Source organism: Eulemur rufifrons, chromosome 16, assembly GCF_041146395.1.
Source record: "Eulemur rufifrons isolate Redbay chromosome 16, OSU_ERuf_1, whole genome shotgun sequence".
NCBI classification, from domain to species: domain Eukaryota; kingdom Metazoa; phylum Chordata; class Mammalia; order Primates; family Lemuridae; genus Eulemur; species Eulemur rufifrons.
The window spans coordinates 78,967,033-79,111,211 of record NC_090998.1 but is presented as its reverse complement, the minus strand read 5'-3'; the positions used below and the strand labels follow the sequence as shown (position 1 = coordinate 79,111,211).

Below are 144,179 nucleotides of genomic sequence, written 5' to 3'. Positions count from 1 at the left end.
CTGAGGCAAAATAGCAAAATGAGTGGCCTCTACCTTCAAGCTTCCCTACATTCCTGTAGCTTTTCTGTCCTTTCAGGATCCATCTCACTCATGATCACCCTGACTGCCAAGGGTCCCCCACTGATTGTCCCTTCACTCAACAGTCCACTCTGTACTTTGAAAATTCCCTCTGCTCCCGGCTCCATTTCCTAAGTGTGCAGCTCTCTGAAGATGGCTATTCAGATATACCAATTTTGCTAAATCTTATGAAGTGCTGGTAGATCACCAGCAGGCAGCATGGTGTGCTGGCTGTAAGTATTGTTCCTGGATTGAGTTAGACAATTGTTATGGAATCCTGGCTCAAACACTTACCAGTTCTGTGATCTTGGACAGCTTACTTAACTTCTTCATGTCTCAGTTCCTTTTAGGTCAGACTGAGTAAAGCGGGATGATGGCCAGTATTATTTTTCACCTAATCTGTGATGCTTTCTTATTGTTAGTCTCACCATGGTTTTACATACTACTAAGAAAGAAATGAATGCTCTACATTATGCTTGTAAGATGCCACTGATTGTAAAACACACTCCAATTTTTCAGAGTGTATAAATGTGAAAAAATGCACACCTTAAAAGTGACTAAAGAGTACCAACTTCAGAAGGATAAGGTTATTATAAGTATTATATATCTATTATATATAAGTATTAACTAAGATAGCAAATGTAGAGTACTTAGCACAATGTCAGGTACAAATCAAGCACTTAATTGTTAGCTAATATTATTAATATTATAGTAATTTTGTATCATATGTTATTATTACATAATGTTACTCCTACCAGATTATAGACTTCATTTTAACGAAAGATTCTTTAAATACAATGCCTTAAAATAAAAACAGACACCAGGGGCAGGGGCAGGGGCAGGGGGATGGAAGCTTAGAGTCAGTGGAAACATAATTTATGGTGGCTTAGACTTTTCAATGCCCTTTTGTCAGATTGCTCCAATTCAAAAACCTAGTGAAGCAAATCTGGGATAAGAACTTTTGTCACAGTTTAGACAGATTTTTCCCTATATTAAACAATCAAGCTTTTCAATAGCTTTTGTAATTAGTTGAAGACACAATATTTAATACCAAGTTTATAAAAATCCACACATACACACACCTGCTTTCCTGGCTTACTAGCTTCCTTATGCTCTTTAAACCTGCAAGTTTATTTCATCTACAATTTATTTCAGGTTGGCTTCACCTAAAACTATTTATCCTCAGGGTAGAAAGACAAAACAGGAAAGAACACCTTTTCACGACCAGAAATCATTATCTTTCAGATGAGTGAATTACAGAACAAGAATATTTTAGCACGTACTTTGATTAGATAAATGCCCCATCTCTAGAAATCTAATCCTATCTACCTTTATGTTAAATTCAACCCAGAAAATCTAAAAATGACACTCATCCAGGAGTTGGATATGATGTACATAACACATGTAATACCCATACCATATTCTGTAAAGCATCATTCCTTTATCAGCCTTCAGTTTAGTCTGCAGCTTGATAACTTGTTTATGTCAGCATGCCTGTCTGCTAAGTCGCATACTAAACTCTGTTGCTGTGATTCTCTAATGACTGGACTTCCAGCACCACGGTTGACAATATGTTGCCACAATTGCCTAACTTCATAAAAGCTTTCATCTTGGTCTTGCCAAATATTTAGACTGAGTCTATTTATAACCAATCAAGCCTTTTCAAGGAGTCAGTCCTTTTTGTATCTCTTACATGAATAATATGCTGTGGTGTAAGTTGGTTAATGAAATTGACTAAAACCCTTTAAATACATTTGCCAAAGACAGGCTAATTAATTATTTTAGACCTAAGACTTGGGTTACTCTCACTAATATCCACCTGCTCAGGCAGAATTTAGGAATGGCACTTAAGAAGCAGTTAACCCAATTGGCAACCCTGAGGCTGGCATAATCATATTCTAACACTGAGCACTCCCTTATACTGTACTACCCTTTTCATGTACTCATTTGGAGTATTTGTTAACATTCTAGGCTCTTCTATTAAATAATATGCTTCCTTGAAGATAAAAATTGTGCCTTATTCATCTTGGCACATTCCTTTACCTATCCTTCTTTCATTCCACAATGCTTCATATATGGTGGAAACTTAAAATTTTTTCAATTATATATGTCTCCAGCCTTCTACAAATTGACTGTACTTGAAGAAAAACACACACATAAGTCTACACAAGTTCTTGAAATCAAAGGTCTAGAAAGACTAGACAGTGAATCTACTTTTAAGCTTTTCCTGACTGAGAAGCCTTGAGTGGAGAAAAGAACACACCACATCAGGTAGTACTATTAATATAACTGACAAACAGTTTTCATTAACTGAAAGATTTTTTTCTTGATACCCAGTTATGGGAGATTGAAAAAGTACTCTAAAATAATTATAAACGTAATGTATTTTCTAAGACAAGGTGGGTCTGTGAATGCTACTAGGAACACTCCCTAGACCACTAGTCCTTCAAGGAGATAGCTATGCTTTCAAGAAACTATGAAGCAGTCTTCTTTCCACTGGTAAGACTCAAGTCAATCAGCCAAATTAGATAAATAGCCTAGAAGGCAACACTGGGATCAAGGAACTTGAAGGAACCTACGAGATTATCTAATGATTCTAGTCAACTCTCTCATTTTACAAATAAGTAATTTAAGCCCAAGACTGGGTTTTGGACTTGACCAAGTTTACAAAACTTATCAGAGGCAGAACTGTGGAGAACCTAGGTGCCAGAATTCTTAAAAATATTTTTATTGGGCTAAATTTTTAATGCAGCTTTGACCAGGGCACAAACTGATTATTAAATTTGTCTCTAGTACATTTTGTATGTCAAAAATAATATACTCTCAGGCTGAGATCACAGAATAAAATGTCAATTCAGGGCCATACAGTAGATTTTGCACATAAACCTACACACAATGACATTGTTTAAAGAGACCTATCCTTAAATGTTGCATGGCTTGTGTGGATCCTACTCTAAATATATGCTGTCTTCCCTTTTCTTCCCAGTCCTTCGCCTTTGTCTAGGCCTCTATCATCTTCCCTGGGTAACTGCAACTGGCTCTGAATTGCTTTCCCTGCCCTCAGCATCTCAAACATTCCAGTCTACTTTCCCCTCTGCCATAGAATTACCCAACAAAAAGCCTGGCTCTTTACATTATTCCTTGCTTTAAAGCAGCCATAAAATCCAAACATGAAAGGGCTTTCATAATCTGGCTTCTACAGCTACTCCCCACACCTTGACATCACCCTCTAAATTTGTCACCCTTTTCTGAACACCTACATTCTACCTTAACACATGATATCCCCCAGACTGGAATAATCTTCTACCACTCTCACTCCTTTCTCTGTTCTAACATGATTCTTTACCTGAAAGTTCTTAGAAGCAGTTCATGTGCTATCTTCTTAGTGAAGGCATCCCTGATTCCTTCATACAGAATTAGTTGCTCCATTCTAACAAAGTTGTTTCCATAACATCACTTGACTTGAAGGAAACAAGAGGCCATTAGAAGGTGTTAAATAAGAGGTTAACAGTAATCAGATTTATGGATTTAAAGGATCACCTGGCTTCTGTGAGGAGCAAAAGCAGATGCATAGGAACCACATAGAAAGTTATTGAGTTTATCCAAGTACAAGTGGCTTCAACTCTGGTGGGCAGTGGATATGGATAGAAGTGTGTCCACAAGGTCTGGTGACAGATTAGAGGAATGGAAAGGAGTAACCAGAATGACTCCAAGGTTTCTAGCACAAGCAAATGGGTAGTACATCGTGTCATTCACCAAAATAGAGAACACCAGAAGGGGACTTGGTTTTTGTTTATTTATGCTTACTTGTATTTTGTTTTGTAGTGGGATGGGAGAGATGATGAGTTTAGTTTCAGATGTTGAAGTTAAAGTGCATATTTGATACCAAAGTAAGAGTTATTGATATACGGGAGTTAGAGAGCAAGGTCTAAATTTGAGATATGATTCTGGAAGGTATGGCATATAAATGGCAATTCTATATGAAAGAGTGAATCTGCCTGAGGAGAACATATGGAGCATGAAAAGGAGAGGGCCTGGGACTCATCTTGCTGCTATTATTTTTCCTCCTTTCTTCCCAAAGGGTTGTATAATGTATATGTGCTTCTTTTACTTCCTTACCATCACTGCCCCCTTATTTCTCATACGATTTGGCTCGGCTCTTCCTGCTCTATAAAAATTGTTCTTAATTGGATCCAAAGACTCTTAGTTGTCAAAATCAATGGCTTTTTTCCATTTCCCATTCTGAATAACCGCTCTAAAGTATGAGACACTGCCATTCACTACCATTATTAGAACTCATTACTTGTTTGACTTCTGCAATTCTACCATATTCTGGTTCTCCTCTTTGCCTTTCAGTTGATTTCCTTTCTGTCTCTTTTCACTGTCTTCTCTCCATCTTTCATCACCTAAGTGTGAATGCACCCTACAGCTCATCTCTCAGATATTTGCACTTTCATTTCTAACATGTCTTAGCCCTTTAGAGATCTTATCTACAACTTCAACTATTACTTATATATAAGTGATCCCCAAATTTTTATTACTAATCCTGACCCCTCTCATAAAATTGAGTCCTGCATCTCCAACTGCTTATTAGAAGATACGCCACTACCTCAAGAGCAATTCACCTAAAACAAACCTAGTTTTCCCCCTAACTCCAACTTGATCTATTTTCCAGATTTCTCATTTATGATAATGCTGTCCAAATATTCTCCCTGATACAAAGGCATCAAATCACACATTAAACCAAAAGATGTCATCTTAAGTTGTTCCTCACTTCCCATATCTAATAATCTTAAAGTTATGATTCCTCTTTCTCTTCCCAGTGTTTTTTTTTTCTATCACTGTGGCCACTACTATACACTAGATATTTTTTTTAGGCAAGCGCAAAAGTTTTCTAATCTATTGTCCTGTCTTTAGCCACTTCCGTTTCCATTTATCCTGTTACTACCTGTGTTATCTTCCTAAAACATTACTTCACTATGTCATTCCTCATCTCAAAAACTTAGAACAGCTCCTTGTATCTATGGGATAAAGCTCACACTTCTTGGCTTGGTCTTCCAACATCTGGTTTCATCCTATCTTTCAAGCTCCAATTCCAATATTCTCCTATATCAGCCCAGTGAGGAGGTCTTCTCATTGTCCCCTGTACACACACAGTATGAATTTTCCAGCCTCTGATGCATCAATCCCTCACCTCAGAAACACCCTGCTCACTCTTCTTTAAATTCACACACCCTTCAAAGGCCAACATTACTTTCACATCACCCAAGAACACTCAAACCTTCCCCATCTGGAAATGATTACTTCCTTGTTTGGAACTGATGATCACTGCCTCTTAGTAGGCATTTAGCACTCTGGTTTATTTCATTTCCTCAACCATTGGTTCACTTTCTAAGTACAGGACTCAATCCAGTATTTATTGGATTTATTAGTTGCCCATTAATGGCTTTGATAAACATTCAGAATTAAATTTTAAAATGTCAAGTTATTAAAGAATATTGTATTCCTATAGTTCTACTGTTAACTGTAATCATTATTGCATCATTATTACTTCAGAAAATAGTTTTAGGAAATCTCTAAATTTTGAAAAGTTCACTAAGATGGCTTTATATTGTAAGAAACAGACTTGCTTCCTGTAGTTCTAAAGTACAAACATAAAAAAGGAAAGGAATTAGATATTGATGTTATCAAAGTATAATTATTTTTTAAATATTTTATTTTAAAAGAAATGCAAGAAAGGAAAACATTTCAAGTTACAACAAATATCATTAACCACATTTCATTGGCTTGTGACTCAGGTTTCATGTAAATTACTTTGAATTTCACAGTAACATGATTCCATTAATAGCAGAAATAATTACTTAAAAGGGTGGTGAATGCTTAATATAATCCAACGAAAATCACTAAATATATCTACAATTAAGAGAACCAGCTACTCTGATAAGAACATACATACTTTGGGGGAATATTTATGCTATTTACTAACTGGAACATTGTTAGTTAAGTCATTTCTATTATCTGGCAAACCAAAGTCTCTACCTAAATAAGAAAACACATACTTTAATAAAGTCTCAGTATTTCTGGATGCTCTGAGGCCCCAGTCATTCTAAAATCCTTTGAGAGAGTGTGAGCTTCAAAACTCCAGCAGGTCTCTGTGATTCTTTGCTCCTTAAGGATTTATGCCATATCTGCAGAGTCTGAGGTTCAACCTCATTTTGCTCTGCAGTATTTGATAAATGATCGACGGTAAATGAGGTGAAATACTCTATTAGGTATGTTTAGAAATCAATACTAAAGTTTTCTAAATTATTTCAGAATAAATCTCTTCTGAATTTGTTTTTAAGATTTTTCATTGTTGATTATTGACTGGTATATAAGATCTTTGAGGTCTTTTTTTTTCTATGTTGTATACCTCTCCCTGGAACATATTCTCCTGTACCAGATATAATGAAGCCACCTAATAGTCATTAAATTGAATTCTTATCCCTGGAACAAATAAAATGTATCCAAGGAGGATAGAGTCTAAATTACTGGGCTCTCTTTGAAGTGGAAAATTTGTTTCAGAAGTCAACTAGGTAAAGAACTACAGTTGTTCTCCTGGGATGACTTTTGAAATGAAAGCTGACCAAGAGGGAAATCACTATGACAGGCCTTAACTCTATGGGATTTAATCACCTATGAAAGATCTTCCCTGTTGTGCACATCAGGAGGCTTATAAATTGGATGCAGGCAATTCAATCGCTTTCAAAGGTCAGCTCTCTGAAGGAATTGGAAAAGACTGGTTTCATAATTCCTATAGTAAGAGGAGCTGCCACAGTAAAATAGCAGCAATTGGGGTTAGGTAGGCCCCCTTTCCCATGCAGATTCCCCAGTAAGTGTTTTTATTTCTTGGTTTTGTTAAAATAAGATCCAAGTTATGGTTTCATAATTTCCCCATCACTAGCCCTGAAATGAAGTTACTACAGCCATTAAACTGGAATGACTCCACTAGCTGCATAGCAAACCTTTGTCCAAGATTCAAACCAAACTGAATGTTTGAGGGTTTGGGTTGTTTTGAGTTTTCTAAACTTCAAGCTTAAATTTTCATGAACCTTATTGCACTTCCTGATCTTTTCTGGGAGAGAGTGTGGAAAAACTGACCTCTTTGGTGCCAGTCTTAGAAATAGCCCTCCAAGTGCTATAACTAACTGTATGGAGAGAAGATAGGCCTAGATAGGAATACAGTAAAATGATCAACTCTGGAACTATTTTTTAAAATTCTCTCTAAAGCCTTCCTTTAAATTCTATTTTTATCGTATCTCCCACTTAATTAAAACATTCAATAGCACAACTGGAGTGCTAGGTTCCTAAAACCCATAGTCACAAAGAAATAAAAAGCAGCAGTAATCTTAGTTCAGAATTAAAATAAAATAGCTATTACCTATCATAACAATAACAACTAAGTATTAAACAATCATGGCAACATCCTCAATGCCATCTTGGAAAAGGAACTGTATGGAAGAGAGCGGGATGACCAGATTTAAGACTTTAAGCTTGGAAGAGTCACTAAATTCTATAGACTCTTGGGAACAAAATGGAATTGCATAAGGAAACGAGGTTGTTTGAGAAACAGAGGAAGTAGGAAACTTATTGGCAGAGCCATTTGGTGTGGATTAGACACACAATTAAGGACTGTGTTATTCTCAATAAGTTCATTGCAGTCTATTCTTGGCTTGGGTGAATGCCAGTTGAGAGGCCAACTCCATCAATGAAACATTCAGAGTTCCATTTTATTGGTCTACGTCAAGAGAGAGTTTCAAGAAGACTGAACTCCAAAATCAAGGATAAAAGGGTAACTGTAATCACAGCATCACCAGTACTGTCTCATTCTTCTCTCTGTGAGGGATAAGTTGCTCATACAAAAATTCACACTGTGGCTAAATATGAAGTCAAATGTACCTGAAGTTGCTTGGCATAAACTTTTGCTTAATAAAGAAACCCATACTGATGCACTCAGAGTCTCTCTGTAAAGGGGATCATGTAAAAGCAAGCCAAATTCCAAATGATGTGCTTTAGAAGCCCTGTTGAACATCCTTATCTCAGAAATCCTAGGACCTAGACCTCTTCATTTCTCTTAATATAGAACCCCCATAACCAAACATAACCTGGACGTTTCTCTAAAGAGCTTAACTAAGGCAAAGCTGCTGCATCTGATTCAGATTCCTAATCTAAGTAAAAATATCTTTACTCAAATCCTTGCTAATATTATCTTAAACAGTCATAACTACTTTTTAGATGAGAATATATTCAAACAAAACTGACCACAGGGCAATCATTAGGTGTGGGGAGTTACAGGGTCACAACAAAAAGGAAATTACTGGCCATAGACAAAATGGGAATATTGAAAATCAAGAAAATAGATCAAATTATGCATTGGTGCAGGGGGAAGGAAGTCTCAACATGGAGCTGTGGAATCAGCAGGAATGAGTAAAGGAGGAAAGTGGATGAATTATGTGTTATAAATCAATTTTTAACAGCTATTCCTATATCAAAGTATATTTCCTATATGAATTCTGATAAAATTATAGAGGTCAGTTGTTTTTAGATATTTTTCTATAACAGGTTTAACTTAGAAAATTCAGAATAAATACAAAGAAAAGTAAATACATGTATTTTAACTTCTTAGAATCCAACTACTCAGAAATAACACTGTCCCTACTTTAGCATACAGTCAGCTCTCCCTATTGGTATGTTCAGTATCCACAGATTCAACCAACTGCAGATCAAAAATATTTGAAACAAAAAATAATTATAACATAAAACAAAAATACAATATAACTATTTACATAACATTTACATTGTATTGGTTATTATAGTTATCTAGAGATGATTTAAAGTATAAGGGAGGATGTGTATAGAGTATATACAAATACCATGCCATTTTATACAAGAGACTTGAGCATCCATGGATTTTGGTATCCTGGAACCTATCCCCCACAAATAACAAGGGATGACCACATAATCTTGGAGACACACAAACACACAAATAAATATATGCTTGGTGTTTTCAAAATGTAACCTAAAATGGCTTTGTATTTTTCATTAAATAATATACACGTAGTCCCTGAGTTATGGACAAAATATGTTTCTGAGAACATCTTTAGGTTGAATTTTACTTGGACCCCTGATAAACAGCATATATATGGTGGTAATAATAACAATACCATAATGGCTCATATGTGGTAATACTACAGTGCAATACTGTAATAAAAATATTAATACCCTTATACTGTAATAATAAGCTACAGAAACTATTGTATTCTTTTTTTTAATTCCTAGGCTACTAGGAATGTTATCCTTATTTTGATCTTCTCACCAAATCAATAACCTTTCCATTTCAATAATTAATCCACTTAGCAATAATTGATGCTTTCATTAGAGCACTGCCTTTTACATGTTCCAGTATTGTCACTTTATCCTTTATAATTGTTCCAACAGTCAAGCAACTGAAGCCTAATGCTTTCCCAATGAATGATGGTGTCTGGCCTTTCTCTGAATGCTTAATTATTTCTACTTTTGTTTCCATTGTAATCACCTTTCTCTTCACTGCAGGCTCACCTGGATTTGCATTGGACTTTTGCTTTGGAGGCATGGTCATAAGGGTAAACACAGACTCACAAAATAGAATAAAAAAGCTAAGACAAATGTGATGCTGTGCATAAGTGACTGTATAAACAATGAAACTAGCATAAAGATGCTGCACCAACGAACCACTTATACCACACAGGTTTACATGTGTGGAAGAAACTAGTTCCCAAATTATTAAATTAATTATAAATTATCCTTATGTGGACCCTTGGGAGCACACTGGTTAAGTATGGAATGCTATCAGACAGGTCATCCATAGCCCAAGGACTGCCTGTATTAAAAATATATTTCCATGTATACAAATATATAGTCATGCGTGGCATAATGGCCTTTTGGTCAACAAGAAACCACATATATGGCAGTGGTCCCATATAATAACAAAGCTGAAAAATTCGTATTGCCCAGTGATATTGTAGAGCATTACTCTCGTGTTTGTGGTAATGCTGGTGTCAAAGCTACTGCACTGCCAGTCGTACATACAATTATGTACAGTACATAATACTCGATAATAAACCACTGTTACTGGTTTATATATTTACTACATCTTTTATCATTATTTTAGAGTGTACTCTTCTACTTATAAAAAAAGTTAACTGTAAAACCACCTCAGACAGATCCTTTAGGAGGTATTCCAGAAGGGACTGTTGTTATAGCAGATGACAGCTCCATGGGTGTTACTGCTTCTGAAGACCTTCCAGTGGGAAAGATACGAAGGTGGTAGACAGTGATATTGATGATCCTGACCCTGTGTGGCCTAGGCTAATGTGTGTCTGTGTCTTAGTTTTTAACAAAAAAGTAAAAGCAAATTTTAAATTTTAAAAACAGAAAATGCTTATAGATATAAAGGAAATATTTTTGTATAGCTATACAATGTGTTTTTGTTTTAAGCTAAGTTATTACAATAAGAGTCAGAAAGGTAAAAGAAATTTAAAAGTTTATAAAGTAAAAAATTACAGTAAGCTAAGGTTAATTTTTATTAAAGAAATTTTTAAAAATAAATTCAGTGTGGTCTAAGAGTACAGTGTTTATAAAGTCTACAATAGTGTACAGTAATACCTTAGGCCTTCACATTCACTCACCAGTCACTGACTCACCCAGAGCAATTTCCCGGCCTGCAAGCTCCATTCATGGTTAAGTACCCTATACAAGTGTACCACTTTTTAAATCTTTTGCACCATATTTTTACTGTATCTTTTCTATGTTTAGATATATTTTGATATACAAATACCACTCTGTTACAACTGCCTACAATATTGAGTACAGTAACATGTGTACAGGTTTGTAGACTAGGTGCAATAATAGGCTATACCATATAGTCCAGATGTTTCATAAGCTATACCATCTAGGTTTGTGTAAGTACAGTCCTACAATGTTCACACAATAATGAAATCACCTGACGATGCGTGTCTCTGAACCTATCCCTGTTGTTAAGTGACTCATGCTTGTAATAATATTTGGACTACATTTTCCTATACGGACTAATAGAGTTCTAACTGTACTTTTCCCCAAATGATTAGACCATTACCTTAACAGCAGTCATTGATTAAAACAACTTTTCCTCATTGATTTGAATGAATTTTTAGCTTATACTAAATTCTAATAAAATTTGGGTATATTTTTGAACTTTCCATTCAATTCATTTACTTATCTATTCCTGGTTCTGTAAGTACCATAATATTTTAATTGCTATAGCTTTTAAAAAATAAGTTTTACTATCTGGAGATAATGCTCTATGCAGAATTCTCTTCCCCAAAATATATACAGTCTATTTTTCAGATGGTCAAGGTTTTTGTAAAAGTCATGGTTTTAATGAGAATTATGTTAACATTTTTTAATAATCTGGGAAGAATTAATATTATAAGCCCTTTCTATTTATTCAAATCTTCTCTTAAATTTCTCATTAAAATTTTTTTCTTTTGTCTTTTTAAAGTTTATTTTTGTCTTTTATGTCTTTTTAAAGTATACTATAGGTAGAGCATATATTCTAGGTGTTCTTTTTGATCACCCTTACAAATAGAATCTTATTTTCTATAGAGCTATTCCCACTATATAGGTGTGTCAGGGTTCCACAAGACCACTCTAAGGCTCAGTGATTCACTAGGACTCAACGGAACTCAGAAGTTGTTATATTCACAAGTATGGTTTATTATGGTGAAAGAATATAGAGGATATGTGTGACTATATCCACACACATACACTCTGTATTCTTATACATACATATACACACACACACAAATAAACATATACGGAAAGGGGGGGAGAGAGACTTTTTTTTAATGAGCAAGAGTAAATTATGGTGTCTAGGCATGTACACTTGAGTAATAAAAGTACACAGAAATTCAAATTACAAATAGCTATAAAAACAATAATAGTGGTTACTTTTGTGGCTTGTGGGGATGTGAAAAAGTTCTATTTCTTGACCTGGGTGATGGTAAGTTTATCTTACTAAGTCATTAAGCTACACATTTGTGTTTTTCTGTACTTATGTATTATTTTACAATAAAATGGCAAAAATCCCACTAAATATTCATTACTTGCACAAAATTTATTGGTCAAATATGAATTCCTTATTAAAATAAGTACTTAGTAAAAGTTGCTGTCATGTTTTAAACCGAGGAAACTAAACTACAAAGAAATAATTCTAGTTTGTATGATGACATCACCTCAAATGGCATTAATCATCTGTACTAGTGTAATGGTATCCTGGATTAGTAAGGAAACCACATAATGGACTTTTACTAAAGAAAGACAGATCAATCTGATTCATTTCATAAAGATTTATTGGGTGCCTACTATGTGCTGGATTTTTCTTTCCTGACTGAATACTTCAGGTCACAAGACATATTTCACTAGCTATGACCAAACAAAACTCACCAAAAAAAATATCATTAACATAATCAGTAGAAAGTGTATTTCTCTAGCTTTCCATATAGCTGCATTTAAGTCACAACATGAAAGTTGACTTGTCAATAATTTCACAGCAGGCTCCCTCTTAAAACAGTGGGGTTTTTCTACCTGCCCACTGTTCACCAACAATAATAGCTGCTAAGCAGTGGCCAAGACTATAAGCTACCAGCATAATATCTATACCCCTAATCTCCCTTATTAATAGAACTTCAATATTATTTATTAATAGAGTGCCAACTGGATCCACCTACAAATGATTTCTTGGCTTCCTTTGTAATAAGCCATGGCTACGTGAGAGGCAGACGTCATTTAGTGGAATTTTCAGAGAAAGATTTTAGAGGAAGCTGCTGATTCAACTGATATGTGCCTTTTTTGCCTTTCCCCCTTCTGTCTCCTTACAGCCAAGAATACAGATGATCGAGATGTCTGGAGTTGCAGCAACCACCATGTGACCTTGGAGATGGAATCCAGTTCTAAGTATGGCCAAGAAGAAACAAAGAGGGAACCTTGTCTCTGGTGACATTGTGGAGCCACCACAATGGCTCTATACTGATTATTTCCAGACGCCATTTTGCATAGAAAAACTAAATGCCTCTATTATAAATTTCTGTTATTCAGATGATACAATAATTCCTCTGATTATTATGAATATCAACTGTCAGTGTCCAGTGATAAAAGCACACAGATATGCCATTTTAGAGAAATTTGGATGAAGGTGCAAATATCAACAAAAAGAAAATAATAGGCAGAGGTGGAAATTATACTTCATACCCCCTTACATATTACAGAAAAACTGCTGAGACTTAACAGCATAAGACTTGATGATGTGAAGAGAGAAACGAAATTAAAATCATAAACAATTATAACATGACAACCTTCATGGTTTAATTTCTAAAACTTTTTATGGAATATTATCAGCAACATGAGCAGCAATAACATCAAAACACGTATTAGGCATCTGTATAACTTCAAACTATACAGAGATAAGCCCTGTTTGTCTGAAATTGACAGCATGATCTCTGCGTCTTAGGGAATATTCATATGTGCACACATTGCAACATATGAAGGGCTTCAAGACACAAAGATTGCCATCAAGAAAAACACAATTTTTTTCAACTGCCAGGACACATCATTTCTTTCCATCACTTGCAAGACCCTGGCTGGAATTCTTTTGGATCAGCTACTGCTCAACGATGGCAACTGTGTACTCCCAGAATAACTGTGGCTTTAAACCACAGGGCAACTGACATAATCTTTGCTCTATGTAGAAACAAGAAAAATACAGAAAACAGCCTGCATATTACTAAATTTATTGACTGCACTAAAATTTTGATGTTTATAGACCTCAACTCTAAATTACTATCTAGCATTTTATGCCTATGATTTGTCAGTATCTAAGAAGCTGGTGGGACTGTGTACATTAGTCATGCGCCTGCAGTCCCAGCCACTTGGGAGACTGAGGTAGGAGGATCGCTTGAGCCCAGAAGTTTGAGGTTGCTGTGAGCTAGGCTGACACCTCGGCACTCTAGCCAAGGCAACAGAGTGAGACTCTGTCTCAAAAAAAAAAGGGCATTTTTCACAGAATTCGAAAAATTTATTTAGAACCAAAAAAGAGTCTGAATAGCCAAAGCAATCCTAGCAAAAAGAACCAAATCGGAAGTATCACATTACCTGACTTCAAATTATACTACAAGGCCATAGTAAAGAAAACTCAGAAGTAAAACCATATACGTACAACCAACTAATCTTTGACAAAGCAGACAGAAACATACACTAAGGAAAGGACACAATAGTCAATAAATGGTGCTGGGAAAATTGGATAGCCATATGCAGAAGAATGAAACAATAAAAATCCTAGAAGAAAACCTAGGAAAAACTCTTCTGGACATTGACCTATGCAAAAAATCGTGACTAAGAACCCAAGAGCAAATATAATAAAAACAAAAGTAGACAAATGGGACTTAATTAAACTAAAGAGCTTTTGCATAGCAAAAGAGATAATCAAAAGAGCAAACAGACAACCCATAGAATGGAAGAAATATTTGCAAACTATGTTATAGTACTGGCATGTATGCTGATTGAGGATGGCCTCCACTATGGCAGCTGGAGTACCATGGCTCTCCTCCATGTGGCTTTCTCCAGCAGGCTAACAGGGAATCGTTCTCATGGTGATGGCAGAGATTCAAGAGGGAATTCCCAATGTGCAAGACCATCTCAAGCCTCTGCTTGCATGATATCTGCTAATATCTTGTTAGTTAAGCAAGTCACATGCCTGAGGCCAGAGTCAAAGTGTGGGCAGGTCACCTGAAGGCACTCCAAAGTTACATAGCATGGATACAGGGAACAATGAAGAAGTAAAGCCATCAGGACAAGCTTCTGCAGATATGTAGGGCCTTGATAAACTAATAAATATAACGAATTTAAATAGGATGATAACATATACAAATATTCCAGGAGTTCAGAAAAGAGGATTTGGCTGTAGTACTCAGAGAAAGCTGCAAAGAGAAGGTCTAGAAGGTTATTTTGGATCTAGACACGTGGAAAGACAAGATGAGGGAATTTTAAGAGCAGGGAATATCGTAAACAAAGTAATGATGGCCAAAAAAAAGAACAATAAATACATCAAATGAAAAGACTGGCATACATATCAATATCAAGCAAGATGCTTTCATCTGATCCAATCTCTATCACAAAAAGAAGAAAATGAAGTAGAACAAATGAATCACACATTCCTCCTACATAATAAAATCATATTTCAAAATGTTTTGAGAGTCTAGAGTCTTAAGTATGATCAATAGGAATGTCTGAGGGCTACAGACAGCCATGAGAACACAAACATAAGATTCCTAACATGTGCGACAATGAAGAGTCAATGCACTATTTATCATAATGGTGAAGAAACCTGAAATTATGAATCAATGTATACGAGATAACAATTCTTGCTGGTAACCCAATGTTGAAAGCCATCATCAGATTGTTATTACGGAAGCATACTACCAGATGACTCCAAAATTGCTAAGAATTAAAACAGTACCCAAGAATCATCTTTACAACGTAACTGAAAATTTAGCCATGAACATAATTTCAACTATGTTTATATAACTCTTAATGTTACTTTTATCTTGATTTGTGCCAATAATGTGTTAGGGCAATTTCCAAGATACTAGTCTAAAGCTTTAAAAATTAGTGATGTACAATTCACTACCACTGGCTTTTCATTTGGCTTTTTAAACAATTTTATTAATTCCGTTTCCATGGCACTAAGAGCAACATACCATCTAATAATGATAACCTGGGAAGCAGCCAGTCCACTAGTGCCTACATAGAAAGAGGAATTCAAATTTTCATACAGTTAACTAAAAAGAGGAAACCACATGCAAGACAGGGTCATAATTCAAATACATATTGTTGCAACATAATTATTTAAAGCAATTAATCCACGTTTAGCTGCTGAAACAGTAGAACAAATCTTGAGAATATCAATGTTCTTCTGGTCTCATATGCCCAACTGGTCTCACAGTTGCTGTACTAATGACAGTAGAATATCATAAACTCCCCCATAGCTCCATCCCATCATCCCACAAACCCACTACGTTGGCATGATGAGAAGATACCATGATTAGAGCAAAATGGAAGAGCTTTACCACTTTCACCACCCTCAGCTTGGTCCCATATCTAGGAACAGTCTCTAAATACTCCCTACAAACCTGTGTGCTGAAAGACTTCAGTCTCTCCTAGCCCTCAAAGATAAAATCAAGCTGATTCTTAGAAAAAAACTGGAGTCAACTTATCAACCAAATTCAAACTCTCTCAGAAGAATAACCTCCTTATTCCACTGCTGAATTCTGAATGGTCTAAATGCCCTCCAGGAGTTACCCTTCCCTGCCAACTACATAAACACACAACACACACACACACACACACACACACACCCCCTTCTAAGGAAGTGCCAGGACTAATTGTTTTGCCAGCCAAATCTACCGTACCATGTACTGTTGCCCTTGCTCTCCATCCAGATATGTGCCCCTCTAGTCATCTATCTTCCCCATACTTTCATTTCTAAATAGCTATGTGCTTCCTCTCCTCCCTCTCCAGTCTTAGTACTATGCCTTCTGAATAACAAACACTCTTAGTCTTCACTTCACTGATCTTTTTACCACCCTACATACTTAAGCATTGGGAAGAGAATGAATGTCCTTTTTATTCTGTACTGTCAACAGCATATAAAACCTTGCTTGTTATGTGTGTCCCACAAATGCAGCAATGCCAATTTTCATTATCACCATGCTATAATATCTTCCATCTTTAAATAGTAATGTTTCCTTATGGCCCACCCTCTTCTATCCAGAACCCAATTTTTTCTGCATTTCCCAGTAAATCACTGGCATATTGTTTATTTTATTTTCACTGTCTCCACTTACTCTCTTTCCATTCTCCTATCAGGGTTCAGTGCCTACCAGTGTCATCAAAACTGCTTCATTAGGTCACCAATGACTACCACATGGCCAAACCACAGATAAATTCTCAGCTCTCATCTTATTCAACCAGTAGCATTTGGCAAAGCTGATCACTGTGCTTTTCTGCATTTATTGAGATGATCATGGTTTTTGTCCTTTATTCAAAGTGGTGAATTTTAGTGATTTTTTTGAAAATTCAACCACTTTACGTTCCTGAAATAAACCTCACTTGGTCACGAAATATAATCCTTTCCATGTAACTGGATTCTATTTGATATTTTTAGGATTTTGCATCTGTGTTCATTAGAAAGATTGGCCTATAATTTTCCCTTCTTGTAATATCCTTGTCATGTTTTGGTTATCCAGTTTATACTAGACTCATAAAGAGTTGGAGAGTGTATCAGTAAGAATTCAATCAGAGAAGCAGAACCAAGCACTTATACATAACACATATACATATACTGAAACATATACACAATTTGTTACAGGGATTTGATCTCATCCAATTATGGGAGCTAATTAAGCAGTCTTCCCTAAGCAAATTGTTCTATCTGATGCTGGAGTCCACAGGGCAGGCAGTTGGGAAGGAAAGATGGATATAAAGTAGGGAAGAACAAGGACAAACTGGAATCTACCAGCATGAGCTGAAACCCATGAAGACAGACTAAAACTCGTATCAGATCTTGCTGCATTTGACTTCAGTGGTATAGTGCCCTTTGTCAAAGAACTGCACACCCATGTCTCCCAGGAATCAGAGATACTGAAAGTGGATCCACGGGAAAGTGGAGCAGTTATAGGCTGACTACTGTCCTAGCCAACAGGATGAGGCAGCAGATAAGCGACATGATGTGTGAAATGTAAGTGACTTCTGCTTCACTTCTGCCCTCCAAATCACATACAAGAATATCTCTCGTGGCCCACTCCAATTAGAAACATACAGATAAAGAGAAGGAAATTCTGGAAAATGTAATTCAGCCTAGGCAAGTTGATATAATACATTCTAAAGCTACCACAGAACATTTAAAATCTATGCTCTTTGCAATTTTCAAGTATACAATACAGTGTTGTGAACTATAATCACAATGTTGTATAACAGATCTCAAACTTATTCCTTCTAACTGAAATCTTACATCCTTTGACCAACATCTCACTGATCCACCCCCACCAAAGCACTTCCTCTTTTTTCTATTTTCCAGTAGAGGTTTTGTAAGATTGGGATTATCATTTAGAATTTATCAGGAAAACTATTTGGGATTAGAGTTTCCTTTGTAACAAATTTTTAATATGTGGATTCAATTTCTTTAATAGATATAGAAATAAATTTCCTATTCTTTCTTGTGCCAATCTTGTAGGTTATTTTCTTTTTTTTTAATATTAGCATTAGTCAATTTCAGGGGTCAAGAAATTATGGCCTTCAGACTGTCTATATTTATAAATAAAGCTTTACTGGGATGCAGCAATACCCATTCATTTAATATTCTACATGTGCTGCTTTTATGCTACAATGCCAGAGTTGAGTAGATGTGACTTTATGACCAAGCCCAAAATGTTTACTGTCCGGCCCTTTACAGAAAGTTTGCTAATTCTTGACCCAGTTCATCTAGGTTGTCAACTTTATTTGTAAAAAGTTGCTTATAATTTTCACCTCTTTTTTTGTCTATAAGATTTATAGTAATGTCCCTTTTCAATCCTGTTATTAGTAACTCACATTTTCTTTCTTTCTGGATCAAGTCATTAATTTATTAATCCTTTGACTTTTAACTGTTGTATGATGGATTTCTATTTTATTAAGTCCTACACCTATATTTAATAATTCCTTCATTCTATTTTCTTTGGGTTTATTTTGCTGTTCTTTTTCTAATTCCTGAAGATGTAAGCTTAGATTGTTGATTTTTCAACTTTTTTATTTTCTAAAATATGCTATTTTACTTTCTAAAATAGTTATAAATGTCCCTTTTAGTACAGCATGAACTGAATCCCTCAAGCTATATCATAAATTCATTATCTTCAGTTCAAAGTATTTTTAATTTCTAGTGTGACTGCCTTCTTGAACTACATATTATTTCAAAGTATGTTGCTTAATTTCTAAATGTCTACATTATGTGGGTATTTTTTTGTTATTGATTTCTAGTTTAATTTCAGCGTGATCACAAAATACAATCTAAGATTTCAAACATGAAATTTGTTGAGACCTAGGACATCAAAGCAGTCTTGAAAATGAACCAAGTTGAGCCATTTACACTCTTGACTTCAATACTATAAAACTATGGTGATCAAGATAATGTGGTATTCCAATAAGGACTGACAAAAAGATCAATGAACAAATCAGAGGCTCCAAAATAGGTCTGGACTTTTAGTCATTTGATTTTTGACAAAGGCACCAAAGTAAGACAATGGAGCAAAGAAAATCTTTTGAACAAGTGGTACTGAAACAGGTGGATATCCATGCAAAAAAAGAAATTCAACCCTTAACTCACACCATATACAAAAATTAATTTGAAATGGATCATAGACCTAAATGAAATGTTAATAGCTAAAACATTTAGAATATTTAGAACATTTAGAATAACTGTAGAACATCTTCATGTTTTAAAGGTAAATAAGGTTTCTTAGAACATAGAAAACAATAACATTAAACAAAAGAATTGATAAATTAGGCTTTATCAAAATGGAAAACTTATGTTCATCAAAACATCCCAGTAAGAAAATGAATAGTTGGGAGAAAGACCGAGAGTTAATATTCACATATATCTACAGCAAAGTAGTAGTATTTAGGATATATAAAGAACTCTTGCAACTCAATAATAAAAAGAAACATTCCTCACTCCAAAAATTGAGCAAAAGATTTAAACAGATACTTCACAAAAGAAGATATATGAATAGCTAACAAACACATGAAAAGGTGCTCAACATCAATAGTTATCAGGGAAAAGCAATTAAAACCACAATGAGATGTCACTAACTCATCTATCAGAATAGCTAAAATTAAAACTGACAACATGAAATGATGGTGATGATGTGGAACAACCAAAACTCAGCTAACACATTCTGAGGTGATGTGCAAAATGGTACAACAACTTTGAACAATAATCTGGCAATTTCTTATAAAATTAAACATACATTTACCTTATAACCTGGCAATTCCATTCCTATGTATTTACCCAATAGAAAATAAAAGCACATGTCCAGAAACAGACTTGTACAAGAATGTACACAGCAGTCTTATTCTTAGTAGCCAAAAACTGTATGTAATTCAAGAATTCATCAATAGGAAAATGGATAAACCAATTGTGGTATATTTATACAATGGTGATTAAAAAAAGGAATCACTGATTCACACAACATCACAGATGAAGGTCAGATATGGTAAGTGAAAGAAGATTTGGATAAAAGACTACATAATGTATGACTCCCAAACAGTCAAAACTAATTCATAGTGGATAAAATTAGAACAGTAACTGCCTCAGAGCAGAGGGTTAGGATGATAGGGGTAGAAGGTAAATGGTGGTATAAATAAACTATGAAGAAGCAAGACATAACTTTCTGGGAATGATGACAATGTCCTATATCTTGAAAGGAGTTTGTATTAAATAGATGTACACATTGTTAAAACTCAGCAAATGTGTACTCATGGTATATGCATTTCATTTCTGTAAATTTTACCTTAAAAGAAAAATCTTTAAACAAATATTAAATTCCAGTTGAAATGCATATTGAAGTATTTCATAGAAAATGTACCAATATATGCAATATACTTTGAAATGTCTTAAAAGAATAAGATAAATAATAAAAGAATGAAAGGATAGAGGGATAGAAATAAAATGTTAATGGTAGAATCTAGGTAGAAGTATATGGGTTGTTCACTATAGAAATTTGAGAAGGGATTTTAAGTTTTCTTACATCTTCTGATAATATTAAGTAGCAATCTTGGCTTTTACATTCATAAAATTCTCCATTAAGAAATTCTTGATTCTCAATTAACCAATGACCAATTGCCATTTAATCTGCAGTGAATTTACTGGTAACACAAAGGTATGTTAATTGGAGGAAAGAGAAGTTTAATAAAGTGATTTACAAACATATAGCGTTAGTTGTAGTTCTTCAGAAAATGAAGACCACATTTGAGATAAACTTTTTGCTTTTACCAAGTTTTCTGAACCACCCAAGCCCATTTGGCAATAGTTTTTCTTCTTCGAGATTTCTTTCTACCACTTGGGGACATTTCATGTTCAGCATCAATGAAAAACAAATCTATGCTCCACTGCACATCAGAGTAACCAATGTTGTTCTTTTTTTTTTAAGTTATCATTTGAAAAAATTGGAAACTATTTCCATAATTAAATGGTTATGGGAAAACCTCATAATGTTCAGAGGCTATGACAGTTTAAGCAAAATAAAGGAAAATATTAACTAGCTTTTCTAAGCCATCAAAATGGTTTGGATTTGGTCCCAATTTTGGGTGAAGATCAGCAAAACCCATTTATCTGGTGGAAATTTTTTTACAATACATATTTATTAAATATTTATTACACTCCCAGAATACCACCTAAGAAAAAAGATTACCATTAACAAGAACTTTTGTAGATTAAACAGGCACCTTCAAAGCTGGTTCAAACTCTAGGAAACAAACCAGGGCACAACTAACATTAAAAAAAATAAGAAATCTCTAAGATCAAAGAAGTCAGAGGACTTCAGGGTCTTTTGTTTACAAATATATTCAAAAAAGATTTGCCTAAAAAGATTTAAATAGTCCCTAAGAGAATCAGCACATAATTACATCTACCTCTGAGAAAATGTTAATATATAATACTTCAGTGAAATGGATAAATTATACAATAATGTAAACTCTAAAACAAACTAAAGGAGAAATAGAGAAATTAAAATATTCCTATAGCCACTGAAGAAAGCAAATCAATCATTAAAAAAAGGAAAACACCAAGCCCAGATAGTTTAACAGGAGACAAAACAAAAAGAATAAACCTTGCCCCCTAGTTCATTTTATGAAGTTAGTACAACCTTAATGTCAAACTCAGACAAAATCATTATTAAAAAGGGTAATTACAAATCAATTTCATTCATAATAAATGTCAAATGCACTAAATCAAATATTGCCAAATTAAAAAGTTTGTTTTATGAACACATGGTTAGTTTAACACTAGAAAAATCTGTCAATTTACTTTACTAAAAACTGAAGGAGAAAATGGTATAATTATCTCAATAAATGCATAAAAAACATTCAATAAGATTCAATGAGAATTTGTAAGCCACAAATAGAAAAGAACCTGAACTTTATAAAGAATGTCTATAAGAAACCCACAGTAAACATCATGCTCAATGATGAAACATAAAAATAATTTTCTATAAAATAGTAACACTGAAAAACTGTCTGTTATTTCCATTTCTAATATTTACTGGATGTTTTGGCTAGTGTGCATGAACCTACAAACCAGACATACAAACACACACACAATATAGACAAATTTATAAGAAAGAAATAAAATGCCACTATTTTATTATTTATATAAATTGTCTTCATAGAAAACCCCAAAGAATCTATACATTTATAAACTATTAGAATTAAACAGTTTAGAAAGTTTTTTCTATTATCAGATCACTATGCAAAAGCCAAGTGCACGTGCATATACCAGCAATAATGTTAAGCAGGATCAGTTTTTAAAAGATACCATTTACAATAATTGAAAACACAAAAGTTAATTATAATTAAATTATAAAGAATAATTCTGTCAACAAATACATGTAAGATCTTTATGAAGAAAACAATATAATATTATTCAAATATTAAAGAAATCAAAACAAATATAGAGAAGTATCATGTTCATGGATAATAAAATAAATTATCTTAAGGATGTCAATACCTCTCCAAAACCAATCTATAGAACCAAGGCAATTTCAGGTTGAGCTTCCCAAATCCAAAACCTGAAAATCCAGCATGCTCCAAAACTTGAAACTTTTTGAGCACCAACATGATGCTTAAAAACAAAACAAAACAAAACAAAAACAAAAACAAAAACAAAAAAACCCCACAAAAGCCGACTCATTGGAGCATTTCAGATTTCTGAATTCAGGATGCTGAATTGATTTAATGCAAATATTCCAAAATCTGAAAAAACCCAAAATCACTTCTGGTCCCAAGTATTTTGGAGAAGGGATACTAAATCTGTATCTTAAAATCCCATTAAGTTTTCTCACAGAACTTGAAAAGCTGATTTTAAGATTTACATGGAAAGAATATGACCAAGAAAGTCAAAGAACTGCTGTAGAAGAAAAACAGGTTGTTCAGTAGAGGGCTGGGAAACTTGACTTAGTAAATATCAAAAATTATTTTAAAGTTATATTAACTAAGATTATAAATTTGGCAGTGGAATAGAGAGTTCAGAAAGGAGCCCACACATATACAGAAATCTGATATACTACAGAGATGGCATGCAGATAAGTGGGAACAGGATGCATTACTCAAGAAATGTGTAAGGGTATTGGAAAAAGTAAAATTATATCTCTTACAACACACACAAAATTCCAGATGAATTACGAATTTAAATGTGAAAGTCAAAACACTTAAACTCTTAGAAGAAAATATATGGAAATATGCTGATAATCTAAGGGTTGGGAAGAATTTCTAAAAAATAACACATTAAAAGTACTAACCATAAAGAGAAAAGAAGAAACTTAAACCTCAAAATTAAGAATTTTAGTACACCAAGAGACATTACGAAGGGGTTGAAAAGATGTAACAAACTAAGAGAAAATATTTACAACATATAACAAATAATTAATATCCAGAATATGTAAAGAGCTCCCATAAATCAATTAGAAAGAGACCACAATGGAAAAACATAGAAAGCCAAAAAAAAAAAAAAAAAAAAAAAAAGGGCATTTTACCTAAAACGAAAGATAAATGGGTCATAAATATATGGAACCTCTTTGGTAATTACGGAAATACAAATTAAAAGGACAATGAGATACCCAAGTATGGTCTAACACATGGAACAATAGGAATTCTCATATCCTGGTGGTGGAAGCATAAACTGCTTACTACTACTCTGGAAAACATTTTGGCATTAGTAAAGCTGAACATAAATGTATTCTATGATGCAGAAAGTCCACATCTAGAAGTATACCCTAGAAAAAACTCCTATACACATGTACCACAACACACATACAAGAAGGCACTCTCTTAGCTAGGTGCAGTGGCTCACACTTGTAATTCCAACTGCTCAGGAAGCTGAGGTAGGAGGATCACTTGAGCCCAGGAGTTCTAGGCTGCAGTGAGCTGTGATCATGCCATTGCACTTCAGCCTGGGCAACAGAACCAAATCCTGCTGCTTAAAAAAAAAAAAAGAAAAAAGAAAAATGTATTCTCTTACTCAATGGGCTCAAAATTAAAAATTAACTCTGAAATGTTTCATTAAAAGTCATACAACATACACTCACCATCCAAAATTAATGTTTATGGAACACATTCTTTTTATGGAGTTCTTATTCATTAATTGCTAAATTCATTAATAAATATCAGTAATATTACCCTTCTGTAAATGCAGAGAGAAAATATACCTGACAAGTCACTTTTTGATATAGCATGAACAGCATTTTATTCACACTGACAGGCATATGTACTTTAATCACCAAAGACTATATCAAGTATTTATAAAAGTAAATCCTTTTTGAAGATTATTTCAATTTAATCAGGATTAAAAGAAAACTTTTATCCTTATCATCCTCGAGTGAAATAACTTCATTTTTAATATCTTTCTTAATCAGAAAATACACAGAAGGAAACAATAATATAGAGAGAGCTTGATGTCCTGTGGTCTTCCTTAATAACAACCCATTTTCAAGAGACTATAATCTACTCAACAGAAAGCATTCTACCAAGGATCTTAATCAGATTGAGAAAATTCATACTGAAAATAAACAATATTCCACTAAAACCAAAACAATGTAGGTATTAGCAGCTATACAAAAGGTTAGCCTCAATCTGATGAGTCATTTCTAAAAGGATGAAAGTATAATTCTTTGACGTGCTTTCTATTCAAGCTGAAAAATATATAAAGGTAGAGAATCGTTTACCAAGCAGGTTGACTGAGATATTTTTCTTCATTTTACACATCCTTGTTTGACTCTATGCGAACATCAAACTAAGAATGGCAAAAATGAGTCGCTCTTCCTACATACTAATACTAATTTTTTCTTTGTTTTCTCAAGGTATTTTACTTTCATCCTCCAAGTCCATAAGAAATTTAGAAGATGACATGGTATTTAATACATTTAGGCTGGGGAAAGCCTTTCAGAAGGAAGATACTGCAGAAAAATCAGTCATTGCTCCTTCCCTGGAACAATATAAAAATGATGAGAACGGTTTCATGAACAATGAGGAAAACAAAAATTCAAAGGTAAGCGGCAATGTGACCAATGTGACTTGTTTATTTCAATGGAAATTTAAATGATTTTTATAAATCCTCTAAAAAGTAAAATTGATACCTCTATTTTATAAACAGAAGTATATGCAAATAGTCACAGTATGCATTAAAACAACTGATATTTCATACATACCAGGTGGTTCCTTCCATCCTGGAAAATTCCTCTTATCCAAAATTTTTTTTTCCAATAAACTTATATCTGAAGTATTTTTAAAGAGTCAAAAATGGTGCAGAGCACCTTTGAATTGAGCAATAATATTAAGCAATTGTATTGTAGTGCTATTACCAATAAGATAGCTAAAAAACAAATCAACCTTCTCTTTACAGAACACAGGCTTCAAACATAATTTCTTAAATCATGGTCTGCCACTGAATCTAGCTATAAAACCTTATCTTGCACTAAGAGGATCTGTAGCTTTCCCGGCTGAGAATGGAGTTCAGAATACTGAATCAACACAAGAAAAGAGAGAAATTGGGGATGAAGAAAACTCAGCTAAATTTCCCATAGGAAGGAGAGATTTTGACAGTGAGTAGTCTTTTTAAAACTCAATTCTTACATCTTAAAATAGAACTCTTGAGGTTAGCTGAATTTGGATCCAATCATAACAAAATCAAATAAGACCATGGTTCAATTACAGTTGATATCACCTGCCAAAAATGTAGGACTAAAAAGCATTTAATTGAACCGGGTGTGGTAAGGGGCCTGTAGTTCCAACTACTCGGGAGGCTGAGGCAGGAGGATCACTTAAGCTCAGTTCAAGACCCACCTGGGCACCATAGTGAGACCCACATCTCTTAAAAAAAATTAAAACTAACAATAAAAATGCATTTAATTAGTTATTATAATTTTATTTTACTCAGAATTAGTTTTACTAGATCCATTCTTTTTTTTTCCCTAATATATATCTAATATATATTGTGTGATAATTATAGTCCTTTAAATAATTTAAACTTTTTTTTCCCTTCAGTGCTCAGGTGTATGCTGGGCAGAGTCTATCGACCTTGTTGGCAAGTCTGATACCTGTTGGTCCACATCATCTTTCAAGAAGACAACAAAAGCATTTAATTGCCAGTGGGAGGAAAAGCCTTTAATGTTACTCTAACTTGTGTATTATTTGAAATGTCTGTTTTAAAAGAAAGCAGTGTTAAGATATATCAGTAACCTAAATGATATGCTTTTTCTGTGCATTAAACTTTGTGAAAATCCTGCATAATTATGACTTACTAGTATTTTTGAACAATGCTTAACATACTAACCATACTAACCTTACATATACTCCAGACCAAAATAATAGAGCATCATCATGTACACCTTAATCTCTTAAAAATTAAGTATGTCTTTGGTGAATAGTTTATGCATAAATTTAAAGCACATAAAAGACAAATTCATAGTCTAAAATACTGAGTTAACTTTGTCTGGCCAATAATCAACTTGTCCTTGGCGGTACACTTACTGCCTCTTGCTACTCTGGCTAGTTTGCATTCCAATTTATTATGTGAATTGTTTGATGTCTTAGGTATCTTAACATTTTTATGTTGAGGTGGGTCATTTCCATTATCACAGAGAATGTTTTCACCATCCAAATCCACCTGTTTCCTTTTTGAGGTTTTATTTCCTGTCTGACTACTTGATTTTCTTGATAATTTTTCATTTTTACTCCTGTCCAGATGAACATTTCCAAAACTTGTTCCAATTGTTGATCTTCCAACAGGTGAATTTATACCCTCTGTTATGCAAGATGAAAAGGGGAAAGGAATTATATAATATTTAGTATATTACTCATGAGAATTTTACAACAAACTTTTAAAATGGCTAAAATGTACTCGAAAATCTAAAGTAAAATAATGCTATAAATTATATAATTAACAAATACAGCAACTTTACCATTACATTACTTTTCATCTTACCATACCACCTCTCTCATCTCTACCAACAAATATTTGTTTGAAGGCATGACATTTAATCCTTAAACGAATGCTACAAATTATTCAGTTAAATCAAACTGTGTCCTATTCCTACCCATAAATTTGTACTTAGATTTAACTTTTTAAATAAACTCATATCTTTAAAAATATAAATCTTTACATTTTCTAGTACTTTGCAAAAAAAATCTAGTTTTACTCAAATTAAAATCAATTTGTAGACAAAAATTAAATTGTTGCTTAATTATTCAAATAAGGTCAATTACCAGAAAGGTCATTTTCCATGTGAAGAACATGCATAGGTTTTGATGCTGAATTAACATTATTCCAATTATCCTTGCTTATCATGCAATCATCTTTATAAGTACAAGCAAACTGGGATCTAATTAAGGTTTGTTTCATCTGGTAACACAAAGAAAGAAGAAAATATACAATTTATTCATTATTTTGATTTGTTTTTTCATCTAGATATATACCCTATAGTAACCAAGGTATCATAAAAAATTTCCCTTAAAAATTACATTATTTATTGAGAACTTTTAACCTTTTATTTTTCACAGTTTATAAACTCATTCATTGCTATGGCCAGTATTTTTGTTACTTTCTGCAAAACTAGCTTTATGTATATTTTTAATTTTTTATAAAAGTTATTAAAAAACTAACTTTAGACTCTTCATAGGTCTTTGTTACATATTCCTGTGTCTGGGCTGTTTAGAGAGCAAGTTTTATTATAATGAAAATAATAATACACACAATATACATAATCATAGAAAAATACAAGTTCTTCATTCTAAGAAACACACAGAACACAACTCTTTTGGAAAAAAATAGCATAGGAAATTCAAGAAGTTGGAGAAGGGAGAAATGCTAAAATGAAAAAAAGAAATAAGAGCATTCAAAAGAAAAAAAATAGAAAACTAGCAAAGTAACCGCAAGATAAAACAAAATGGAGTTGGAAAGGCATTACTTCTTGAGTATTTAGGAAAACAAGAAAGATAATTCAAATACATCATTCTAGAAAGATTTGACCAATTGATTTAATGGCCAAAATTAAAAATATACCCTTGGCCGGGCGCGGTGGCTCACGCCTGTAATCCTAGCACTCTGGGAGGTCGAGGCGGGTGGATCGCTCAAGGTCAGGAGTTCGAGACCAGCCTGAGCAAGAGCGAGACCCCGTCTCTACTAAAAATAGAAAGAAATTATCTGGCCAACTAAAATATATATAGAAAAAAAATTAGCCGGGCATGGTGGTGCATGTCTGTAGTCCCAGCTACTCGGGAGGCTGAGACAGTAGGATCGCTTAAGCCCAGGAGTTTGAGATTGCTGTGAGCTTACTCATTCTAGCCCGGGCAACAAAGCAACACTCTGTCTCAAAAAAAAAAAAAAAAAAAACTCTTGCATTTATCTTCAAAAGTCAAATAGGAGGACCTAAATTTCTACATATATAGGAGAAAATTCGAAAGATAAATTTAATTCTTAACCATTGAAAAGGGTGCCAAAAAAGTAATTTTAGAAACATATTCTGCAAACATAAAACCAGTGAGCTGTTTTAAGGATAGAAATAAATTTAGAACAAAGTAGCCTACATAGACAACTCAAATTTCAACAATTATAGCTGAGGTATAATACTATTCAAGTATAATGGGGAGATTTCCCCAAATAATTACGAGTCATTTCAAATCCTTTCCAGAAATAGACAAAGTTTAAATTTAAAATAAATGATTCAATAAAAAGGACTTCAACAATTCAAACATGTGACACTTCAAAGTATAACATTATACTGAACATTACTTACAGAGTAGTTATTGATATAGTTCATGGAACCTAAAATAGTGCAGCTTTACATTATATATTCGAGAGTTATATATAATGAATGTTATATATTCAGAGATCAGCACATTGATCTATTCAGTTGTCTGTAAAAATAATGGCAGTAAAAATCCACTATGGTTTAGAAGAAATTAGAATAATCTCCTGTCCAGCTGCTTCATAAAAGCAAATTTTCCTAAGATAAATTTTCTATATTTCTGATAATCGAATCTGTGAGAGTCTCCACCTCTCAGATCACTAAAAATTATGTTTCATGTGCTTGAATGAAATATTAGACAATTAGAGCTTATTTTCCATCTAAGCACAAAAATGCACAATTGAAAAAAATGTGAAAATGTACAAGATCGAAAAACTATCTTTTTAAAAAAAGTGAAACAGAACAGGCTCTTGAAAATGAATGGGACTACAACTCACTACTTCCACGAATCCCTATGAATACAACTCCTATTATACAGCTTCCCCCATAAGATGCCCCAAAATATAACTGAAGGTTTTAAGTAGCTCTTTCTGGACTTTATTAATCCAATAAATATTCTATAAATAGCAAGAATCCTTGCTAATTCTTAAAGCAATTTATAAACCTACTAAAATAAATTTTATTAATAAAATGAATTCTATATTATATCATTACTGTAATAACAATATCCATGAACTTTATTTCCATCTGCAAAACCAGTACCAACCACTGACATTTTCTTTTCACACATTTCTTTTATTTCACCATAGTTATTGCTTACAGAGAATTATAAAGTTATTGCTTATAAAAAGTTATGAAGAATATGGTAAGACCATGCAGGCAAATAGATGCTAATGGCCAGCTTGGATCACTTCCTTTGTACCCAGATAGTGATGGCACCTATAGGTGGCTTAGGAGGTGTTAGCCTCCCACTACGAAGTCTTCATCAGCACCATCCATAAAATACTGTAAATAATAACTATATTATTTAGAAATATAGAAAACTTATATTTTCTTAATCTCATCTTTAGCATGAATAAAAACTTCTTCAGAAAGCTTTATTTTTATTAATTTTTAACACAATCTAAGTAAAAATCTTTGTTTGCTATGTTAATATAGTCACAAAATAAGCGCCATAGGTCTCCTTACAACTAGATTTCCTCTCTTCAGGCCCCCCTATAGAAAAATTCTAGACCCTTCAGTGACCACAGAACAATCTCAGAAAACTAGAGGTACAAGGGATTGAATACCTAAAGTACTCAGAATAGGTTCAGATGTAAAAGGAAAATAATTAACCACTTTACTTACCATGAAAAATTCTATTTATAAACTTATGAAAACATGAGAAAGAAACACAATAGTTCTATGTTGATCTTGGAACACTTATATTCAAAAGACATAACTAAGAGTAGTTATACTGAGTTTTTTTTTTTTAAAGGTTATTAATACATATGTGATTTCCCTGCCTTGTACAAAAATCTGTTTTTTATCAATTACCATTTATTATGTTCCAACTATGTGATAGGCGCAGTATACTAAAGTGATTACTAGGATGGCTTCTATAATCACAAAGACAGTCCACTTATAAAATTTGCTGTTGAAACACAGTTGGAAGGAATAACAAGTAAATTGGACAGCAGAATCAAGATCGAAAAGATTGTTCAGAAGTCTAGAACCATAAGTAGAAAATAAGAAGATGAAAATAGCTGGGGATAAAGAAAGTCTTGTATTTAAGTTCAAAAATATCAATTACAGATGTATAGGATGAAGAGAACCTGACGTAAAAACAACATATGAAAAAGGCCTAGAGACTTTAATTGATCATGAACTTGACTAGAGCCCATAGTGTAATGTTCAGTTAAGAAACCAGCACAGGCCGGGCACGGTGGCTCACACCTGTAATCCTAGCAATCTGGGAGGCCGAGGCGGGCGGACTGTTTGAGCTCAGGAGTTCAAGACCAGCCTGAGCAAGAGCGAGACCTCGTCTCTACTAAAAGTAGAAAGAAATTACATGGACAGTTAAAAATATATATAGAAAAATTAGCCGGGCATTGTGGAGCATGCCTGTAGTCCCAGCTACTCGGGAGGCTGAGGCAGGAGGATCGCTTGAGCCCAGGAGTTTGAGGTTGCTGTGAGCTAGGCTGACGCCATGGCACTCTAGCCTGGGCAACAGAGTGAGACTCTGTCTCAAAAACAAAAACAAAAAAAAAAAAAAGAAAGAAAAAAGAAAAAGAAAAGAAGAAAGCAGCACAAAAAGACATGGTGATCTGATAGGAAAAGTACCAGAATTGAGAGGTCAAAAGACCTAGCTTCTAATACTAGCCTTATTACTTATTAACTAGATAATCTTGGATAAATCACTATGCCTCTGATTTATTCCACACATAAATGGGAATAATATATACCTCAGAGAATCATCAGAATTATATGAAGTTAAAAATATAAAAGGACTACATAAACTCTAGAGGTCTATGCAGATACTATGTAGTTATTATTGTAATAACATACATGAAGAGGGTATTCCAGTAAGAATAAGATCTGTTGAATTAGATCTCTCAGGACCAGGCCAATTCTAAAATGATTCTAGGAATGCAGCTCAAAAAATCAACTTACAATGAGCTTCTTCATTTTAATTATTAAAACAATGCAAGTTACATTGGCTTATATTCATAACTTAAAAGAGATTGCTTTTCCTTTGTTCACAAAAGTCGAACTTTTCTGCACAAGATTAGTGGCTACACAGAACTGAGATTACTTCCTGTTGCAAATCTTCCAAATCTCTCTGTGTATTTGATTTGGAATCACAAATAAGCAAAACAATTCCCTCTTGAAAGTGCTTTTGAAGTACTAAACAACTAAGAATAATGTCCAGATTCATACATGGCTGTTAAAATCATTTCATGTTCAAGTCACACGAGAAAAATGGATTGAAAGTTTTCCTTTGTAGAGCGATTCTCCCCCCTTTGGAAAGATTTCTATCCACAGTAAAATTGCAATGAACTTCAAACTTGCCAAGAATTGGAAAAGTCCTTTTGCCACAAGCTCTTTTTAAACTGAAATTATTAGTAAGTTCCCAGTTTAAGGAAAATAGTACTTCACATAGGAAAGCCTGACTCCAGTGAAATTAAGACGAATGAGTCAAAACAATGAAAAGTCCTGGTCTCAAAGTTAGCCATATTAATAAGAAAATGAAAGCTCTAAGCTCCCATTATATGGATAAATATATTAACAAGTTTGAAAAAGAAAATTATTCTCAATGTACCTATTAAATATGTAACTAAAAATAAATATTCTAAATTTATCTTTTTAATCTTACATTATCACGTTTTCAATAGGATAGAGATTTGGTATCCTTAACAGCATATGAATTTGTAAATATATCAAATAATACATTTCTTCATCAGCAAAATTCCATTTACTCTGCTAAATAACAGAAAGAAAATATTTTTGACCTAAGTAGTAAGATTATCTTTTTATGACCTCTCATTCATTATATTTACTATGCCTTTAACTTACTCTTTGGAGATAACATAAGGTCTGGTACCCAAACCCTTATTCTGTTAATTACTATCTGTATGGTCTGGAAAATGATGCCTTCTGGAGTTGAGATGGATTAATTGGGATGAAGGACATAAAATGTCCTGTATAAACACCTGACACTTAGTAGGTACTCAATAAATCCCAACCCTATTACCTCAGTCAAACTAAATTCAATTTAGTTCAGTTTGACACAAACATTCCTTTTCATTCTTATGGAAAAATCCTGCTCACTCCCTTACAGTCTTTGCTTAATATTACCTTCTCAAGGAGACCTCTACTTATCATCCTATTTAAAACCAAACCACACACACAAAGGAACTCACTTTCACTAGCTTCCTCCTCAGTTTTATTTCACTCCACAGCACTGATAACCTTCTAATATACCATATAATTCACTTGTTTGTTTTGTTCATTGTCTGCTTCTCTCAACTAAAATATAAACTCCATGAACAATAAAACCCTTAGAGTTTGGTAACTAGCGACCAGCTCTGGCCCTCTCTTCCCTACAGGCTAAGGAGTCCATAGGGCCTCAGACATGCCCACTAGGAGACCATGACCCCTCTTTTAGATCCTGTTCCAGGTACCTGCGACCCCTGGGCACTGGCCTGGGGCTGGCCTCTTCCTCTAGGCTCAAGAGCTAACTGCTATGACAAGGATGTTGAGGAGTGGAGTGGAGGGTTCTAAAGACTATGAAACAAAACCAGGCTTGAAGGGGGTTCTGGGGAAGGTCAGGGGCTTCTATTTATATTCTTGCAGCACCTCAGCCACATACGTATGTGGGGAAGCTTTGTCCCTTAGGGCAGGGTGTTTGTCTGTTTTGTTCACTGAGGTATCTCCAGTTCCTAGGACAGAACCTGGTATCTGGGAGGTACTTAATGTTTGTTGAATGAATTAATTAATGAAGTAAAACTATAACAGAATAGCAAGTGTATACAAGCAGAACCTATGAGGGAACAAAAACTATCAATAAGCAAAAGCTTGGAGGTGGGAAATGATGTACAGAATAGACTCTGTTTTCCTTAATATAGAGTAAGGAAACCGTATGATAAAGAAATGAAAGAAGTAAACTTGAAAAGAACAGCTAAATCACCCTAAAGATACACAAGCTTTGAGGTAGAAAAATAGGTACAGAGTAAACTCTACTCTGTTCAACAGGGTAAGAAAACCAGTTGGTACAGAAACAAGATAGAAATAAACATGCAGAGAAAAGCTAAATCACATTTAAGTACAAAGAACCAGGCAGCTGAAGTCCTTAAGCTGCTTTATAGCCACCATTCACTTTCGAGTTCTTAAATATTCTGCCTTGCTCAGGTTCTTATGTACATATCCTTACAATAAATCCCCACAAAAAAAATTATTCCTTATAACCATAAAAGGCACACTTTCCTTATCCTTGCCCAACATTATTTATTCACTGTTACTTTGTACAGCCACCCAACACACATTCTCTTTACACCAGCAAAGCAATTTAACACTTTCATCATCGGGTTGTTTGCTGAAATGCTCTATTCCATTCTGTCTGCCTATTCAAATCCTGTTTAATCTCTTGCGGTCTAAGCACCACCCCTCTTTCCATTTCCTCTACTTAATATGGTTGTCTAGTTATTGCATTTGTATGTATCTTTAATTCACTAGAGCTATACTCTTTTAATGTGCTAACCATGTGTGGTTAATTAAAATTAAATAAAATTTAAAATCCAGTTCCTCAACTACAGTGGCCACATTTCAAGTGCTCGATAGCCCCAGATGGCTAGTGCCTACAGTAATGGACAGCACCAATACAAAACATTTCCATCACCACAGAAAGTTCTACTGAAGAGCACTACTCCCGAACAAAGCCCTTTAACCTATGTCCTGTGCAGATGGATTCTCAAAGGACTCTGGGACATTTTTTCGTTCGCTGGGTCCATACATTTAGAACACATATGTAACTTTATATTTATCAAGGAAACCATGGATTTGTTTCCACTGTCTTCTGTTAGCTAATCATCTGATGTGAAAAGACCAACCAACCTTTGGAAAAAGTTACAATCAAAATCTCCAAATATTGTTTCTACCCTATTTTCTCCTCTCATTCTGGGACTCCAATTAGGTATATGTTAGACTTTTTCTCTGTGTCTTGCTCTTCTATTTTGTTTTTTTTATTTTTTACTCTTTCTTTGTTCCAGTTTCAAGATATTTTTTTAATGATCCATCTTCAAGTCCACTTATCCTACCTAAGGTTGTGTCTGGTTTGCTATTAAATTCATCTAATATATTCTTAATTTTAGATAATGTTTTTACAGTTCTGGAATGTCTATTTGGTTTTATAGATTTTAATTCTCTATTGGAATTCTCTAATTTTTCATACATTTGGAACATCTTTTCCTCTAATTACTTTTACATGTTAATTTCTTTTTAACTCCTTAGCAGCTAATTCCAATATCTGGATCATTGGTGAGTCTGCCTCTGTTAGTGTTTTCTCTTGATTAAGGGACAAATCCTCCTGTGCCTTTTCATGTCCAATTATTTTATTTCATCCTGGATATTGCTTATAAAGGAACTATAGGGGATCCAGATGGTATCTTCCACCAAGAAGGGTTCTCCTTTTCTTTGTTAGGCAGACAGAGTGAAGGGCTGATAACACCAATACAGTCAAGGACTGAGCTGGGTCAGAGCTGGGTTGCAGCCTTCATAACTCACATTCAACTTCTCATTCTTACTTCCTCCTTAGGCATGTCCCTCCCAAGCTTTCAAGTGAGAGCCTGGTGGGGATCTCTGTCGCCTCTAGCCTGAAAGTCTGGGGTATTCAGGCTGCTTTTCTGGGGGTTTCACACTGAGCTCTTTGCCCTCCCAGCTCACTTCATTTCCAAATGTGGCAAATACTATGAAAAAGGAGACCAGTCATGTGTTTGAGGCAGGGCCCACTCCTCAAGCAGTCTTGTCCTCTAAATACCACAAGACAACAGGTGATTTTAGCTACTGTATTGAGGTTCCTGACCTCCCTCACAGCTACAAAATTCAGAATATGTGTCCTAGGTAAAAAAAAAAAAAAAAAAAAAAAAAACAACTGCACTTGGGGCTCCTGAAATTTCTAAACTGTTACCAGCCTTTCAAGATAACCAAAAGCTGTGTTGGTTTCTCTTCTTCTTCAACAGATTTCTTTTACATGGGCCAATATCAATCCTAAGCTTATACCCAAAACTGGCAAAAAAAAAAAAAAAAAAATTCCAGGGAACAAAACAGCTGGTAATAGATTGCTCACCTCAAAAGGACTTTATCCTCTCCAGATTTTTAGTTTATTTAAATTTCTTTGTTTACATAGCTCCCCTATGTCTTTACTTTTCGCAATTTATCTGCCTTTTATTGTTTTGCTATTGTAGCAGGAATGGTATTTTGCCATGACCTACTATATTCTGCTTAGAAACATAAGTCTCCAGGTCTGTGAGTGACTACTTGATTCTGTTCCTCCCTTTCTGAGAGCATTTTATTTTCTCCTCAGAGTTATATTTTAAAGGCTGCATATTTTCTGCTATCCCTCATTTTTCTGCAGCCTGACGAATAGTAGAGGTAGAAGTAGAGCTCAGTTGAGGAGACAAGTATTCTGAAAAAAATTTCCATGTTCTGCCTTCTCTTCTAAGAGTTTATTACATGTTATATATGCTATATGAAAGTTCATTCCATCTAGTTAGGGACTGCATTTCATAAAAATGGAAGGAGACCATTTGGATAATTTCCCAATTCAGTAAGTAGCACTAGAGCCTTCACTTCTCTCAGTGTGTAAGTCCCAGGGTTCATTTTCCACATTTTGTCCACATTATTATCCAGTTGCCACTTCTACTATTTCTCTGACAAATAAGGAAAATAATAAGAACACACACTTAGTTGGCTTCTCAGTTTTGAAAATATTAGTGATAATTCTCAGAATTTTGCTAACTCATCAGTATTATATCTGGAAACTAGGACTACATTACGTTGCTAATTCATGCTGTGCCTCTTCAGTCTGAAAGCTTTAGTTTCTTTCCTTGGCCATCACATTTGAAGGTCATTGCATCTGATTACATTATTCTTTGTTATTTGCACTTGGTGATTGTTTTTGTTAGTTTTTATTTTTTTATATTCATTTTAAGCATCAAGGGAAGAAAATTCTATGAGTTAAACTCAATCTACTACTTTAATTTGGATGTACTCAGAATTCTCTAATACCCTAGGGGTTAAATGTGAATATCTAAGAATTTTCTAATACCATGAGCAGTGGACTGCCTGGCTGCTTATGAAAGTAACAGAGTTATAGCCAGTCTAGTTTTTCGCACTAAGTGCTGATTTTCACTATCCCAACTGCTCCATGTTTTAAACAGCCAGTATTTTGCTCAATAGCTCACTTAAGTTATTAAGTAAATAAATGATTATTCTGATATTCATGTAGTATGGTTAAAAACATTAGACTGAGAATGAGGAAACCACCTTTCAGTTGTGTCTGATGTGCAAAATACTGCTAAACTGAGCTGTAAAGAATAATTAATTTACAAGGATTTAAGGAAGTAAGTATCGCCTTAAAAATCTTTTAATAAAAAGGTATACGGGGACTTAATAACTTATTTAAAGTGCTTGGAAATTGGGGGTAAGAAATGAGGAGAAGATATTCTCTAAAGCCTCCTATAAAATCCATGAAGGTTCAGGAAGAATCTTCTGTTTCCTTCACAGGAAAATTTATTTGAACATCATACACAAGTTTCCTAATATGTCACAGTAGGAAATAAAAGTTGAGGACCTAGAATAAGTATGTTAATAAAGTTTCCAAAGTGGTTTCATAAAATTTTGTCATCAGAGGGGCATCTATTTCTATTTATGAATGAGGAAACTAAAATCTAAGAAAAGTTAATTTGCCCATAAAATAACCTAGATATTTCACAATCAAGTACATCAAAATTTTAAGTTTTCTAACATTTTCTAGGTTTGAAATGATCATTCCAAGACAGTATTTCAAGTGTAGATTATATATTATTTCCATGACTTAAAAAAAAATTGTACAGCAAAAGAGCAAAAGTAATAGAGTAACAAGGTAAAAAGCTGTTAAACTACTTTTCCATAGTTACTTTGGTAGTAAATATTAGCAACATTTTTTATGATTCCAAGTACTCTACCTGGGTATGGTTCAGCTGTATACCTGGCTAAATTAATTATTTCCATGTTTTGCTTTTATAAAAAGTACTGTAAAACATAAAACAATTCTTTCCCTTCTCTATTGACATTTAGTTTCAGAGCTGTGTAGACTAAGCCAGCTGCACTGTTAAGTAACGGAAACAATGTAATTATAATCTCATTAGTATTTAATCATGTTTTTGCAAACTGTTATAAAATATTTCTTGGTAGTTATGAGATCTTGGATAAGGTACTTTCTCAGAATTTTGGTTTCCACATCTGTAAATGAGACTGAATTTAAAATTATATGATCCTTCAAGATTCAGTTTAAGGTATTAGAAATACAAACAAAAAAGCCAAGTCATTTTTATTTTCCCCTTCATTCATTCATCAGATTTTTTTTCAACATTTACAATAGCAACTGCTGATACCTTCCCTTCTTTTAGGTCCAGTGGATTAAATAAGCCAGAAATAAATTAGTTAAGAGAGTACAAAGGAAGGTCTCTGTATGTCAATTGTCACAACTCATTTTCCATTTAACTGTGCCCTACACAATGTATACTTACAGTATCTAGCTCAACTTTAGATATTTGTTTTTTCTAAAACATTTTCATCCAGTACATTAAATTATACCTTAACTTTTTTCTCTTGTATTGATTTATGGATGCGTTCTCTTAGGGGCTTCATCAATGAATTATTCACTTGCGCGGGAGATCTATGTCCAAAAAAAAGGGCAAAAACTTATTGTTATGATTTGAACATTTGTTCCCCTCCAAAATTCATGTTGAAACTTAATTCCCCAATGCAATACAGACACTCCTCAATTTATGATGGGATTACATCCCAATAAACCCATCATAAGTTGAAAATATCAAGTCAAAAATGTATTTAATATACCTAACCTACTGAATATCATAGCTTAGCCTAGCCTACCTTAAACATGGAATTGATTGGAATTAGTCCATTCCAATATTAGTTGGGCGAAATCATCTGGCAACACAATATATTGTAGAGTATCAGTTGTTTACACTCATGACTGCATGGCTGACTGAAAGCTGCAGCTGGCTTCCACTGCCCAGCATCATGAGAGCGTATCATACTGCATATTGCCAGCTCAGGAAAAGATCCAAATTTAAAATTCGAAGTACAGTTTCTACTGAATGTGTATAGTTTTCATACCATTGTAAAGTCAAAAAGTCATTAAGTGAAACCATCATAAGTTGGGAACCATCTGTAGTATTAAGAGGTGGGGCCTCTACAAGAGAATTAATTCTTAGGGACTCAGCCCTCATGAATGGAATTAGTGTCCTTATTAAAGGGCTTCAGGGAGCCTGTTTGGCCCTGTTTGCCCTTCCACCTTTTCAGTCATGTGAAGATGCAGCAAGAAGGTATCATCTATGAGGAATAGGCCCTCAGCAGACATTGAATCTGCTGGCACTTTGATCTTGGACTTCCACCCTTCAGAGCTGTGAGAAATAAATTTCTGTTATTTATAAATTATCCAGTCAAAATAGGTATGTAGCAAATATAACAAAATAAGTATAATTTGTTATAACAGCCTATTTTGTTATAACAGCCTAAACCGACTGAGAAACTTATAAACCAATTAGCTTTTAAATTAGCATATTCCCCTCCCCTACCCCAAACTACAGTCATAAAGGACAACTGAATCTACTTATATACAATATAGTCATGTACTGCATAATGACATTTGGTCAACAACGGACCACATACATGACAGTGATCTCTTAAGATTATAATGGAGCTACAAAATTCCTATCACACAAATACTTACCATTGTGTTACTATTTCTTTACATTATTCAGTACAATAATATGCTGTACAAGTTTGTAGCCTAGGAGCAATAGACTATAGCATATAGTCTAGGTGTGTAGTAGGCTATACCATCTAGGTTTGTGTAAATATACTCAATGTTCGCAAAACAACAAAATCACCTAGCATCACATTTCTCAGAATATATTCCCATTGTTAATGCATGACTATACTTCATAAAAGTGCCAGTATTTTTATTCTGAGAGTCCTAAATATTGATAATTTGCTTAATTAATTAATCCAATAACTAAATATTTCATGAGCTTCCACTATTTGTAAGGCACTTTACAGGATATTATGAAGGATAGAAAGTTGATTCATTCATTGGTTCTGTGTTCAGGCATCTCAAACTCTAAGTAAGGGAAATAAAGCAGACACATAACTAAAATTCAAAAGAGTAGAGGAATTCAAAAGAATAAAACATAGAAATAGGAGGGTCAGAGAAAGCATGATGGACAAGACCCTTGAGTTTTAAAGTCAGATCAAAATTGTAGACCTTAATAAATTAATCCCTTTTGGCTTAATAGAGCCAGAGTCAGAACACTCTCAAAAGACTATTATATAAGAATAAAGGATAGTCTATCTTAAGAAAGAATAGTTGACAACCTTACATGGACTTGAATTCATATACCTCATTGTTTTTAATTTTATCATTTCAGTTTACACCATTAAAACTTAACCATGTAGCAGCACTTGTCTGCACAACAACTGGAAATGCTAATATAGAATCCAAAATGTAAACAATTGAACTGTGTTTGGTCACATGGTTAAGTACAGAAAATTCCCTTTTTAAAATAGACTCTAGGATTAATTTTGTGTAAAAAAATTCAATTCTACAAAAAGAAAATAATTTTCTCTAAGAAAACGGTAGACCTCAGTCTGAGAGAAAATTAAAATCATTTATATTTCTACCTAAAAGCAAACTTTGTTAAACAGAAATAAAATAGAAAGAAAAAAAAAAAAAGAATAGTCATAGAAAGCTAGTAAAGAAGATGAGAGTTAAAGAAATTAGATGACAACACAGAAATTACAGACCATTATAAGGTTTCTCTGTAAAGAGAAGAGAAAGGATACTGAGGCACCGCACCAGAGAGAGAACATGAAACAATCATGAATGGATATGAACAACTTCAGACCAAAACCAGCTTTCTAAACAGTAGCTCCAGTAGAAAACAGAAAAGATCAAATAGTGGGATGATTCTGTGAAAATTCTCTACAATATACTAATACAATTCAAAATGGTTGTTCTAAAATTTTTAATGTCTCTTAAAGTGAATGTTCCCTTAATTAAAAATATCACCAACCTACTCAATGACTGACTTAATTGTTGTTAAAACTAGAGAATATCTGCTATAGACTGCATTATATTCTCCCAAAATATATGTGTTGAAGTCTTAACCCCTAAATGTGACTGTATTTGGAAATAGGGCTTTTAGGAGGTAATTAAGATTAAATAAGGTCAGAAGGGTAGGGTACTAATCTGATAGGACTGGTAGCCTTATAAGTGGAGGGATGAGTGGGGGAGGAGAGAGAAAGAGAGAGAGAGAGAGAGACAGACAGACATCTCCCCTGCTTTGTGTACACACCAAGGAAAGGTCATGTGAGCACACAGCAAAAAGGCAGTCATCTGTACCCCAAGGAGAAAGCCCTGACCAGAATCTATGCTGGCATCCTAATCTCAGACTTCCAGCCCACATAGAAAATAAGTTCTATTAAGCCACCCAGTTTATGATATTTTATTATGGCAGCCTAAGTAGAGTAAGGCAGTATCCATATCCTACACTTAATACCAGCACTAATTTAGCAAATATTTTTCTTCATAATGTGAGGAGGAGCCAATAAATGTAAATTCAAGGTAAGTTTGGTGTATAGGAGCTCTTCTACTCTTAGGCAGAATAGCAGTGCTTGGAGCATAGGCCTCAGGCTTTGGAGAAAGACACTCCTGCTACTTGTTAATTTGGCTTTCTTGGACAAATTATTTAATATCTCTCAAGTCTCTAATTCTTCACTTATAAAGTGAGAATAATATCAAAAGAGGCCGTTGTGAGGGCTGAGATAATTTAACTGAAAACATTAAGCAAAGTTCTTGACACAAAGCACAGCAAATATTTTCAAAACAAAAAGCAATATTGAAATCAAAAACACTTGCCATACTCTCACAAAATATTATCTGCGTTATATATATAACCTCTTTGCATTCAAATGTTCAATCTACCTTCATCTAACTTTTGTTTTTTCTTCACACTTTCTGTAATTTCCAAGTTTCCTACCATAAGCATATACTTTTTATAATTCTCCAGAGTTTATATATATATATATATATATATATAAAAAACGTCCACATTACTTACCTAAAAAGTGTAAGAATAGAAGTTCCATTATGATGAATTGTGTTTTCATCATCATGTAAAAGCTCTGCTTTGTTTTTGGTAGGAACAGTAGCTGCTTCTTCATCCAAAAGAACTAGTAAAGTTTTCACAGTATCTCTGCCGCAATATGCAGTGCCATGGTTTATGGTGTAAGATTTTGGCTAGAACAAAAAATAATTTTAAGTAAATGTACTAAGTAATTTTAAGTAAATGCTGTGTGAATTGGCTACACTTTTCTGTTTCATTTACCACTGTTCTCAATTCCTCTATTGTTAAGGTAACAACAACAAAAAAAAAATCGGCAATGAGAAGTGGCTGTAAGTCATGTGAACATTTCTCCCTTTAGCCATTACTATAATCAATCTTATCAAAAATCCATATGCACAAAAATAGAGGTCTTCAAAAGAAGACATTAGGTTCTAGTCAAAATAACATTAGGCTTTGAGTCAGAAAAATTTAGCCACTATCTAGCTATGTGACCTCAGCCTCATGAGTTAACCTCTCTGTGTATTTTTTCTCTTATGCCAAAGAGGGATGGGGTTCTGGCAGTCTTAATATCAACCTCACAGATGGTTGTAAAGATCTTATCAAATGCAAAAATGAAAAGCTAGTAGACATTCATTCATGCAATAATCATCCATCAGCATATATTAAGTCTCAAGCACTATGTTCGAAGCTAAACCTACGAAGATGAAAACTACTGTCTTCAAAGAACCCATAGTCTCAACCTTAATAAGATAAATAAGTAACCAAATAATTGCATTATGGAATGCTAAGTGTTATTTCTAATAAGAGTATACATGGTGCAGTGGGAGCACAAAAAAGAGAGTAGTCAATGTACTCTGGAATCAAAGAGGCTTAAGAGAAGAGGAAATACACAGAGGTAGGAGAGAACATGACACTTTCAGGGACATGGCTGAGGAACAAGGTAAAAGGGAGGAAGTTATGTAAGACAAGCCTGAGAAAGCTTTGTATAATGTATCATGCAAAGAAGCTGTCAGTCAGTCTATTACACAGGTAAAATCTCTTGCTTTATTAAGCAAGGAAATAAAATGACCCTATTTAGATTTTTAAAAATCTTGGGCGATGCAAAGGCAATATATGTAACAAAAATGTTTGTACCCCCATAATATACCGAAATTTTTTTAAAAGAAAATAAATAAATAAATTGGAAAAAAAATCAATGATGGCAATGTGTTAAATATATTCCAGGGTAAGGATGTTATCAAAGCTGGAGACAGGGCCACAAATTAAACACTGTAATAAAACCAGATTAGAAATGAAGGGGGCCAAACTAAGACAATAACAATAGAGATTTTTAAAAAAGCAGATTAAAAGGGATAGCTGGAATAATTTAGTGACTAGATAGAGGAACAGAAAGGTATATATATATAAATACATTATGATATTACATATAGACACATGTGAGCATAAAATCTGAAGGCATTTCTGACTGGATTTGATACCACTGTACTAGTTGTATATACTGCATTACTCTGGGGAAGGTGCTTAACCTTTCTGTGCTTAAGTTAAACTCACTGGCATAATAGGGGCAATGATAATGCCTAACCCACAGGGTTGTTGGACATTGTGCCTAGATATCAAAGCTGCTTTTCTGGGACATCCATTGTAGCTATGCCAATTTTCTCAGCTTTCATCAACATGGTCTTGGCCTCCTTTCTCTACTTGGCAGACTCAGGCTACCAGGTGAACTATAATGTATAGCTCCACTGAAATCATTAAAAATTACCTATCACAGTCTGGTGCTTAACACATATTTTTCATTAGTACCAGAGAATTCCATATTGTTTAATACTAACTTCACTGAGTATTATTTGATTGTGTTTTTCAAAGATTTCTGATTTGGTTGAAAACATAAAATTAAGGACCAGGTTGTTTGTATCTTTATTTTTTTCTGTCAGGAAAGCGGAGAGATTGATGCTCTTAATTATCTGAAATTGTGACAGTTCCTGATTTATACTTATAGTAAAAATCTGGTTTTCATTTGAGCCAAGCCAGTCACCAGAAAGTGTTAACAACTATGAAATACATGGGGCAACATCCCAGAATCTCCGGCATGAAACTCTAAAAACAAAGTAAATCTAAAAAAAAAAAAAAAAGTATTATTATAGAAAAATAATTTGAAATAATCCCAGAGGGCTGTGAATAAATGAATGAATGATAAATAAATAATAAAAATTAAACAAAATACTTTCTTCACACACTGGCTGTCATGTACACACCTAATGGAAAGAAGCTTTTATATTAATTGAATAAACTACAATAAATGGTTTATACTACATACTCCAAAGTTCTGTTCTAGAGTTAAAAACATAGTCAATTTCTCCTTTAATACTGTAGGTTAGAATCTATATTTGATCATCTGTGTAAAAAAATCAAAAAAGGGGTAAATGTTCTAGAAACACATATTAATAGTTAAAAGACTATAGGTATGGGGAAAATTTGGTTGCAGTAGGCTTGGAATAGAGGTAGAAAATAAGAGCTCATAAAGAGCCATAAGAGAAAAAAATAAACTGCTGATGAAAACAATTTCTAACAGGACTGTTGCTGTCCTATAGTGTTTAGTATTAAGGTCAAAACCAGAGAAACCAGGCTATTTTATAGCTGAATAAATGAAAACATAGTTGTTTTATAAGAATAATTATTGAAAAATACCACAAAACACCTTAATATCCATCAAGAATTATAAGTTTTTATTGCTAAAAGGGATACTGGAAATTATCCAATGCCTCATTTTAACAAATACAGACAATTTGGCCCAAAGATGTTATGATTTACCCATGTTGAAAATAATCTTACATAATCCTATTGAGAAACTTAAATTTTCAACATCATTTTAGAACACACTCTTCTGAGTTAAGTGGCAATAGTAAATCATTTCTACAATAAGTAGAACAGATAATGTTCTGTATAGGAGGATAATGAAAAATCAAAAGCTCATTACCCGTGCAGGACTGATGTCAGTGGTGCTAACAGCTACACCTCCTTGTTGAGAATTGATAATATTTTTAATCCTCAAATCCAAATCCTGAGCAACTTCCTCTACTGCTTTATAAAAAGGATCCCTGCTGTTATGGCCTTTAATCAGCTGCATCTTTATCACTGACAGTATTCGACCCCCTGCAATGCTGAAAATAGAAATAAGATTGCCTTTATAATAGTATTGCAAATGACAACATGCTTATAAGCTTGAAAACATAATTCTCAGAGTTAATCAACACTTTCCAAAGAATATAGCTTTGATCTTATAAATCAAACAATAAAGCATTTAAGAAAAAGATGAGAACCATTAGAAACAAAATTTTCAAAGTTTGTCTAAAAGCAAGTCATTTCAACAAGTTAAGCTGCTTCTTCCTTGATTTGAAAGCTGAAGGGAAATAATTTAGTTATATATGAAATCTGATAATGGATTCAGATGCAGCTGTATACATGCAATGTACTTAAAATATGTACCTTTAGATACAACTAAGATAACAAAACCAGCTACCTCTCATTGAATACTAGAATCATATGTTAATTTAATTTAATCTTAAAACCAATTCAATAAATTGGTATTATTACTCTGAAGTCAGAGATAAGAAAATTGAATCTCACAAAAGTTAAATGGCTTGTCCAAGAACACATGGTATTCTGGCCTAAGGAGGAGGCGGCGAGGAAGGAGACTGACCTGAAACACATGATACTATATTCTAATAAGTGAAGGGTTATAATATGGAAGAGGAAATTAAGCAAATTAGTACTGATCCAAAGCAAACTAGAGACTGGACCAACTATGGCCAAGAGAGAAGTGCTTTAAAAAATCTGAAATCAATGTTTCTTTATACCAAGCCTAAACCTGAAAGAATATGGTTTAGCTCCTGCTCTAAAGGACTCACATAGGACCAAAGTGAGAAACATATAGGAGGAGTTTTCGTCCATTTTAAGGAAAAAAATTAAGAGACGTCCAACGATAGAAGAGGGCTCTCTTTTAAGTCATGAGATCCCCATCCCTACAGGTATCTCTGGGAAGGCTGCACAGTGCCAAAGGGGAAAGTGGTCTGGTCTGACTATGGACCATGAGTCAGGCTGCCTGAGCACACATTGTAGCTCTGCCACTTTCTACCTCAGGTATGGTATTAAACTTCTCTTTTGTAGTGGCACAAAGGAAATTATGAACTGAAGTTTTCATTCTCACTGCCTTATTGCAAGGTTTCATGTTTTAGAGAAATGCCAGGTTCCCTCACAAGCACTGGAAATTGGATTGTTCACATTTAATTAGCTGGTCCAGATAGAAACAGAAAGTTAAAAGAAAATCACAGAGAAACTTAATGCATGACGATAATGCATTTTCCTGATCATCAAAATCATATTCAGTATTTGTTTAAAACATCATCTCCCGAGTCTATCCTACTGAATCACAATCTCCAGAAAAGGGCACTAGAAGTGTGCATTGTTTTAAAAGTGCCACAGGTGATTCTTATGATTAGGCAAGGGTGGGAAAAATTTCATGAAAAAATTAACTCCTTGAGAAAGGAATCATATTTTACTAATCTTCATATTACCAGCTTACACTTGGCACATGGAAGAGATGACTGATATGTTTGTTGAATAAATTAACACTATCACAATTCAATCTAAAGTTTTTAAGAGTAAGACAAAAGATATTTTACTATTTTTCATATTATTTGTGTACAAAAGTACACAAGGAAGTGTCCAGCTACACAATGGCAGACTAGATATGCCCTAACAGCTCACTGATGTTAGCAGTAATAGAGAAAATCTCCAAGTACCACCCAATCTCTCCCAAGAAAAGGAACAAGCAAGAGCTGGAGTGGTAAGCTGGAAGTTGTGAGTGGTAAGCAAGCAGGATAATGGAGTTTTCTTGAGGACAAACATCTCTAATAGCACTGTGACCGGGGCACAAAGCCCTGAGATAGCAGTAGGTGGAAGAGGGCAACCCGAGACTTTCACATTCAATCTGAACCTTCCAAGGGGCAAGAAACTAGCATGTCTTTTGTTAGACTCATTCTATGTACTTAATCTTCAAAACTTTTTCTATTTAGTAATGATGCAGAAATACAATTGCTTTTTGTTTATTGACCTTGTGTCCAGCAACACTCAAACTCTACTGCCAATTTTAATAATTTGCCTTTAGATTCTTGGAGTTTTCTACATATATAATCATATTATCATCAAATAGAGTTTGATTTCTTCCTTTTCAATTGTTATATGTCCAATTTCTTTGTCTTACTAGACTGAATTGGACATCTAAAACTATGTTGAAAAGAAATGATGACAACAGGAACTCCTGTCTTAACCTTAAGTTAAATGCTAAAACATTTACCATTATCTAGGTTTTTATAGAAACCCTTTTATCAGGCTAATGCCCTTATTCTTAGTTCATCTTTACACTGAGGGATTAGCCCTGCAGAGTGGATATGTGTTTCTTATTAGAATCCCCACCTTGGGCAGCTCCTGGGACTTTGTCCTCATCCCCTTAGACTTTAGTGGTTGTAAGAATAGAACCTCCAATTCATCAAATTCAGCAAATGCTCTCAAAATAATAGTTGGCATCCCTTCTTGATTTGCCTCTCTGGTGTTCCTCCTTCACCTACTTTTTGACGTGTATTTTTATTACATTTGCCCACTCCATCAATGAATTTAAGGAAGCATTGTTAAAATATGTTATCCAGCATTATTATTATCAATGAAAAAGTCAGAGGACCTAGTCTGCCACACTTCTGAAATCAGAAGTCTGAGTAGACTCTAATAATTCTTTCATGTATACAAGTACTTCCTGTTTCAGATGGTTTTTTTCTTAATTTTCACTTGAAAGCACAGAAATGAACTGGATGAAATGTAACTAAAATGAAAACATAATTAACACAATATGCTTTTTCTGAGAATTGATCTCTAAAAGAAAAGAGTTTTCTAAAAGGTTGAAACAGTTAATAAAATATGAAAGAGTGTCTTAATGCCAATTACAAGAACAAAAAAAATGCTTCAAATGATATTAGGAAAGTCACCTTTGACCTCCTTTTCTCATTTCCTTCTACAGGACAAAAATGCTAAATTTTAAAGATGATGTAATTCACTGACTAAATTGTATTTAGGACAAAATTTATAAGACTTGTATTTCAGAGACTTGCCAAGGTCAACATTTTGAACTCCTGGCAAAATACCCCAAACATCAGTGCTCTGTCTAGTTTATTGCTATATATTCACTATTAGAGCCAACCATTAGGTCTTCTAATATCTGCTCCGTAATATAGTGTCTTAATTCAACCTCTTGCTTCTAGAGCCTAGAAAACACCAGAAGTGTTAAATAAAATCATATCAGGACATTTGTGCTATTCATTGGGGATACAAAATGAACAAAATCTTTCTCTTTAAGGGGCTACAACTGATCATAAGGTAATGAGATACTTAAAATATAGACGGAGTTTCACTGGGGAAAATAGAAAGAAAGAGGTATTCAGGAATTCTTCCCAGATGATAGATTATGACTATTCTGGATAAATATTAATAAGAGAATTTAGATGAGAAAGAAGTAAACTGTACCTCTTGACTCCTAATCACATCATAGCAGCACAGAATAGCGTGGGGCAAAAAGAAAAAAATAAGGCTACTGATGAAGAACACAATTAAATCCCTGAGACAAAGTAACTGGAAGAGAACACTAAGCAATAATACAAAATGATTGGTAATACTTTAACATAATTATTGACTCTTTACATTTTCCTAAAGTGACTGGCTTTTCTGTACCATATTCAATAATTCAATAATTATTTGCAGGAGTAAATTTTACCTTTAAAAATTAAATGTGAATAAAAGTATCATATAAATGTACCAAAAATGTTTCTGAGATGTTTTAACATAAGAAAAATTTTAACATTAGACTAATTTCACCCAAATTTATCGTTCTATAAATGTATATTTAGTCCAACATATATAGTCATTCAGTGTATAATGACTTTGCAGTCAACAATAGACCACATATATGATGGTGCTCCCATAATATTATAATGGAGCTGATGCTATAGCCATTGTAGTGTCATAATGATCTAGTGATGCTATAGCCGCTGTAGTGTCATAGTGCAACACACTATTCACATGTTTGTGGTGATTCTGGTGTAAACAAACATACTGCACTGCCAGTCATATAAAAGTATAACAAAATAATTATGTACAATACATAATCCTTGATAATGAATATCTTACTGATTTACGTATTTATTATACTATACCCTTTATTATTATTTTAGAGTGTACTCCCTCTACTTATTAAAAAATGTTAACTAGCCGAGCACAGTGGCTCAGGCCTGTAGTCTCAGCACTTTGGGAAGCCAAGGTGGGAGGATCGCTTGATGCCAGGAGTTCAAGATCAACCTGGGTAACATAGCAAGACCCCATCTCTATCAAAAATAATTAGCTGTGTGTGCTGGCATCCACCTGTAGTCCTAGCTACTCAGAAGCCTGAGGCAGGAGGATTGCTTGAGCCCAGGAATTCAAGGTTACAGTGCATTCAAGGCCACTGCACTCCAGCCTGGGTGACAGAGTGAGACCCTGTCTCTGAAAAATAAAATAAAAATAATTTTTTTCAAGTTAACTACAAAACAGCCTCAGGAAATTCCTTCAGGGTATAGTTCTGAAAAAGCCACTGTTATCATAGGAGATAACACCTCCATGGGTGTTATTGTCCCTGAAGTGGGACAGGAAGTAGAAGACAGTGATATTAATGATCCTGACCCTGTGTAGGGGTAGGCTAATGTGTGTCTTTATGTCTTAGGTTTTAACAAAAATGTTTAAAAAGAGCAAATTTTAAATTTTAAAGATAGAAAAAGGCTTATAGAGATACAAAGACAAACATTTTTGTACAGCTATACAATGTGCGTTTTAAGCTAAGTGTTATTACAAAAGCATCAAAAGGTAAAAAAAAAATTAAAAGTTCATAAAGTAAAAAAGTTATAATAAGCTAAGGTTAACTTACTATTGAAGAAAGAAAAATCTGTTTTTATAAATTTAGCACAGTCTCAGTGTACAATGTTTATAAAGTCTACAGTAGCATACAGTAATGCCCTAGGCCTTCACATTCACCCACCACTCACTCACTGACTCACCCAGAGCAACTTCCAGTCCTGCAAACTCCATTCATGGTAAGTGCCCTATACATGAATATCATTTCTTATCTTTGATACCATATTTTACTGTACCTTTTCTATATTTAGATATGGTTAAATACATAAATACCACTGTGCTACGATTGTCTACAACATTCAGTACAATAAGGTTTGTAGTCTAGGAGCAATAGGCCACACCATTTAACCAGGGAAGTAGCAGGCTATACCTCTAGGTTTGTGTAACTACACTCTATGATGTTCACAAAATGACGAAATCGCCTAACAAAGCATTTCTCAGAACTTATCCCCATTGTTAAGTGATGCATGACTGTATAAAGTAGGTGTGCATTAAAAAGTTGTGTAGTAAACATGAAATACAGAATTTTAAACTCCTAAACAATAGAGAATTATTAATTTATATAGTCTGAAACCTCTAATTTAAGACATATTTCAGGTGATAGTATGCATTTTATGGCGTCACCTACTGGCAAAGTGTAGAAATGCAGTCAACTGTACTTAAGATGGCCTCATGAAAAGCTGGCATGAGAATCAATTCTTTTATTTCTTCCCAGTCTCAAAGAGACTACACTCTTTCCCTTCCCTGGACTCAAAGATTATTGTAATTCTCCTATTATAAGGTAAGAAGTACAAACTTATCCTCAGATACAAGACTTAAATACATTTTTATCTCTAAATTTTAAGGTCGAGAGATAAAGAGGCCAGAGTGAGAGACAGGCAGGAGTTAGACTGCATACAATTTTGGATAACATACTGAGGCTTCTAGAGTTTTATCCTGTACTTAATATGGAATCACTGAAGGGTTTTAATCATGGGAGTAACATTTGCTGTTTCAGAAAGATCACCCTGGCAGCAATGAGGACAACAGGATAGGGCAACTCAAGATTGGAGGCAGAATAGGCAACTATGTAAGTCCAGACAAGAAAGAATGAAAGTCTGAAAACACACAGTATGAACACTGGAAATAAGATAGCATTAATAGTTATAGGAATAGAGACGAGGAGAAAGAATATAAAAAATGTTAGGAAGAATTAACAGATCTTAGTGAGTGAAAGGACAGAGAAAGGAGTTTAGGATATATCCCAGATTCCTGCTGGGTAGCTGGAAGGAGACAGGCTTTATCACTTCTGAAGGAGAAGCAGTTTTGCAGGGAAAGTTGAAGATTTAGTTTGGAACATGTTAAGTTGCATTGCCTTTAAGATACCACCCTAAAGATATATTTCTGAAACTCAGGAAAAGAGTTTGAATTTCACTGAAATATAGATTTAGAAGAATTTGCATATATGTAGTCAGAGAAGTAGATGGAAAATAAGAGAATGATATCTCAGAAATTATGGGAAAAAACAGGAAATCACTACCAATAAGAAGTGACGAAGTTTCAGGACTCCAAAGAGACCAGAGACCAGGATATCTGGAAGATCGCAAGTAGACACTGGCAGGATACCTTTAGTGGAGGGGAAGAGTGAATGAGTATAATAAGTCAGTCAAATACAGAAAAGTAAATAAATATTGACTGTCTACACTGTCGGAAATTGTGTTAGGGCTAGGGAGTATCAGTCAAGAAAACCAATAAATCTTCATAGAGTTTACTGTCTATTAAGAAATACCGGCCGGGCGCGGTGGCTCACGCCTGTAATCCTAGCACTCTGGGAGGCCAAGGCGGGTGGATCGCTTGAGGTCAGGAGTTCGAGACCAGCCTGAGCAAGAGCGAGACCTCGTCTCTACTAAAAATAGAAAGAAATGATCTGGCCAACTAAACATATATATAGAAAAAATTAGCCGGGCATGGTGGTGCATGCCTGTAGTCCCAGCTACTCGGGAGGCTGAGGCAGTAGGATCACTTAACCCCAGGAGTTTGAGGTTGCTGTGAGCTAGGCTGACGCCACGGCACTCACTCTAGCCCGAGCAACAGAGTGAGACTCTGTCTCAACAAAAAAAAAAAAAAAAAAAAAAAAAAAAAGAAATACCCATTAAATAATTAGAAATAGGGAAGTGTAACAAGGAACAGTATTTTTTCAAGAATTTGAGCTGTAAAAGGAAGGAGAAGAAGGAATTGGAAGAAACAGAGAAGATGGCTTATTGTTTTTTTCTTACAATCTTACAGACTATGATTAAAATACTAATAGAGAGAAAGGTTGAAATTATAAGACAAAATGAATAACCAGTAGAGCAATGTCCCTGTAGGTTATTGATACTCCTCTCCCATGTCTGGTTAACTCCTTCAAGTTCATCCTTCAAGAATAAGCTCAACTATAACATCCATCCAGATAAGCATTCCTGACATTCTTATTCCTGGCTCCCACAAACTAGGTCAATTGTCCTTTCCTCATACACCTTTCTATCTATTACCCTATGAGCAGGGTATGTTTCTAGTTTTTAATCATTTTATTTTAAAATTATAAAACACATACTTAATACGAAAAGATTTTTTTAAAAAACCTAAATCAGGCCAGGGGCGGTGGCTCACGCCTGTAATCCTAGCACTCTGGGAGGCCGAGGTGGGCAGATTGTTTGAGCTCAGGAGTTCAAGACCAGCCTGAGCAAGAACCAGACCCCATCTCTACTAAAAAATAGAAAGAAATTAGCTGTACAACTAAAAAATATAGAAAAAATTAGCCGGGCATGGTGGCGCATGTAGTCCCTGTAGTCCCAGCTACTCGGGAGGCTGAGGCAGAAGGATTGCTTGAGCCCAGGAGTTTGAGGTTGCTGTGAGCTAGGCTGATGCCATGGCACTCTAGCCTGGGCAACAAAGTGAGACAATGTCTCAAAAAAAATAAAATAAAAATAAAAAACCTAAATCAACACAAAGAAGAAAATGAAGATTGCTCAAGTTAACTATTTAGGCATTTACTTGAAGACAATTACTATTTAGATACCCACTTCTTCAGGGTCTCATTATGACCTGAGAGGATATCCAAAATAAATGGCTGCTAAGTTGAAGTCTATTCCCTCACCCTACATGCCTCTAAAACAAATATATTATACTTCTACCCTGTTGATCACTTACCCCAACCAGAAATTCCTCCAAAAAGAATACAATTATAACAAATTATATCAGATTGAACATATGCATTTATCTTTGCTTCCTCCAAACTTCACTAAAATGTCAAAAAAGCAAAGTTTTAAATCTATAAAGACAAAGAGAATGGGAGAGGAGACAATAGCTAGTGATAGCAGAGACATTTCTTGAAAGTATGGAAAAATGAAAAGCAGATGATGATCAAGTCATAACTAACTACCCAGAACACAGAAAGATAAAGCCTAATTAACTGCTAAGAGAGACATCAGTAAGAAGAAGCTAACTGAAGAATTCTCTGAAAGTGAAGGCAATATTGAAGGCTGTAATAAAGGTAGGGTTAAAAATAGGCAAGCTAGTTGACAGTCATTACGTAGGGAACACTTACACCCCATTCTCCTTCTAGTCTGAGCAGTGAGGCTAATGTGCCTCTCTCACCTCAGCATGGGAAGCAGAATTACTATGAAGAAACTAAGCTAGAGAGACCTAGGGGCAACAGGGACTAAAAACAAAGGGATTGAGTTCTACATACTAAATTGTGAGACTCGGCATCAACCTGGACCTACCTCAAATCCTGGAATACTGCTAGCCAGATTTACAGTTTTCAGAGATTAAAGGATGCCTCTGTAGAAGCTTTTAGGAAAGTCCCAAAGGAAAAAACCTATTGTTACTGGCATTTGGAGAGTGAGTCCCCAACAAAAGAGCCAATTGGCCACCTTGCCATAATTAAGCTAACTACACAGAGCTCCTAACTAGCTTGATAGGGCCTCACTCTTAAATATGAAACGACAGTTCAAAATCAACATACACTCTAAGAACACCTGTAACATGAAAGAGGGCAAAACAAAGAAATTAACAAACAGAAAAACAGTCTAGATAAAAAAAGACCATTCTGGAAACAGATAAAAACATTTTTAAATTTAAATACAATAAATAATCTTAGATAAATGAAATATGTCATAACATCATATGCAATCAAATCGGAGACCAGAATGAAGATATTTGCCTACCATTTACTTTTCCTGAGAAAGTTATTTGAACAAAATAAGGGGTTTGCCAATTAAAAATAAAGTCATAAGGTCCAGGAAACAAGGCAAAAACAAAGGAAATTCACAAGGTGATAATGAAGCTTCATAGTTGCCACTCAGACACAAGCCAAGCAAGCAAAAGTAATGACTGAATAAGGAAGACAGAGGACTCTCCAGAAGGAATGTCTGTAAGGGCAAAAAAAACAGAACTGATAGACTACCCAATATTAAGAAGAAATTTTAAAATTTCATTGTCAAGATTAATAAAGAATTGATGATAACAGGAAACAAAGCAAAATAAAAAAGTAGATAATTACTAACTCTAGAAAAAAAATCGTACAAGAAAGGAATAATCATAGTATATCATAGAGCTTAGCTGCAGACAATATTTACAGTCATAAATATAAATTCTAAAATATGATATAACCAAAATTGTGGTATAACTATATTAGAAAGATAAAAGAACAGAAGTGGGGGTCTAAGGGAAAGGATTGTTGGGAGGTTGGTGAGTAGGTTGCAAATCCTCATTTTCCATGGTAGGAAGTTAATGGATTATGTCCAAAATTGAAAATTCAAAAATAGCCACAAAAATTTTCATTCAAAGGGAGATAAATACAAAAACACAAAAAGCATTTAAAGTCAATTCCTCTGAGAACTTTTTTATTATAAGTCTATAGTACCACTTGATATATACATATATACAGAGAGAGAGAGCGTGCAACAGTGCTTTTCAAAAAGTAAACTATTTTTAAAATTAATTATCCACTACCTCAGAAGAAATGACTAGCCAATATATTATCTGGAAGTTCAGAAGATGACACTGATATTGTCTATAAGTCATTTTCAAAACTCTCTTCCCAAATTTACTTCTTTGTAATGAATACCCATATGAAAAGATAGGATGCAATTCAGAAAAAAATTCTTCTTAGAATCTTAGAATAGAAAAAGTTTCATAGAATAAGATACAGTGATTTTAAGAGAATGGGTGCCAGGGTCAGAACTGAGTTCAGATCCCAGCTCTGCTACCTAATAACAATGTAACCTAGGGTAAGTGACTTGGTCCCAGTGCTTCAGTTTCTTCATCTCTATGTTGGGGATAGTAATAATACCTATCATATAAGGTTGTTGTAATGATCAAATGATAATCCAAGTAAAGAGTTTAGCACAATGTCTAACTCATAGTAAGTGTTCAATAAGTATCAGCTATTTTTATTAGTACAATGCTATAGCACCCTAACCAAATTGATAGTGACCTATCATGATTGCTAGCATACACAATCCACTTCTGCCCCCCAAATTACTCTAAAACTTACTCACCATCCAACATGCCTATATTATAAACAGGAGTCTATCAGATTAAAAAAAAACACCTCTTAACTCCAGTTTTATACACAAATTCCAGATGAACTAAAGATTTACACATAAGAAAATTAAAAATAACTAGCAGAAAATAGAATAGAAAATTCATATCTTTGTCAATTTTCTTATTCATTCTAGCTTCAGTTTCCTTTATTGCTAAACAAAAAGTTTAAAGAGATTATCTATCTAGTCATTTCCAGTCCCCAAAAATCTATTTCTTCCAGATAAATGGTAACCCTCTTCTCTAATCAAATTTGGTTTTGACATGCCCTTTGACTTTAGGAAAAACTCAGAATCACAGATAGGCAGAAATTTAGGAGGTAAGGTCATGTGATTATAATTTATTCATCTAGATATTCTGTTTCTTCTCCCTACTGTTTGGTCTGATGCCTGGTCATTTCAGTATCTCTTTTATTCCTACCTCTGATCCTATGAAGTTTTAAAGATAGATTAATAAGATACATTTGTGATTTATGAAAACTCATTACCTTGGATTTGATATTTCTCCAAGAATCTCATCTAATTTGTCGATGAAATTAATAAAATTAGACAATCCCTTTACATGTGTCCTTAAAGGATCAGATGGTGATGGTGCATATCCTTTTCCTCCAAGCTCTATTGTTCTAATAAATGATGTAGCCACCTATGAATTAAAACAAATGATTTAGTTATATATAATGATTTAGAAGTTAAAACTATAATTTATAAAGCTAGATACATTTATATAATCCTGGGTACACAGTTAAAGTGAAGTACATTTTATGGCTTGTGCCATACTTTGATTCAGAAGCAAATAACCAAAGAAACAAGTATGCAGAATTCAAGTTAGCAAGGGTGGTAGCAATGACATCCAAGTTCATGTAGAGGCTGAGGAGCTAAGTTAGAGGAAAAATTAGAGGCTAAAGAATATATCCATGAGAATATATCATTGACTATAAAGAATTTATTTATGAATATATTGATTAATAAAGATTGACTATGGGCTATTGAAATTACTATATGAAACAGAGAAATTTCAGTGTCAACTGATTTGTTGTGTTAAACAAGTTGGGTAATTCAATACTTCCAAATCTCAGCTTTTTTATTTGTAAATAAAGATTTAGACTAGGTAATTACTAAGTTCCGTCTAGCTTTCACATCCTAGGATTATTTGATCATGTATAGTTCAAAAGTCCTTGTCTTTATAATGATAAAAATGCATGTGTGATGGCTATACATTAAAGTATCTCCATCAAAGATGAAATATTAGAAAGCAGTACTTTCCAAAGTGTTTCCTAAGAAAGACAAATTTTATGAAATGTCAATAATTTGGGGGAAGTTCCATGGTCAAATAATTTAGGAAATAGATTAAATAAAGTTAATTTGTTATAAGCTTTAAGCAGATTTCTTTTTAGCAGGACTTCTTAAAGCTATTGATAAACAAACATGCATTATGTATAACCAATAGGCGTACAAACTATTTCTAAACTTTTTCCCTTGGAAACATTTATTCAAAGAGCATTTAACAGGGAATTTTTACCTTTGGAAACATTTATCTAAGGAAAATTTATCAAGGTTAGCACTCTACCGAACATATGTAGGGAAACACTGCTTTAAAAAAATTCTTCCTTGCCAAACTTGAAAGATACGGTAAAAAATAAAAATTCCATGGATTTTCAAATACAGAGGTAGAACATAAATTAACCACTAAAAGTTGTTTCATCATAGATATAAGAACTTCTACATTAAGGTATATGGATCCACTGCTCAAGAAGTCTTAAACAATCTTGAAAATGTAAACACATTCATACCAGAAAGATAGACATTTGTTTCTCTCGAGCAGCATGTTTCAAATCAGTGAAGGCTTCTCTTCCAAGTCCTCTATCAGGAATATTGAGAATGTGAGCCAGAGCCAAGTCATTCTTTGAATTCACTAGCAGGTTTAGATATGAAAAAAAAATTTTTCTTGCTACTAGTTGCACCTGTACAATAAAATATTCAGTTAATTTCTTTATTGCAGTTGTTCTAAATCCATAAATATTCTTTTATAAATGCAGAAAAATGCATATAAGCATTCAATCACAATACCTCGCTCAGCTCTTTAGGCAAAGATAATTGCTCTATAAACTGAAAACTTATGTTGGACATCTTCCTCATAGAGTCAACTTACTGCCAATGAGAAATTATGAGAAAATAACAATTTATCATAATTACTGGAAAATGGTTCTTAGAAAATGATATAAAACATGCAGTTCAAATCTGTACTTATGAAGTCTCATCAGATTCCCCTACATACATCTGCCACTAAGACACAATAATAAAGTTGCCTGATGCTTAGGGTGTGGGCCAATTGGCTCTATTTGATTCTATATCTACCTACATTCCTTACAATGTCAAATATAAAAGCTAAAGTTAAATGTTAAATTTCTCAGAATTACTTGATACTGACTTTGGCAACACCAGATAACTAACAACGAATTAAAATGGAGAGATTCAACCAAACATTAAGCAAACAATAGCACATAGTTGATGCTGACATTACTGGTCTCAAATACTACAGGTCATTCAAGCACAATATAAATAATATTTGGGAGAACTTGATAGGGGCATAACTGTTTCATATATACTGCACTTATCCTTCACACTCAAATGATAAACCAGGGCATTTATAATCTTTTTCTTAAAATTAGCTATTTATAGCTACTCAAGGCCTTACAACTTCAAGTACTGAGAGAGAAGTGATCATGTGAACCCCCACAGATAACAATAAAATACTAGGTAAAATTTTAAAAACATAACTCTGTAAACACACTGGAAAGCATTCAAAAAACAGACACAAGCTGGAGAATTTAATTTTAAAAGAATTGCAAAAAAAGAGTAAGAATTGAAAGTTTGTGATTATTCGAGCCCCTACAACTTCCAGTAATGGGGGGAGAAGTGAGTGATCATGTGATCCCACAAATTAACAACTATGAAATATTAAATACAAATTTTAAAATACAATTTAAAGGTACTGTAAAGTGTTCAAAAAGTAGACAGACGCTGGAAAAAGTTTAATTTTAAGAGAACTGCAATATGAAGGGTACTAATTAAGTTTGTGGTTTACTAATCCAAGAGTATGTCCAAAGTCTCATGGCTATGACTGCAGAAAATAGAGGTGACTAAAGGTGCCACAGATTGGAATTCAGGACTGGGAAAGCAGCTACAGATTTAAAGGTGGAAATCCTTGGTAACAACTCAGAGCATAAATAGCCTAAATCTCTGGTTGACAGTTAGACTATGAAAGTGTGGGAGAGACCCTAGGGGGTCCATCAAAAACACAGGTCGAAATCAGGAAAAAAATATATTCTAGAAAGATCGAGCTATAAGGAGCTGGAGCTATGAGTTTGAAGATTTGCTTAACTAAACACATTCTACAACTGTGCATCACTTAAATGGCAGAAAACTGAAGCTGGACAGGCTTGAAGCATTAGAGGACAGAGCCTGAACCTGGGAGAGCAAATGGAAAATTCAAGGACATCCCTAGAAAAAAGGAAACCATAGAGAGAATAAGTTCCATCTCTCCCCAAATCCTTTACTGAGCACCAAATTTGGCAGGCAGAAGGAAGACCTACAAAAGCCAAACTAATGAAGCAGCAAAGGGAAGCCATAAGGATACCTTTTAACAGCTGCATACCAACATGGAGCAGACTGGAATCTAGGCAAGTAAATTGCCTACTAGATCAAAAACCCAATATTTCTCCGAAGAATATGATAAAATCCAGAATCGATATAAAATAATATTACTTGTAATATCCAGTTTTGATCCAAAAATTACTGAATAGTCAAAGAAAAAGGAAAGTATAACCCCTATTCAGAGTAAAAAGTAGTCAACAGAAATTGTCACCAAATAGACTTCGTTCTTGAATTTAGCAGAAAAACCTAAAGCCAGCTACTATAAATTATGTTCAAAGAATTTTTAAAAATGTTCAGTGAATTAAAAGAATATACGTTATCAGTAAATTAATAGAGGAAATGGCAACAGAAAAAAGTTCAAACATACATGTAATCGGAATCCCTGAAGAGGAGTAAAAGGGCAGAAAAAATATTTCACAAAATTATGCCCAAGCATGCCAAATTTGGTGGAAAACATTATACATCCAAGATTCTACTTAAGGAAAACTAGGAAAGACACAAAGAAAATCACTCCTATACACATTATAATCTGATTCTGACAGCCAAAGATGAGAGAAAATCTTGAGAGCTGCCAGAGCGAACTGACACATTACCTATAACAGAACAATGATAAGGTTAACAGATCATTAAGATGTATGTAAGCCAGAAGACACTGGTAACAACACATTAAATATGCTGACAAACGAGCTTAAGAATTACTATACAATTACAATAATCAAGATAGAGTAGTATTTGTGAAAGGACAGACACTGACATCAGTGGAACAGAATAGGGCCCAGAAATAGATGAACAGAGATACAGCAATTTGATTTTTAACAAATGTGCAAAAGAACAGTGGAGAAAGGACAGTTTTTTCAATAATTGGTGTTGGGGCAATAGGTCATCTATATGCAAAACAAATGAATCTCAACCTAAACCTCATACTTTTTATAAAAAACTCAAAGTGGACCATAGATCTAAATATATAACATAAAACTATAAAACTTTTAAAAGAAAACACAGGAGAAAATCTTCATGACCCAGAAAAAGGCAAAGAGTTCTTAGGTATGACACCAAAAGTACAATCCAAAAAAGGAAAAAGTTGGTAAACTGGATTTTATCACAATTACATTTCTTGTATGGAATTCTCTGCCTATTTATACCCTCTCACCTACTTCCATCCTACATTCTGCAATGGAATCCTGTTTGTTTTTAGTTCTTAAATGTTGTTTGCAGACTGTTCTATTGAAATCCTCTTCTTGCCTATTCCTTTAGATAATGGACTCACAAATTCTAAACTCAGTTTACCCCCAAAACATGAAATTCGTCTGGGTGCGGTGGCTCAACACCTGTAATCTTAGCACTCTGGGAGGCCGAGGCGGGCGGATTGTTTGAGCTTAGGAGTTCGAGACCAGCCTGAGCAAGAACAAGACCCCGTCTCTACTAAAAATAGAAAGAAATTAGCCAAACAACTAAAAACATATATAGAAAAAATGAGCCGGGCATGGTGGTGCATGCCTGTAGTCCCAGCTACTCGGGAGGCTAAGGCAGAAGGATTGCTTAAGCCCAGGAGTTTGAGGTTGCTGTGAGCTAGGCTGACGCCACGGTACTCTAGCCCAGGCAACAGAGTGAGACTCTGTCTCAAACAAACAAAACAAAACAAAACAAAACAAAACAAAACGTGAAATTCATAAATCCTTCAGTAACTTCAGTAACTCAGCTAAAGTCCCAGTAATTTATCATCTATAAATGCAAAGAAGATATTTTCCTTACTAAAATTAAAATTTCTCCATATTCTATATAATTACATTTAACATTTTTTAAGTATAAAAGAAACTAAAAAAGGTATCAATAGAAAATTACAAAACAGGCCGGGGCGGCGGCTCACACCTGTAATCCTAGCACTCTGGGAAGCCAGGGTGGGAGGATTGCTTGAGCTTAGGAGTTCGAGACCAACTTGAGCAAGAGTGAGACCCTGTCTCTTCTAAAAATAGAAAAAATGAGCCTGGTGTCTTGAGGAGCACCTGTAGTCCCAGCTACCCAGGAGGCTGAAGTAGGAGGATCCCTTGAGCCCAGGAGTTTGAGGTTGCAGTGAGCTACAATGACACCACTGCACTCTACCCAGGGTGACACAGTGAGGCTGTCTCAAAAAATAAATAAATTAAAAAATTTTTAAAAATTAAAAAAGAAAATTACAAAACATTAATAAGCTGCTTAGATAATCATTAAGCAAGTTTCACGTTCATATAGATCTTAAGAGTAATTTTAAAGGTAATGTGCTTTTGAACTATTTAAATTTCCACATGAAAAATAATCTTTGAAAAGGAGGAGGCAGTCAGGGTCAATTTTTTAAAAAAACTTCATTGGATAGGAAAAGGTTACTTTAAATATAAACTTGAGATATAATTTAACCAAAATTAAGTAAAAGAAAACAAAGTTTAAAGATTAATCCTGGTGGTGGCTCTACGGGCAAAGTAGGGGTGGCAGGCAGCCTGGGGTTGGGGAAGCCACCGCCTCCCTGTCCTTGCCAGGCAGCCACCTCCACAATGGCACTGCTTGTTGAGGGGCGCTGGGGACCTCATCCAAGGCAATTCACCTCTGGAGGAAAGAGCCAGACTTCTCAGAGGTCAGTTTGTTCAACAAGTGGGTTTTTAGGGCCTTCTCCATATCAGCAAAAAGATCTTTCAGGACCTCCCCAAAGGATGTCTCCATCTCTATTCTCAGTTCTGATGATGCCACTACTTGTCATATTGTGATTCTGAGGCACACAGGTAATGGGGCTCACTGCTTGACACAATGTGAAGGAACCTACACAAAAGCTGAGGTCCTCTTGATCATGGGCTCCATGAAATCCTTTTCCCACCATGTTCAACATGGAAAGCTTGAAGGGCACCTTGTGGGAGGCTTCAGTGACAATAGGCAGTTGTCACAAAAACTTACTTATCAACTTAGTGTGTTTGACAGACAATAAGATGACACTCACTTACTGACATTATTTGTGACAAAATTAAATGACCAGGAAGAAAATGAAAACTACTTTCCAATAATTTATGGCCTTGCTGTCAACATTAAAACTGTAGAGATTTACAGAGCCTCCTTTCATGGTCAAGGTTCAGAGCAGGAGTTGAGGGCTGTGCCAGGCTCAGCGGGAGGGCCAATGATTAGCATTTAAGATGCAAAAGGCAGAACAACTTCATATAGGACTGTATTCCTGGCTGCCATTTCCACATGTGTATTTCTGGTTGTAGCAAGATGATAAGCATATACTAGAGAATATTTCCACTTCACCTTTGGCCAACACTCCCCCACCCCTACCACTTCTTGTTGAACATAATAGATCTACCTTGATGTTTTTTAAAAAATACCCATCTCCAACTACCACACAGTTTCCTGGAAATAAAGCTCTACTCTACAACAACAACAACAACAAAAAGATGGTTTATGGGAAAAGATCTCTTCTCAAGGAAGCTAAAAATAGGAATTACCAGAGAAAGCAACTTTTTGGCATGACGAAGACCATTGGTAGGGAATGGAGAGAACATGGATTTGGAATCTGTATCCATTGAGTATTAGGTCTCCTTCCTTACTCAGTATCTTCCAAATGACTTTCAAAATAAAATCTTATTTTGGCAAAGGCAAAAAATAAAGATTAACCCTAAGAAACTTTTTTCTTAAATATTATAGATACCAGCTAAATGTTACTTTTTCAGAGAGAGTCCCTGACTTCCCAAAATAGAGTAGATATTCATGTACTCTCTTATATCATCCTATGATGTCTGTATATCACCCTATTATAATTCTCTGCATAGGTTTAATAATTTCTGAAAATTTACTTCCTTAATTCTTACACTACTTTATGAGTTCCATGAGAGTAAATAATGTACCCTTAGGGCCTAAAAAAAATGACTGGCATTGTAGTAGATAATCAATCTATTTTTGTTAATAGGTTCTCAATCAGTTTTTGTTCAATGATAAAAGAAAAATTAATACATGTATTTGGCCTTTTAAAATTTTCAAAATTAAAAATCTATTAATTAAAAACTTACCTGGGATCAAATAGGTACTCATTTCTTTATGTTGTTTTACAAAGCAAAGTACTCTAAGGTATAACCAAATGAATATAAACTTTAAGATTTGCCCTATAGTGGCGCATGCCTGTAGTCCCAGCTACTTGGGAGGCTGAGGCAGTAGGATCGCTTAAGCCGAGGAGTCTGAGGTTGCTGTGAGCTAAGCTGACGCCACGGCACTCACTCTAGCCTGGGCAACAAAGTGAGACTCTGTCTCAACAAAAAAAAAAAAAAAAAAAAAAAAAAAAGGATTTGCCCTAAATTTTTATAAAATAAGGTATAATATAGTTTTCTTCTTATATTTTAAATGTCTTGTTATCTTTATTTTCACAGTAAATCACAATACCTCATTTGGTCTATAATAAAAGTTTTCATTTTAACTTCACAGTGCAACAGTAACACAATTTGTCAAAAATCAAAGCAGAGAAAAAGTGATGTTCATCTTGTAATTAGAAACTTTTTTACATTTCTTACATTTAAATTAATGCAATCTCTGTTTTACTGTCCAAAAATAATAAGGACAACTGGTATGTATATACCTGATACTTGCTGGGTATAAAACAAGGGCTTAAGCTCCCACATCTACAACTTGCTGTTTAAGGACAGCAAATTCTGTCCTTCTGGTCTTTGATGCTGGGCAAACATTAGGGAAAAACATCTTGGAGTCCTTACAGTTAGAGTGTTTCTTTTAACTCATGGCTGCAATTGGAAATCTATCCCTATCATTATGGTCAGATAACATGGCTGTTATGGTTTCCCTGCTCTTGTATTTGCAAGTGGGTTTTAAAGAGGTTCTCTGGAAAAGTAGTCCACATAAGTACAGTTGTGATGTCCAGGAGCAAGGGCCTAAATTGAAAAAATCCACAAGATTGAGGCTTTTACCAAGATACCAAAAATAAGGATAGTGTTCTGTTTATTTGTTTAATAAACTGATTCTATTCATACCACAAAGTATTTGCAATGTTTGTTTAGAAGTTGGACAGTCTTTATTTAAGCTTTCTGACAATTCCAAGTTTTCTTTTCCTATCCCTTACTTCTCATTGAGATACAGATACTCAATCTCAGTTTGAAGAAAGTAAGTTTTTCTAAATTGAGAAGATTAACAATTTGTACAGGTATTTTTTCCAACACATAAATATTTATGTATAATGACCAAAAAAAAAAAAAAAAAAAAGGTTGGACTAGAACTACTATACTGGGAGAATATTTTATTTAACTGATGATTTTCTTTTTAAGCCTTTATCTTTATCCTTTATTCTATTTTTCCCTCATTACTTCAGAATTTCAAAAACAATATTTTAGTACCTTAGGAAAAATAAAATGATGTAAAATAAAATAAGGAAACAAAAATATTGTTTCTCAAATTCATTCATCTACTTGAAGACTCTGGCATGACATTAGTAAGCATATTTGGTGATCAAAATATACCTTTTCAAGACTGCAACCCCAAAAATTCACTTTAGAATTTTAATTAGAAATATATCAACTTCCAAAAAGAGCTTGTAAAATAAAAATTAGAAACTGCAGGTAAAAGAAGCATGGCTAAGAGGATGGCTGCTCATTTAATAGTCCTCAGAAAATCTAACCTAACAGCTGAACTAGGAGATAAAACTCTATTGGAAAATACAATCCAAGAAAGCAAAAGATAAAAAGTAGGGGATTAATACAATGAAACAATCAGTGCCATTTAAAGGAGGAAACTATATGCTTACAATGAAGACCCATTAGTTTCCATATATCATACTATTAAATATAATCTTAAATCATCAATATCCCCTTAAAATAATGCTTTATGTCTGTAAGCCAGAGTTTTAAAGGCTTAGGTCTTTTTACATATACAAATTAGTTCATTCCCTTTTAAAATAAAGAATAATTATTGTTTCCTCCCTACAGAGCATGTAGGATAGATCAAAGAGAAGAGATCTTTAAGTGATCTACCCTCTTTATAAATGAATATATTCCTTAAATGCCACTGAGAAAAGACCAAGCAATTTGGTAAGCATTTTGTTGAAATTTGGGGCAGGAGGGAAAAACAAAGAGAATGGAAGTAGAAAATTAATTTCAAGCAAGAGAAAATAGTTACAAATCACTAAAAGGTCTGGACAGGAAACATTCAAGGTAGGCTTGGGATATTTTCTTGCATCAGAAAAGAGGAAAATGCTCAAAAAGTCTAATAGGGCATGTAAAAAGGACACGGAAACCAGCTTGAAGGAGCTCCCTCTACTTTAGCATCAAAGATTGAATAGAACTAATTTTAAAACACTGCATAAATAAAAATTTATGAGTCCATACAATATACACACAGAAAAAGGAGAAAGATAAATGGAAAAAATAACTAATTTGCTTCTCATACATAACCATTACACCAACTCCTAAACTGGTAAAGAGAATTCATTAGTGATCCTGACATTTTTAGAGAACTGTACTTCATCCCATTTGATAAGATAAAGTTTTTCTTTACTGAGAAATGGCAAGTAATTAATGGAAAGACATGATAGAATTAGAAACTCACCATTCTACAAACACTAAAAAAATAACTGATTCAAGTAAGGATCATCAATGGGCCCGGCGCCGGGGCTCACGCCTGTAATCCTAGCACTCTGTGAGGTTGAGGCAGAAGGATCCCTTAGCTCAGGAGTTCAAGACCAGCCTGAGCAAGAGTGAGACCCTGTCTCTACTAAAAAAAAAAAAAAAAAAAAATAGAAAGAAATTATCTGGACAACTAAAAAATATATATAGAAAAAAATTAGCCGGGCATGGTGGTGCATGCCTGTAGTCCCAGCTACTTGGGAGGCTGAGGCACAAGGATTGCTTAAGCCCAGGAGTCTGAGGTTGCTGTGAGGTAGGCTGACGCCACGGCACTCTAGCCCGAGCAACAGAGGAGACTCTGTCACAAAAAAAAAAAAAAAAAAAAAAAAAGGATCATCAATGCATGCCTAAAACCATTAGGTAAAAGGTTGTTGGGAAGGAGGATATTTACACAATGCCAAAGTATCACCCCACATCCCTTTGCTTACAGCAAAGGAAAAAACTACATCTTCACACTGGAGAGATATGGCAATTTGGGACAACCTGAGTTTGTGTCTCCTGATGTGACACAGAACAAAATATTCTGCATCAGTTATGAAGTACTTCTTACAAAACACTAAACCTAAATCTAAGCAAGCTTTTAGATGTAACCTTTAGCTTATTGGGAATATCACAGATAGAGAAACAAGTTAAATAATACCACAAGGAATTAATCAGACAAATAGAAAAAGGAGATTGGGGGATTCTTCTACAGGAAAAAAGTGTAAAGAGACATAAAAACAATTTTGAGGACAAATGGAGATATCTAAATATGGACATTAGTAAGCGCTATTAGGGAATATTTAAGTTTTCTTATATATGATAAATGATATTGTGGTGATGTCATTGTTTTCAGGAAGTGTATGCTGAAGAACTTTAGGGATCCACATGAAGTCCAGCAACTTACTTTCAAATAGGACAGAAAAAATATGAGATGCAGATAGAAAGCACAGATTATTAAATCTAGGAAGTATACAGATATTCGAGGGCAGTGATGAAATATATTTTTAAAAGTGCAATCTGTATAACATGGGACTTATGGGAGAATCTACCTCAGCAATATCTCCTGAAAAAAGAAGGTGATTCACCAAATATGTTAACTTACTGGAACAGTTGATTTTGGAAGTAGGTGCATTCTAGACTTTTTATATATATTTTTTGAATATGTTGAATGTAATTTTACTGCTTTTTCAATACTCTTAAACTCTCATCATGTCAAAGGTGATTTTATTAAGCATAGAAACTTTCATACACATAACTACCAAGGTGAGTGGGGTTAACATATATATTAACAATTAGGTACCTAACACAGTGTTCAGCTAAAAGTAAGTCACATTAGACCAAAGCTGTATGTGCTGTATGTGACACTATTTTGCTGTGGTTTCTTTAAACAAGAAACCTTGCTAACAGAATTCTTGATAAATCAACTGTACTACTACGAAGGGTACAGACCAGATTTTTCAATTGAACATATTCTCCCAAGAATTAACCATCTAAAACAGTAAATGTGAAGTTTATCAAATAGAAAGATTCAAAGAACTCTGACAACCAGGATCTTCAACTACTTTTCTGGTACTCTGAATGATACCTATTTTTGCTCAGTGCCTGTTACCTTGGCCCAAAACCATGAAGACCCTGATTATTACCATGTTCTTATCACTCTCCAATATATTACTCTCTGCAAATATAGTTTTACTTAGACAAATTAAAAACTTGTAAAAATTTTTTAAAAAAGAACAAAACATTGGTAACTTTAACTTACTACCAAATTCACAGTGATTTGAAGGGGATCATAGTGTGCTTTATTTTAATCATAATTTATCAGTACCTTTTCGTTATCCTGGTTTTGTTTACTCACTGGTGATATTGGTACATAAAGATCAGTTTCATCACCTTCTGCATGCTGTTTGCCAGACAGAAAATCCCGTAGCTGACTCTGTAGGAAATACAGAGTATTACTAATAAAATGCTATACCTACTATAAAATATACCTAACACCAAGCTCTATTCAGCATCATTGATATTCCATTGCAGAGTATTACCTGACATTGTTGGCAGTCATTAGGTACACATGTAATTAAACTTCATAATAAAATGCTTCAATTCATTTCCAATGGCACAGGTACTCACCGAGTTTTACAAGTTTAAAGTTAAAGAAAAATGATCTTGGAAATTTAATCTGAGCCTTTTATTTTTTATGAAAGAAGAAAAATTAAAGACAAAGAAAAGTCTTACCTAAGGCCTCACAGTGAGTCAAGAAAAATTTTTGTCTTCTCTTTTATATGTTAATGACTCATAATAAGTGATTTTATGAAATTTAGTTACAGATAAAATATATAAACTGGTGAAAACACTAGCTCTACAGACAGCCTCCAAAACATGCTTCATTTTGGAATGTATGTAAGTAAATCTAGTGTCCTAAGAAGCACAATATTTCAAACAAAATAACAGTTTCTATGAAAAAATAATTTTATAAAGAGATCTTTCCTTTCACCATGCCATACTACTCAACATCTTCATATCATTTCACTTAATCTAAGGGATCTGAGACAATGTAGGTGTATACACACACACACACACACACACACACCCCATTACTGATGAGTAAATCTGAAGGGAATTATAAACTGAATTAACAAAGCCCAATGAAATTGCAAACCACTTCTCCTCTTAACTATTGCAAAGTTTTAACTAAAATAACTCATGAACATACACTTCTTAAAAAGTAATATGGTTTGTCATAATTCTACTAATATGATGAGCTGATACTTATACTTGTAGATTAATCATAAGAGAAAAATCTAGGATTTTGCTATTCATAATATTTATAATTTTTCAATCTCAAACTTCAAGATCACAGAAAAAAAAATTCACTATTCAACAAATTTAGAATAGTCCTCACATTTGTGGTTCTTATATTTTCAGAAGAGATGTTGAAAATAGATTTATTTTTCCATAAACACAATGTTCCCACAAAAAAGAGAATATTACCTTCTGATTAAACACTGTTTTCATATTTAACTATATGTAAAATACATTGTTCTAGATCAGCGAGTCTCAAAGCATGATCCAAGGACTCCTGAGGTACCTAAGACCTGCTCTGGGATCCTCCCTTTTCTAAGTACATATCAATGTAAAGCCAAATTTTCTTGATATATTTCAATCAAAACAACATATCAAACAGAAGCAGACATGAGAATTCATCCAGCTACTTTCTATCACATACAACATTAAAGATATTTGCAAAAATACAAAGTCACTATCCTCATAATTTTTATATTTGAAAAGTTATTCTTCATAAAATGTTACTTAACATGTAATAGGTGTATCAATGTTTTTAAATAAATTGGTATACATTTTAAACATTTCTCAATGTTAATTTTAATATAGTAAACATCAACAGATATAACCCACATAACCAAAATCTCTTTGTAATCCTAAATAATTTCTCATAGTATAAAGAGGTCCTGAGATCTAAAATTTGACAACCAAGACTCTTGATAATAGAGTGTAAAAGCTTTTTGAGATAAGCGTAAAAATCCCAATATATTTGCTGTGATACACTATTAATTTTTCTGATTTGTACTTTCACTGATTTGATCAGGTGCTACTCATTCTATTTTTAATCTCTTATTAACTTGGAAGACGTACTATATTTTTCCATTCAATTAACGGTTACTTTCCTTTTCACTGTACTGAAATCAGACTCATATTTCTCTATTATTATTTAAAGTGATAATGCCTGCCACATCCCCCAACAAACTACAACATTCAGCAGTTTTAATTCTAAACTAGTATTAGAAACACCCTTAGTGGAAGCTTTCCATTTTAGCACCTACATATTCCCACTCCATCCTTATAATTTTAACTACACACAGAAAATATTGTGTGTGTGTTATGTGTATGTGTGTTTTTTTGCTACCTACCATCTTCCCCTAGATAGATATCTGTTCTAGTTCATCTCTTTAATTATTAGAGTCCTTGGAAAATAAATTATTCATATAAAATATGAGCATGACACTCTAAATTGTTGCATACCGTGACAAATCCTTCCTTTAACTTGGCTGATAAGTGATATCTTGGTTGGGGATGAGATTCTTAGGTCAGTCTGCTCTTCTTTCAGGACATGCTATTTAATTTTTTTGTTAAATAATTAACTTATATTTAAATTATAATTACATTAAATTAAATAACAAATTAAAACTAAATAAGAAACTTGTAGGATTTATCTTTATCCTTAAGAGTACAGGAATTTTACCAGAATATGCCTGGTACAGGTCTTATCAGTATAGTCTAGAACTTGGTAAACACTAAGCAGCAGCAAACTCAGGTTTCTTTTCAGCTATAGGAAATATTTACTGTAACAAATATATTTATAACAAAAATATTATGTATTTAATTATGCCTCTTATGCATCTATTTCTTTTTTTCCTTTTGGGACTCCTTTCACTTGCATGTGAAATCCTCTAGATCTAACCTCCAAGTTTCTTAACTTTTCCCTCACGATTTATCTAATATTTTTCTCTGTGCTTTAAATATTCATTGTGCTCAATTTTTAAGATACTAATTTGGGTCTGAATTCATCCATTGTGTTGGGAACTCTTTTTTTTTTTTTTTTTTTAGTTCTCATGAAAATGATTTATTTTTCATAATAAAGACTGAAAGGAATTTCTCCAAAGTATTTATGTTATATGCTTACATGGGAAGTTTTTCTGCTGCTTTATACTTTCATGTTTTAGCTAAAAAGTTAAACTTTTCTTATTTTTATAAATCTAATAATTTTATAACTTGATAATAATTGTCAGAAAAAAGTGAACTTGAACAGTTAGCTTCTACAGAAGGAACTAGCCCATAAAACTTACAAATGTTTAAACATATTACACAGTAAATAAATTCTTACCACATATATAGAACATCAACAGATGAAATTTGAACTACCCCAATAATTGCAGCTACCAGCCTGCATCTATCCCTCCTGTGAAGAATGTCACATTACCTCTCTGTTGGAAAACTCCAGAGAAATGTGGGTGCTTCCAGGGAGAACTAGATTCTTGATTAGGAACACTTTCTACCCACCCTGCAGCTTGAGAGTAAAACTTTTCAACTATTAAAACAGAACATCCTAGACCTTACATGCCCTTATAATCTACTACTTCTTATTTTTTTTTTTTCCATCCAGTCTGAGATTTCTTTTAGGGGTTGCCCTTTGATTTCACTCTAGTGAAAAGCTTTCATCCTCATCCCTGAGAAGAGCCAGCACACTTGGGAGGAGGGGTGGAGAAGCAGCAAAGGAAGGGATGGGGTTGGAAACGTAAGCATTTTTTTGTTTTTAGAAAGAAAATAGCAAATATTTTTAGATAACGTAAGGGATGCAAACATTTACAAGAATAAAATCTAGCTCTGTATTTAATAATCACAACATGTCTACAAAAACAGGTATCTCTGAGACGTCTCAGCATGGGAGATTTGATGCTGGTTTTCTATGTTAAACCAAAGCTCCTCAGGCGCCCGTTTCTTCTGGGCTTGGATGGTGAGTTGGTGCTGGGCGGCTTCTTCAATGTTCCGAAGCAGGTGGCTTTCCCACTGGCTCACTCGCTCCATTGCAGCTTTTAGCTTTTTCAGGTCTGGTCTCTTTCTCCTGGCCGTGTCGGGAATCCCTGGCAATCCTGAGTTTCGTGGCCAGCTCCCTGCTGGGTGGGACTCTCCCTTTTGCTCCTGCTGGGCCAATAAGGCCGACACAGGCGGATCTTCTCTAGGAGCCGAGAGGTCCAGATTGGGCCCTAACTGCCCACTGGACTCCTTAGATGCCCGAGCAGTAAAACGCCTTTGCTTTCTGAAGGTGACCACAGAGCTGACTCCTGCCAGGTGGATCGGGAGGGCCTGAAAAGAGTGTGCAGGCATTGGGGACCCACCCGCAGCACCACATTTCTTGAGATAAGAGGCATCTCCCAGGGCCTTTAGTCTACAGCTAAGGGTCACTTCTTCAGTGATGGTATGTTGTATAAGCTGTCTCAAGGGTGGACTTCTCATCACGAAAGAAGGGCTCTCAGGTTCAGAGGGGGTTCAACCCAACAATCTGTGCCTCTGTCTCCATCCGCTTCCCAGCTCTGGACAGTTGAAGCGCCTGCCCAACACGCGAGCCCAGCGCCCGCCCACCATGCAAGCCCAGCGCCCTGAACTCAAGCCCCGGCAGCTGTGTCTTTTGTTTCTTGTCTTTTCTTTTTTTAATGTGGGGGTGCTATCCTTGAATTTCCTTAAGTAATTAATATTTTTATGTATCAAGTTGCTGTCATTGAGCTCCAGCAGCTCCATTTTGTTGAGCATGTGTGCTGTCACCTGACTCATCCTTCTCCGGCTGCTGGCAATCCTGAGGTGGTTTGTTGTTTTTCTTGATTGGCTCTTTGGGGCTCAGATAGAACTGTTGAGGTACCTTATGGAAGTTGAAATGGTCTGTAAAGCTGCTGAGCAGCCGTGGAGAAACAAGCTGCCAGTCACCCACTGAGGCCAAGGAAAAAAAAGTCTTCATGTGTTCTCCCAAGCCTCACCAATAAGAAATAAGCCCATCCATCCAGCTACTTCTTGACTTGAGGGTCAGAGAACCTGGACATACTTACAGAGGACATTTGTTGACCTTCCCCAGAAGGTCCACAGAGCTCTGAGATTAAGATCTTCTCAGGATCTACCATTTCTGCTCCTCACCCCAGGTCTCTGATACTGTCTTCCAGATACCTGTTCAGTTCATAAGAAAGCAAGCCCTGTACCAATTCTCTCTACTTAGATTCCAGTTAGAATTCAAGGCCTTATATGCTCCCAGATGCCTATTCCTTAGGAGAGGAATTATAAGTAGGGAGTAAAGGGGAAAAAGGCAATGTTCAAGTTACCATGTTCCCAATTGACTTGTCTTAGCTTTAATTCCTCATAATTCCTGCTTTATTTAAGCTACAAGTAAGAAACAAACTTGATATCAGGGTCATGAAAATTTAGGATCATGAAATTCAGAACTGTTTGAAATATTCTGATACATATCTTTAAAGATACTTTTAGCATAAATTAGAGTTATAGATAGTGCACATTTTTGAGAAATCAATCTAGGTATATATTTTCCTGTCTACTTTTTCCTCACTAGAAATTTCCCTGTAGCAAACATAAGTATCAGAGATCAAGTTGTTAGTCTTTCAGGATTTAAATGCAGAACATTTTCTACTCTGGGTATTACCATCTTAGCAGCTTCATTTTCATTCCTGGTGTTCTTCAAAGGAGACACATTGACATTTGTTGACAGTCTCCCACATAGACAACCTCAAATGTGTACCCTTATATATCTCATAAGTTGATTCACTCCAATGAGGAGACTTCCTAGAGGACTTATTAATAGACAGGGCAAAGGATAGGTTGAAAGTAATGTGCTCAAAGACCTCCAGTAGATTATACTATCACTGGTTTATCAGAAGATCTTCTTTGTTGTTCCTACAATCCCATACTTATGTATGATTAGTCTCTCTAAATCAACTATGTGAAAAGTAGTCAAATATCATCTCTATAAGCAAGTAAATTAAATATAGCTAGGGAAGAATTAAAAAAAAACACTATCTTCACTTATAAGTATCCTTACCATAGTGTGGGTTTGCACATGTGGGTACACACATGCATGTTTGTACATGTGTTTTGAGGAAGTTACAACAGGGCAAAGGTTTTATGACAGCCCGATGAGGCAAAGACAGCAAGCTGCCTGTCAGCATCCACTCTCCCTTTCTTCCCCAGTAATAGAGCTTTTGTTTTTATCCTGGCAAGTTACTACCCAGAATGAGAACTATATTCTCTACACCTTCCCTGGCAGTTTGGTGTGACCATGTGCCCAACCTTTGGGCAATGAGCTGAAAGAAAAAGTGCTATGTCTCCTTAAAAGGAAGCGAGATTACTGTTCTCCCTTACTACTTCCTGTTGCAAGCAATACCGATATCATGTCTGGAGCTCCAACAGTCTTCTTGGACCATGAGATGGTCTTGAAGGTAGAGGCCAAGAACTAAGACAGGAGAGCAGAATGACAGAAAAAGCTTGGGTCTCTGATAACCAGAGAGCTATCATATCAGTCCTTTAGACATCTTTTACAGAAGAGTGAAATAAACTTATATTTGCTGTAAACAATTGTTATAGTAGAGGTTTCTATTATAATTAGCCAAAATACTATTCCCAAGTATTATATAGAAATAATTACAAAATACTTGAATATCTTACAAAATAAACATTTTCTTCTAATTCTAGCTATAATTATTTAATTACCACTATTTAACTACTACTTCATTGGCACTCAGTAAATGTTAAGAAAATGAAAAATATTTCCAACACTTCAAAAAAGACTAGAGATGTCTAAATATATTCTAAAACAGTTTATAAATTCTAATGTAGACAAAACTGAACTGCAAGGGATGCTACTCCATTGAATTTTTAAATTTATATCTCATTAAAAAATAATAAAATATTTGTGCAAAAACGAATAGTCTATTATCTCATGTATATTGCATCATACTACTCTCATAAAACGAATGATACCTCCATCTAGTAAAATATTATTATTAATCTATAAAGTCATACCAATCATTTATGCAACATATCCCAAATGAACAGATACACATTAAACCAAGAAAGTATAAAGTAGGAAAGCAATCTTTGACATAATTCAAAAAGAAATTAGGCACTTGAGACTGATTTCTTTGTTATAAAATTTTTGATCTAAAAAGAACCTGTTCTTATAGCAACCAAATAACAATAACACAAATCCAAGAAATTTACCACCAAAATATTTCTTTCAAGTAATAACTAGCTTTTCAGGTAGCTAAATTTTCCATTCTTAACATGATCTCACAAGCAAAAACATTATCAAGTTACTCTAACTGATGATACTAAAGTTTAAAATCAAAATAAATCTAGGTGAATTTTGATTAAAATAGAATTATTTAAAAAATACTTACAGGAGAAATCGTGTTATTTTCACAATTAGAAGTCAAAATCTTACATCTTTGATAAACATCAATCAGATCTAACATATTACTATTCTTCAGGAAATCATCATAGGTCTTTCTAATGTCCTCGTAATGGTCAATCACTTTAACATTTTCAATCGGTAAGTTCAATTTCTCGTGCAGTAAGTATTTCCAGGTCAAAAAGACATCACTAAGAGAGACTGTAAATTCTCCACTGTGCTGAAAAAGATGATGCAAAAAGAAAAAAAAAAGATACAGTTCATTGCCAGAATATTCATTAACTTACAGTTGAGATAAAAAATACAAATTAAACTTTGTCATAGTAAAGTCTGTACCAAATTCTTGTGGCTTTAAAGAGAACATCCAAGTTGAGCAATGAAATAATTTTAGAAACCAAATATAAAGTGAAAAGGTTTTGATGATTTTATAAAATATGAAATAAGGCAGGTTTGCACATGACAAAATTGGCAAATATATAGTCACTGTCTTATTTCCCAAACTTCATTAAATTTCTTCTAACCAAAGTGGTGGAATGGGTGGGCAGTAAGCTGTACTTAAATACTATTGATTGGGGAAACATTTGATTCTGTTAATATTTAGTTCCTTTTAGTTAATGTATTTTTAACCTCTTATTTAAAATTGTCAATGCCATAGTGAATTCCCACATAACACAATATTCCAAGTGTTTGTCTTAAAATACGGTCATAGAGATTATTTTTTTAAATTGTGTTTCTTTTCATTAGTTACAGGGAAAGCAAAATATTAGTGCTAAAACCAGAGAATAATTTTGATTCTTTGCTGCTCATGGACACACAAACTGTTACAAACAAGTGCTAAAAAGTCATAGTCACGTTGCTTTCTTTTTTTTTTTTTTCCGAGACAGAGTCTCACTCTGTTGCCCAGGCTAGAGTGCCATGGCACCAGCCTAGCTCACAGCAACCTTAAACTCCTGGGCTCAAGCAATCCTCCTGCCTCAGCCTCCCGAGTAGCTGGGACTACAGGCATGTGCCACCATGCCCAGCTAACTTTTCTATATATATATATATATATATATATATATATTTTTTTTTTTTTTTTTTTTTTTAGCTGTCCATATAATTTCTTTCTATTTTTAGAAGAGATGGGGTCTCGCTCTTGCTCAGGCTGGTCTTGAACTCCTGAGCTCAAGTGATCCTCCTGCTTTGGCCTCCCAGAGTGCTAGGATTACAGGCGTGAGCCACTGCGCGCGGCCGAGGATGCTTTCTATATGTTGTCCGATGTTACTAATCAGGAAAAATTATTCCTTTTCTTTCTCTTTTTTGACTGGTTTTCTATTTTTACCAGAAGGAATAAAACAGATTGTAACCTGGTTACAGTGACATATAGTTGCTTAGAGATCCACTAATGTTACCAACATGTCTGCATGTCAATATTTTATCTAAATATAAAGCTTTCTTTAAAGTCAATATAAATTCTCTCAGTAGAAATGTTGAAGGTTTGTTTATTTTTTATTGATTACATTCTGCTCCTTCATTAATATTCCAGATATTAATAATGCTGCCTTCCAAAAAATGTCAGCCCTAATTCAGTAAAAAATTCTAACTGTTCCATTTAAACGCAGCATGAGTAACAAATGTTTTTAAGTATCCATATATGGTTTTGTAAAACGTAATATGTTGCTATCTTTTACAGTTAAGTTCCTTTAATATGTTAGTAGTTTCTGCTAACAGCAAGACTTGTCCATTAATTGCATTTAAAGATGGGTGGGATGGCAGGTGCAGTGGCTCACACTTGTAATTCCAGCACTTTGGGAGGCCAAGGCTGGGACTCGAGGCCAGCCTGGGCAACATAGTAAGACCCTAGCTCTACAAAAAAATTTTCAAAATAACCAAGTGTGGTGGTGCACAACTGTAGTCCTAGCTACTAGGAGGGCTGAGGCAGGAGGATCATTTGAGACCAGGAATTTGAGGCTGCAGTGAGCTATGACTGGGCCATTGCACTCCAGCCTTACAATTGAGATAAACCATACAAATTAAATTTTAATTAGATCTAATTGACTTCACAATCAGAGTGAAGTGACGGCCTGAGTGACAGAGTGAGACCCTGTCTCTAAAAAATTTCTAGTTAAAAAAATAAAAATTAAGATGAGTGGATGATTATATAGGATTATAGTTCACTAGAACTAAATTGTAATATCTTTATACAACAATGAATAATCAAACATACTCAAATAATATACTATTTTCTATATATCTGACTCCTTTAAATCTATATCTTTATATTTTTTTATAATAAATGGCCACTTTGACTACTTACTATTCAAATTTAAGACAAGTTATCCAAATTGCCCTAAAAAAATAGCTCCTTACTCATCTATATGGATACAATTAAGAAAATTATCCTCATTGTCCTTAGGGTAGTGGCTTATTATATCATGAATATAAATATTAGTTCTATTTCATGAAACTGCTTCAATGAACAACCAGAAAAAAAATTAGTACTCTCAAACCTTGGATCCATTACTCAAATGTAAGACAGGTTTGCAATTTCCCAGCATTGCACCAAGTATAATTTACTTCCCAATCCCACAAGGGTTGCACACCAGAAAATTTCCAAATGGTATTTAAATTAAATAAATCCAGTTATTTAAAGTTTTGAAACTGAACTGTTTTATCTTTAAAATTCCTAAAACTATTTTTAGTATAATATCGTTCATGTTTAAAATAAATCAAGATTTTGTCTAATGTAAATGTACAATTTATTCTCACCCTATTGACTATAACTAGTTAAATAAAACTATGCAAGCTCTTGCTCTTGTGAGAAAAGGTTATGACTAGATTAACAGTGTTTATACTGGGATTGTAAAAACATTTTAAATCCAAATAAAAATGCACTCCAGATATCAGTTTTCATGATCAGGTGCCCACCATGACAGCATATTCTATTATTCAAACCAGTAACAACTGATTGAGAGAGTCTGTGGTCAAATCAGAAAATGTTTTGCTAGGAAAACATGCCAGCTGGCTAATATATGAAGGAAGTTCAAAATGTTCAATGCTTTAATTCTCTGATGAACCTAAGGAGGATTGTATTTCATAAGAATAAAATGAGAAAAAGTTACACATTTTTCAGAACACTTGTACTTTGTATATTATAGCAAAGTTATTTTTATAATTAAAATTTTAAATAAACTTTACAATTTTTTTTTTTTTTTTTTTTTTTTTTGTTGAGACAGAGTCTCACTGTTGCCCAGGCTAGAGTGAGTGCCATGGCGTCAGCCTAGCTCACAGCAACCTCAGACTCCTCGGCTTAAGTGATCCTACTGCCTCAGCCTCCCGAGTAGCTGGGACTACAGGCATGCGCCACTATGCCTGGCTAATTTTTTCTATATAGATTTTTAGTTGTCCATATAATTTCTATTTTTAGTAGAGACGGGGTCTCGCTCTTGCTCAGGCTGGTCTCGAACTCCTGACCTCGAGCGATCCACCTGCCTAGGCCTCCCAGAGTGCTAGAATTACAGGCGTGAGCCACCGCGCCCGGCCAACTTTACATTTTTAATTAACTGGACATTTTGTTATCATTAGAGAAAAGAAAGGTCTACTTCAGAGCACTAACTGGCTGTGTGACATTGGGTAACATACTGAAACCTTTCTGAGTCAGTTTCTTTGGATATAAAATGAGATTACACAGATTAAATAACACCTGATAAATGGTAGGTAATCAAAAATGTCAATTTCCTTTCTCTTCCCCTATTCAAAGTAAAATAATTGTTTTGGGGGAAAGGGTTGTGATAAATGCAATACAATTTTAAAAACCTGTTTCTTCTTATTTGTTAGGTCATTTTCAAATCTAACAGTCAGCTACAGTTACTGTGATTGCTTTCCATGAAGTTATAAAATTAATACCTTCATCTGTTTTAGGAAATGGAACCTTGTAACCATCTCAATAAAACTAATTAAGGTGAAAAACAGCATATATAACATAATTGCCAGACAGATTCAAACTATGAAGCTAATTCAAAAGAAAGAAAAGGCCAAAATATTATTTGGCAACTAATGAAGTCATGTATATTTGCCATATACTGAAGTCAATAGTCCTCAATGAATCTATAATAGGTTAAACCTTTAGCAGTATAAAATTGCTATAGAAGTATTATGTATCTAAAGCTATAAAATTTTCCCCCTCAAAAAATAAGCCAAAAACCTAAAACTCAAAGGTTATTTTAATATACCTTTTCTTTTCTCTCACTCAAGCAGTTAAGAAAACAAACATGTCATTACACAAACTGACAACTCTACTAGGTATTCAAAAGTGTTACTAGAGGGGTGAGGTAAGATGGCTGACTAGAGACACTGGTCACCAGATCATCTAAGAAAGAAGGGAAAGTTTTAGATGAAAATAAAATGTAATTCAGCTATAATTGAGTGAAAAGTGCCAGAACCTAGAGAAGATTCCACAGGAAGAAGTTGCACAACAAAACATGAAGGAGCAAGATTTTGGCAGAGATCAACCCCCAAGGAATCTGGAGCCCTGTAGAAAGTGTAGGTGGGGGTTTTGTTTCTCCTTCTCTCACACCTCTGGCAGACTACAGGCTCCCAAGCTGCTGGAGAGCTTTTCTAACTTCATGAGCCCAAAAGCTGCTCCCACCAGTGAACTGGGAGCTTTTTGAGAATAAAGCATCGGCTGCCAACTCCCTTGGGTTCACTTCCTCTCACCACAGACCTGAGCTGAGGTGATGTGCACCATACTGTTTCTCCAACCACTGTGTGCCTTTGTCCTCCCCAGGGAGCTTCAGCCCTTCAGTTTGCATGTCACTGGTCTCCACACAAACATTCCCCAAATTTTGCCCAGACTGCAGTGGCCACAGGAGATCTTTGGGTCCCAGGGGAACTGTGTAATCCCAGAGCATTTTGGGTGAGCTGCCTTCCAGGGAGAGGGACAAGGGGGACAAGAGTGCCAGCTCTCCTCCAGTCAGACTCTTCTCCTCCCCCGCCCCTCCCCACTGATGAGTGGCAGTTCCCATGAGTTGGCACAGGTGCCCCAAGGAACAATTGAGCCAGGACTCTCAGGAGTGGCTGCTTCCTCTCTGTTGGTGCACTCACCACACCTTTCCTCTTAAAGACCTGCAGCAGACCAAGGAGTACTCTGACTGTGAGCTTCCTGCCTACCTGCCCTCCCCAGTGCTGTTCGCCTGGTTGCTCCAGCAGAGCAGAGCATATCCCAAAACAGAGGGACATTAAGCCTGCTTGAGCACTCCACAGGCAACTCGGGACCAGCACGCAAGGTCAGGGATTGAACTTGGGGGATGAGAGAACAGGTGCAAAGTTGGGATCCCGTTCCCTATGACTGGATCATGTTGCTCAGGGCACGGAGGGGAGATCTATGAACTAATCTTGGGAGGGGAGGTAGCCCATGTAGGTGGAACTAAAAGAAGAGGGCAGTGTGGGTCCAAGCCCCAGTGCACTTGCAGGGTACCTATCCCCTAACAGGAAAGCCACACTTTCAATCTGTAGCTGGATCCTGGGAAAGGAAGCTCCCAGCCTACGTACGGCATCATTGCTAATGAGCTCAGCTAGTTTGGGCTGCTGCTGGCACCTGGAAGGAGATATGCAAGGCAAGGGAAGAGGGAGAAGAGTGAAATCCACTCCCATCTGCCAGACTGTGAATCCCAGACAGCCCCACTCCAATGAACAGACTATCTGGCTTGCTGGGGCCACTTCAGACCTCCCTGGTAGCTTTTCCCAGTGACCTGGGAGCTAACCCTTGACTCCAGCTGAGACAGCTCTTGTGCCTGCCTTTGTGAAGCCTGAAGGCAGGCTCCTCCAACCCAGCCCCTCTCATCCTCACTCCTCCACCCACCTCTGCTGTGGCGGAGAATAAGGAGTCCCCTGGGAGCTCCAGGGTCCCAACCATCTACCTGAGTGCTTCTCCTGATTGACTAGAGCCAGTCACAGGTCCCAAAAAATCACCACTGCAGCTGGCTTTGAACTGCAAATGCCACCTACTGGCAGGAAGGATAACTTGTACAGCCCAGTACAGCATTTGCTGATTTAATCACAGAAAACATAGTTGAGTATTACCCACAAGCACCACCTACTGTCTCAGAGATTAAATTGGGTGTCCCAGTATAGTTCACACTGTTAAGACCAATGGGCTGGGGAAAGAGAAAGGATTTCAAAGACCTCCATCTTCCCTTATCAACAAGAGACAGGGATTCTGCCCACACACATAGCTCACTACCACTACAGCCTACAAACAACTACCAATTTAGAAAACCATCACAATAAGGATATCTATAACCAATGTATCAATCCAGTACCTAGACCCCCATCAAATTACCCACAAGCAAAGCCAAGGGTCCTTACCCTATATATGCTACGGACACACCCTTAAGAGTAGAGGGGGGGGCTGGGAGGGGAGGGGGGGAGAAGCCCTATCTAAGCAAAAGAAAATCCAAAAACAAGAAGCAACAGCTGCTCCAGATGAGAAGAAATCAGTGCAAGAATTCCAGAAGTCTGAAAAGTAAGACTGAAAGGACACCCAGGAGCAGACCAGCTCTCTGGCAATGGATACCAACCAAAGTGAAAATAATGAAATGACAGATAAAGAATTCCAAATATGGACTGTAAGGAAGCTCAGTGAGATCCATCAGAAAAGGGAAAACCAGTTCAAAGAAACTAGAAAAACAATTCAGGAAATAAATGAAAAATTTACTGAAGAGACAGATATATTTAAAAAAAAATAGAACTTCAAGAAATGAAAAATTCTTTAAGGGAAATACAAAACACAGTGGAAAGTTTTAAGAATATAAACCAAGCAGAAAAAAAGAATTTCAGAGAATGAAGACAACTCTTTTGAATTAACCCAGTCAGTCAGAAGTAAAGAGCAAAGAATCAAGAGGCATGAACAAAGTTGATGAGAAATATGGGATTAAGTAAAATGGACAAATATAAGAATCATTGCCATCCCTGAGGGTGAAGAAGGAAAAGCAAAAGGCCTGGAAAATTCGTTTGTGGGAATAATTGAGAAAAAATTCCCTGGTCTTGCTAGAAATTTAGACATCCAGATATAAGAAGTTCAATGAACACCTGGGAGATGCATTTCAAAGAGGTGATCACCAAGGCATATAGTTATCAGACGAGCCAAAGTCAACACAAAGGAGGAACTCCTACGAGCTGTGAGGCGAAAACATCAAGTAACTTATAAAGAAAAATCCATCAGACTAACAGCAGACTTTTCAAGAGAAAACTTACAAGCTAAAAAGGAGTGGGGTCCTATCTTTAGTCTCCATAAAGAGAATAACTGCCAGCAAAGAATTTTGTATCCTGCTAAACTAAGTTTCATAAATGAAGGAGAAAGTCTTTCCCAGACAAGCAAACACTAGCAGAATTTGTCACTACTAGACTTGCCTTTTATAGGAAATGCTAAATTTTTAAAAAATTAAGTGATTTGCCTAAGGCCACTCAGAGAAAAGGTTGAACTGGGCTGTGAATCCAAGCAAACTGACTCTAGAACATTTATTAACAATATATCCTGAATATTTTTCCATGTCAATAAATGTACATATACCCAAACTTTTTAATGATTGTACACTATTTCACTGGTGGTTTACCATGCTACATAGACCCAATTTCCAGGTGATATACATTTAGATTGTTTCTAGTTTATTTCATTATTAAAAATGATTCTACTACTAAAAAAAAGAGAATATCTAAATGGTCAAATAAACATTTTTTTAAATGTTTAAATGCTGTAGTTATCAGAAAAATTAAAATGAAATACCATTTTTCTCTTTTCTGATAAAGTTTGAGAACACCTAATATGGGGAGAGAGAAACAAGAAAATGACACTGTTGACATAAATGTAAATTCTAACAGCCACATGTGAGATAAAGATGTGTCTGTCTATCATATAACCACTGAAATAAGGGGCCAAGAGAACCTCTTGCTCCATACAGACATTTCATTTCAAGGCAGAACAGTATGTAACACCAAAAAACTTCAGACAATCTAAAGATCCATTAATAAATAAAATGTAACAGTGATACAAAGGGACATGTACAATTGTTAAAATGAATAAATTAGATAAACTTTTCTATCAGCACCTGAAAATATCTTGAAAACAATGTTGGATGAAAAAAACAAGATACACAAAGAATTTATACCATGTGTTATAATTTTAAAATAGACACCAACAGGGCAACTTAGCTGCCTCAATATGCAGAGAAAGCACCACCTCCTTCCCCAGTGCCACATCCCCCCCATAAACAATACCTAAAATTATAAGAGAAAATAGGAAACTTTTTTTAAGCATCATTAAATGGTCTATAAAGAGAAGTGAAACTACAAAAGGTCAAAATCAATGAGAAAGTGCCAATACAAAGCGCTAAGCAAAAGGTGAGGCTTGTGTTTGCTTAAAGGCAAACTCCACATCTTCTATCACTCTCTGGCTCTAGAACTTGGTTTTTATAAACTCTGAGCACAAAGTTTAGAAGACAAGGCAAAGCCCAAAAAAGGTGGAAAGCTGAATCAGAGACTTTCCTCAGCTACCCTGCCATATAAAACCAAAATCTTCTAAAGGCCAACCCTCTTAATATGTCCATTAGAAAAACGATGTGCTCAGCAGAAGGTGATAGTGGAGAGACATGCCAGTGAAGTGATTCTTGAAGTCACTTCAGTATTATGCTTACTACTCTGGGTAATCTTCACTTAGATTTTTGCCCAGTAATTTCTACTGAGGAAGGGGAAAACAATCATCTGTCTCGGCAGGAAATTGAAGTTTTATTCCCTGGAGAGAGTAAAATAGAATCTCTGAAGAGTACAGTTGAGAGCAGAAGTGCCATATGAAAATCAGAGTAATCATATGACATTCACACCAGGCACCCAACACATTGGCAAGCTTGACTTTATACCATTCGCACAGGAGGAAAGAAGACTCTTTTCTGAAGAAACTGTCTACCTAAAAGGAACATCATCAAGCTATCAATGACAGAGTTTTCCCAACAAATGGCCCAGCTAAGTAAGGTTGACAAGTCCTATCCCTGCACACCCAGTAGGCTTTAGTGCTCCATTTAAATACAAGTGAATGACCAAGAATCATCACAAGGAAAGTCTTCAAACATTCTGGTAAGTTAGTAGTATAGTGACAGCATTGTTTCCATTAATTTCTTATCATAAACATATACTATTTCATCTACATTATGGATTTAAAATAAATTTTGTAGGATTGTCTGGGAACCTAATTATCACTTATGTCATCGTTTGCTGAGTAGACTAAATTGAAATTTCAAATAACATAAAATTAACTTTTGTAATACAAGTCATTTACATTTGGAACTAATAAGGAACAATTTCATGACTTTGAGTTCAAAAACAACGTATCTCCTCTGAGTTCTCTTTCCATGTATTTGCTTTACTTCTTGTTTTAGTTTTAGAGACAAGTGCTATTATTTTTTAGGTAATTCAGGATTTTCCCTAAATTCTCATGAGTAATCACATACATCTCACAACTTCACCTATATTCTCACTGCTGATTTGGGAAACTGACTTTAGGTGGAATAACAGAGGAAAAAAAGTAAAGATAAAATCCCTAAGACTGTCAGATATTAGACTATGTTACCAAGGAATGATGCAGTCTCTGGAGAAACATTTCTACTTGAATTCTACCATTATTTCAAAGTAAATCCCCTCCCTGGTCCCCTTTCACCACCACTATTATAACCTAAAAAATCAGGTTCCCTTTCCTGATTTTATTTTTTTCAGTGGAAATGACAAAACTATTCTCCAGTCCATTCAAATGATCTAGAGCATCTTTTCTAATTCTTACATTTTCTTTATTCACTGTGTTTCATCAACCAGTCTTACCAACTTTTGCTTGGAATACTTCTCAGATACCTTCTTTCCTGTTCATTCTCACTGCTCTAACAGTCAGAACATTATGAGCTCATGCCTGGATTTGCAACAGCTTCCTAACTGGTCTCCTGATCTCCAGACTGTTTTCCCTAGATTTATATATCTATATATTTATATTCTTAATATATTATTTCATCACGTCATTCTCTGGTCAATAACTTCTATAGTCTTTTGCATTACTCATAGCATTAAAGCCCAAAAGTCATCCCTCAGAGAGATGCTAGTCCCTAATGAAGTCTCTTTCAACTGAATCCCTAACTGTTCTTTATTGGATGATAAAGGACCCTGCGCAACATAGGTATGCCCTACATTCATCTTCCTGCAATTTTTGCCAACTAGGAACTTGGTCTACTCTTCTCATTGAATGGAATTTGTTGTTCCTCTTTTTCCCCCAACTTATCTAATATATTCTGAATTGGCTGAAAGAGCATTAAGTCAAACAGAACCAAAAGCATACCTTCAGTGAGAAAAAGGAAATACAATATTGAATAAAGGAAGATAAGAAAAATACTATCATGTTAGATTGAAATTAGAGGCATAAATATAAACTTTTGAAAAATGTAATTCCTAGTTCTGTCAGCTAAAAAAGCCTTGAAGCAGTAACACCCCAGTAGCACTGAGTACAATTAGAGCACACACATCTTGTTTTCTAAATGCCATTCCCCACTAAAGAAACCAAGCCTCTTTGAAAAAATATCTGGTTCTAGGACTGGAACAGGAAAAAACAAGGTAAGCCTAGAAACATCTTGTGCCATAAAGTAAAAAATACTCAAAAAGTAACAGATACATGTTAAAAGGACAAAGAAGCGAGCCAAAAGGGGCTCCCATCAGCCAATTCTGGGACAATTTAAGCAGCAAAATGAATGACTGTCACGGGTTATAAACCATTAAATAAAAAAGAATTTTGTTTGGCCCATGCTGATGGGATTAATTAATCAGTTAAGGTAAAAGAAAAACTCTTTATAGTAGAAAGCCAGCTAACTATGGAGAAGGCATGGTATAGTTCAAAAATCACCATTTTGTAACTCATAGTAATAATGGATGCAGGCAAGAATCATCAATAGGTACCAAAACTAACATGTGTAAGTTTTTCAGGGAACAGAATACTTACAAAGTCACAAAATATCTCCATACAAATTACTTATTAACACATTAACTGCCACATGAGTTGTATTTCACTCATGCTAGTTTTGAGCCCAGGGCCTCATAAAGCAAAACCCTGCAGTTGGTTTGTGAAAATCTTACTTGTTGATGTTCTTATTATTACAAGTAATATTGACAATTTAATTCTAAAAACGTGGATTGTGTTGCATATAACTCACGCACAGAAAACAATAAAAAATAACAAATTTTTCATTACATTAGAAAGGATCATTTTGTTTCTGAAGTTTTTATTCTGTCTTCATAATAAAACGCCACAGCCCCAAGGAAAAAAAAAATTTTTCTAGCATGGCAGTCAATGTGTTAATTATGAAAGGAATAAAGCACTTTTATATTGAAGAAATCTGGCAGACAAATTAACTGACCTTAATCAAGTGAAAGCCAACATCACCAATAATGGGACAAAATGATATCATGTTACTCCCAATGCAACACACTCAAAGGATGTAACATCATTTATGTTATTTCTGTCAAAAATGCTTACTATGCACAAGGAAACAATGAAACAACCCATACTGAGGGACGCTTTACAAAATAAGTAACTTCTGAAAATTTCAATCAAAAAGACAGAAAGGTTGATCAATATTAAACGAGACTAAAGAGATGCCAACTAACTATAATTTGTGATCTTGGATTAAAAAAAAATTATTATAAGGGACATAATTACACAATTGGTGAAATTTGACTATAGATAGTATATTAAATAATAGAATATAAATCTTAAATTGATCTTAACAATTGTACAGTGATTATATAAGAGAGTAGCACTGGATATAAACGATATAAGCTAAAGTGTTTAGGAATAAAGGCTCAAGATGTCTGCTACTTGCTATCAGTGGTTTATACAGAATAATATTAAGTATGTATGCATACAATATTTATGTATATATTTATAGTTGTATATATTTATATGTGTATATATGCATGCATAAATATTAAAAAATAATATGAAAATGTGGCAAAATGTTAATAATTGGTGAATCTAAACAAAGGGCATAAAGGAATTTAATGTGCTATTCTTATAACTTTTTTGTAAGTTTCACATTTTCTCAAAATAAGTAAAAAAAAAAGTGCTATTTCCATTTTTTCAACATACCTACGTAAAATTGATTTTTAACAATGACTATGATTAAAAACAAGAGACAAATTGGACATGTAATCACTACCAGCTCTCTTCAGCTACACTGGCCCTTTTGCATTTCTCAAATTCTGTGTGCACTCTCCTGCCACAGGACCTCTGCATATGTTGTACACATAGCTTTATTTTTCCCCTCACTCCTTTGTCTAGTTAAAGCCTCTCCTTCCTTTAGGACTTGGCTTGATCTCTCTGACCAGGTCAACTACATGGTTTCAGAGCATCATATACTTCTCACAGCTATTATTTTATCTTTATTCATATGTTTTTCTACTCAATAGTCTGCCTCATCCACTAGGTAATAAGCTTCACAAAGGCAGGAACTAAGTAGAGTTTTGCTCACCATTTTAACCCAACACTTATCACAACACCTAGCACATAGTAGAAGCTCAAAAGAAAAGAAGAAATCTGTGAAGGGGAAGAAATTAACATTTCTTTATATTAACAGCTGTATTGGCCTCTTTGCTGTTGTTTAAACATGCCAGACATATTCCCTCTTCAGGGCCCTTGCATCTGCTATTCCCTTTGCCTGGTAATCCATTCCCACAAAAATCCCCATGGCGAGTTCCTTTCCTTTTCAAATCTTTGCTCAAAAGGTACTTTCTAGATGAGGCCTTCCCTGACCACCCTGTTTCAAATTGCAACAACCCTTCCACTCCAATCTCCATACACTCCTTAGTTGTATGTTTTATTTTTCTCTGTAACATTATGACTTAAAACACTAAATATCTTATTTATTACAGTATTGTCTCTCTCCTCTAGAAGATTTACTCCCTGAGAACACGGACTGTCTTCATTTCTGTATTCCCAATGTTTAGAATGATGTCTAACACATAGTAAAAACTCAGTAAATACTCGTTAAAAGAATGACTACATAAAATAAAATTTTCTCAAATTTTGTCTACATTCCAAAGTGTACGTTGCCTTAAATATGCAAAACTGCCAACTATCCATGCATAGGAAAGATTATCCCTATTTTAAGATTATATACTTCCTAATTTTTAGGTATTAAAATAGTCTTTCTTTTCCAAAATGATGGTCATAATACATAGTAACTATTCTTTTCTTGGTGGCCTTATTTGTCAAAACGAGAAATAGTCAAATCTGTCAGTGTCTAATATTTTTTAGAAATTTTGCTGGTCTATGAAATTTAAAAGTCTTGAAACTACTCACATATAGAGCTAAAATATCATGACCAGCCTGGGCAACAGAATGAAATCTGTCTCTAAAAAACAAAAAAGAAAGATTAAATAACTCATCAGATTGTCATTTCACTGGCCCAACAGATCCATTGAAACCAATTCTATCCTTCAAAAATGCCCTTCTCTAATAAAGCCAGTATCTTTACCAACTTCAAACCGTGATTTTACTCCCCCTGGACCCTCCTTCTGAACTGATTTTCCCCTTCCCTCATCTCTACTGTAAATCTTTCTCTTCCTTTATCTAAAATCTATTTAAAATCAAGAGATGTTCCCTTACCACTCTAGCCTACATTCATCATTCTCTAATCTGAAAACCTCTAGACCTTTAGTTAGCTAAGGCTCATTCCAAACACTAGTTTGACCCAAGCTACCTACACTAGAATCACTTTAGGGAGATTTTTAAAAGGCAGTTTCCAGCATCTCAGTGGAGATTAGGAGAATCAGAATTTCTGGTATTGGGGCACAAGAGCCACTATTTTTAAAAAGTCCTCCCAAATATTTCTGATGTATAGCCTAACTTAAGGAATAATTAATGCACACCATAGTCTGAAACTAGACATGAAATACTTTGTGGTTATATTTAAATAAACATTACTTATGTGTGCCTTCTAGAACTTCTTTTAGGGAACAAAGGAAGTCTTGTTACATAAAAATTACTTTAACCACAATAATAGATTCATGTTATCTTAAAACTTTCCATTAACCATCAAACGTGCATATCCCATGTTCAATTATACATATGAAGTCCCTAATTTTCAATAAATCATTTCAAATCCAATTGTAATATTTTGACACAGAATTCCAGAGACATTTGTGAAAGTAGTATATTACCATAAGAGGGCATACATTGCAAAGAAATTAATGTACTTAAGTTTATTCAAATACCAGTAATAAAATTAAAAAAAAAAAACACAAGTTAACCTAAATATAGTTTACTAACCTGTTTGTTGTTCTCTGCCATGGAAAGCTGCAATACCAAGAGCATGGAGTCTGCACCACATATAGTCATTCTCTCAGAGTTACAAAGAGCATGCCAATTCCTTCTAAACTCTTTAATCATGTCCAGGACAGACTTCTGATTAAGCACAGCCATTCTGCTAAAGTAGGACAGAATACAGTGTTATAGTGCCTTATTTTAGCTGGAAATTAACATATAACATGTGTAAGCAAGCACAGAGAAAATTACATAGTGAACAAGAGGTCATTTCATATTTACCAAGATTGCTTTTAATTAAATTTAGAAAAACAGAATAATATAATTTCTTCCCAATCATATTTTCCTCTTTTAGTTTTTTAAACCAAATCTTTTGAAACAACATCCAAGTTTGAATTCTGAAAATTCACACAAAACAGACATGTAAATTCTATAAGCTTATAATTACAGACACAGACATAGCTAAATAAAGCTATATTTTAAAAATATTTGTTTAGAGATAGATGGTAATATCTGTGATAGACCACAAAAACAAAAACAGAAAAAGAAAAAAAAAAAAAAAAAAGAAAATAGCCAATTTCCTCCTATCCCTACGTTATCCCCAAAGAGGTGATCTATTTTTCCACGCCTTTGAATCTGGGCCAAACTTGTGACTTGATTTGACTAACAGAATGTAGCAAGACTGACATTGTGGAAATTCCCAGCCTAAGCCTCAAGAGGCCTGTGCAGAAGAGTTAATACAGCAGACCTGATTGCTATCCTTTGTGAACCTGGAATCTGAGAACTCAGATTTCAAGAGGGTTTCCAATAAGAGTGGCTTACTGTGCTAAACTGTACATACTATATATTAATAGTTTATGTTGAACACTTGCTTTCGTTCTGAGTCTAGAATTTTGGTACATGCCAGACAGAGGATGCCTATGTGCTTAGCCCCCAGTTAAAATACTGGGCACTGAGTCTTTAACAAGCTTCCCTGGTAAACAACATTTCACATGTGTCGTAACAACCTGCTACTGGAGGAATTAAGTATGTCCTATGTGACTCTACTGGGAGAGGACCTTTGGAAACTTGTACCTGGTCTCCCCTGAACTTCACCCCATATGACTTTTCCCTTTGCTGACTTTGCTTTGCAACCTTTTGCTGAAATAAGTCATAGCTATAACTACAACTATACGCTAAGTCCTCTGAATCCACCTAGCAAATCATCCAATCTGATGGTGGTCTCAGGAGCCTCCCAACTCAAGGCCTTACAGCCTCAGCTCTCACTTTATTGCTGCTCTGAGACTGCCATATGAAGAAGTCCAAACTAGCCTGCTTGGAAGGTGCTCCATGTGACAACCAATACCGATTCATAGACATGTGAATGAGGCTACCTTAGGGTCTCTAGCCCCAGTCAACCTGCCAGTTGAAATGCAGCCACACAAGTGATCCCAGGCAAGACCAGCAGAATCACCTAGCCAAGCCCAACCCAAATTGTTGGTTCACAGAATCATAAGCAAATAAAATGATTATTATTTTAAAGGCACTAAGTTTTAAGATGATTTGTTATACAGCAATAAACAATATAATAGCTAATATTTAGGAGCTTAATTGGTGCCAGATACTTTTCAAAAGCTTAATATTATCTCATTCAGTTATTTTACGTGTCCTAAGAGATAAGTCTATTATTATCCTCATTTTACTTAAAGTAATGCTCCATGTCACTCAGATGAAGACATAACCCCAACATGTCTAATTCCTCAAGCTGTGCTCTTAAATCACTATATTACATAACTTCTCCTGATGCAGACAAAAGCTTTTCAAAATAATTTGATGTGATGCCAATGTTTTACATACTGAAGCTTATATAAGGCAGCCAACTCCTTTGTCTGACTTTACAGACACACCTGCTAAAAGTTTTTTTTTTTCCTACTTTCTTTTAAGTACCCAAGTTTCCAACATATGCACATGCCCATCAACTTGTTTTAGGTATTTTTCTATACTAATCCCATTTACTGACTCCTTCTGTTATCCTTTTCTTCTATATTTATGTGGCATAAACAGAATCCCAGATGTTTACCAAGCATCTTGAGTTTGTATGATCAAGAAAAAGGGCATATGCCATTTATAAAATAACTATTTAAATTAAAGACATAATCTGTATTGCAATTGAAAGATAACAAGTAGAAGACTGTGGATTAAAATATCTACATAAATATAAATCCTCATAAATAGCTAAGAGTTATATTTGCCTTCAAAATATCACCCTCAACTATTACAAGAAAAAAGCGAAAAAGTATCCACTTCAGTGATATGATCAGTTTGCCTGAAATAAATTTTTAAGTGTAAATTACTTACTGGTATTATTTAAAATACAGTATTATGAGTTTAGATTGCTAGGAATGAAGACTCCTCTGGAATTAGACCATTCTGAAACCTGGCTCCACCACTTACTAGCTGTGAGATCTTAGTCAAGTTACATCATCTCTCCCTGCCTCAGCTCCCTCGTACTGAAAATGAAAATAATAGTAGTTCCTATTTCACAGGGTTTTGTGAAAATTAAATGACATAAAAACAAGTAAGCTGTAGAACAGTGCCTGGCACATATAAAAGTACATTAGCTATTATCATGCATTATGAGTTTCTAAGTGGTTTTGAAAGAGCATTACTATTGGAAACAGAAAACTAACAGTCTCCTCCTGGGGTCAGCAAACTTTTTGGAAAGAGACAAACAGTAAGTATTTGAGGCATGCAGACTACACAGTCTCTATCACAACTACTCACCTTGACCTTTTAATATGAAAACGGCCACGGACAATATGTAAACAAGTGAACATAGCTGTGCTCCAATAACTTTATTTATGGACACTGAAATTTGAACTCCATATAATTTTCACACATCACAAAATATTATTGTTCCTTTCCTTTTTTTCCAACCACTTAAACTTCTAAAATCCATTCTCAGCTCAGGAGCTGGCTGCACAAAAACAGACAGCGCAGACGGTTTGCCAAACCCTGATCTAGTACCAGCTCCACCAGTAGCTAGCTGGCTGTGTGAGGCTGAGAAGGTGGTATCATTACATAGAAAACTAGAATAACACACACCTGCCCGTCTTACCTTCTAGCCAGCTGTGAGGAGTCAATGAGATAATGAATATGCAAGCACGCTGAATGGAAGGCTGCACTATACAAAAAACGGTAGCAAAAGGCAACAGAAACAATAAACACTTGTTTTAAAATATTTGGTTCCCAAACTGCCCCGGAGCAAAAACTGTGAGACAGAAAATTGTCACTGGGGAGACAATGTGAGATGGTTAAAAGAACTACACTTCTGAGTAAGATACCACAGGGCCCACTGCCAGCCTCCCCCATTTATTAGCTGTTTGTCCTTCAGTATTTAAAAATCTCTGATACGTTTCTTCATCTGTAAAATGGGAACGATAATTCCTACCTCACAGAATTATGAGATGTTAGTGAAACAAATACATAACCCACCTGGCGCCAGGCTCTTAGTAGATGCTCAATTTAAAAATGGCAGTCGATGCTGCTATCGTTGTCAGAGTGCAGGTCCTAAAGGTTCCTTGGAAGGATTTATTATAATAATGGGGGGCGGAAAGTTGAGGAACTTAAGTCCGCATTCGTCGTGGAAGTAGAACCCTAGTTTCCTGCCCAACTAATGGACTTCAAGTAGGCGTCTATGGGCCTCAAGCTTCCAATCCGCAGACGATCCCTCAGGCCCTCACGGCTACATCATTAGATACTGTGAACTCCATTCAACGACCCCAGACCCAACCAGGCTTCAGCGCGAAGCCACTGCACAAGTAACACCCTAGGTGGTCACATGGCACTTTGCAGTCACCAAAACGCCCTCACAAGCCACAGCTTGAATCATCACTTAAAGATGCGACAGGCGGGCGAGGCAGAGGTGAGACTTACCTGGCTCTGAGGTGATCGGCGAGGTGCAGACTCGATTGAGGAATCCCCCTCCGGGTTGCCTTCTCAGGGCTGCTCTAGTCGCTGCGGGTTACTTTTCAAATCTCGCGGGAAGGGCCGAAAGCCAATCGCTGCGCTCGCCCTCCGACCCGGAAGCAGAGCCGGCGCGCGCTGCGGCAGCCCTCAGCGAAGATCAACTTCCCTCTGGTCGCCCCTCGGCGTTCTCTGGTTCGTATAGCGCGGGGAGCCCCAAGGGCCGCGTCGCTTTGCTCAGGGCCACCCCGCGCTCCCACCCTATCCCGGGGAGTTCCTCTCTCTTCCTTTCGACCCTGGGCTCGGTGAGGTGGGAACGGGGTCTCGCAGGACTCGCCTGGCCTGAGGAGGGGCATCGGGGCTCGTTGCAGTGGCTTCTCATTCCCTGTCTCCTCTGCTCTTCCAGTTTTAGAGGGGCAAGTCCTGCCTGCCTTTCACGGTGAGGTCCTGAAAATGTAGTGACACCGTGCACTGCTTCAATGAGCAGTAGGTGAGGAGCTGGGACCGAGTTTCCCAACCTCTAATCTCTTGCACTTCCCATACCGCCTTGCCACCTGCTGGTCACCCACCCTTAGCAAGTGTCCAGTCCCAGATACCCATTCCTAAGATTACTAGTTTATAACCTCGCTTGAGGTGGGACTCATCTGATTCTCAGTAGATACTCACCAGGTGCTTAATGTGATTCTGAGGCCAACTGTTTTCAGGAAAACACTTGTGTGTAATTTAAATAAATTTAAAAAAAAAACAAAACCTCTTTAAAATCTATCATTCTCATGTGGGAATGCTACTTCCAGAATGCACACTCGGTCTCATGCTGGAATGCTACTTCCAGAATGCACACTGGGCCCTGACAGGTTGAGGTTTTCTGTCTGGTTTTATGAATGTTGTCTTTATGTCACACATTCGGCACTCCTTCCTCAAGATCCTATATTTTGTATCTACTTATATGGTAGCACTTTTAACGCTAAATCATAACTATCCCTCCTCCTAGTTATGATCTCCTCCAAGCCAGGAGGTTGTGTTTTTCTTTTCTAGTACTGGTGCCCCACTTGTAAGAAGTCTTTCAAATCCTGACACTGCTTATGAGGCAAGTTAGTTAACCTACTAAAGCTTCAAGTTCTTTATCTGTAAAATGAGGACCACATGTGGTACCTGCCTTTAGATTTACACACATACTAGGTGTGATGATGTCAGTAAAATGCTTAACATGGCACATACAGATAGTGCTCTATAAACGTTAACTGTCATTTTTATGAATATATTTGCTGTTAAAGTGATTCCATCTTCAAGTACTGACTATAGATGACCAGAATTTTATGGTGTTATATTCTGCTGGTATCACTTACAAATGTGGAAAAGAGGAAGCTGTGGAGCAAGAGTTTAACCATTAATTAGATTGAATTTTTTCCCTGAACTTTCTGTCCCTTGATAAGTACTTTAAATGTTTCTTTTGAAATGTCTCTGGCATTGCAATGCCACAACCTTATTTTGATGCATTTGCTGAATGACTAACACTTTGACTGTTTTTAATTATTTCTGTGCTATAATCCACAGTTTCGTGATCTTGTCCAGTAGAAAGAAGACTATTTTTACAACTGCTTGAGTTTTTGACATACAAGATGAAGCAAGATGCCACAAGAAATGCTGCCTACACTGTGGATTGTGAAGATTATGTGCATGTCGTAGAATTTAATCCCTTTGAGAGTGGGGATTCAGGAAATCTGATTGCATATGGTGGCAATAATTACGTGGTGGTTGGCACCTGTACATTTCAGGTTAGTCTACAAAACTGCAGTGAATGACAATGAAATTATTTCTCTGATAAGAAAACTTATATAAACCAAAGCTAAACTTGGAAAGTATACTGAGTTTGAATGTAAAGAAAAAAACAAAAACCAAAGATAAGAAGAACTACACAGACATTCTCAGTAATATATGCCTGAGATTTGTGCAAATATATAAATAGTGAAAAAGAATAGTATGAGGCTCCTCTTTTGCCTCATAATTAGTAGTGGAATATTCTGTTAATTGAAGGCTATGATTAACTGAACATTGATATGTATGGGAAAAACCCCAATTAAATGAGATCCAGTTAATTACAATTTTTCTACATTCTGTCTCGACATAGAAAACAAGCTAATACTGAGGGCCTAAAAAAACAATCCTTCAAGAGATTTTATAGCTTTCAGGATATTCGGCTTCCCTGTTAATATTCTCTCATACTTTTTATACATCCAGAATCAGAGTATACAAATATAAAAGTATAGGATCATATTAATTGAGCAGGCAGTTCAGCATAGCCATTAAGAGGATGCATTCTAGCACCAAATGCTTAGATATTTACTCCTCCCTGGCTTTACCTCTTACTAGCTATCTGACCTGGAGCAAGTACTTTACCTCTCTTCCTATAAAAATGAGGAAAATAATGCTTAATAGGGTTTTATGAGAATATCATGAATTGGTATGTATAAAGTTCCTAGCATCTGGCACATTGTAATCTGCATGTATGTTTTAGTTGTCATCATTATGGGCAGTGGTGACACTCCCAGATTTAATTGCCATATTTAATCACCAAAATAAAATTACTTTGTGGTAAACACCATGTTTTCTCATAGGAAAGCTAGTTCTACATGTAAGAGACTTTGAACAATGAAAGTTCAACCCTAGGAACTCTGATTACTCCTTTGTTTATCAGAATATTATTAATGGAACTATATTTCTGAATTAAATTAGTAAATGAGGTTATTTGGCAGTCACCAATTCTGAAAAATTTATAATTGTATTACTAAAGTGATATATAATTATAGACATTTCCTCTTTTACTCATGAGGCCATTCCACATTTTACATTATTTTGACATAAAAATGCAATTTAGCATTTTACAGTACAATAAATGTATAAAATTATACAAAATTGGAATGTATTCATATTTATCCTAAAAGGGAGTATAAATTAAAAGTTTTAGTTTGTTGGTGTCTGAGTAGAACATGAGAGCTCCTAGGCTACCCCACATTGTCTCTGAGTGAAGGTAGGAATTTCTAGCTTTTAGGCTACATATGGCCTTCAGCGTGACTTCAGCTGAACTTCCACATTAGGACCATAAAAAGTCATATTAGATTAAGACAGTGTAACATACTCTTGAAAAGACAGAAGAAACCATTTCTCTATGCAGGCCATCAGCCTATAAAAGAATAAAGCAGCCCCCTGCAGGTGAAACTAACTTTGTACTTCCTTACTTTTAAAATTAATAATTGTGAATATAAAATTGTATTCAGAAACACTGAAAAAATATATTTATTTCTAGTTTATGATCAATTAAGAAATGTTGAGGGAGAAAGTCAAGAAGGGAGAACAAATTAGGAAAAGAGAAAGGCAAAGACGACAGGTATAAGAAAATGGGAGAGAGAAGGAAAATGACAAAATGAGAAAAAAGAACTAGTAAAAACATTTGTATTGTTCCATTATGATTTATGGTCACATGTATCGTCTCAGTTGATTCTCAGACCTATTAAATTGGCAGTGTAGGTGTTATTCCCAAATTACCTAAGGAAAAAATTAGATTTTTATTAGCATTATGTATTCACAAGTAGTGAATATAAATCATATTCAGTGCCAGGTGTTGGAAATATAGTTAAGACTGTTCTGAATAAATTATTGCTTTTTGAAGTTATTATTTAGGTAAACACTGTTAAACATGTTCGTATTTTCATATTAGAACCTTAGTTGCATAGCACCTAATTTCATGCCTCTTGTCTTCAGAAAAAACTAAGTAAAGGTGAATTAAATTGAAAGATTTCCACATTCTTGTCAGAAAAGCAATCCTTATTTTAAGACCATTAAGAAAACACTGTAGATATAGTGAATTTGAATTTCAATAGCATTTTTCAGACTCTCATGCTGTCCTTTTGAATATGATGGAAATATGAACTGAATGGTAATACTAGTAACTGGTGTCATGTATTTGTCAAATATTCATGAAGTGCATACCAGATGCCAGCAAGTTAAAAAAGCGAGGACCCTGCCCTCAAGGAAATATTTAAATGTAAAGCAGTGCAATAAGAAAACTGCTATAAAAGCCCTATGTTTAAAGGGCACAGGAGTATGAACATTTGTAAGTCTACTCAGAGTCTTTATTAAATGAATTGAGGCCTCTGGTGGAACTTGGATGAGAACATTGATTTAGGCAAGCATATTTGATTTATGTGGAACATGAAATTGAGAAGGATACCTTAGTACTTCGCAAACTTCACTTAACAACTATTTATTGAGCACTTTTTGTATGCCAGACTGCTCCGAAACAAACATTGTTTAATAGATTGGATTAATGGGCCAAGTTGAACAAGCTAAAATTTAATAAAGATAAAGTCTTAAAATGATAGATTGCTAGACCTGGAAGGGAGAATTGTGACTTAGGGATTTTAGTCACCTGAACATGCACCATGAGTCAGTGCAATGATTAAACTGACAAAGGGAGCTACTTCGACGCTGTCAAATGTGAGCCACAAATAAAACATGTTGTAGTAGCCACCTTACAAAAAGTAAAAAACAGGTGAAATTAATTTTAAGAACAGTTTTTTTAGCCAGTATATCCAAAATATTTTATATGTAGTCAATATAAATCATTGAGATATTTTATATTCTTTTCACAGTAAGTTTTTGAAATCTGGTATGTATTTTACACTTTATAAAGTATACACACATCAGATTGAACTAACCACATTTCAAGTGCTTAATAAGGCCCCGTGTATCTAGTGGCTACTATATTAGCACAGTTCTCTGTGTATCTTCCTCTGTAAATTGCCAGTCTTTAATATATAATAATAATAATGATCTTTAGTTCTTAGCAGTATATTAAAATTTATAGGAAATAATGTATTTGAAGATAAAATTCAGAGCAGTACTGAAATGTTTAAAACTGTCAGAGTGGTAAATGGATTTTATGTTGTCACCTCTATTTGATTGGAGTTGTTGCTTATAGTGTTTTAGGACTGATGATGAATCTGCTTCTTAGAGTATATTCACCTAGGGGAGCCCAGCTATGGCCAGATATTTTCCATCACTAAATTAGACTTACTATGTATGGTTCCAGAGATGGAACTTGGAGCAATGAGTAGAATTTACATGGAAACAGATTGTGGCTTAATGTTAAAGAGAGCTCTTCTAATAATTAGAGCTAGCCCCCACTGAATAAGCTCCCTGAAGAAGTAGCTATTCCCTCTCACCAGAAGTGTTCACAGAGGGGTTGGGTAAACTCTTTTCCAGATGTTCTACTAGAGATTCAAGCATTAGATGAAAACATTGAACTAGATAAACTTCACAGGCTTTTCTAACTGAAATTCTGTATTTGGACATAAAATGGGTGTGGTGGGAGAACCTGCCAGTTTCAAACCCTTAGAATGGCGCTTCCATCAACTTGGCTTTTCCCCAACCTCAAATATGCTGAAGCCTTGTATAATCATTTATATTATAGCAAGTTTTCCAAAGTGTCTTAATTTCCTGCCTATACAATACTGCCTACACCCCAAACTAAATCCAAAATAGCATTCATCTCTGCCTGTACCACACACACACGCTGGCCTTTTAGTTGGCTCAATGGTGGACAGTGCTGCCAGGAAAAAAGGTTTCACTGGTAATACAAAAAGCTCAGGCTGTACAGTCCCTGGGATTTCTTTATCCCCTTGACCACCCAATAATTCTATATATAATTTGGTAACAAATTATAGGACCTAATTGTCAACAATATTGTTACAGTAGCAAAATAATGTATATTTTCGTGTAAAGCTTCATTTTTAGAAGATTGATTTGTCAAGTGTGGAAAAACAGATATAACCCAAAGTATGAAGTAGCTATGATTAGACTCCTAAACTTATTTTAAAATTGCTCAAAGGTTGCTGCCTTGGCATATCTGGCTGTTAGGTATGCAGCTATAATACACACAATTTATGAAGTGATAAAATTTGATAGTATTTTTCTGTCCTTGATAAGTGTATTTCTATTTCCTTCTTCCATTTATGGAAAAAGTTGCTCTTAATGCTAAGTGCACCTGAAATTTAAAGTTATTTTCAAAGGGTATCTGAATTATGTAGAAAAAGACATATATGGCATATCTGTGAAATGACTTTACTGGGATCCCAAAGGCTATCTGGAAAAATCAACATATCCACTTGGATTCCATTAAAGTATACATTATAAAACTTTGCATTCAGATTCAGGGTGAATGGAATCCTTAGAACAGGCATTCAGGTAATTCCTATCAATTTAGACATATATAATTCCATTAAATATCAAGTTTTGCCTGCTCTGAATTTTTTCCCTGATGATATTTTATAATCCCATAAGCTTTTATAAAAGGTAACTATAAGGCCAGGCGTGGTGGCTCACGCCTGTAATCCTAGCACTCTGGGAGGCCAAGGCAAGCGGATTGTTTGAGCTCAGGAGTTCGAGACCAGCCTGAGCAAGAGCGAGACCCCGTCTCTACTAAAAATAGTAAGAAATTATATGGACAGCTAAAAATATATATATAGAAAAAATTAGCCAGGCATGGTGGCACATGCCTGTAGTCCCAGCTTCTCGGGAGGCTGAGGCAGGAGGATTGCTTAAGCCCAGGAGTTTGAGGTTGCTGTGAGCTAGGCTGATGCCACGGCACTCTAGCCTGGGCAACAGAGTGAGACTCTTGTCTCAAAAAAAAAAAAAAAAAAAAAAAAGGTAACTATAGTCACTTAATACAGAAGATTCCTTGGACAAATCTGTCATGAAAAATTTTACCTTAGTCTCTAGACCCAGTTCAGATTATCTATTTAAATAACAACAATGATTTACTTATTTTTATAATTGCTATGTTTTATGCTTATAATATATACATTATCTATGGTGTTTTATAATATTAATATACTACAGCTTACTTATCTGTTCTTGTTTTGTTGGCTATTTGGGTTACTTTTAGTTTTTTAACTATTGAAAACATTGCCAATATGCCTATTCTTATGTTTTCTGTATGTATTTTTGTACTCTCTCCTTTCATGTTCTTCCTCCCTGATAGTTTGGAAGATTTATATGCTATTTCTTTTTTTTTAATGGTCACGAAAGACATTTGAACATGCTTGCTTAGACAAAGTCAAAATTAATATTTTTACCTTCTTCATGAAGAGTAGAATATTAAATATTTGAACTTTTGTCTTTCCTCTAGACTTACTATTGTCCAAGATTTAAGTTCTCTTTCTTTTCATTTTAGCCTACAACTTAGATAGTTTTGTTTTATATGACTAATACTTGTTTACATTTACTCACCTGTTTGCTTTTTTTGATCTTTTTAACTCACTGATTCTTAAATCTCAAGCCTCCATTCTAGGATCATTTTTCTTCACCCAAAAGCCCACCCTTTACTACAGGAGTTGGCAAACTTTTTTAAAGGGCCAGATAGTAAATATTTTAGGCTTTGCCAAGCACTTAAGGTCTCTTGCATATTATTCTTTGTTTTTTGTTTGTTTTGTTTTTTTACAATTCCTTAAAAATGTAAAAATGATTCTAAACTTGTAGACTGTACAAAACCAGGCCATGGGCCAGATTGGGCCTCTGAGCCATATTTTGCCAACTATTACTGAGATGCTAACTCTTGTTTTTTTTGTGTTTTTCTAAAGATATTTTTAACATACCCTCATTGTTGAAAATCAGTTTTGTTGTGTCTGCAAGCCCACAGTTATTTTCTCTCAGCATTTTGAAAATATTATTCCACTGTCTTCCTGCTTTTGCTGGTTCTTCTGAGAAGTCAATTGTTGGGCTAATTATTACCCTTTTATAGGAAATCTTTTTTATACAAAACTAGTCTTTTCTAGCTGTAGTTGCTAAGATTTCTCTCTTTATGTGTATGTGTATGTGTGTTGTCTGTGTGTTTTCTGCATAATATCTAGGTGTACATTTCTTTTGATTTAAGCTGCCTGTGATTTATTGTCCTTTCTAAATATGGCCGTTGATGCATGTCATCAAGTATGGAGAACCCTTTGTCATTATCTCTTCAAATACTGCCTCTTCCCCCATTCGCTCTATTCTCTCCTGATATAACCCAGATAAGATATATGGTGAAACTTCTCAGTGAATCATACGTCTCTTAACCTCTATTTTCTTCTCTCTTTACTGCATTCTGAGTAGTTTTTTCAAATCTGTCTTCCAGCTGCATCTGAGCATTGATTTTTTTTTTTATTTCAATTATGGTATCTTCATCTCTAAAAGTTTTGTTTGTTTGTTTGTTTATAAGACAGGGTCTTGCTCTTCGACCTGGGCTAGAGTGCAGTATAGTGGTATCATTATAGCTAGCTACAGCCTCAAACTCCTGGCTCAAGCAATCCTCCTGCCTTAGCCTCCAGAGTAGCTGAGACTACAGGAGTGGATCACCATGCCCAGCTAATTTTTCTATTTTTTGTGGAGACGGGGTCTCATTCTTGCTCAGGCTGGTGTCAAACTCCTGGCCTCAAGCAATCTTCCTGCCTCAGCCTCCCAGAGTGCCAGGATTACAGGCATGAACCACCAGACCCAGCCTCCTTTTTGATTTTTAATTGACAAGTAATAATTGTATGTATTTATGGGATACAGTGTGATATTTTGATACATGTGTACAATGTGGAATCGTTAAATCAAGCAAATTAACATATCTATTACCTCACTTATCAATTTTATGGTGAAACATTTGAAATTTACTCTTAGTAATTTTGAAATGTAAATTATTGTTAACTGTAGTCACCACAGTTGTATAATAGATCTCAAAAACTTATTCTTCCTGTCTAACTGAAACTTTCTACCCTTTGATCAACATCTCCCCTTTCCCCATCCTTCCCTCCCTCCTACTGTCTATACTTTTCTGAGTTCTGTGGGAACTTTTGGAAGCCTAGATAGAGATATTATAGTTCATCCAGGAAGACTTTGCCTTTTTCTTTTTCAGGTGCTTGAGGCCACTACCAACATAAGACCACTTTGAAATAAGTTCTTTGTCATTTTCTACACTGCATTGTTAATGTGAATTCAAGCCCCAAACTCATGCTAGGGCCAGCTAATGGTTTTAATTTCTCACAAGTTTCTTTTTCTCTTTCTTGACCTTTACCCATGGTAGATATTTTGCATGGCAGGGTTTTTTTGTTTTTGTTTTTTCCTACTTTCCACTTAAGGGCCCTGGATCTATACAGAGATCTCTAACTGGACTCCTTCCTTGTATAGGTACTAAGCTTTGTCTCCTGTCCCTTGTAAACTGAAACTTTTTAAGTCACTGGATGTGGGCAAATGCCCTTAGAACAGCTGCATGCCTTATACTCACTCATTTCTCTGGATTTTGATTTTTCCAATATTTTTGTATTGGGAGAGCTTTTTAGGTTATTGTCCACATTGTCAGAGATAAGTGGCTTGACTTTTAAAGTTCATTTTCTTCCTCACCTTGTGAAACTGCAATCATTTTAGTAGGACTGAACCAGGTAAATAAGCTGACTTTATTAAGCATTATACCCAGAATCAAATAGCCAAGACTAAATTAACCAGATTATTATTTACATATTCACCATTCATAGATTGTGATAGTGCAGATGAATTATTTGTAGCATCTTATATATATTAATAGTACCACATATACTACTACCTGAAAACCATTGACACTGATTATAATGACTTAGAGGCATCCTAAGGTCCCAAAGTATCTTCCACATAATCAAAATTTTGTGTTCAGTGTATTTTTTTTGTGTTCAGTTGATAATGTATGTATGGTAATTCATTTACCTGGAATATTCTGATTCTTAGAGCATTTTTATTCCATCTATTATGAAATGTCTTCTAAAATAAAAGTATAACATGTTTATCATTTGGTTTTAGTTGCCTTAGAGTTATTTTGTGAGGTGTAGACAGCTTTGGATTTTTGTTTATTCAATGAACTAGTTAAATCTCAACATATATAATTTGTTTTTGAACTTTTCAAAAGCATATACATGGCCTCTTGGTAGATTCTTCATTATAGTGAAATATAGAGTATTGTTTGTTCTCAAAGCTTATTGAAACATTTACCGTGTCTGCTTAGGAGGAAGAAGCAGACATTGAAGGACTTCATTATAAAACGCTGCGAACATTTCACCACGGAGTCAGGGTTGATGGCATAGCTTGGAGTCCAGAGACTAGACTTGATTCATTGCCTCCAGTAATCAAGTAAGTCTAAAAGAATAAAATGCAGTATTTATTAATGTACATTTATTGTGTTAAATGATCTGAAATCTTTGACATAGCTACTGTTTTCCTCCCATTTTCATGTTCCACAACCCCAGATATTAGATATTTTGACATTTGCAATTGAGGCTTATCATCTGAATTTGTGGTTTAAATATGCAACCATGACAGTGATGCCATGACCATGTGTTTGTGCCAAACTACAAAGCTCTTTACCTGAGATTCATCTGAATCAAAGTCTTTACAAATTCTTCACTACATTTACCATTTTATTGAAAGTATAACTCTGTTAAAATAACTAAATACGGTTGAGACATTAATGAGCCTCCCTGTCCCATACATAGGCCAAGGTCACATTTTCATGTCTAACAGTACATAAATCTGTAGTTCCAGTCCTTGGGCTTCAGTTTTTGTGAAGGCATTTAAAAAGATTGATGGCATTTTGTAAAAATCGTTTCTTTTTTCTTTTTTGTGTGCTTTAAGTATTCTTGCAAGAGAAAAATCCTAAGAATACCTGCTGAGGCCTTCACTAGAAAGGCAAGAATATGTCAGGTTATTCAAGGTATGATTACAAAACACTAACCTGGCTTCCTACAAATGTGAAATCTAAAAGATATATCTTCTTTTGGCAAACAGTACTTAGCAACCATAAATTGGCTATTATTTAGCCAACTTGATTTTTTTAATTAATAAATAGTTTAGGTTCAGTGAAATTCTCAGCTCTGAAGGGTATAGTTTTATCAGTTTTGATAAATGCATACACTTGTATAACCCACACCCTATTAATGCAGTGTTTCTGTCACCTCAGAAAGTTTCCTCATCTTCCTTCTCATTTAATCCCTGTACCCCACTCCCTGCTGAGGCAATCAGTGATCTGATTTTTATTACCAGAAGTTAGTTTTGCCTATTCTAGAACTTCATATAAATGGGATCATACAAAATCTGTTTTTTGTATCTGGCTTTATGGTTTTGAGATTTATCTATGTTGTACTTCTTTATATTTTTGAGTGATATTTCATTACATTGTATCAATATACCAGTTTGTTTATCCATTCTCCGTTAAGTAGATACCAAGACAGTTTCCAGTTTTTAGCTATTATAAATAAAACTGCTATGAGCATCACTCTGTACAGCTTTTGGTGGATATATGGTTTCATTTCTCTTAGGAATAGAATCACTGAGTCACAGGGTAAATACATGTTTAACATTTTAAGAAATTGCCAATTTCTCAAGTGGCTCTACTACCATTTTGTGTTCCCACTAATAATCTGAGGGTGGTCTTCCTATTCTCCAACATTTATTATTATCAGTCTTTTTTATCTTAGCCATTTTAGTTGATAACACAATGACATTTCCCTCTTAACTAATAATGTTGAGCACTTTTTTGTATATTTGTTTCCCCTAAAAGAAGTCTTTACCTACAACAAGGTTGTGAAGATACTCTGTTTTTTTTTCCTAGAAGCATTTACAGGTTTTTAGCTAACTTAATTTTGAATCATCTGCACAACAGCTCTTCTTAACATACATATGTCATTGCCAACAGCTGGTGTACTTTTCATTTCCATTTATGTTAAAAGAAAGTGTTCACAGTATCTGGCCCTAAACAAGAGCAAGTCTCTTTGCATTCTTGAGCAGATTTTGAAAGCTGTGGAAATGGTCTTCTCTGGTTTTCAGTTAAGTTTTGTGATACTTACTTTAACCTAGATATTCTGCTGCTGTATTCTTTATCCTCCTCATTGCTTGTTGCTTGTTTTCCTGTCCTCCTTTTAATGGATTTTTTATGTTTGATCATTTTTTATTGTTTTTTGTTTGTTTTTTTCCCTTGCTTTTTGGTAAACTGCCTCAAATCCTTTTTGGAACTATACAAATATAAATTCAGAAGATGTTAACCAGCCATTAATTTTAAAGAAAATGTTTAGAGGAAACTGACTACACAATTTATTTTTTTCAAATAAATTATATATTTATATTATAAAAACCATGATATTTAATATATAAAATGTAGAAAATGCAGACAATAAAAAAGATAAGAATGCCATCTGTATATCCAAAACCCTTTCCATTTTTTTCATAATTGTACCAATTGTGATTATATATGTAATTTTCTATACTTCTTTTTTTTACTTTACATTTTTTATAGTATTCCAAAATAAAAAGTAATTTTTCATGACTACCTAGTGGTCTGTCAAGATGACCAAGGTATAACTTAGGGTCTCTCTTACCATCATAAACTTTTACACTACATTTAGAAAGAAATCCCTACTGATGGTTTATCATTAGCATGTAGCTGCCTTAAGTTCTGTTCTTTCCCTGCCTTCCTACTCTTTCCACCCCTACTTTTCTTTTACAGAGGCTAGAGAATAAATTGTTCACCTTACTTCATTCCTCTGAGTTTTTCTGGTTTAATTAAAGGTTGACTTAAATACCCCTAAAGCAGCAAGAAGTCAAAGAAAGTGGAGCAACACAAGGCTGGCCATAGAGTTTTGTAGGTTTGATTTTCTTTTTATTTTAATCCTAGTATAATGATTTCATTAATTTTCTTATTAAGTATTCTTTGATCACTCCTCTGTTTGCTGACATTTTTACTGAACTTGGCCTTTTTCTGCTAGTAATATATATCTCTTTACAAACCCTTTTGCTTGAGATATTTCTTTTAAAAACATTGCAGAATAGCCTGTATCTTTTTTAGAGATGACATTTTGAACAGAAATTTATGATTTGTTTATAGCTTTGAGGAAATCTGTAGGAGACCCTCAACATTAGTGGTGTTATTGTAGCAAATTTTTTCTAAAGTTTCTTATAAGCTAGGAAATAATGAATAGCCCAAAAAACAATGGGACAAATACAAAGGAGGAGAATTCAGTAGAATAAGCTTTGTTTTTTCGTTTTTCTTATGCTTTATTTGCATATGTAATATAGCATACATCCCCAAAAATGCACAGGGTATATATGTGCATTTTAACATGATTTTAAAACAAGCACCCATGTAATCATCATGCAGGTTAAGAGATAGAACATTGCCAACACTTGAGGTCTCCTGTGTGTCTGTCTCTCCCTAATTAACTAACTTTCTTCACCTTATAGGTTTTCATTCTCATAATTATTCTGCTAATCATTTCCTTGACTTTCTTTGAAGTTGTATTAGCTATTTATGCATCCCTAAGCAATATAGTTTAGTTTTGCCTCCTTAGGAACTTTTTATGAATAGAGTAACTCCATATATATCTTTTTTTGTCCTACTTTGTTCGCTTCACATTATGTATGTGAGAGTCATCCTTGTTTCTACTTGTAGATCTAGTTAATCATTTCTGTTACTGTATAGTATTTCATTGCAAATATATTGTACATTTTCTATTCCGTGTTTACAGTTTGGGGTTGATATGAGTAATACTGCTTTGGACATTCATGTACATCCGTCCTAGTGTACACATGTGCACATTTCTTTAAATATATACTCAGGAGTTGATAATGCCAAACCGTTTTCCAAAATGGTTATGACCTTAACATACCCAAAACATACTTGTTCCATAACAGCTGTCACATATTTCTTCAATCTTTCTTAGACCTTCTCTTTTCTTTCTCTCTTTCTTTTCTTGTCTCTTCTAGCTGCAAAACAGATATGAAGAATGGATAGGGGCATGGACTAACAAGACAGAACCAAAGGAAAGTTGACTAGCCTAGACTGGGAATTTTGGACTGAACTGGACAAGGCCCTGATATCAAAACTTGGGGTTTAGCAAACTGTGATACCATGTGTGTGCCAAGGCAGCACAGGAGATTTTTTTTTTTTTTTCATTTATTTATTTATTTATTTTTTTGGTGAAACATGTTAGTTGCCATCAGGACCATAAAGTGGACCTGGTAGGGTTTTAGCCCTCCCCTTTTTTTGGCCTGACCTATAATTTCCCAAATCCAAGCACCTATTTTCATAATTCATTATTAATTAAATGTGAGTAAATGAAAGTAAAGACAGTAATGTACATTGCATTTTATTTTTTTCTTTTTCTAAACATTTTGCTGTAAGAAGTAAAAATTTGCATTTTATAATGGGATTAATGGAGTGCTTTCATTTATGAACTGAAAGGGCATTAGAAGTGAACTAATCTATTCCCTTTCACCTTATAGAAGAAACTGAGACCTAGAGCAGCAGTTAAGTGCCATCTTTAAGTCGCGTAGATGGGAAAAGGCAGAGGTAAAACTAGGCTGAGGTAGTTAATCAAATGAAAATCTGCTTGGTAAAATATGGCAGATTTTTAGGGGATAATTTGATACTCAACATCTATTAAGCTATTTAATGAAATATTCATGTATTTGTATACAAAGTAGAAGGGTATATTAGTTTCCTATGGCTGTCATACAAATTAGCACAAATGTGGTAACTTAATACGACAACTTATTCTCACAGTTCGGGAGAGCAAAAGTTTGAAATCATGATATCAACTGGATTGGTTTCTTCCTGAGGCTCTGAGGGAGAATCCATTCGGTGCCTCTCTTCTAGATTCTAATGACAGTTGGGAATCCTTAATGTTCTTTGCCTTGCTGATGCTTCCCTTCAGTCTCTGCTTCTGTCTTCACACCTCCTTCTCCTTTGTTTCTCCTTTTTTGTGTCTTATATTGACATTCATCATTAAATTTAGGGCCCACTATAAATCCAGGATGATCCTCTGTGGATCCTTAATTCAGTCACATTTGAAAACCCTATTTTCAACTAAGATCATATTCATAGGTACCAGGAGTTAGGACTTAGACATATCTCTTTGAGGCCACTATTCAACCTACTACAGATGATATGGCAGTCTTATACACTACGTAAATATTCAGAAATGCACAATAAATTATGCACTAATGCAATGTATAATATATCCTTTCATATGAACCCTTTAAGAATCTCCATAGACAACCAAGGAGGGAAAAGACTTACAAGCTGAAAACTATTAAATGTTACAGAAAAAAATTAAGGAAGACACAAATAAATGGAAAGAAATCCTGTCTTCATGGATTGGAAGACTTAATATTATTAAAATGTCCATACTACCCAAAGCAATCTATAGATTCAATGTAATCCCTATCAATCTCAGTGGCATTTTTTCAGAAATAGAAAAAAATTCCTAAAATTTATATTACATCTCAAAGAACCCCAAATTGCCTAAACAATGTTCAGGAGAAAGCTGGAGTCGTCATACTTCTTTATTTCAAAACATATTACAATGCTACAATAATCAGAACAGTATGGCATAGTACTGGCATAAAGACAGACATATAGACCAATGCAACAGAATAGAGAACCCAGAAATAAACCTTCATATACATGATCAAATGATCTTTGACAAAGATACCAAGGCTACACAATGGGGAAAGGATAATCTCTTCAACAAATGAGGCTGAGAAAACTAGATATCTACATGCAAAAGAATAAAATTGTAACTTTCACCATATACAAAAATTAACTCAATAGAACCTAAACATAAGACCCAAAACTATAAAACTCCTAAAAGAAAACATTTGGGAAGAGCATCATGACTGGATTTGGCAATGATTTCTTAGATAATGACAAAAAAGCAAAGATAGACAAATGAGAATACATCAAACTTTAAACCCAGTGCACAGCAAAGGAAATTAACAGAGTTAAAAGGCAACCTACACAATGGGAGAAATTCATTTGCAAACCATATGGCTGATAAGGGGTTAATATCAGACTATATGAAGAATTTCTACAACTAACAGCAAAAAATAAACAATCCAATTAAAAAATAATCAAAGGACTTTAATAACTATTTCCACCAACATATGTAATTGCTCAATAGGCATATGAAAAGATGCTCAACATCACTAATCATTCTAGAAATGCAAATTAAAACCACAATGAGATATCACCTCACACCTGTTATAATGGCTATTATCACAAATATGAAAAATGAGCTTTAAGATGTGGAGAAAAGGGAACCCTTGTACACTGTTGGTGAGAATGTAAATTATAAATTAGTATGGCCATTTTGGTAAACAGTGTGGAAGCTCCTTAGAAACTCAAAATAGAACTACCATATGATCCAGCGATCCTACTCTGGGTATATATCCAAAGGAATTGATATCAGTATATAGAAGAGACATCTGTACTCCCATGTTCACTACTGCATTGTGCACAATAGCCAACGACGGAATCAACTTAAGTGACTATCAACAGATGAATGGGTAAAGAAACTATAATATATGCATACAATGGGATATTATTCAACCTTAAAAAGAAAGAAATCCTATTATATGCTACAACATTGATGAACCTTGAGGACTTCATTTTAAGTGAAATAAGTCACTCACAAAAAGATAAACACTGCTTGATTTCACTTACATGACTTATCTAAAACAAAAGTTAGAATGGTAGTTTCCAGAGACTGGAAGAAGTGTAAAGAGCGGAGTTGTTGGTCAACAGACATACAGTTTCAGTTTTGCAGAATGAAAAAGTTCTAGAGATATGTTTCACAACAATGTGCATATAGTTAATACTACAATACTCTACACTTAAAAATGATTAAGATGGTTGATTTTGTTAATGTGTTTTTAACCACAATAAAAAATAATAAGTTAACATGTGACAGTTACCAAAAAAAACAAATCAAAGATCTAAAGAAAAAAATTAAATCCTGCATATATTTTTTAAAGAATCTCTCTGGGAAATTGCCATTATTAAAATTTGTTTCAATTTCTAAAGTATACAATGAAATATTAAAATTAAAAACTACAATCTGTCTCTAAATTACTCAGTGTTATATCCACAAAATGTAGATAATTCCTAAGACCACTCTTTCTTCTCTCTCTCTCTCTCTCTCTCACGCACACACACACACAGACACACACACAAATACATACCTCTCCCTTCTGTGCTTGTATGTCTTCCCCTCTGAACCCAAAGAAAGACAGAATATAGGAAAATTTGAACTCTGGTTATGAATAGTTCAAAATAGTGTAGTCCCAATTGTGGGGGTGAGAAGAACTACTTTATTTCACTACCACTATTACTTTCACATCTGAGAAAACCTTGGACAAATAGGAGTTCCCTGGTGGCTTTGATCTTTTTCCTTTTATGGCTCTTGACAAATCACTGGAAGGGGGGTGTGGTAGCAGAGATCTACCAATACTGTAGGGTCTATTGATTAACAGCCTTGCTTTTAGGGAGGTCCTTAAATTTATTAGTTGAGAAAAAGTGGTCAACTTTAGTCAGAACTAAAGAAGAAATTTAAATTTAGATCTGTATAATGCTATTCTTACCAAAAAAGAATTGGAAATAAATTTTGGTTTTTCAATACATAAGTGTAATTTCTATTGCTTCCTTAGCCATTATCTAACATGCTGAGAATCTAGAAAATTTAGGATTAAAGGTGAGCTAGTTAAAAATAGTTGTTTGGTGTTTAGATTTTGTTTTTTAATTTAACATCTATCCATGAACTACTGTAAAAACATGTCTTAAATGTTTAATTTCAGTACAAGTAATACTCCAGATTTCAGGAGGTATAAATATACCAACTTTTATAGCTATAAAGAATATCTTATTTCATCTAATTTAATTAATTTGGAGGAATTGAAAAAGAGGATTGTGGGTAACTGAAGAAAGCAAAGACTAATGTAGATATGTCACAATATTTTTAATATCTCATGTTGACCTGGCTAAAATGAAGGTACTTTTAAAAATCTATCCTTTTATACTTTTAAGAAAACATTTAAAATTAAATTCATATGCTGATTTAGTATAAAATTCTACACTTTTATTATTGAAGAGACAAATCCAGAATATACTAACATTTTGTGTGTTCTCACAATAAAATATTTAATATGCCTCCTACTTTGAGTAATGGCTATTTAATATTCTTTATATTAGAGTCACAACATTCTCCGTTCACCCTCCAAAAAAAGCATGATTATGAGTCACGATAAAAGCTTTGGTGATTTGGAGGAACAGGAGGGGGCTTGGGGAGAAGTTTCAGTTACAGAGACTAAAAATGGGCTTGTTTTTGGTTTTTTCCTTCCAGATTTTGTACTTCAGCTGCTGATTTGAAAATTAGATTATTTACTTCAGATCTTCAAGATAAAAATGAATATAAGGTATATTGACAAGTATAATTTATAAATCTTTAGAGTTTATTTTAAAACATGTAGTTATTTTTTGCTTTTTTAATTGAATTTATCCCGATTTAAATGACTTTTTATGGTCATCATTAAAATAATGTAATTTAGGATCGCATTTATTCTATTATAAGCTACAGTAATTAGGTTCTTAGTAATGACTGCAGATTATAAATCTGATACCACTTACTAAATTAAAATATTAACTAGGAACAGCAAATAGAATAGAAATTCACAGTTGGATATAATAAGAGTATAATAGACATGAACACACATGGAGTAAGTTGAAATTCAAGGGAAAAAAAGATCAGTACAGCATAGCACAGGCAGAATTACAAAGTAACTAGGAACACAGATACAGGAGCCAGACCCCTTGCATTTTGCCCAGTGCTATTGCTTAGTAATGGTGCGACCTTGGCCAAATAACCTAATCTATCTCTCTGTGCTGATTTCCTTACCTATAAAATGGAGATAATTATGACAGGTGCCTCATAGGATTATGAGCATTGACTGAGCTAATTCATATAAAACAATTAGAACAATGCTTGTCATAGTAAACCCTATATATGTGTTTTTTATTACTATAATAAATAGCCCTCAGGGTGGTTTAAAATTGCATTATGTTTTCTTATAAGAATGGTATTGCCTTCTTGACTTTATAGTAAATCAAAATATAAATAATTTTATAAATCAAAGGTAAACTATAAACCTTTTTAGTCATTTCAAAAATAGTAAAAATTATGCTCTAAGCTATATACAATAGGCTTAATATGCCGTACATATTTGTTAATTTAAGGCTATATCATGAATAACCAAGTGTATAAATGACATATAAAATTTTGACCTATCAAAACTTAACATGCTAGTTATAATAGACATTAAACATTCAATGTTAATTTAGTTTGTCTTGTAGACCATGGCAAAAGCTTTGGAGAATGATTTAGGGGACCTGAGTTTGTTAAACTTACATAAGAATGTTTAAACCAAATCCATTTCTTTTTTTACATTAATTTTCTACATAGTGAGAAATACCACATAGAACCACTTTATTAACCTCAGAACTGAAATAAAATTTGAGTTTTTGGAAGGAGGGAAGGGAGAAAAGAAGAACAATATCCATTAAAATATTTAAATATCTGACAGGCCTATTTAGGATTTCAACTGTAAAGATTTAGACAAATTTAACTTTGCCTGCTCACATAGTCCTCTACCTTGCAACTTCTCATTTGTCCTTTCTGTGTCCAGAAGAGGATTTCTGTGTTGACTGTGACTATGGACTCTGCGCTGATTGTGACTAGCTAGCTCCAGCGCTGACAGTCACATTGAACAAGTAAAGAAAGGAGGTGAAGTCCATCCTATGTGTGTGTGTTAAGTAGTAGTGAGTATGCAGAACAGCAGGGATAAGGTAAAAAAAATCTAGATGCATTCTATCTCCATACCCCTAGCAAGTTTCTCTAGCTTCAATTTTTATTTAAGTTTTATGTAATAAGTTAGAAAGGAGGTGATACGAGGACAGGTACAGTAAAAAAGTATGTGTGTTTTTGTAAGAAATACATACTAGAAAAGAAAGACTAAGCTAATAACAGTGTGTTGAATGATCAACTTCTTTCCAAGATAAACCTTCCAGAAAAATTGAATGTATAAATCATGCTTTAAAAATAGCAAATTGCTTAAGAAATATTTATAGAAAAGAAGCATGCAGTGAGAAAGCTTTTAAAGCACTGAAGTAAAAATATTCTGTAGGAATATTATAATTATTTTCCTGTTTTTCTCATTAATTTTTCTCCTCCTGTCAGATTTTAGAGGGCCATTCAGATTTCATTAATGGTTTGGTGTTTGATCCCAAAGAAGGCCAAGAAATTGCAAGTGTGAGTGATGATCATACCTGCAGGTATGTTGTTTATTTTACAAATCACATTTTTTAGTTTTGATTTTATTTTAATGAGAATTTCATTTTTTTAATTAGAGAAAATGTAACTTTTATATAAATTCCACAAAATGTTCCACAAAAAGAAGCATTCTTTATTTAAATCATTGATATGGCACAAACATGAGTTTTGAAACCAGTCGGTTGAGCTTTCGTCCCAGCTAATGGAAATATCTCTTGCTGATTTATGGATGTCTTCTTTGCTTCTTATTTTAGATTTGCATATTTATGAAATCTAAAATATTGAATCAAATTCTCCAGTATTGGTCAAGATCAGTAGGATAATAAAAGGCAGTTGCCATATTGTGAAGTTACTTCACAGATCCTGTATGATAAGTTAGTGTTTAATAATGAACTATGAATCTCATCTGCTACATAAGACTCATAGAAAATTTAGTGTTTTGACAAGTTCAGCAGTCTCTATTTGAGGTTTTCTATAGATACAATACATTTTAGTATCATGTTCTTCTACCCTACCCCCTAGTTTAGAATAGATGAGGTAGCTATAAAATTTTTAATAATGCCTAAAGCTGGAGAATATCACAAGTAAAGAACAAGATGCAAAGCAAGAGTAGCAGGTGGAAATAAGCTAAGGATTCAGGAGTGAAATGAGTGAATCAGTCATTAAAGGAGTGTAAATTGCTTGATTTGCTTTAACAGTACTGTGAGCAAAGAAAAAAATGCTGTTCAGCTGTTTTGCATAGTTTTAATGTTTGATAAAGCTGTGTGAAAATCATTAGTATTTATTAATACATACATATAAAGCTATTAAATATGTATCACTTCACATTTGAAGTAAAGCTGCTAGCTACTTTTTAAATTTTTAATCTTCTTAATATAGCTCATCTTTTTAAAGTTATAGAGTCATAGGCCATTTTTCTTTATGTACTGCCTGTTAAAATTTTCATGTCAGAGACATGAAAGATTAACATGGCATTAAGATTCTAGGGCCCCAAGTATTACAAAACCAAGTTTATGCAGCAACCTGAAGAGTAAATGGAACCATTTTTAAGGTAAAAATTAGATCATTAGAAACAAATGATGGCATTTCAGTTCTTTAAAACATGGACTTTCCTAATCACAAGCATTTGTGATGAAACCTGCAAAAGGGAAAAATGACTGTCTTTGCAAGCTCAGAAACACCTCTGAATAGTGAACGACAGCTAGAGAGACCTAGAATTGCATTCCATACTCTTTCTTGTAGTAGACTTTGAGATTTTATTGTAGGCTAATAAAATTCTCCAAAAATTTTGGAGATTGACATAGGGTTGCCAACTTTCTATTTTGTTGAGTACAAGAATTTTAAAAATATACCACCTTCTACTATTATCATTTTATAAAAGAAATGACTTTACTATTCTAAAAATTACAAAGGGCTTAACTTCAGAGTATGTCCTTTAAACAAATTTAACTTTTTAAAAAACTCACTACATTGCCCCAAAGTATCTCATTTTGCTAGACTTGTGGTTGTTGATATTATTATTTAGCAAATATTTACTCCCCTTTCTTCCTCCCATGGAAGGAGATTTGTCCCCTGATTGGGCTTAGCTTTGTGACTTGTTTAGGCCAATGTAATGTTAGCCTAAACTTCTGCTTGTATCAGACAAGCAGAAGTTTTAAGTGTTATAACTGGTTTGACTTGACCTCCTGTGCTCTGTCATCTGCTATAAGATAAACATGTGCTAGATAGCTACTGATCCCAGAATGAGAAACACAGGAAACAGATATGGACATCTGGCATTATGAAACACAGCTTCTCATAGACCCATGAGCAAGAAATGTATGCTATTTTTGTGAGCCACTGAGATTTGGGGGTTGATGTACAACATCATTACAGCAATAGCTGGGGAGCTAAATTTTTAGACTTCATAAGCTTAGTTCACCAGCCAGAAGTAAAGAACTCTGATTGGCTATTAAAACCAAACATCTTAGGCCAGAAGCTAAGCAATATAGATAAGATTTAAAAAACAAAAATAAAAACAGAAGATACAAGTAAAACAAGAACTTTAAGGAGGAGTAGTGAGTTTATATACTCTCGCAGCAAGAAAGGAAAGAAGGAATTCTGAGGGAACAGACTACAACAGAAACATATTTCAGTACAACCATGTTCATTAACTTGAAGGAAAGAATTGCCAAGCTACAAACAGATACCAGCCAATTGGCACCTATGCAATTTAGGCAGAGGAAAGAGCCATTTACATCCCAGGAATGACTCTTACTTATCACTATACTAAAGTAATGCCAAACATAGACTGAGTCTACATGTTGGTGGTAAAAGTACATTAATGAAATCCTTGTCTGATGCTAGTCAAAGCCTATGTCATCCTGGGAATGGTTTTATATGCATATGATACCATACTTTAAAAAGAATGCTAAATAGAATAGATAGAAGATAAATAAGGAAAGAGAGAACTTGAACAACATTATAAACCAACTAGACCTAACAGATATATAAAACACTCCAAACATTGGCACAATACATGTTATTCACAAGTGCACATGGAACATTCTCCAGAATAAACCATATGGTAAGCCTCAAAACATTTAATTCTCAATAAATTTTTAAAAATTAAAATCATATAAAATATCTTTTTAGACTACAATGAAATAAAACTAGAAACAGAAGAAATACTGGAAAATCTCCAAATTTGTGGAAATTAAGTATTGCACTCTTAATCAGCCAATGAGTCAGAGAAATCACAAGGGAAATTAGAAAGTAGTTTGTGATGAATAAGAACAAAACACAACATACAAAATTTATAGGATGTAGCAAAAGCAATGCTCTGAGGGAAATTTGTAGCTATGAACACCTAAACTTAAAAAGAAAGGTCTCAAATCAGTAACCTAACTTTATACCTTAAGGAACTAACTAACTAAACAAACAAATCCAAAGCTAGCAAAAGGAAGAAAATAACAAAGATTACAGAGGAGATTAAAAAAAAAAACCAGAGAATAAAAAACAAAAGAGAATCAGTGAAACCGAAAGTTTATTCTTTTAAAAGATCAAAAAGTTAATAAGGCCTTTAGTTAGAAGAAGAAGAAAACCAGAATAACTAGTAAAATCTGAAAAAGCAGGGACATTACCAACCTTAGAGAAATGAAAAGGATTCTGCTAGAATACCATGAACAATTATATAGCAACAAATTAGATAGTCTAAATGAAATGAACAAATTACTAGAAACACAAAAACTGCCAAAACCGACTCAAGAAGAAATCAAAAATCTTCATAGACCTATAACATGTAAAGAGATTGAATCAGCAATCAAAAACCTCCCAACAAAGAAAAACCCAGAACAAGATGCTTCCACCAAACATTTAAAGACGAATTAACATCGATCTTTCTCAAATATTTCTAAAAAATAGAAGAGAAAGGAACACTTTTTAACTCATTCTATGAGCCCCTGATACCAAAGCCAGACAAAGACATCACAAGAAAACGGCAGACCAATATCCCTTAAAAACATGGTTTCAAAAATCCTCAGCAACATCTAGCTAAAACTAGAAAACTCTTAGAAGAAAATATAAGAGCAAATTTTCATGACTTTGAATTTGTCAATAGTTTCCTAGATATGACACCAAAAGCACAAATAACAACAGAAAAAATAAACTGGACTTCATCAAAATTAAAAGCTTTGGGCCATCAAAGGATACTGTCAAAAGAGTGAAAAGACAACTCTCAGATGGGAAAAAATATTTGCAAATCATATATCTGGTAAAAGTCTTACATCCAGAATGTATGAACTCTTTTAACTCAACAACAAAAAGACAACCCAGTTACAAAATGGGCAGAAGACTTGAATAGACAATTCTACAGGGAAGATATGCAAATGGGAAATAAGTACATGAAAAGATGCTGAATGTCAGTAGTCTTTAGAGAAATGTAAATCAGACCCATAATGAGACACCACTTCACACACACTACTATAGCTATTATCAAAAAAAAAATCACAAAATAAGTGCTCATAAGAATGTGAAGGAAGAAATTGGAGCCCTTAGACTTTGCAGATAGGAACGTAAAATGGTGCAACCACTGTGGAAAACAGTTTGTCAGTTCCTCAAAAAGTTAAATATTAAGTTACCATGTGACCCATCAATTTCACTCCCCAGTACATACCCAAAAAAATTAGAAACAAGTATTCAAACAAAAACTTGTAAACGGAATATTCCTAACACTATTCACAGTAGCCAAAAGGTGCATATAACATAAATGTCTATCAATGGATAAATGGATAAATGAAATGTGTTACATCTATACATTGGAATTTTATTCAGCCATAAAAAGTAATGAAGTTTTCACATATCCTACAACATTTATGAACCTTGAAAACAATGTTAAGTCGTATAAGCCAGACCAAAAGGCCACATATTCTATGGTTCTACTTATATGAAATCTCCAGAATAAGCAAATCCATAGAGACAGAAAGCAAGATTAGCAGTTGCCAAGAGCTAGGGGAAGGAGAGAATAGGAGTTACTGCTTACTGGGTGTAGTAGGGTTTTCTTCTGGGATGATGAAAATGTTCTGGAACTAGATTGTGGTGATGATTGCGCAACATTATGAATGTACTAAATGCTCCTGAATTGTGTTCCTTAACATGATTAGAATAGTGAATTTTATGGTCTACCACAATTTAAAAAAGTGCTAAGCTTTAACATGTAAAACATTATAGCAGCTATAGCCTATGCAAAAGAATATTACATATACATATTACATATACATATAACAAAAGAGATTATGTCATAGGAGTAGTCCTACAAGATATATTCTTAACGGCCTGTGCTATATAGAGCAGAAGGAATATCTCTTCCTGACCCAATGCCTATTGAGAAAAATAAATTTTAAAATAACTTCAGTATTTTGATCTACGCATATTTTCTGATGTTCAACTTTGATGTTTCCAAGAGAAACACAATGTTATAATCAGCTAGCAGATTTGTGGCCTTAGAAACAAACACCGTTTCAAAACAGTCTGTCCCTGAATAGGTTCATGAAATTTATGTATTTTATTGAAAAATGCTAAGTTCTGAATCAAGCAGAATAAAGATTCACACTGTGAACCAAGGTGCTACTCATAATATGAAATGTTATTATAGAAGATGATAGATTAAATTTTAACTAAGATTCCATCTAGTTTCAGCATTCTATGATCATTCTATGAAAATTTATAAGAAAATGAGTTCTCATTTAAGTCAGCAGTTATCAGTCCTAATACCACCTTTTCTAACAAACATAGTGCCTATCATACATTCTTAAATGAAACTCATAGAAATTATAGACTTCAAAATATAAAATTATAATAAGGTATATTATTTTAGTACCTTAATTGTATTATACATTTCTATAAAAGGAAAACAAATTGTTATAGAATAACAGAGCAGTGTGTATATGCTCAGATACAACTACATATGAAAACATAGTGAAATATGTTTTGTCCCTCTCTATAACGAAGATGAGATATCTAAGATTAGATATCCAAAAAATCAGATAACAGGAAAATGTAAGGCAGAGGCAAGGCTTCCAAGATGCACAGTTCCAGAGATTTAATGGTTTGCTTAGAGTACAGTGGAAATAGTGCCATCTGGAGTTCTACAGTGTAATATCCCTGAGCAAATCAATAGTATTAGAATAAAATCTCATATTAGTAGTAATAAAACAAAATTAAATATGATAAGAGAAAGAGGGAAATACTGTTAAAATAGGGATAACATGGCAAGACAAATTATAGGATGTCAAATTGAAAAAATAAGGAAGGAAAATATTCTTGCAAATCAGCCATTTTTATATGTATAGTATCAAAGTAATTCACGGTTTTACCATGGAATGAAATATTGACAAAGATTGCAGAAAAGGTCTCCTCTCTTGAAATGTCCCCACCTTTTGATGAGTCTGTGAAGTTTGCTCTATCATTCAAAAGTCATGTAGAATGACTAACATCACTGGCTTTCATCCACTAAATGGTTGTGGCACTCCAATCATTAGAACAACCAAAAATGCCCACTTAGGTGTTGGAACCTTTTCTTATTGAGAATCAGTGATTTAGGTAATGATATGTGACCAGGCACTATTCTGAGCAGTTTGTATGAATTAACTCATTTAATCCTCAGAGACCTTATATGGTAAGTTCTCTTCATAGTCTCCTTTTACAGTACTCTTATTCCCTTTTTAAGCACTAAAGTATATTGTTTCTACTTTAAGGTTCTTTAAGAAGTTTTAGTGTTGTTATGTTATTGAAAAAGCTCATATTTGTAATAACCTGTTTTCATCAAAAGTATTATGTAGGGCTTAAAATTGATAGACTTGTACTTAGAGTCATGTTTATATTAATAGAAGTGTCATCATTTTCTGCTGGTGAAGAATTTATGGCTTTTTAAAGATACCCTTACCAAAACACCCTAGTACCAGTTCTTAAAATGAAGATGTCATGTTCCTTCTTCGTACTCCATTAGTCCAGTTATTCAGATGGGGAAGAAAAATAAATGCAAGCTGCCACAGAGAGTTACATGGTATCAGTGATGTCTAAGTAACAGAGAGTCTGAATGCTTCTGAGAAACAGACTTTTCTAGAGGATGGGGAAAGTAATTTTGGAAGTAGATTGCTTTGGACAAAATAAGGTATTTTGTGGTGTCAGCCTTGCTTTATTGCCTCAGAGGTCATCACAGGAGTTAAAAGAATGCTCTTCAGTGAGTGAGTGGCTGAAGGGGTGGATTCAACTATTGTATCCGTCACTGCATCTTTATTTAAAAAAAAAAAAAAAAAGGTGCCATTACCAAAAGAAAAAGCATCTGACAGATGTGTTTAATCAGAGAAATTCCCAAGTAAATCATGGGGTTACTTACCATTCCGCCTCATGTTCTATACCATTTTCTTAATGGTCCCTTATCATCTCTACCACATACAAACATACACAAACACATATATACCTACATAAATAATTATGTATACACACATATATACACAGGATGATATAAATACTGCCGTTTGTCTCTTTGTATGTTATGTGTTTATATATTCATATGCACAGGGAAATACAAATACTGATGTTGATAGTTATCACCCAGCATCATCAAAAGAAGGCAAAAATTGTTTTAACATTTGAAAGGTAAAGAGGTTCATATTCATTTAGAAAGATTTATTATCTCCTACCTCCAAAAGAAGGTAAAAGTGATGTTTAAGTATTTAACGGGTTAAGCTTATTATTTTAAAAACACACTAATACAGAACATCTTATTCCCAGTCAGTGCCAAATAACAGATGTTCTTTTATATTAGAAACAGTACCATGCTGTAAGAACAAGTCAGATCAACAAGTATTCATTAAACATGTTTAGTATAGCCAATATTTAGTACTTTGGGGGATACAAAAGAAATAGAAGACCCAGTACCCACCGTAACTACAACAGATGTCAAAAATCCCTTTCTTTCTCCTCCTCACGCCTCAATAATCTTTTGAAATATTAGATAAAAGTTTATGGTAAAGGAAAATTGACTTTTAGAAACCAGGGAATTCTTAGTTTAAGAGTAATCTAATAGAGACATACAATGTGCCAATCACTTTCTGTATGAACATGGAATATTTGTAGTTGTCATGTCATAGCTGGGATCATTTTTTAAAAGAATGGAAGAAGGGGTGAGATATTAAAAATAAAGAATAAGATTTTCTTTTTTAGAAATGTAACCAAATCACTGGATAAGGGAATACCAAATTACCTAAGTGATTCACTAAGCCAATAGTATAGTTTTTGAATAATGTTACAATAGTAGAAAGGATATTTATTAAATATCTTCAATGTACCACGTTAGCTTAGTTTTTTTTTTTCTTTTTTCGATATTACCACTGTTTATGTACATTTGAGAGTCTTTAAGATCTATAATTAAGGGGGAGTGTTCCTCCTCCTCCCACACCCCAAATGGGATCACAAAATGTGTGATATATTTAAAAACAGTCCTTGTGGGAAACAGAACAAAGAGGACTGAGACCCTTCTGAAGGTAGGCCGATGAAACATTCCTTGGGAGGTAATCCACATTTAGGAGCACATAAGGCATGCCTAAATAATTCCAAGTACAAAGTAAAATCAAGATAATTTATATTATTCATTATAATGTTATGGTGAAATAATTCAGGAAATAAAGTTCCCTGCTTGGCTTCTAAAATTCCCTGTAATTTTTTGTAACATTTTGAATCAAGATCAATTATTGCATAATTCTAACAAAAGCCTTGAGAATAGAATAAAATTAACAGGTTGTGTTGAGCTTGGTAATACTTTACCTGCAGGAATGGAACATAAGGATTCTGTGTCTTTATTTTTTTTCTTTTATTTCAGGATATTACAGAAGTACAGACATTCTGGTTACATGAGTTACTTTTGTATAGTTTGAGTCAAAGTTATAAGTGTGTCCATCACCCAGATAGTGTGCATTGTACCCGTTAGGTGTGAATTTACCAATCTTTTCTGTGTCTTTAAAAGAACTCTTCAAAAATTTTACTAAAACCTATTGATCACATTTTCAGATTTTTAAAAATTCAATGCAATGAAATGCTATGTTAATGAAAGGTTATAATAGAGTAAAAGTCAGTAACATGGTGAAAAAATTTTCTAAAATTTTACGATTCTGTACTGGTAACACCACTATCTAGTATTCAACACTTTCTCCTTTCTTGTGTGCCCTTGTAGACCAGTGACTACAGTAACTTAAGCTTGCTTTGTGTGGCCCTCGTGTGGTTACGTTAGGTGAATTGTATAAATGGGAATTATGTCCATAAACATTTTTTAGGTTTATTTTGAAGATGTGAATGGTAAGGAATACTTTCCCTGATTTATAGCTTTAGTATTCAGCATACAGTCAAATTTTTAACTTGTAAAGTTTATCAAAATTTTTCTTGGAAAAAATGAAATGCTAATATTTCCTAGATAGTATTACTGGTGTTTGTGTGAGGTTTATATTAAAGCCCTTCTACTCTGAATTCCTTAAAGATTAAATCATTATATATGATTTGTTTGAAAACTACCATATAATATTTCTTTGCAGTTGAAATTTTAATTTTGAGGTTTATTTCTAAGTGTGACAAAATTTCTCACAATTCCCATACTTCAAAAATTTAAACATCTATGTAAGTTAAATGAGATATTAACAATTCTCCTCTAGGGTAGTGTCAGACAGTGTTTCACCTTTGGGATAATAAACTTGTTCATGCTGAATTTGTTTATAATTTCAAGGAATCAAAATGAAGCAACAGTGTATAAGTTTATAAGATGTTTTTATCCTCTGGAAGGCTTCATGAAGATGTACAATAGATTATATTTTGTGTGGTATAGTTGTTTTATTAGTGTTAGGTTTGAAAAAGGCTACCTTCTTCTTTCCCTCTCCCCCCAAAAAGTACACAAAGCCTTTGATTATCAACTCTATTTTTGACTCATTTTTAATTATTGGAGGGTAAAATAATAAGTATATACAATTATCTCATTTCTGGCCTTTTAATTCTTCTTACTCTAGTCAGTAAAACTTCTAATAATCCATTTCTTTTATCATTCATGCTGCTAGTACATTAAAGCTACTGCTACTGCTATCTATTTGCTCAGTAGTCTCGAGTATTAAAAAAAGATAAGTCTAATCTTATTTTCTGAATGTATTTGAAACATTGATGCATAGTGAAAATACCCTTTACAAAATTTTTTCTTTCAACTATAATGTCATTTTGTTGTCTACTTTTAAGGCTTTAGCATAGTAGTCAAAGTCCTCCATGGTCTGAGCCATAAAAAAAGTTTATTCACCACTCTAACCTACCATATCTACTATCAAGATTTGTCAACTTAATCCCTAGATTTTGTGCTTTCAGTAGCTGCCTACCTCTGGACTTCTTTTGCACTTAAAACCAGATATTTTAGCACTAAATTATTCTATAATTTGTTTCACTTTCCTTTCTAATTGTGTGCTCACTTACTAAAGAAATATGCCATGACTTACCCTTCTTCGAATCATGTCTAGTATGATGAGTAACTTAGTGATTAATTATTTGGAAATGAGAGTGAAAATTCTCATTTTGCTATCACAGACTCAGTGAAAACTAATGTTTCTTGTCTAAGAGCATTGGAGGTCCCTTTACTGCACCCAGCAACATTGTAAAGTGCCTTCTCATTCTTATAACATTTCTGTATTACTTTTGTTCTTGTTTTCATATTTAATTAATCAAAATACACTGATTCATGTGATCCAGTCATTTCTTTTAGAAAGATCATGGTTTGTATTTTTTGCTTTACCAATTAGAGAGGACCAAATGGATACAGATGTGTCCTTTAATGTCATCCATTCCTCCTTTTGTCTGTGTTGTCGAAAACATTTGGTAGCAGAAATTGCCTTCTACAATGAACTCCCAAGCAGACAATGAGCTGCCAATTAAAAATGGAGAACAAACAAATAAAAAGAACAGAGTATTACCCAGGAAATTTCCTTTTGAATTCTCAGAACATCTCCCTCTACTAATTGTCAGTTTAAAAGACCTTTGAGAATATCTAGGATATCCCCAATATGCCAACACTCAATTTATGGGACCTTTTTATTAACAAATGAGATAATAACATTTAAATACCATATGGTAGGGATACTTAATGTTCTGCTGGAAAGCACTCAGCATGAAACGAGGCAATAATTTTAGCAGTAAACTAAAAGTAAAATAAATATAATTCATAATCTTAGATCTAGATAGTTCTTCATCCCTTTATTTTACAGCTAAATCTAAGAGTTCTATTTAGGACCACAATGTTGGGAGGGGTGGGGATGTTCATTATAATTGTAGTTCAAATTGGGTCAAAAGTGTCATTCTATTTCACTTGAGAAGTGATGCTATACTTACCCAGTGCCTTTTGATTGGCTTTGTTTGCCCTGTATTGGCTTCTTAATGTCAGCAGATTAACTTCACCTTAAAAGCTTTTGCTTTGAAATTTCCTTTGCAGATATTTAAATATGTACATATGTACATTTCATGTAGCTCCTGGTTTTAGCCACGGTAATTTAACCTGATAACTTTTATGCTTTTATAAATGGTCTGTAATCTTCTCATGTGTTTTATTACGTTTATTACAAAGACTGTGACCTGAAAGCTTTTCTCTCTCTACAATGCACAGAAAAGTATGCTTTTGTGGTTGCAATTGACTTTTAGGTAATTTTCTTTATTATAAACAAATACATTTATTGGCAAATAAATTTGGAAATACTAAAACCTGGATTTCCAAATTTTGACTTTTTTTCCCCTTATAGTAGAAGCACTCTTACCTACTGTGGTCTAGACCTGTAGTTTTTTAGATAACAAAATGTCAGGAAATCATTTTAATAGAATGCCCACCTACCTTATTTTAATATACAACATATATATGAAAAATCATTTGCCAATCTTGATATTAGGACAAGGTTTTTTTCCTTAAGTTATGAATCCATTGATTGGCATTGGACCTCTTTCTGTACATGAACCACAACCATAATATATTGTCTGCAATGAAAACAACAGTCTAAAGCAGCCTTAATTCACAATATATGCAGGTTTTTATGATTTTTATTATTTAATCTTTTATAATGGTCATACATACCTAATTTAAGAGCTTTTTTCCTTTTAGAAACTTACCTTTAGTTAGTTGCCATCAACTTAGCTTCATTGAAATAGCTCTTTCACATTCATATTTTGTCAGTTTATATAATATTAAATATATAATTAATACATGGGTTTACATCACGTACAAGGAGCCCATATTTCCTCTTGGTAAACATACTACAAATGCATATGTGGGCATTATTAGGAAATAATCTTCTCATTCTTGTCAGTTCTACAGAGGGAAAAAGGAAGAATCTGTCAGAGAATCAGTTAAGAGAGCTGCTGTACATTGTTTTCACTACATTTTAAAACTTATACAAATTAATCCATACATAGATATATGAAAATAACAAAATGCAAGAAAAAGAGATGATTTGGGAAGTCTACCTTACAAAGTAAGACCACCTGAAAAGCTGGATCTTTTGTCATTCAGACAGATGATTGTGTTTTAAGATTATCAGAAAGTTAAGAGAAAGTTTTGTCTTTCTCCATTGATAATTAAAAAGAAATACGAGAGGAAAAAAGGAAATATGAGGTACAGCCAATTTGGAAAACTGTTTAACATTACCTACCTGCTAAAGTTGAACATATTTGTAAGCCGTGATCCAGCAAGTCCATGCCTAGGTATGTACCCAGCAGGTGGGGTGGGTGGGTGTGTGTGTGTGTGTGTGTGTGTATTATATAATGGGGAAATGGAATAATATGTGGGTATCTATATTCACTAAAAGATATGTGCAAGAAGGTCTATAGCAGCATTGTTGGTAATGATCAAAAATTGGAAACAACCTGAATATCTGTCAGCAGTAAAATGAATAAATATGTTGCAGTGTGCTTAATTAATGGAATACTAAATAAGGCAATGAGAATGAACAAATTACAACATGCAGCAATATTGGTATATCTCACAAAGCCTAACAATGAGTAAAAAACCCAGGCCAAGAAGATATATAACATGAAAATGAACATCACTTTTTGATGTTCAAAAACAGGCACAAGTAGCTGTGGTGTTAGAAGTCAGGATAGTGAGTACCTTTTGTGAGAGAGCAAGGAAATATGACAGGCAAGGAGCACAAGATGACTTCTGGGGTTTTGGAAATATTCTGTTTCTTGATTTGGGTGCTGTTCTCTGATTTCATTCTCTCTGAATTGTACACTTGAGATGTGTGTACTTTTATTATGTATGGTATACTTAAAACAATTTATCAAAAAATAAATGTGACTTTATCTGATGTAACTATTATTAACTAGATGAGCCATGTAGTAAAAACACACAAAAAAATGAGTTGAGCTCCACAAAAGGATTTGAGAAGGACTTAATTATGGAATCTATCAAAAAGGGAAGTAAGACTTAACAACTTAAATTGTACCATCTGTAGCTAATTTAGTTAGGATAACTCATTTCAGCCCAATTTGTTTTATTTGCATACTTGGTCCTTGGATTATGCAACCACTGAGAATTATTAAATAAGCATATAATTATAAACCATAAATCATTTTATCCTAGTCCCTTGAAAAGTAATCTGTATCAACCTCCTTTTTAAATCAGTTTTTTTAAAAAAATGTCAGGTTATCTATTCAGGATTAAATACTGTTTAAAAATTAGGTGTAATTACACTTCATTAATTGACCTTTTTTTATACCCTTATCCATCTGTCCCACCTCTTTTGTCTCCATCATTTGAAAGGAAAAAAATCATGAAAATATTCTGGTATATATTATATTCACTCAATTTATATAATAGCCAACAAAAATCAAATACATATTAGAATAAGATCAAAAGAGTAGAGATTTTAAACTATCCTCTCATGGAACTCTTTGAATTTTCAAGACAAATTCCACTATTTTAATAGTGCTAAAGCAAATGCTAGCCCAACACTGTATCACGTAAAAATCAATAGAGAAAAAAGATTCAGTTGCCATGATTAAAATCTCATTCAATGCAGGGAGTGAAACACAATTGCATAAACTCTTGGTAAGTGTGATCCCTTTTTAATTAAATTGTAGTTGTCTCCCTTCTATAATAAATACAGATGAAAAGTATTGATTTGGCAAGAGACAAGAGTATGCTTCTAAATTATTTCATCAAATAGATAATCATTTCGAAAAACAGTTGTGTTAGTTTATATGTAACTATGATGTTTCAAGATATAGGGACCCTGTAATTTCTACAAAGAAGAAAAATATTTGAAGTAATGTGGTTTGGTACAAAATAGTAGCATTGTCCAATAAATGTCTACTTTCTTTGAAATAAATTTTCCTAGACATTTAAAATATATTCCTGAAGTTTCTTGAAATTTTGTTTTGGTCCCTAATGAGATATGAACTATAAAGCCTAGAAGAAAAAGTCCAAGGCATTCTAATGAATGTGTTCAATTCTTAAGGACCATAATTCTGTGGGCACTTTGCTAACCACCCACTGACTTCTGTCTCCTGCTATGCTAACTGTGTGCCACACTCTGTGCCAGTACAATATAGCAGTGGCTGAGTGTCAAGAATGAACTGAAAACAAGCAGTTTGGGTGGGGGATAGCAATTCTCACAGAAAAGTGCCATGACTGAGATTTCTGAGTCTTGATCCCCCTCTGGGGCTGAGGAAGCAATTGAGATGGAGAGCCATGTCAGTGAGTAACCTGGTCCTTGTTACTATGGATTTGTGACTATTGTGGAGAGCAAGAGGAAGAAGAACCAAGTGCCTGTTTCTTTCAGCCCATCTTTAATCTGGTAGTTATCAGTCATGCCCACCCTTGGGAGAGAAAACTGGAGAAGTAAGCCAAATCAGAAAAGGTATGAATAGGAGGTAGCCACTGGGAGGGAAACACAAAGGTAGAAGGAATAAGCAATATGGAAAAGGGCTACCTCATAAATTTACTTCACTTCATATTAGCTTCTTTATATGTTATTTTGAAAATGGGGGCACTGTTTGGGGGGGTGTGTGTGTGTGTGTTTGTAAGCACCCCTTGCAGGAATTATTAATTGAAATGACCACTGAAGTAGGAATGCAACCTGATTAGTGACCTAAAAATATAAATAATTTAATTTGATTACTGTGTGACAGTGTTGCTGCGTTAGATTAAAGAGAAAATGTGTTACTCTTTTCCATGATTGAGTATGGTAAAACTTAAATTCTTCATACTACTTTCACATTTTCTAAAAGCAGTGTTATAATTTTCTTTAAAAAATATGCATTAAGTACAAATGTCTGTCTTATAATCTGTCGTTAATAGCTTTGAATAAATTCATGGAAATTTTATGTTTTTAGTAGTGACATGTCAAGAATATTTAACATTATACTCCTATTCTTTTATTAGGATTTGGAACTTGGAAGGAGTGCAGACAGCTCATTTTGTTCTTCATTCCCCTGGCATGAGTGTGTGCTGGCATCCTGAGGAAACTTTTAAGGTTATTATTTATAACAGCTTTCTTTTATCAAACTAAAAAGATATATTCAGATATAGCACACACGTAGAGGAGAAAAATCAATGACTTCCCACCTCAGAGATACTAATTGTTATGAATGCATTTGGATTAGTCTAGAAATCTGTACTTTAAAAGTTTCTCTATAATTGTTAAAGTTTTTATTTGACAATCATCATCCGTAAATGGCATTTATTCAGAGTATGCTTTTCCTGACCTCTGATACACTACAGCCTAAAGTCTGATGCTCAATCTAGTAGCAGTATGCAGTTTTAAAAAAATGTTACATCCACGCTTCTGAGCCATAATGTATAAACAGAAAGCATTAGTGGCATAAGGCAAATTTGTCTTAGCTGTAGTAGTGTTCAATTCCTATTGAAGGTGGAATATTAATATTAATACTAAAATATTCATATTAATACTAAAAATACACTATAAGGTTTTATCATCAATTTCCCTTAATTCTTACTTCATTGGGAACGTAGGAGTCTTTCAACAAGAGTTCTCTCATGTACAGGTATCTTCTCCTGGACATCACTGTATTTATTTTATCTTTACCTAGAATCTAAGAAGTTACCCCATTCATCTTTCTTAAAGTTAATCCTTCAGCTGTTCTCTGGATCTCATGCCAGTTCCTTATGCCAGGGCACCCTTCTTTCACAGCACTCTAATGTCTTCATACTTTTTCTCTGTTGACCCTATTCTGTCCCCAAGTTTGCACAAAAAGTTAAGTTTGATTAATCATAGCAAATACTTTGTGCTTATCTATGCCAGTCCCATTGTCAGCATTTCACATGTATTAGCTCATTTAGTCCTCATGGCAACCTTCTGAGATAGGTATTGTGATCATCTCCATTTTACAGAAAAGGAAACCAAAGCTCAGAGAAGTTAAATAAGTTACCTAAGGTCATACAACTAGTAGGTGGAAGAATTGGCGTTTGAACCCAAGCAGCCTGGCACCACAGTTCTTGCTCTCAGCAATTACATTCTTCCACCTCTCCTTTAAATTTTAAACTGTCTTCTTCACACCTTTTATTTCTAAATGTTTGAATCCATTACCTATACCTTTTAACTCCAATCCCTCTTTCCCTAGCCCTCGTTCTAACTCTGTAATCTCATTCAATCTCCACTACTTTCTCAGAAGGTACCAGTAATATTTTCAACATATCCAGTGGCCTTTCCCTTCTTGAAACCCTGCTCACTTGATTTTAAAGCTTCATTATCCTAGTCCTCTTGAGCAACTTTGTGTATATCTTCCCTTTTTCGTTTTACTCTGCCAACTTTTCTTTCACCATATATTTGTGAATTTCTTCAAGGGTTAATTCTGACCTACACTGTACCCTTTATTGTAACAGAGGTAAAGTTTTAGAATCAAAAAATCTATTAAATAGAATGACGACGTAAAAAAGGATTAATCAGATCTTCTCACAGCTTTTACAGGGGAGATAATCCCCAAACTCTATATAAGTGTGTTCTGTGAACCTGGGATTCCGTGGAAATTTGTTTCAGGCCTATTGGGTCTTTCATCAGTAGAATTATACTCTGTATATGTGCATGAGTGAAATATTCTAATTTATTGATATTAAACTTACAGGTATTATTTCTAAATGGAGGTCCTAAATTTTGTTTTATGCCTACATTTCTTCTCTAGATCAGTGAGCCTACTTGAACTATAACAAACACATTCTACCAAAATGTTAAAATCACCACATATAACTACAATAAACTGCTTTTTAAAAACTGACCTAGATGAAAAATGAAAACATTTATTACAACCTCTATCCTGAAACTTGTATCTTAATGCTTGATTTGTTGCTGTTATTTCAAATCCCTTTTTTTAATGCTTCATCTTAATTTCTATTTTTCTCCTATATATCATTAAAATTCCGACCTATCCCCCTTTTTGTAATGTTTTCATGACTTCAGAATGTCTGGAAGTCTCTATTCTAAATCACATAAACTCACAATCCTAAAATCATTTCTAAATTTCTTCTTTCCATAAGCTGGGCATGGTGGAGCAGTGAGCTATGATTGTGTCACTGGACTCTGGCCCCGGGTGACAAAGTGAGACCCTGCCCCCCCCCCAAAAAAAAAGAAGAAATGAAAGTAATTCCTTCTTTCCTTTAAACACAAACTATCCCAAGTCTCTTAATTTTTCCTTCACTGTCACTAACTCTAGTCATTCTTCTCTTCATTAAGATGCATTCTTCCCCTTTCTGTGCTCACATCTAACTCTTGCCAAGCCTTAGCTTCTTTCTAAAATCTTTGCCTCTCCACTCTTTGATCCTTCTTGCCTACTAGACTAATAATCTTAAAATACCAGTTTTGTCATGTCACTACTAACCTCAGAAACCCAAAATACAGAAAAGTGGCACAGAGAGGTGGTTACCAATACAGACGTTTGAGTTATTAATAATTGCCTGGAGTCAGATCCCAGTTTAACCTCTTACTAGCTGTGTGATCTCTGGCAAGTTACTTAAACTCCCTCCCTCAATGCCTTCTTTTCCTTATCTCATAATATAGACACTTACGAAGATTAAATTAGTTAACATTTGTAAAGTCCTTTAAGAAGTATATAGTAAACAATCAGTTTTAGCTGCCTATCAGTGTTGATACCATTATTACAACTGTAACAATCTTGTAGTTCTCAGTGGTCTGCCATATCAGATCAAGCCCAGAATTTTTGTTCTCTTCTACTTGGTCTTTTTTTTTTTTTTTTTTTTTTGAGGCGGAGTCTCGCTTTGTTGCCCGGGCTACAGTGAGTGCTGTGGCGTCAGCCTAGCTCACAGCAACCTCAAACTCCTGGACTTAAGCGATCCTACTGCCTCAGCCTCCCGAGTAGCTGGGACTACAGGCATGTGCCACCATGCCCAGCTAATTTTTTGTATATATATATTTTAGTTGGCCAGATAATTTCTTTCTACTTTTAGTAGAGACGGGGTCTCGCTCTTGCTCAGGCTGGTCTCGAACTCCTGACCTTGAGTGATCCACCCGCCTCGGCCTCCCAGAGTGCTAGGATTACAGGCGTGAGCCACCGTGCCCAGCCTCTACTTGGTCTTGATGAAAGTGAAGCAGCTAAGAAGGAAGAGAGAAAATTCTCATGAAAATCCCAAGAAATATAATCTACACAAAAGAGCCATATAATCTGGAAAGCATAAAACAAATGCTAGCATTTACAAAAAGATACAAAAGTCAAGAGACCTCTAGAAATTAAGCTCTCAAGTCTAGTAAGCCTCAATAAGAGCTAAGATTTCAGTGTGTAGTAATAACAGAACCAAAAGTTTAGGGGCTGTCAGGATCAAAGAAGTGGGACTGAGGACATCTCAAAATCTGACCCTAAGAGTAAAGAGATTAGAGAGCAACTAAATGAAATGAGATTTAACGACCAACATTTGTTGAATGCTTTTCTATTTGCTGAGAACTGTTCTGAGTACATTATATATATTCTCTCGTTTAATCCCCACAAAACACTCTGAGGTCAGTAGCATTATTCTGTCCATTTTGTAGATGAGAGAACTGAAACACCAGAAGGATAAGTAATTTGCCCACTATCACATAGTTACAGATTTGAACTCAATCTGGTGCAAGTACTACAATGTTCTGTGCTTCTTAAGGTATTCCCCCCTTGAAAATTCAGTGCTTATTACTGTTTATTGTTCTGAGAAGTCCTAAAGGAAAAATTCCCCCTGTAACATTTTTAGATTCAGCAGTTCCCAAACTTATTTAACTTTTTTACCCTATCTGCTCTTTCACCCAAAAATAATTGAGCACAATCTTAGAAGCAGTAAATAACAACAAAAAAATTTTGTTAGAACTGAGTTTTCAATCTGATTTCAACCTCTGATAATGGCTAATGCTTTTTTGAGTGCCTACTCTGTGCCAAAACAGTTCTAAGTGCTTTATATATATTAACTCATACCATCCTCCCAATAGTCCTATGAAGTAGATACTGATATTAGCCTCATTTTAGTGACGAGAACCTGAAGCACAGAAAGGTAAGTAATTTGCCCAAGATAACACAGTTCCCAAGGCAGAGCTGGGACCCACCCAGGCAATCTGGTTATAGAGGCTACATACTTACCCACCATGCCTTAATGCCCCTTCTACCTTAGGACCTGGGCTCAGATAGACTTGGCCCTTCCATAGTCCATAAATTATTCCTGAAATCCTCAAGATTTTTATAGTCAGACTAAAAATCTCAAATGTTTTTACTAGGTACTGGTAAGTCTTCCTTGATCTCTTCCCATTTCTGATCCTTCCCCACCCCAGACTATAGCACAGCAAACCACTTACCAGCCTTTAGCAGTTTAGCCTTGTAGGAAGAAATACATGTGCTCTATATTTAGACCTGGGCCGAAATCCAGGCTTCATCATGGACTAGGAGTGAGACTTTGAACAAGTTACTTTAATCACTCTAAGCCTCAGTTTCCTCATCTGAAAAATGGGATTAATGATAGTAATTGCCTTAAGCAGTAGTTTTGAGGATTAAATAAAGCAGGGTAGGTAAAGCTTTTATTTCAGTGCTGTACTGTTTTTGTTGTGTATTTGTCATTGATCTCATTGCAGGTATCATTAGTAGTAATAGTAGTAGTAATATTTAAACATTTACCTGTTCTTAAAGAACAATTTTAAATTTCACCTCTTCTGTTAAGAATACTATAATTCCAAAGATTATCTATATTCTGAAATAATTCCTTTTTGAACTCCAGAGTATTTTTTCTTAAATTATTGTCAGATTTTTTTCATAATTCTCTTTTCTAGTTGGAAGGTTTCTTGAAATCAACAATTATGTCTTTTAATCTTTGACTTCTGTTAGAATTAACATAATGTTTTGCATGTATACGTTTATAGTCAATCCTTATTATTCACCGATTTTGTATTTGTGAATCACCTAAAATTTATTTATAACTCCAAGATCAAAACTCACAGCACTTTCTTAGTCACAGACATGCACAGAGCAACAAAAAATTTGAGTCACCTAGTGTGGGCATTCCCAGCTAAGGTCAAACAAGATAACACTCTGGCTTCTTATTTTAGATCTCATACTGTAAATAAGTGTCCTTCTTATGGTCTGTTTAGTGCCATGTTTTTCACATTTTTGTGCTTTTTGTTGGTGATGTTGCTGGTGATTTTAATGGCCCCCAAGCATAGTAGTGAAGTGCCATCTAGTGTTCCTAAGGGTGAGAAGGCTGTGATGTGCCTTATGAAGAAAATACACGTATTAGATAAGTTTTGTTCAGGCATGCGGTATAGTGCTTTTGGTTGTGAGGCCTATGTTAATGAATACACACACACACATATATATATAAAATAAGGTGCCTTTAAACAGAAGCACAATTTTTTTAAGTTACATATTGATGAGTCATCAAAACTGTGACTAGAGGCTGGCAGGCACCTGACTTTGTATTTCCCCTAGGAACAATGGTTCAATATCCACTAATTCATTGTTCACAGCAACTCTTAGATGAGTAATAGAATGATGTCCAAAAACCCTAAGCCAGAGGTGACCAGTTAGAAATAGTAACAATATTTTTATATTTTATAAAAGTACTTTTTATAAAAATTCTTTGATAAAGTATAATCACATTTTAGCCATACAGTAACTTTTGAATCTGGTACAATTATCCCCCATTTTACAGATAAGAAAAAGGCAGACTCCAAGTCACTGAACAGATTAAGTGGTAAAGCCCAGGATTTTTGATACCAAGTCCCACATTGTTGCCAGTTTACCACTGCTACTTTATACCTTCAGGAATGTTTTTAAGTTAATATAACCAGAATTAAAAGAATATTCTTAAAAAGTAAGAATTTACAGAAAAGGCAGAGAATTTTTCAGAGTATTTTGTTTGGGCATCAGCTACTCATGTACTTAGATATTCACAGCAGTCTCTTTATCTTTTCTACCACATATGGGTATCCTAATATTATACTTTCTTGAGTCAAAAAACAAGTTTTTTTTCACATTTTATTATTTTGTAAAATAGGGATTTATCTTATAATTAATTTGTGCATTTGATAAAGTATTTCATAGGCAGATTAAAAACATTTGTTGAGCACCTTAAGTCAATAGTATCTTGGAATAAAGGAAATATTGAAGAAATAGTAACTACTTCTTGAGTGAGCGGTTACTATATGTCAAGCATTGTATTGGGTACTTTATGTACATTACTCATTTAATCATCACAACAAGCCTATAGCTATTATTATCCTCACATCTCCATTTTGGAAATGAGGAAGCTGCTAGTCACATGGCAGTCATTCAGCTTTTAAGTGGAAGAAGCAGCCTTGATACCCAGGCCTGTCTGTGCTCTTTAATTATACCAAGCTGCCTTCTCTTCTGGAAACAAATTGCATAAGGATGTGTAACACATAACTCTATCTCTGTTGAGAGATACAGACTTAACTGTTCTTTCTAGACCAGCAGTCCCCAACCTTTTTGGCACCAGGGACGGGTTTCATGGAAGACAGTTTTTCCATGGATCAGGTGTTGGGGGGGATTAATGATTTTGGGATGCACATTACATTTACTGTGCAGTCAAACCTCTCTGCTAATGATAATCTGTATTTGCAGCCACTGATGAGTGCTAGCATCACCACCTCAGTTCTACCTCAGATCATCTGGCATTAGATTCTCATAAGGAGCGTGCAACCTAGATCCCTCACATGCACAGTTTACAGTAGGGTTTACGCTCTTATGAGAATCTAATGAGAATCTAATGCCATGCTGATCTGACAGGAGGTGGAGCTTATACTGTGATGCGAGCAATGGGAAGCAGCTGTAAATACAGATGAAGCTTCACTGGCTCACCCTCTGCGCACCTCCTGCTGTGCGGCCTGGTTCCCAACAGGCCACAGACCGGTACCAGTCCACGGCCCAGGGGTTGGGGACTGCAGTTCTAGACAACATAACTAACATAACTTAAAGGTAATTTTTTTCAGAATGAGTTTTTAGATCTCTTCTTCCTAATAACAACACATCATCATTTAAAATTTTACCTTACCTTCTTGAGTCTTTCTTTTGTCAGTTTTCTCTAAGGTTTCTTATATTTGATAAATGTGAGATTTTTAAATAGCCTCCTCTTATTTCCTTTATATTTCATCTTCCATTTGTAATACAGGTTGAATATCCCTTATCCAAAATGCTTAGGGCCATAAGTATTTCAGATTTTGGATTGTTTCGTATTTGGGAATATGTTCATATACATAATGAAATATCTTGGGGATGGGACCCAACTCTAAACACCAAATTCATATGTTTTATATATATTATATATATGGCCTGAAGATAATTTTATAGAATATGTTTAATAATTTTGTGCATGAAACAAAGTTTTATGTTAAGTACTTACTGGGTAATTCTTCACTTGTGGCATCATGTCAGTGCTCATCAAAAAGTTTCAAATTTTGGAGCATTTCGGATTTCAGATTTTCAGATTAAAGTTGCTCAACTTGTATATGAAAATGTTTATATTTCACTGTATAATATTGCATCTCTGCTTACTGCTCAGTTTTAGCTAGTGAGATAAGTGGTTGAGTTTCCTTTATTTTCCTGTCTTACAGCTAATGGTTGCAGAGAAGAATGGAACAATCCGGTTTTATGATCTTTTGGCTCAACAGGCTATTTTGTCTCTTGAATCGGAACAGATGCCATTAATGTCAGCACATTGGTGCTTAAAAAACACTTTCAAAGTTGGAGCTGTTGCAGGAAATGATTGGTTAATTTGGGATATTACTCGGTCCAGGTACTTCCTTAATATATTTGTCAATGGCTTACAAAAAAATCAGTTACTATTGCTAAATGACCCACTGGGCCATCCTTTTATACCTGGGCCACACTGTAGAGTGAAAACAAGTCTATCCTATAGAAGGGCTGGAGCTATGGGTTTTTGTATATCAGAACTATATGCCAGATCTATAGGCTTTTACATAACGTAATCATGCTTTGCAGATTTACTTTGGGAGTAACCCAGAAAGGACAATGCAGAGGAGGAAACCTTTGATCTGAGCAATGTGTTTACTTATGTTGGAAAAGAAGAAAAACACCTATCCTGTTGAATAATGATACCCTGTTTCTAAGTCATGTCTTTATCATATTTTATCTATTTTTACTGAGTGCTTATTTGGAATTTTGTTGCAGTTTAAGTACATTGGGCATTCTGTACTTTAAAAAGAAAATACCTTTTAAGCCTTAATTTAAGTTCTTCTACGTGAGTCTAACACATAATTCATAGAGTGCAAAATACTGTCTTTTAGTTATCCTCAAGATAAGAGACCTGTTCACATGGATCGAGCCTGCCTATTCAGGTAGTGTACCATTTTTGTTGGAGTTGTAATGTGATTTTTTGTCTTTGTGCTATGCCACCATTGGAATACTTTCCCAGTCCTCTCCTTTGCACTGGATATCTTTATCCTGATTGTTTTATAAGTGATTATTTTGCTTTTCCAACAAAGTATTTGCTTTTTTCTTTTAGTCTGGGCAAGGGATTGATTTGTTTTCCAAATGTTTTCTTTCAAAAATGTTATAACACACAAAACAACTTGTTGCCATTCCATCAGTACCATTCTAACAATTTGGAGTATATTATGCTTCCTTATTGTGCTGTGCTAATAAAGATGTAAATGTAGGTGAACCCATGTTTATGCATATAAACTTGTGCTTTAAATGAAAACATGCTAGATAGTATATATCTATGACATGCTTTTTTTCACTTTAATATACATGTCTACCTTGTTTTTCATTCATTTTTCATAATATTCAATTGTATAGTATAGTCATTAGCTGCTTTCTGCTTTAAGTAACAGCAAAACCAAATAACAGAGACTAAAACCAGTGAAATATTTATTTTATATTTCATCAAATCTAACATATAACCAATAGAATTATAGGACTTGGGAATATCATTATTAAGAATAAAAGATATTCAACTAAATACAAGAATACCATAGGTTATAAGATGCATCCTCACTTCAGAGATGTGAGCAGATATACACTTTAAAATTAGTGGTGTGTGTTACTCAAGAAGCTTGGAGGAGGCAGTCTCAGGGTTCACTTTGCAGCTCATCAATGTCATCAAAAGCTGAGACCCTTTTCATCCTTTTCCTCTGCCATTCTCAAAAGCAAGGCCATGGGCTTGTTGCTTCACAGGCATAAGATGGCTACCAGAGCTCCATCTATACCAGTTATTGTCTAAAGTAAGAGGAGAGGAAGGCACACTTTCCTTTTATTAAGGATTGCTATGACTGCCTTAAACCAACTGTGTCTCATCTCCTGGGGTTGGACATACTGTGTCCTGAACAAAGTAGGGGTTCACATAGCTTGCATAAAAGGGCAGAATGGCTGTTTTATCTGTCTGATGTGTTGTTTGTGTCTCCTACCACACAGTTAGGCCTTTGGTTATAAGAAAGAGACTTTGTTAACTTTGTGTAATTTTGGAACTTAATGAAGTGACATACACAATAAGCACTTAATAAATATTCACAGCATAAGAAAATACTTATAGCTAACCTGGAATTCCCAGTCTAATTGTAAAGCCATATTAACAAATTCAGAATTATTAAAATTATTGCTTTTGTACAGAAATAAATAGCCTGTTTCAGAAAAACTTGTAGTTATCAGTAGGATCCTATACTCATTTTTGTGCTTTCTTATCTCTTAGGTGGTCCACAATTAATGAAAACTTGTTTGCAACCACTGGTTATCCTGGCAAAATGGCAAGCCAGTTTCAAATCCATCATTTAGGACACCCTCAGGTAATGTAGAAATGTTTTGTTGCATATGTATTTTTCTTAGTTTGTGTTTTTTACTTTTCTACCCATAACCCCCAAATTTGTAACTAAAGATATTTATGTCTATTATCTGCTTAAACTGAAAGAGAAGCCTTTTTTTATATTTAAATCACCAGTAGCAATAGATTTTTTTTTTTTTTTGCCAATATTCCACGTAAGAAGCTTCTTATTTCTTCTATTGCTTTTATATTTTCTCCTTTGTTTAAATATATTAATTTAATTTTGATTGCTTGGTTAGTATGAAGTACAAAAAAAGTTTGAGTCTGGACTGTAAAAGTTATTCACAGAAGGATTGTATGCTTTATTCCAGCCTGCTACAAATAAGTAATATATATTTCACCTCTGTTGTTTCTGCTATAAGCAAAGATAATTTATCAGTGCATTTCTTATTTTTGAAAGCGATTTGTAAATTTTGGGGATTTATTGTGCTTCTTTAATTCTTCACATATTTTATTATAGCCCATCCTCATTGGTTCTGTAACCATTGGATCTGGCCTTTCCTGGCATCGAACTCTCCCGCTGTGTGCAATTGGAGGAGACCACAAACTATTGTTTTGGGTGACCGAAATGTAAAATAAATTTTCTCTGTAGTTTAGATTCATAAACTTTGTATTTTTAGTACATATTTTGGAGAATTCCTTATTTTTATATCAAATATGCTGTAAAATCTAGAAATATCTCAGTTGTTGCTTTTGTGAAATAAAATATTGATGGTTTGAAAAATTATTTTCCTACTCCATTCTCTCTGTGTATGTGTAAATATATACATACACACATATATATTTTTTCATCATCTCATAAAACTGTATAATTGACTCAGCAGCACTGCTCCAGGGAATAAATAACAAAAAATAATGCTTTTAATTTTATTAAAGGATAAGTCAAGGTGTATCCTATCGTCTATACTTTGAGTGTATGCTGTTTTCTTAATTCTCAGGAATACAAACATTTACAAAAGGAAAGAAAATCTCTCGGACATTCTAGAAGAGGTTAAATGTATATATGTGTACGTGTACCTTTTTTAGTAGTCTATATGTGTAGGGATGCCGTAATTTCCTCAGTAATGATTAAGAATTATTGAATTTAATATAAAAAATGATTTGCAGTTTCTTAAAAATATGACTATGTTACTCAGCCCTTTAGACTGGATGCAGATTCCTTTGGACTGGATGTTTTAACATTCTTAGAACACCAGGGATAAAGCTTACTTTGAAAAATAACTTATATGCTTTTAACAGCCTCCCCTTTGTATGGATCTTCACTGTTCTTACCAAGAAACCTAAATGTTTTTGAGATGGCACCTAGTGGCAATAGAACTGTGTTCACTCTCTCAAAGATCACTAAAACCAGCATTATGTAAGACAGGCATGTCATGTTTTTGTGACACATCACGATATACTCACAAGAGTATAAGATCATGGTTCTGCTTGTCAGGTATAGAGTTAAATAAATTTCTACAAACTGTCCATTCCTGCCAGTTAATACCCTCTCTGAAGCTTCATTTCCTCTTGCAAAATACAGATAGAAGTCATTCATGCTATGAGAATTAAATAAAGGTGAATAAAAATACCTAGGGTGTGTCTGTCACAGAGTTCAGAGATTTGTAAATTTTATTGATTTATCTCATAGATGTATAGTTCTTATTTTTGAGGATTTAGAAATTTATTTTTAATTAATAATACCAGTAAATATTTTTTACTCAAGTTTCTATTCATAAAATGTCTTATAATAATTATCTTATGGAATCAAGAAAATTATCTTTTAAGAGATAGGAAAGTGTTCCAGGTAATTAACACATTGACTTGCCACATTAGAAAAAGTTTTTTCCCTGGTGCCACGGTGTTTTATGAAAACAAAACAATCCTTTCTAATTTGTTATTTTTTGTTTTCGGTGCATGAGTTACATGCAATGCAATCCAAGTTTTTAGAATTAAATTGTCAATATTAACTGTAACAATAAGAACATCAACAAGTAAGATTTTCACAAGCCAACTTCAGGGTTTTGCTTCACAAGGCTCTAGGCTCAAAACTAGCCTGAGTTAAATACAACTCACATGGTAGTCGATGTGTTTAAAAAAAAAAAAAGGGAAATTTTGTAATCATGTAGTTGTTTTGGGGGTCAACTATTTACATGCTTTAAAGTATAGATGAAAAAATTGCATAGCAATTTTCGAGCCAATTATGTATTACAGTTAAATATTATTACTAAATAATATAAATTGTTTCCTTTACTGCTTTACAAGCATATTTTGAACTTACAAAGGAAAAAGCAAAGGGGAAAGAGTTTTTACATGGTTCTCTTTTAACAGTTTGTGTGATGGGACAAAGATCCCTAAAAGCATCAGGATAGGCCAAAGTCATGTAATATCAATATTGACTCTTGTATTAATAAGAATTTGTCATTTCAGGATACATCCAAAAAAAATAAAGAAGTTATCCCTTGGGATAGTATGTTTGAAAATTGCTGTCTTATATTTAGAAAAATTGATGTAGGAATTGGGCAGGTTATATTTAGGGATGGAGTTTCAGGAGATGAGCATGTTGGGCTTAGGTACCTAGGAAATGCATTCTCTGGAGTAAGGACTTATCCAAAATAAAAGTTGTCTGATGAAGTTACCCAATAGAACTGCTATCTATTATTAGGGGAGGCTGTCTTGGGAAAAGAGAACTCATGGTGGTCATGTAAATACAGTCATGCCAAAAAGAGGTAGGAAGTGTTAACCTCAAAGGAAAGAAAATGGTGGTTCCATTTGTGAATTAATATAGTGACCATCAAATAAGACATTCTCAGTAAATAAGGGGGTTGCCTTTACCTCTTAGTTACAGGAGTGGAATGTACTTTATTCTGCCTAAGCATTGAGAACTCTAACCTCTTTCTTTCCTTCCTTAGGTCTTAAATATAGGCTATAGGACCATTTTTCCATCTTATACTTTGTTAAAGTTTATTGTGTTCAATTACTTTGAAATGGTATAATGACATTCTTTTTCTTTAGTAAACTTTGTTCCTTGAAATGTGTTTAAATAAGACTAAGACAGGAGGAAATGCTTATGAGGAATTATTGGTCATCACTGGTAATTCCTGAGAAATAACATAAGATCTGATACTGTGTTTATGTCCCCGTTTTAGTTTTTACATATTTGTTTATAAATATGTCTAAGAATGTTTTTCTTCTGTTGAAATCAAGCTTTCCTCAGAATTGCTTTACCCCACAACATCATGGAAAGGAAAAAAAAGTTGTACTTAATTTCTAAAACTTGTATTATTTAGGACTGTTGAAGCAACAATCAGAATATCACAAATCTGCAAGATGTCAGAACTAAATCCTCCTCTTTCAAAATGATGGGATCATAGTCCCATTTTATTTTTATGATTTGGCTTGTACAATATTTCAATGTCTCTCCTATGCCAAAACACAAAATCACACACCCATGCACTCCAGTTTGTTTCTTTGGTAATTTGTGACTACATATTGACACTGACCTAGAAATGTTTCTGTTGCTGTTTTAAATCTCATGTCAGTGAAGAAGAAATAGAAATCTGGTTTGCACATTTGTGTCTGGTTTTTTGTAATTGTCCAAAATCTGACATTGTCCCAGAAATGCTGATTGGGAAGTTCTTAGTATTGTGCCCAACGCTAATTTTAATAGTTCTTAGCAGAGGAAAAGTAGTTGCTCCAGACTACCTCCCATGTTTTTCTATAGCTCAAAAAGTTAAACTGAATTTAACCCAACTTTATACCATACCAGTAGTAGCCTTTAGCTCTGAGCCCAAATAAAATTTGCCAAGTAAAAATGATCATTATTATGATCCATTTCCACATATTCCTCATGAGACTTTGGTGAAGTCCTCAGAAGCAGCATTCTGTTCTAATATATCTTTATCAAACTGTGTGCTCAGTAACAAGGACAGGAAAGAACACTCTGTTTCTCTAATCTTAACACCTTGCTAATTCAAAAACATTTATTTTAACAGGCGTTTGAAAAGAATTTCAAAACAGCTAACATTTGTTTCTAATTATACATTTAAAGAAATAATGCCCTTTAAAATGTAAGTAGAAGTTTTCCTTTATTTATCAACAGGGTTTTAATGTATAATAACCATTTGTTACCTAAACACAATAACACAACAAAATAATTAGGATATCAACTTTAAAGATCTCATTTCACAAAAGGAAAAAAGAACACACATGCTATGATATATCCATTACTCAAACTCAAGCAGTTTCTTTTGTATGCATGGACATAGACTTCATGGGAAATGAAAAGCATTTAATCTACTTTCTGGCCTTTTCAGCTGTTCTTTGAACTACCCTAGTAAAAACAATTGTTGCCTTACGTAGGATCAAGTGACATTTGTCTGAAAATTTCCTTGGATCAGTTTATTTTTGTTTAGCTTAGATCATTGTTATATAGCTATTTGCCTTTTCAACTAATTTTTAACAGTATACTCTTACCTTGGGACTTGTAACACTTAAACTAAGCTCACAAAGTCCACATGAAGAATGATAACTAAAAGGGGAGGCCACCAGTCTTCCCAGCCTTTACAAGCAATTTGATTTAAAGATTTTTGAAATATGCATTTTTACCAACTGCATTTATAATGCTGTATTGAGTTGAGCTTTTATTTCTTTGTGGTAAAAGACAATAAATGCTGCTGGTATCTTTGCTTCTAATGGTAAACACAGAACTTTGATCTTTCTTACAAACACAGCTGTTGTCCTATCATTGAGCCAAATTCAGACAAGATTAGGCTCTGGCCAAAATTAAGGTTAATCTTTGCAATGATCTCAAGTAAGAGCTTTCTAATACTGTTTTAGGAAATCTCTATTTTTGAGACAGTGTATAAAGGAAATAAGTCCCAGACAATTAATCTGTAAGCCAGAGGCACCTAGTGATAAATTATACTACAGTGATAAAGAAGGTGGAAAGTATCTAACCAAATAAGTTCATTTTGGTTCATTTTTACTCAGACTATAACAGTAAGAAATTACTTTATTAGTTGACATTAAGTTTAAATCAGACCAACATAAGTTACTTTTTAGTGAACTTCTTTCTACCATCTTTGTGTAATTTAATGATTTTTTGGTTAATTGCTAGTTCTTTCTTCCACTAATACTAATGAAAGCTAGTTGTTTATTACAGATAGAATAACTCATATATATTTTATTATAATTATTATGTAATAGTTCATTTTTGTTTCCGGCCTACAATTTTTTTTTTTTCATTAAGATTTGGACTCTCTGGAATTTGAAATACTTTGCCAAATGTTCTGTAAGGCTGATTCTCCTGAGATTTGGACACTTAGTGCCTCAAGCTGTGTTGTGAACAGCTAATGATGCATTTCTCCAAATTGCCCATTCCAAGAGAACATCTGTGTGAGTAGCCCTCACCTGAAATCTGTGGAACTTTAATATTAGATTTACTTAATAAAATTTCCCCGGCACTTGATTTTGAGCAAGTATAGAACCTGGTCACATATACAGCTGTTTCAGCAGTCTCACCCCATCCTGGACTTACCCCACAAATACGTTAAACCCCAAGCCAGTTCTGGAATTCTGTCAGTGTTTGTGACCTTATTTCTTTCCCCATCTTTCCACCCACCTGCCCAATAACTAAGATGTGTTCACGTGTGTATATAACCTTTACAAAACCTGGGTCATTGCTCCCCAACCTATTGATGGCAAGTACCTGGGAGAATATAAAATTATTGCAAGGGTTTCTCAAAACTCTATTCATATTACCACTATCAAAACCCTCTTTTTTCTTAGAAACCATGAGCTTGTGGGATCCTGGGATAATATAGACAGCCACAAAATCAAACTTGCTCATATATTTCTAACACATTGGCTTCAGGTGTCCTGCCATCTGCCACTTCCTCCCCCACAACACTATAACAGGTAGTAAGGGAATGGACCCTGCCAAGGAACCCTTCATGCCCATTCAGAGATAGTGGCTTTTGGAGATCTCATTCAGAAATCTTAGAGGTTAAAAACGTTCTGAGATATATAGAGGTGTGTCTCTCATCTTGATATCTGTTATGTCTGTAGTCCA

The 144,179-nt window shown here is 34.5% G+C and overlaps 3 protein-coding genes and 1 pseudogene across 28 annotated transcripts; 3 read left to right on the top strand and 1 right to left on the bottom strand.

The window, feature by feature from the left end:
- Nucleotides 1–25,141: 25,141 nt before the first annotated feature.
- PMCH (pro-melanin concentrating hormone) lies at nt 25,142–26,700 on the top strand. The gene is made up of 3 exons (XM_069490939.1): nt 25,142–25,459; nt 25,814–26,012; nt 26,455–26,700. Exons 1-3 carry the CDS (start codon nt 25,211–25,213, stop codon nt 26,502–26,504), a joined length of 498 nt encoding a protein of 165 aa, XP_069347040.1. The 5' UTR covers nt 25,142–25,210; the 3' UTR covers nt 26,505–26,700.
- Nucleotides 26,701–26,872: 172 nt separating this feature from the next.
- PARPBP (PARP1 binding protein) lies at nt 26,873–89,329 on the bottom strand. 26 transcript variants are annotated; one of them, XM_069489637.1, is made up of 12 exons: nt 89,177–89,329; nt 74,837–75,067; nt 71,698–71,725; nt 71,460–71,647; nt 67,696–67,803; nt 57,390–57,560; nt 56,088–56,242; nt 45,024–45,207; nt 42,041–42,219; nt 38,490–38,571; nt 27,676–27,811; nt 26,873–27,213 (listed from the first exon to the last, which is right to left on the bottom strand). In XM_069489637.1, the coding sequence occupies exons 1-12, from the start codon at nt 89,327–89,329 to the stop codon at nt 26,873–26,875; spliced, it is 1,956 nt and encodes a 651-aa protein (XP_069345738.1). The 26 variants fall into 26 exon arrangements, with proteins under 26 accessions (XP_069345738.1, XP_069345739.1, XP_069345740.1 ...); XM_069489638.1 differs by lacking the exons at nt 71,460–71,647; nt 71,698–71,725 and adding an exon at nt 41,248–41,253; XM_069489639.1 differs by lacking the exons at nt 71,460–71,647; nt 71,698–71,725.
- LOC138397422 (protein N-terminal asparagine amidohydrolase-like) lies at nt 62,069–62,704 on the top strand (annotated as a pseudogene).
- A 4,235-nt stretch (nt 89,330–93,564) lies between the features above and the next one.
- Nucleotides 93,565–138,763, top strand: NUP37 (nucleoporin 37). The gene is made up of 10 exons (XM_069490761.1): nt 93,565–93,605; nt 94,670–94,890; nt 103,164–103,288; nt 111,328–111,400; nt 113,218–113,312; nt 128,237–128,327; nt 135,903–136,084; nt 136,596–136,646; nt 137,999–138,092; nt 138,588–138,763. Exons 2-10 carry the CDS (start codon nt 94,735–94,737, stop codon nt 138,699–138,701), a joined length of 981 nt encoding a protein of 326 aa, XP_069346862.1. The 5' UTR covers nt 93,565–93,605; nt 94,670–94,734; the 3' UTR covers nt 138,702–138,763.
- Nucleotides 138,764–144,179: the final 5,416 nt, after the last annotated feature.

What these genes read in the sequence shown, in the direction of transcription:
- NUP37 (XM_069490761.1), top strand. Translation starts at nt 94,735, where the DNA reads ATGAAGCAAGATGCCACAAGAAATGCTGCCTACACTGTGGATTGTGAA. An exon ending in AAGATAAAAATGAATATAAG is followed by an intron (nt 111,401 to 113,217) that starts GTATATTGACAA and finishes TCCTCCTGTCAG; the next exon opens with ATTTTAGAGGGCCATTCAGA. An exon ending in ATCATTTAGGACACCCTCAG is followed by an intron (nt 138,093 to 138,587) that starts GTAATGTAGAAA and finishes ATTTTATTATAG; the next exon opens with CCCATCCTCATTGGTTCTGT.
- PARPBP (XM_069489637.1), bottom strand. Translation starts at nt 89,329, where the DNA reads ATGGCTGTGCTTAATCAGAAGTCTGTCCTGGACATGATTAAAGAGTTT. An exon ending in AAAATAACACGATTTCTCCT is followed by an intron (nt 71,726 to 74,836) that starts GTAAGTATTTTT and finishes TCCACCTGGCAG; the next exon opens with GAGTCAGCTCTGTGGTCACC. An exon ending in TCTGTGGTCACCTTCAGAAA is followed by an intron (nt 71,648 to 71,697) that starts GCAAAGGCGTTT and finishes GTGGGCAGTTAG; the next exon opens with GGCCCAATCTGGACCTCTCG.
- PMCH (XM_069490939.1), top strand. Translation starts at nt 25,211, where the DNA reads ATGGCAAAAATGAGTCGCTCTTCCTACATACTAATACTAATTTTTTCT. An exon ending in AGGAAAACAAAAATTCAAAG is followed by an intron (nt 25,460 to 25,813) that starts GTAAGCGGCAAT and finishes TTCTCTTTACAG; the next exon opens with AACACAGGCTTCAAACATAA. An exon ending in AGGAAGGAGAGATTTTGACA is followed by an intron (nt 26,013 to 26,454) that starts GTGAGTAGTCTT and finishes TTTTCCCTTCAG; the next exon opens with TGCTCAGGTGTATGCTGGGC.